Source organism: Rana temporaria, chromosome 8 (assembly GCF_905171775.1).
Source record: "Rana temporaria chromosome 8, aRanTem1.1, whole genome shotgun sequence".
NCBI lineage: Eukaryota > Metazoa > Chordata > Amphibia > Anura > Ranidae > Rana > Rana temporaria.
This window is the reverse complement of record NC_053496.1, coordinates 158,144,036-158,288,214: the sequence shown is the minus strand read 5'-3', so window position 1 is coordinate 158,288,214 and position 144,179 is coordinate 158,144,036. Positions and strand designations below refer to the sequence as shown.

General features: G+C 43.7%; 1 protein-coding gene across 1 annotated transcript; it reads right to left on the bottom strand.

The window, feature by feature from the left end:
* Positions 1 to 23,879: 23,879 nt before the first annotated feature.
* On the bottom strand, positions 23,880 to 126,949 carry CLCF1 (cardiotrophin like cytokine factor 1). The gene is made up of 3 exons (XM_040321004.1): positions 126,787 to 126,949; positions 92,071 to 92,234; positions 23,880 to 27,430 (listed from the first exon to the last, which is right to left on the bottom strand). Exons 1-3 carry the CDS (start codon positions 126,800 to 126,802, stop codon positions 26,939 to 26,941), a joined length of 672 nt encoding a protein of 223 aa, XP_040176938.1. The 5' UTR covers positions 126,803 to 126,949; the 3' UTR covers positions 23,880 to 26,938.
* Positions 126,950 to 144,179: the final 17,230 nt, after the last annotated feature.

The window sequence follows — 144,179 nt, the reverse complement described above, 5'->3', positions numbered from 1 at the left end:
CAGAACTTGGATCTCAGGCCTTGGATCTTTGCATTTTGAATTTGGATCCTGGAATTTGGAACTCCGAATTTGGAATTAGGACCTCGGAACTAAGAACCCAGGTCTCAGAAATTGGAACTTGGATCTTGGAATTGGGAACTTAGAACTCAGATCTTGAAATTTGTAACGTGGAAGTCCAAACAGGGAACTTAAAACTCAGATGTCTGAATTCAGGATTTTGAACTCAGATCTTGTAACTCAGATTTCAAAACTGGAAACATGGGGCCAAATCCTCAAAAGAGATACGCAGGCGGAACTGCTGTTCAGCCTGCGTATCCCTGTGCCTATCTTTGGAACTGATCCTCAGAAGCACTTTTCCAAAGATAGGCAGAAGATCTGACATCTGTAAGACACTTACACTGTCAGATCTTAGGATGCAGTACCGCATCCGCCGCTGGGGGCATTTCCCCATGAAATGCCGCTTTGCATATGCAAATGAGGACTTACGGAGATCCACAAAGCTTTTCAGCTTTGTTTTTTCTGCGTAAGTTTACGTTTGCATACGTAAAATTAGGGCTGCTTTTACAAGGTGTAAACTGTTTACACCTTGTAAAAACAGACCTTTTTTTCGATCGCCGCGATTTTTTTTAAATTTTGATTTTTTTTTTTCGGCGCGTAAATTTTTTTTTACCCGACACAACTTTATTGTCCCGTCGCAATCCACAAAGCCCGGCGTAACGTAATTTTGCGCGCTGCCCGTCGGGAAAATGACGTCACGAGCATGCGCAGTACGGCCGGCGCGAGAGCGCGCCTCATTTAAATTGTAATCGCCCCCTGGAGAAGAGGACCGCCTTACGCCAGGAGAATTTAAGTTACACGGCCTGAAATTTCTAGGTAAGTGCTTTGTGGATCAGGCACTTAGGTAGAAATTTTAAGGCAGTGTAACTTAAATGGGAAAAGATAAGTTAGGCAGGATCTTTGAGGATTTGGCCCATGGATCTTAGGATTCAGAACTCAGATCTTGGAATTTAGGACACAGATCTTGGAATTTTTAATGCAGAACTCAGAATTCAAGTTGTAAAACTGAGCTTGGATGTCAGAACTTATATCTCGGAAATTTGGAATTCAGAACTTGGATCTCGAATATCTGAATTTGGAACTTTAATCTTGGAATTTGGAACTCAGTTTTTGGAACTCAGAACTTAGATTTAAATAATCTTAATAGAGCTTAGATCTAAATAATCTTAATAGAGCTTAGATCTAAATGATCTTAATAGAGCTTAGATCTAAATAATCTTAATAGAGCTTAGATCTAAATAATCTTAATAAAGCTGAGCTTGGAAACTTGGAACTTGGATTTTGGTTCTCTCAAACTGGATCTGAGAATTTGGAATACAGAAGTTGGATCTTGGAACTCAGATAGTAATACTCGTAACTTGAAATAGTGAACTCTGATCTAAGTATTAAATTAGTCCACATTGATTTTTACTTATGTTCAAAGCTGATAGCCCTGCATCAACACATACCAAGTTTACTATGCAGCAGAATCACTCACACTAATGAAGTTGCTCTCTTGAGTGGAAGGAGGGTAACCCCATAGCAAAAAATTAACTGGAGAACTGTAACCAGTGACAGGATTGCCCATCTGATATCATCCCTACTGCAAAATACCAACAAAGCAAAGTATTGCAGCTGCAGCATGTGTACACCTGTCTGTTGCATTTGCAGCTTATGGGGGAAAAGTTGGGGGGCTGGCAAAAATGCCATCGGCCATGTGTTTTTATTGCCCCCAAACTGCAAGTGTAAAGAAACCCAAAGTATGGTCAAAATAAAAAACACCAATTTCACTCTAGGTGGTATATGAAACCTTACTTAATTCATAAATTTAACCCCAACACTCCACCTTCATGTTCAAACCTCACTGGGAACTCTTCTCCACATTTGGTGGGATTGCCCCCATATACAAACATTTTGGAAGGAAGTACACCGCATCATTTCACTCATCACTACTTTTACTCCAGATTTTACTGCTGCACAATATCTATTATATCACACTTCATTATCTCACTCTATTTATAAAAATTTGATTGTAATACATCTAATTAATGCAGCTAAACTCTGTATTGGAAAGACGTCTCTCCCCCTTGCATTTCAGAATGGTTTCAAAGGATTAAAAGAATTGCTGAAGTGAAAACCCTGATTCAACAAGCAAGGGACTCCCTAAAAAAATTCCATGAAAAATGGGCATGTTGGTTCCATTTTACCAATTCTGTTGAGTTTCAAACACAGACACAACATTCTGCAATAACTTGACTTAGGAAAAATACTTTAATACTCTCATATACTTGATCTATTGAGATGTACTCCCCATCATACCCATTTATTTCCTTGTCCCTCTTCCCTCCTTCTCCATTATTTAATGTTTAAAATTTATTTCAGAAATTTTGGATACCGTTCTTTTCTTTTTAAAACTTACAATTTGATTTATATTTCCATTACCTTTTTGAATTCTATACTCTTATTTTTATTACAATTCATATTATCTATATATATAAAACTCAATGTGTGTATGTATGTATGTATGTATGTTCCAGCATCACGTCCAAACGGCTAAAGATATTAACATGAAACTTGGCACACATGTTACTTATATGTCAGCAACAAACATAGGATAGGTGGTTTAACCCTTACCCACCCCCATTTGCCATAGTCGGGGTTTTCCTTTAAAGTCCCATTCAACTCTATGGGAAATACATGTTACTTCATAACTTCCAAACGGCTGTAGATATTTCGATAACACTTGGTCACATGTTACTTATATGTCCACTTAAACTATAGGATAGTTAATTTATCCCTTAACTACCCCCATTTGTGAGGGTCTGGGTTTTTGTTTAAAGTCCCATGCAAATCAATGGGAAATGTATGTTCCCACATAACTTCTATACGCCTGGAGATATTTCAATAATACCTGGTACACATATTACTTATATGCCAAATAAAAATATATGACAGTTAAATTAACCCTTACCTACACCCTTATATAAAAGATGGGTATATTTATATTACTATGATTTTCCTCCCCAAAAGGTTAAGATAGGAAGACCGGGCAACGCCGGGTATTCAGCTAGTATATACAATAATATCAAACATTCAACAACTGTTATCTTAATGTGTTAATATGTAATATGTAATTGCATATTTGTTGCGATATTTATTCTGAAATATCAATAAAAACTTTGAAAAAAAAAAAACACCAATTTCAGCACAAGGGATTTAACTTTGCCTGCCCTTTCCGCCTAGCTCCTCCATTTATAAAAGCCTGTACAAAAGTTTCTACGAATGAGAAAGATGCATGAATGGAGGGGGTGGACCCAACCATGGTTTTTCCTGCACAGAAGCTGTAGTACAGCTTCTATGAATGAAGGAGCTGGGCAGAAAAGAGGGGCATCATTGGGAATTCTTAAGGAGAGCCTGTAACAGCCCCCTTAGCTCTTTTAAACCCTCACTGCACCAGAAGTTTGAGATGGCAAGAGTGGAGGGGGCGAATCACTGGAGGAATATTTCACCTAATAGAAGAGGCATCAGCCCAAGGGACACATCCTAATGGCTGTTATGTCCTACATGCTAATGATTTGGGGGGGTGTAAATATTTTGTTTGTTTTTTACCGCATTTAGGTTTTAATGCTGACAATAAAGCTGGCCATATAGATTTTTGAATGATCAAGCGTACGAATATTGGTAAAAACAGTTTGGATGTACTGTTATCTGTACTTTCAATTTTTTTTTTTTGCTTTTAACATTCAATTTTGGACTTAATAGACTTTACCAAATGAAATCTACATACACTGTTAATAAATCAATGTGAAAAAAATTCTGTTCTGCTACATTTACCTTTCTCATCTCAGAATCAGAAATGAACATCCTGAAAATGAAAAACATCCATACATTTTTACTAGTATATGGCCAGCTTAAAGTGTAAGTAAACCCCTCGTTTTCAGCCAAGGAAGCTGCCATCTTTGCCTCTTTTTAATCTACAACTGCCATGCTCTTGCACATGTGATCAGTTAGGACACCAGCAATTGGATGGTTTGACAGTTTGGTTGAGAGCACAACATGGGAGTGTTACATTTCTGTCACGTGCCGGAAATGAAACTGTTTTTGGATGGGTTTACTTTTGCTTTAAGGGGCTGCTCAAGTGAGAGAAGGTGAGCTCCATTGGGCATTGGAAAGTGTTGGCATTTTCTAAAGGCTGTATAGCAGGTGAGGCACTAGGATTGGCCATAGAAAATTTGATTTTACAGGCAGGTTATTTTTTTTCTTGCTTGGAGTACCTTTATATAGCGTCATAGAATTGTTAGGTTGTCGATATTTTTGTCATTTTGTTTTTCTTTGTTGGTTTCACCTAGTATATCAATATAGAAGGATAAAAGGCTCTCTAGCCAATTTTCTGCCTGACTTCATTAGAGGAAGTCATACCATTCTGATCCCTTACCCGAACTGACATCTCCACTTGATTGCACTGTGTGCAGATATTTTCACGATTTACTATTTGGTCTGTTGCCAATAGAGAAACCGCACATTCCAGCAATAACAAAGAGGGAAAGAAAATGTATGAAATGAATTCCTTAATTTGCGTTCCATCAGATTATGGTACATGGAACAATCAGCAGAGTTTTCAGCTCAGGCTTGGTCATGAGTCAAAACGGAGTTTAGGCTTGGTGACAGACAGTAAGAGACATATGCACAGCCTAATCTAGTAATTGTCCTACCTGGCAACTGGGAAAGGAAAGAGACTACTTGCTGAGTGGCTGCAATTTCCATCCTGGCATTTATCTCTTGCGGTTGGCTGCTCCACTTAATAAGAGCTTGTGAAGACAAGCATTGATTTGCTGCAGATGGCATGCTATGTCACTGGCTGCTGTGTGCAAGGCACAGCAGTTTAAAGTAAACGTATGCTTCGGTTTAAACTTTTAAAAGGCCTACCAAAGAGCAGATACCCAACTATTAAAACATAAGTAAAAACTAATGTTTCTCCTGTGATAAAGTAGACTTACTTGCCTGGTTACAGTCTTCTGCAGAATGTGCACTGAGCTGCGCATGCTCACTTTACATTACCAGTGTGGTGCCTGTGTGTCAGGATGAACTAGCTCCTGCACATGAGAAGTTGTACCTTCCTACACTAGCTAAGCAAGATGGCAAAAGAGCCGACACCTGGAAGAAGCCAGGGAGAAGGCATGTATTCTGGACTTTGGTTACGCTTTACTTTCATTGCACAGAAAAGCATTTTCTGTGCCCCTCTCTGATGTTTTTAATTTTACTATAGGGGCCTGAGTTTTCCAGACACATAGGCCCAGATTCACAGAGAGAAAGGCGCACATTACGCCGCCGTAGAGCAAACACTGTACGCTACGCCAACGTCACGGGGAGAGGCAAGCATTGCTTTCAGCAAGCCAGTGCTCCCAACGCTGCGCCAGCGTGGGTTTCGAAGGCGCACGCCGGCGTAGGTGGAAGTGGGCGTGAACCCATGCAAATGAGGCGTGACCCCATGCAAATGATGGGCCGAGCGCCAGACAGGTACGTATCATGAACTGCGCATGCGCCGTGACGTGGACGCATGCACAAAACCCCCCTGCGCCTGCTCACAACCACGCCGGCACAACTGCCCAAGCTACACCGGATCACTGCGTATGCCGTGAACATAACGTACGCCCAGCCAGACACATGTCCAACGCACAATACGCCGGCTTGTGTTCCCTGGTGCAGACCTATGCATGTCTGTTACCGGGTTGCACCTCATTTATGGGGCATAACTTTACGCCAGACGTACAACTTACGCGCATCTCGCGTAGCATGCGCCGGGCACACGCACGTTCGTGAATCGGCGGATTTCCCTCATTTGCATGTTTGAATGGCTAATCAATGGGAGCAGCACCATGCGCCCAGCCCATATGTGCGCCCACCCTACGCCGACGTGTGCAAGCTACGTCGGCGGGGTGTAGCCTGTTATTAGGCTCATGTTGGTTTGTGGGTCTGCCGCACACATATGCCGGCGCACATTTGCACTTACGTCGGCGTAACGTGTTATACGTCGGCGTAAATGCTTTGTGAATCTGGGCCATAGTTAGTTTGAAAAAAGACGCAGGTCCAAAAAAAAAAAAAAAAATCCTCCATATACACAATTCTATACCCACAGTTGATCCAGAGGTAGGCAAATACCCTTAAAAGGTGTGGTCAGATTTTATTCCTGATCCCCCAGAAGGCAATTAAAATTTCCATGGATCGTTACCTATAAATGTTAATATCTAGTGTTCTGTCCATGTAAGAATACAACAAGCTACTAAGCTGGCCAGAACTAGTTCTCGAGGATGCCCATTCCACATTTTAATGAGAAGAAGCCTTTTCATATGTGGAGGATACATTTCTTTTCTTTTTCATATGTAAAGAGTGCCCCTTGTCCTTTTGTGATGACCTTAAAGTGAAAACTTTACACTAAGTTCACTATATGGACCCCTTATGTATTTGTACATGTTGATCATATCCCCCCTTAAAGGGGTTGTAAAGGTTTGTCTTTTATTTTTAAAATTGTTTCCTTTAAGCTAGTGCATTGTTGGTTCACTTACCTTTTTTTTTAATTTCCCTTCTAAATGTTATTTTTCTTTGTTTGAATTTCTCACTTCCTGTTTCTCCTCAGTAAGCTTTCCACCATTATCTGAGCGGTGGAAAGTCATGTAGAACAGCTTACTGAACAACTTACTGAGGAGGAACAGGAAGTGAGAAATTCAGACAAAGAAAACAAAGAAAAAAAACATTTAGAAGTGAAAATGAAGGAAAAGGTAAGTGAACCAAAAATGCACTAGCTTAAAGTAACCTATTTAGAAAATAAAAAACAAACCTTTACAACCCCTTTAATCTCCTTTTCTCATGAGAGAATACATTCAGTTCCTCTAATCTTTCCTCATAGCTGAGTTCCTCCATGCCTCTTATCAGTTTGGTTGCCCTTCTCTGCACTTTCTCCATTTCCCCGATATCCTTTTTGTGAACTGAAAATCAGTGAGAGTGTTACTTCTGCACTACCTTATAGATTATGTGTGGAGCTCTGAAGTGTATTATTAGAGATTTATGGTGTACTGATTCTGCATTGCTCAGATTAAGTGCTCAAAATAAACAATAAAAACTTATATCACCAATACTTGAATATATGCAATGAAATAAATAAATGCAATGAACTAAAAAAATGCAATGAACTAAAAAACAACGGACCGGATTCACAAAGAGTTACGCCGGCATATCAGTAGATACGCCGACGTAACTCGGAATCTATGCCCGTCGTAAGTTTAAGTGTATGCTCAAACTGAGATACACTTAAACCTAGCTAAGATACGACTGCCTGTGCCTGTTGTATCTTAGGGTGCAATTTTTACGCTGGCCGCTAGGTGGCGCTTGCGTTGATTTCGGTGTAGAATATGTAAATGACTAGATACGCCGATTTACAAACGTACGCTTGCCCGTCGCAGTAAAGATATGCCGTTTCCGTAAGAGATACGGCGCGTAAAGATAAACATGCCCCCTAGGTGGCGTAGCCAATGTTAAGTATGGCCGTCGTTCCCGCGTCGAAATTTGAAAATTTTACGTCGTTTGCGTAAGTCGTCCGTGAATGGGGCTGGACGTAATTTACGTTCACGTCAAAACCAATATGTCCTTGCGGCGTACTTTGGTGCAATGCACACTGGGATATGTACACGGACGGCTCATGCGCCGTTCGTAAAAAACGTCAATCACGTCGGGTCACCAATAATTTACATAAAACACGCCCCTCATCCTCATTTGAATTGGATGCACTTACGCCGGCCCCATTTACGCTACGCCACCGTAACTTAGGAGGCAAGTGCTTTGTGAATACAGCACTTGCCTCTCTGACTGATTGTTTTAGCATGGACAGTAATCCACAATATATTCTTTAATGTCTGCAAAGAACTACCGTATTTATCGGCGTATACGCGCACTTTTTTGCCCTGAGAATCAGGGCAAAATCGTGGGTGCGCGATATACGCCGATACCCGCGCTGTGTTTGAATGCCTGCGCCGACGTATTCCGAGTGCAGTACACTCGGCTACATTCGTCCAGGCTCGACTTCGCTCATGCTCACGCATAAACGTCACAGAGCGTGAGCGCGAACGAAGCCGAGCCTGGCCGAATGTAGACGAGTGTACTGCACTCGGTATACGTCGGCGGAGGCGTTCAAACTGAGCGCGGGAAGCGGCGATTCAACGGGGAGACATCGCGGGAGAAGCCGGGAGGACACCACCGAAGCCGCAGACGGACGCCGGACCCGACGAGGCTGCCGATGGACGCCGCGCAAGACACCAAAACTGTAAGTACTAAAATGTTTTTTTACAGGAATTGCGGGTCCACATTAGGGGTGCACCCTATACGCCGGAGCGTGCAATACCCCGATAAATACGGTAATTACAAGTTGTTGGCTTACCGGTCAATAATGACTCATTCCTCTGTTTAACCTAGGCTGTTGATATGCTAAGTCTGCTACTGTAGTGATGAAAGCTGTGATTGCATTCCATTGTCCATTGTGAGATGCTAATGCAACTGTTTTGTGTGAAGATGCTATTGAGGATAGATATGTGTTGTGAGTTAGCAGTCTAAAGGACAGACGTCTGACTTAAGAAATGTGTATTATGCAGGTGAGGGGAACTTGTCGGAGACGTAACGTCTGGGGGATAATTAACTCCTCTGAATGTCATTATGTAAAAGAATGTGATTGAAGTGCTGTGTGGGTGGAGTTGATTCATTGTTCACTTGGTTTCTAAAACTGTATATAAGAAAGCCAAGTTACCATTAAAAGTATTCATACATTTTGACTCAGAGAACAGAGCTTGTCTCGTTATTTCTGGGGAAATGGGATGTCTGATGTCTGCTAGATTGTGGAGTGTCAGATAAGCTGTCGTGACTGATGGAAGGGAAATCGTAAACGGTGGTGACCGTTACATTGTTGGCTGGCAGTGGGATAATTCCATCGCCAGAAGAACAGCTACAAGGACACAGGACAATGGAGTCTCAGTATGCACGGCTGAAGCGCTCCACCCTCAAGGACTTACTGGAGAGCCGGGGCAGACTGGCCAGCAACCGTAAGAAGATGGACATTATTGCAGAACTTGTCCAAATGGATGGAGCTGAAAGACCCAACATAACGGAAAGGCCCAGCGTAACAGACAGGACACCCGAAGAAGCAAGTTTTATCAATAAATTTTATTGGGTTTATCAATTTACAACACTTGAGATAGTTGCATTCAATATACAACTTGAGTAGTATAATCACCATGTACAGGCAAACATTTAACAGAAAAAGAATACGGTACTCAGCGACCTAGGCCAGTCTACCCCAATTGGGTACAAACTGTAGGACTGGGAGGTCACCAAGATGATCAGTGGTACACCTATACAGCTAAAGTAAAGACAAATAAAGGAGGGGGGGGGAAGGGATGGAGAAAACTGAAATAAAGGCTGCCGTTAGTCATTATCTATACCAAAGATTCAGTATTTTATACTGTTATTCTTCAGACTATAGGAAGATTATTAAAGTAAGGAATCTTTTAAATATTTGGAAGCTTTCGGGTGGGTTAACCACATTTTCCATTTTCTACGATAGGGGATTATAGAATCATTCTTATAGGCTAATAATAGTTCTAATTGAGCTTGGGTGTTTAATCTGGTGATAACCATTGGTAGGTTTGGGGCGTCTGCGGATTTCCATAGAGAGGCCACTGTAATTCTTGAGGCTATCAAAATATGTAAGACAATAGTCCTATACAAAGTGGGGTATTTGTCTAGATCTATACCTAATAATGCGTTAGTAGGAGTAAGCTTGGTAAGGTTGCCCGTAAGATTGGCGATAAAGGATGAGATAGAGTTCCAAAAACGTTTTAGAGTCTTGCAACTCCAAAGCGTGTGCAGGAGGTTTCCCGTTTGCTCGTTACATTTCCAACAGATGTCAGATGCTGTTGGATAAATTTTGGATAACTTGTATGGTGTTAACCACTAGCCGACCAGCCACCGTCATTATACGGCGGCAGGTCGGCTCTCCTGGGCGAGAGCCCGTAGCTATACGTCCTATCGTATAGCCGCCACTAGGGGGCGCGTGCGCGCCGCCGGAGGCGCGCGCGCGCGCTCCCCGCTCGCCCCCGACTCCCGTGCGTGTGCCCGGCGGGCGCGATCGCCGCCGGGCACACGCGATCGCTCGGTACAGAGCGGGGAACGGGAGCTGTGTGTGTAAACACACAGCTCTCGTTCCTGTCAGCAGGGGAAATGCTGATTTTCTGTTCATACAATGTATGAACAGAAAATCAGTGTTTCCCCTAGTGAGGCCACCCCCCCCCCCCCACAGTAAGAACACACCCAGGCATACTTAACCCCTTCCCCGCCCCCTAGTGTTAACCCCTTCACTGCCAGTGGCATTTTTATAGTAATCTAATGCATTTTTATAGCACTGATCGCTATAAAAATGCCAATGGTCCCAAAAATGTGTCAAAAATGTCCGAAGTGTCCGCCATAATGTCGCAATACCGAAAAAAAAATCGCTGATCGCCGCCATTACTAGTAAAAAAAATATTAATAAAAATGCCATAAAAATACCCCCTATTTTGTAAACGCTATAACTTTTGCGCAAACCAATCAATAAACGCTTATTGCGATTTTTTTTACGAAAAATATGTAGAAGAATACGTATCGGCCTAAACTGAGGAAAAAAAAAGTTTTTTTATATATTTTTGGGGGATATTTATTACAGCAAAAAGTAAAAAATATTAATTTTTTTTAAATTGTCGCTCTATTTTTGTTTATAGCGCAAAAAATAAAAACCGCAGAGGTGATCAAATACCACCAAAAGAAAGCTCTATTTGTGGGAAAAAAAGGACGCCAATTTTGTTTGGGAGCCACGTCGCACGACCGCGCAATTGTCAGTTAAAGCGGCGCAGTCCCGAATCGCAAAAAGTCCTCTGGTCTTTGGGCAGCAATATGTTCCGGGGGTTAAGTAGTTAAGTACCATCTATTAATTATTTTTTGGGCATTATCCCAGTGTTCAATGCAAGAGGATGACTTACTTATTGTTTGAAATGCTTTAATCCACTGAGTCGGGGAAAAAATTTGGTCCAGATCCTTTTCCCATTTCAGCATATTTGTGTTTTTGGTAAAGAGTTGGGAGGATAACACATCGTAGAAGAAAGATATACCTTTCTTTTTATCATTTTTCTGAGGAGAGAGGAACTCCCAAAGGTTCATAGGGATTTCGATCAAATTACTGGGAGAGAAATCTTTCAGTCGGGCACACTTACCAATCTTAGTCTCGATGATGTTCTTAACATTAGGGGGTAGGTTCTGGTATAGATTATATCCATTACTGATCCACTCGTTTACAGAGAATCTGATTCTGCAATAATTAATGACTTCTGTGGGAAGATGTAATTTAGCCTTTTTCTCTACATGTCTGGTTTTTGAGAGAATGTGTTTCCAAGCGAATAAAGTAGTTTTAATGCTTATTAGGTTGGGGATTGTTATCTTGGGGATAATGGCGCTAGCTATTGCGAGAGAAGGGAGGTCAAAATTGTGTGTGTCTAGGCGTTCAATGTTTACCCATAATTTGTCATTTGTTGGGTTAAACCAATGTTTCATCTGATCTAAGATAGAAGCAAAATAATAATTTCTAATGTCTGGGAGGCCCATTCCACCGGAATTTTTTTTAGTAGTAAGGATGGAGAAAGCAACTCTGGTTTTTTTTTTGTTCCAGATAAATTGTCTAAGTTTGCTGTCTAGTTGTTTAAAGAACTTAGCAGGAATTGGTATGGGGAGGCATCTAAAGAGATATAAAATTTTAGGTAGAGTTTGCATCTTGAAGAAGCAAGTTTTGATCGGGCTGTTAACACAAGACTGGCACACTATGGTCCTAACCCCCCACCGGAGATCATAGACCGAGTTATAGCGGCTGTGGATGCAAATTGGCTACGGCAAAGAGGTTCTGCAGCAGCAGAAGTCACAGCAGCACCAACTGAAAGGAGACAATTACATTTTGCTGCTTTTAAGAATTTCATTGAAACTGAAGGGGAGATTGATGGGTACCTTGCTGATTTTGAAAGGCAATGTGCCCTACACCAGGTGCCCACAGAGGAATGGGTTACCATTTTGTCTGGGAAATTGTCCGACCGGGCCAGTGAAGCGTTCAGGGCCATCCCAGACGAGGATATTAAGAACTATGGACTGGTAAAAGAAGCACTTTTGGCCAGGTATGCCGTCACACCAGAGGCATACCGCAGGTGGTTCCGAGAGACGAGCAAGAAGACTAGAGACACATATACCGAGTGGGCATGCCGCCTACACCGCACTGCATCCCACTGGGTCGATGGATGCCAAGCAGAATCCGGGGAAGAGGTGCTGCAGGTGTTCCCGCTGGAGCACTTCTTTGACAAACTGTCCCTGGAAGTCAGAGAGTGGGTCTGGGATCGAAAACCGTTCTCCTTGCCTGAAGCAGCTCGCCTGGCGGACGAATACACAGACGCCCGCAAACGGGATAACTCTGGGGTCAAGACAACAACTCGGGTGGATTATCGATCAACGGCACCCCCTCCGGCTATTGCCTACCAACCCCAGTCGTACCGCCCTACAGCACCACCTCCAGCAGCCACTTATCCTCAGCAGACAAGGTTCAACTCCCAGGGCTACTCACAACCCATGAAGTGTTTTGGGTGTAAACAACCAGGGCACAAAAAGTCAGACTGTTTCTTGAATCCAGCCAGCCAGGCAGTCACAGTCATGGAGACAGCCAGCAAGGGGAAACCCCCACACACCCATGCCGGCGGCCCACTGCATTGAGGAGGAAGAAGATTGGGGTGTCCTGCACAAGGCTGATCCAGTACAAGCAGCTAACCGGGACAACAGGCAACAACACAGGCAGACTGTCTGGGTCAATGGAAAGGTAGCCAATGGGCTACGTGATACTGGGGCCACCATGACCCTGCTACAGAAGAACCTCATCCCAGTGAGCCAGCACACCGGAGACACGGTAGCCGTAAGAGTGGCGGGAGGCACCGTCTTCCATCTGCCCGTTGCCCGTGTTCACCTGGAATGACACGTGTTCACCTTGGTTCAGGACACGTGAATGTGGGGTGATGAAATATTTGCCAGCGGATGTACTACTGGGGAATGATTTGGCCCCCATCTTGTTTCTGCTTACGCCCCGATGGGACCTGAGGAAGCCAACCCAGTGACTACCCGTGCCCAGGCCCATGATGCTGGAACCGGCCCGCTTGCTGCTGAGACCCAGGTAAGACTATCTTCCTCAACATGTACCATAGATCAGGCGCCCCTAGGCTGGGATACCCAGAGGCATTCGGGAGGGAAACCCGGGGGTACCCGACCTTACAGAAGTATAGGGCTAAGGCGTATACTCAGGAAAAGGGAATAGATGGGGAGCTTTATGAATGGGTGGGGCACAGACTGTATAGGATCCCTAAGCCAGTCCAAAGAAGAAAGGCCCCTTCACAGAAAAGACAGCTGGTGGTACCTAAAAAATACCAGCTGGAGATTCTGTGAATCGGGCATGATGTATCACTAGCAGGACATCTAGGGTCCCGTCACACAGCCCATAGGATTTCACAGAATTTCTTTTGGCCCAATATTAACCAGGATGTGCGACAATACTGCAAAACGTGTGACACATGCCAATGGGTAGGTAAGAGGGGGGACCACCCTAAGGCTAGACTTATGTCTATGCCTATTATTGGGGAGCCCTTTTACCGCATAGCCGTTGACATTGTGGGTCCCTTGGCCAGACCTAGTCCATCCGGGAAGAAGTATATTCTCACCATAGTGGACTATGCCACCCGTTACCCAGAGGCAGTAGCTATGTCCAACATTGAAGCAGAGACAGTAGCTGATGCCCTGGTTAAGATATTCACTAGAGTGGGGTTCCCTCAGGAGATCCTCTCTGACCAGGGAACCCAGTTTACTGTGGTGCTCACCCAGCAGTTGTGGAAGGTGTGCAATATTAAGCTCCTGCTTAGCTCACCTTACCACCCCCAGACTAATGGTCTCTGCGAGCGCTTTAACGGGACCCTCAAGCAAATGCTGAGGACCTTTTCGGATGCTTTCAGAGACTGGGAGAGATTTCTGCCTCACCTGCTATTTGCGTACAGAGAGGTACCCCAAGAATCTACTGGTTTCTCTCCGTTCAAGTTGCTTTATGGGAGAAGGGTCCGCGGACCCCTCGATCTCATTAAAGGACACTGGGAGGGAGAGACAGAACGGGAGGGGACCCCCATAGTGCCCTATGTTCTGGAACTCAGGGACCGCATTGAGCAACTGTCTCTGATGGTAAGGGAGAATCAACAGGCGGCTCAGGGGAGACAGAAGAAATGGTATGATCGGGGGGCCCGACAGCATATCTTCCAGGTTGGGCAGAAGGTCTTAGTGCTCAAGCCGGTGAAGACCGACAAGATGCAGGCATCCTGGCAAGGCCCATATAAAGTAGTAGCCCAGGTATGTGATACTACTTATGTTATTGCCAGCTGTGCAAATGAAAGAATCCAGCGGACCTTTCATGTGAACATGCTGAAGTAGTATCAGGAACGGCAGGAGGATTTTGCTGCCGTATGTGCCCCTGCTGCGGACGACTCAGAAAATTTACCCCTCCCGGATTTACTAGAGAGAGACCCCCAGACTGATCTCATTAGCCTTGTACAGCTAGGGGACCGGTTAAGTCCCACATAGAAGGAACAGGCTAAGCGGCTTCTGTGGGAGAAACAGGCAACTTTCTCCAAAAAACCGGGCTATACGACTCTGGCTGTGCATAAGGTCGAGACCCCTGGACAAGCACCCCTTCGACGGCCCCTTACCGTCATGTGTAGGCTTTAACAACGTGAAAAAAATGTGCATGCTCAGAAGCAAGTTATGAGACGGGAGTGCTCATTCTGGTAAAACTAGCGTCCGTAATGGAGATAGCACATTTGTCCTGCTGTAACAGACTGAAAAGCACGAAGACTGAAAAGCGCGAATCGTCTCTCACCAAACTTTTACTAACACGAAATCAGCAAAAGCAGCCCCAAGGGTGGCGCCATCCGAATGGTACTTCCCCTTTATAGTGCTGTCGTACGTGTTGTACGTTACCGCGCTTCGCTCGAGCATTTTTTTTTTCACGATCGTGTGTAGGCAAGGCAGGCTTGACAAGAATCACGTCGAAAAAAACGTCGTTTTTTCCAGACCATTAAAAAATGGTCGTGTGTACGCGGCATAATGGTTTTAATCGTTTTTGACTGTAATGACGAGAAAATTATGGAAAATAAATCTCAAACTATTTTCTAACAGTGTATTTGGTTTGCGTTCAGGAAATTTTCAAGTACTTTCACATACCATTAGTCAAGGAATCAAATGTACTTAAAATTTTCATACAAATGTTCGAAAATCTACTAGAGTATGGCCAGGTTAAGACGAGCACATATAGGACTCTGCTTACTGTCCAGTAGTGACAGATGGGGGAGGAAGTGACAATTTTTAACAGTTTCGGGAAATAATGAAACTTGTGTTTTACAGGAGCTCTGATTTTGGTAAGCCCCAATGCCTGAGGGGTCAAATAACTTGTACTCTCGTTTAGTTGAAAAAAAAATAATCCCCTCTAGGTTAACTACTGTATATACATGGCAAGTATTTTAGCAACCTTGAGCTAGATTCAGCATAGGTTTACGTCGGCGTATCTATAGATATGCCGCGTAAGTAGAAAGATGCGCCGTCGTATCTATGCGTGCCATTCTGGTAGCTAGATACGCCTGAATTATAGCTTCCTCCGACCGACGTAAGTGTTAGTACGCCGTCGTATCTAGGGTGCATATTTACGCTGGCCGCTAGGGGCGCTTCCGTAGATTTACGCGTAGAATATGTAAATGACTTATATACGTCGATTCACGAACGTACTTGCGCCCGCTACGCCGTTTACGTAAGGCTTACGTCTGGCATAACGTTACCCTTGCTATTTGAGGCGCAGCCAATGTTAAAGTATGGATGTCGGGAACAGCCGTCAAATTTTACGTAGTTTACGTAAGTGGTACGTGAATAGGGCTGTGCGTAGGTTACGTTCACGGTGAAAGCATTGAGTCGACGTATCTTAGGGAGTATATGCGACGTGACTCTGAGCATGCACGCGCATGCGCCGTTCGTTCATGAAAAAATTTACATGGGGTCACGGCTACTTTGTATACAACACGCCCACTACCTTACACATTTCAATTAGGCGGGCTTACGCCTGCCTATTTACCATACGCCGGCGCATCGTACGGTGCCAGATCTTGCTGAATACCGTTCTGGGCTCCCAGATTTACGCCGGCGTAGCGCATATGAGATGCGCTACGCTGGCCAAAAGGTACGCCGAGCTACGTGAATCTAGCTCTTTGTTTGCTGATGCCTACCTTTTTGTAGAAGAAACAAAAGCTGTTTGTTTCACAATGTACTTTCTATGCTGATCCTTGAAATGGAAAGGCTTGCTCTCGTTAAATCCGCCTAATCAAATCTGAAAAAAAAAAAGTAAACCGTCTTTAACGGACGCGTTTTTAACACCCTGTGTTCATGGAGCCTTAATGTGTTCTATAGTCAGAGCCTGGACTGTCAACTACTTTTTTTTTTGCCGTTTGCTGCTCCTTGTATTTGATTTGGGTCACCAAGGCCCAGGTGCATTGTTGTGTTCAAGTGGTTCATTCAATTTACCGGTGTCTCTGATAAATTAAACTTTTACAGGTAATGGAGAGTTCTCCGTCTCTTTAATTGTCTCATTCCAGAGTGGCTAATATGTTTATATCTCAACTGTGCACTTGTATACATGGGATGTTCTAGGAATTTGCACACAATCAGGACTTGTCCTGCAGGCCTGGATGGTCTAAATTAAAGACTAGCCTGCCTGGGTCCAAGGTTAATGAGGAAAATGCAAATTCTTAGCTCCAAGAAAGCCTGTAACTAAATGTTTGTACAATGTAGGTTGGAAGCTTTGTTGTCCATCACATACACAAGGCTGAACAGCGTGACAGATGAGAAAAGTTCCTTAGTGGATCCAGATGTCAGTATGGAGAGGATGACCTCATGGAATCAAGAAATGGTTCAGAATCTTCAGCTTTATAAAGGAAACCTGGTTTCCACTGTTTAAAAACGACCCTTCTTGTTTTTACAGATATTTTGAGCCATCAGATTAAATGCAGGAAGCCATCTAGAATCCTAAATTATGCTTGCACTGGTCTATAGGTGGTCACATCACTTGAAATTTTCCATAGTTACTCTTTCCATCTCTGGTCACCAATTCCTTACTATGCCTCTATTGATCTTTTTTGTGCTACTGCTTACCTTTGTAACTCTTTTTATAGTCCTCTCAGTCACACCTTCTGGACCTCTATCATGCTGTTCCCACCATGTGGAATTTTCTTGCTTTTCAAGTAATTTAATAAACCTTTGGGGCTTTTTCTGTGCTGCTGGGCTTCTTACAGACTTCCTACTCATTACTTCTGAGTAAATCTTTTTATGTTGCCCCCCCTCTAGAACTATCTTCTTTTCTGATTACCCTATTTCAACCACACCTACAGTACTCATTTGGCACCTAACACCTTCTGTAAAATTGTCTTATACCTGACATCAGATGTACACCAAGCCTCGCATAGACCTCATAAAGACAAACAATCCTGACCCAAACTCAACCCGAAGAATACATCTACAAAATCTTTAGTCACCTTATGACTCTTTGTACTTGTATAAGCCTTGGATTGCCTCCAATTCTAACTATATACCAGGCATAGTTAAAATGAATGTAAACATTTTATGTATCTCTGTATTTATGAATATAATATTAATGATCATCTTCAGTTTTTTTTTTTTTTACAATTAAAAGTCAGCAGCTACGAATACTGTAGCTGCTGACTTTAAATAAAGAGACACTTACCTGTCCAGGGATCCAGCCCTGTCTCACTCCTTCATAGCCAGGTCCACACTGTGCATGTGCGAGCCACGCTGTGCTCTGTGAATGGTCCCACAGCCTCCTGGGACATGTTAAGGTGAAGGGGGGACTTCCGATGGCGGCGATGGGATCATCTAGGATAGTGGTCTCCAAGCTGCGGTCCTTTGCATGCATTTTTCAAGCCCTTGGTGTACTATTCCTTCCAGTGAAACCAATGATAAGGCACTACTCCTTCCACTGAGACAATAATGGGGCACTATTCCTCCTACTGACACCAATAATGGGGCACTATCCCTCTTACTGACACTCAGCAATGGACCACTAATCCTTCCACTGACACTCAATGGGACACTATTCTGCTTACTGACACTAATGATGGGTCACTATTTCTCCTCTTATTGACCACTGTATACTCCGTTATGCTGGGGCATTTTCTACACCTACAGGGCACATCTTGGCACCCTAAAATCTAAAGGATAGGGAACTGGCTTTTTGTTTAGAAAGTTTGGAGACCCCTAATCTAGGAGATTCTAGTCGAAGTGGAATAAACATAATGGGCCAGATCCACAGACAGCCGCCGTAACTTAAAAATTCCCATTTAAGTTACACTGCCGGAAAATTTCTACCTAAGTGCCCGATCCACAAAGCACTTACCTAGAAATTTTCGGCTGTGTAACTTAAATCCGGCCGGCGCAAGGCGTTCCTATTCAAATGGGGCGAGTCCCATTTAAATTAGGCACGCTCCCGCGCCGGACGTACTGCGCATGCTCCCGACGTCATTTTCCCGACGTGCTTTGCGCGGTTTTACGTTACGCCGAGTTTTGTGAATCGCGCCGCGTAAAAAAAAAAGTTACGGCGGGCAAAAAAAAAAAAAACAGCGTCACGAGAAAGAAGGGTCTACTTTTACAAGGTGTAAACAGTTTACACTTTGTAAAAGCAGCCCTAATTTTACACATGCAACTTAAAACTTACGGAGTAAAAACGAAGCTGAAAAGCTTCGTGGATCTCCGTAAGTGTTAATTTGCATACCCAAAGCGGCATTTCGACTCAAAATGCCCCCAGCGGCGGATGCGGTACTGCATCCTAAGATCCGGCAGTGTAAGTCCCTTACACATGTCGGATCTTCTGCCTATCTATTGGAAACTAATTCTGTGGATCAGTTCCAAAGATAGAAACAGGGATACGCAGGCGGAACAGCAGATCCGCCTGTGTATCTCTTTTGAGGATCTGGCCCAATGTTCCTTTTTAAGGTGAAATTAGGTTTTAAATATACTTAATTTTGACCTGCTATACCCAGGAATACATTCCTCCAGCAATAGGGGAGGGAGGTGCAGGATTGGGAACCAGTCAGGTACAGTATGTTGCATGCAAAGAACCTCTGTTCTTTCACTGTCCAGTGACCAAGCTGGGGTTGGATGTGGCTTGAACTTTAAGTGGTGTCATCTACCTGTCTGTGCTGTGTAAATCTAGGAACTGTAAAATATTTTCCTTGAGAGTCCATTTAGGGACACAGGATTGTGGAATAGTCTGATGTGATTTATACTGCCACTTATGGAAATTTGGATATTAGCAAACAGAAAAACGCCAAGCCAGCACTTACATAATTCTGTGTCTAAGTGGGTCAGGTGTACATTTCACATGCCAAAAACAGACACTTTACGATTACACAGAGTTTAAGAATAATGGATTTATTAAAACACAGACTGAGACACATGACGTGCCTGAATCCATACATCTAGGTCAGGAATGGGTACAATATTTAATACATTCTGAAACATTAATTTATTTTTGTGGTGTATATACACACTGAGCTTTACCTCTACAATGAACAGTATATTGTCATGTGACATACACATTTCAAGAACAGGTGCCAGCATAACAAGGGCCCAGGGGGAGAAAAAAAACACTGTCTAGATATATACATACCTGTCTACCTATAGGTAGAGGAACTAATGCACAATGAAACAGTGAGCAGTCATTTATAGCAACCAATCAGATTCTGACATTCTCTAGGCTAGTTTGATCCAACTAACCATATATGATTGTTGATTGGGCACTGAATGATTTGGCTTTACAGATTACTCTTTGCCATACTAAATAGGTTTCATTGATTAGAGAAAGAACTTTATGGAAAATGCAATAATCAGTAATAACCAGTCAAAATGTATGTTTTCCTGCCCTGATGCTAACAAACTGAAGTCTGATTGGTTGCTATGGGTCTGTGCATTCTACACCACCTTATCAATATTTATTATTAAAGGGTCAGCCTAAAATTAATATATAAAGAAGATATTTTGTTTTGGAAGGTCCCATGTTTTCCTGCCTATCTCTCTCCATTAAACAGTAGAAGACGGTACAAAACGCATATTTTGGCTGGAGAAACCACTGCTATGGCATCCCACAGTCAGGTAATAAAATGCCACGGCTTTTGGTCATGTGATCTCCACTGAGTGGGTGATGATATTTTAAATTGGCGGATTCTCTCTTTCAGCAGAAGTCACATTACCAAATAGCAAGACATTTAGAGACATTGTCAACCTTCAAGGAATGCGGAAAAAGCATACTATCTCACCACAGTAAGCTTTCTTTCAATCTGCTGCTTAATGGATTATAGGGAGGAAGGTGGGCAAAGGAATGGAGGACCTGATTTTCATGGATGAACATTATACTGGTGAGTTTTCTCTGTTGGGTTAATCATTTATTTGATGAGTGTGGTGACTTATACTACAGCATCCAATATGTGTGTGTGACTGCGCTGGATCTGCGTTTGGGTGAATATCGAATGTAGGAGGACAGAGATAATTTGTCCTTCAAAAAGTTCAGTAGCTGATGGGTGTATGATGTTGTTGAGACTGTTTGCAGTCTCTGGCTGCCGCCTCTGTAAAAGTGACTGAGAGATGCTCTGGGAGATGATCATGAACAGGTTTAGAGGCGTGCCCATAGTCAAACCCAAGCTGACAGCACCAAAATGGCTCTCACCCAAAGATGTTTGGTTCCATACCACACTGACCACAACAATCTATACAACCCTGATGAAGGGGAGGCATTTCCCTGAAATGCTTTGGATTTTTACCTGTTAACCAAGTTCTTTAAAATAGTACCTGTGAACAAAGTTTTTTAATAAAACTCCTAAAACCCAACCTCAGTTGTGGCTTACTTCTACAACAGCCCGCCAATGAAACTGTTCTACTACAGCAGGAACAGTGAGTATCCGAAGAGAGTGGGACCCTAGAAAATAAGGTAATACTGGAAAAAAACAAATCTGAAAACTACCTCCATACATGAAATCGAAGCATTGACCCTTTAATAAAAATTGAAAGTCCATAGGTTTACATATTCCACAGGTAAAGGCGTATTTTAAGCAGTCAAAAGAATACCTGTACGTCCGGTACCCCATAGAGGCACCAAAATAAATACAATGATAAAATAAATAACATTTCAAACAGCAATAAATAATTATGTACAAAGGGAGAGGGGTGCCAAAACACACACATAAGCAAAGAAACAGATTAAAAGGTAATGCGACAATTGAATTATATGGACAAATCAAACTTATATTTATAGTAGGTCTTTAAATACAGCTCCACTTTATAAACTTATTAGACAAAGCAAGGCATGGCAATAAAGTCATCAACTTTGTATAAAGTATCCATTATCTGTTATGACTCTTGAAGTATCCAGTATATCCAATAAGTCATCTTGAGGTTTTGGCGTTATTTGGCAGAGGGTTTGTCTATAGCTAGTTAAAGTCACATTCACAATGTTTCATAAATATAAGATTTATCAGTTCCTCTATGTCAGCAAGAAGAATCTGAACTTTCCATTTGGGTACCCTGTAAGTAATCATACATGAGGAAAACATGATGGTTGTGAATGTACATGAAAATTAGAGTTGCCTGGCTGTTTTGCAGACCCTCTAACCCAGGGGTGCCCAACCTTTTGAAGAGCGAGGGCCACTTAAGCAACTTGGTAACCAGTCGTGGGCCACAATGAGCGGAGCGTGCAGATGACAGCTCAAGGCTACTCTATGGGCCCTCCGATCTGCCCAGATGGAAGGGGACGAATTCCCGTCTGTTTTTTGGATTGGAGGTAGGCAGGCGTAAATCTGTCGCTCTGTTGAGGTGAATTGATGGTCCCATTTGGTCGGGCTGATCATGTGAAAAGGGCCTAAGACTGCTTTCAACTGATGTGCTGCGGTTTACCCACACCACGGGTGCAGCGTAGTGCACCTGTGTCTATCCTGCGGGTTAGCTGAACTTTGCCATAGACTCCTTCTGTGGCAAAGCCGGCGCTGTAGAGGAAACATCAGCTTATGGGTCTCTGGTCCGCAGCCGCTTTCTTCCTCTACCACCAGCTTCATTCACAACACTGATGCTGTGGTATGGCAGATCAGCAACCTGCGATCTGTGCTTGTCAACCCGCTATTCCAGAGCAGGAGGTCGCGGGCCACATCAGAGGGCTCCGCGGGCCACATGTGGCCCCCGGGCCACTGGTTGGCCACCCCTGCTCTAACCCAATAGTTCTCAACTCCTGTCCCCAGGTCCCACTAACAGGCCAGGTTTGCAAGATAACTGAAATACATCACAGGTGACATAATTTGCTGCTCAGTGATTGCGGTATTCTAGTCTGCATCTCCCCATGGTAATACTTAAAATCTGCCCTGTTAGTGGGTGCTGAGGACAGGAGTTAAGAACCTCTACTCTAACTGTTGCCATTGTATTTAAAAATGGACCCCCCCCCACCCCTTCGCTATAAAAACAAATGCACCCACTCCAGCACTATTGTCTGATCATGCCATTAATCAGCCAACTTCATGTTAGCCCAGGCTATTATGGGGCTGTATCATCTTATTGAACTGTGTTCATAGTACTGCTGCAAAGACTGTATAACAATACCTTTAAAACATGACATGGGGGCTAGTGGGTAATCCTGGGGAGGGGGAAAAACATGGTTTCAGGGGGTCTGCCATTCAACCTCCATATTATTCTTAAGAAAGATTTACTTTGCGTGTCTATTGCAGTTCACAAAGTTGATTATTTTTCTGCCTAGCCTTACTATATTTAATTTGCAAATAAGGTGAAGTTATGCTTTAAAGAGATGGACCATTATCCAGACAATATTTTGATTGCCAAGCTTTAAAAAACAAAAACAAAAAAAAACAAGGAGTTTTTCATTGTTGATGCTTTCAGGACATGATTGGAGATAAGCTTGGTAGACATGATTGGAGAGAAGCTTGGCAGAATCTTGGTTGGCAACATCTAGTCAAATGATGCATCACCATGGCATAAAAAAGTTCCGTCTCTTGTGGACAAACAGTAAAAAGTGACAACTCAGGATGGTCCATCCTTTAAAGCTTGTTTAGTAACATGAGCCTTTAACTAATAAGGCCAGGAACAAAGTGGAAGAAGCATTAATGCACAACAAAGCAATCAGGATATAATGTTTAGATCTTCCTGCATTAAATTCCAAAATTCTGATTGGTTGCTCCAGATATCAGCAAACCTCTGCATTTTGCTCTTGTTGTGTTATTAAATAATGACCAAAGTAGTTAACTCAACAGCCAGATATTAGCTTATTCATTTTCAACAAAGTGTCCTGCAAAATACAAAGCAGTGATCTATTTGATAAAAAAAATTGATAACTGTAATTTAAAAAGGTAAAAAATTAGGATGGGTAACTGCAAATTAAATTTGAATGCAAGAATTGATTGTTTTAAGAAAGGCCCGGAGTCTTTTGTAAATGCACATAATAACTAGATACTAATATTTGTAGGCAATGTTGATCCAGAGAATATCCGATTGCCTACTATGGGATCAGGAAGGATTTGTTTTCCTCCGCTGGAGCAAATTGGATTATGCTTTATTGGGGGTTATTGCCTTCCTCTGGATCAACTGTGGGTATTGGATACTAGTGTATATGGAGGTTTTCTATTTTTTTTTTTTTTAGCTCTGTTGGTTGAAATGGATGGACTTGTGTCTTTCTTCAAATAGATTCACTGTTTAACTACGTGTCCTGTGATCCACAATTGCCGTTTCCACAGGCTTACTGCTCTTTGCTATATCCTGTGGCCTGTGTTGGCTGACTTACAGTGCCGATTTTCTGAAAAACTGTCAGCTTAGCTAGGCTAGAAGAGGGACTATGTCATAACTACACCCTCCTGTAAAAGGCAGAACTACACCTGGGGGTTTCAAAACAAAGAAACCTAAGTATAATATACACATAGGTTGGACTTGATGGACTTGTGTCTTTTTTCAACCTCACTTACTATGCAACTATGTAAGTATAACTATCTTGCCTGTGATTTACGAAGACTGTTTCAACCAAAATTCCCTTTTTACTTTAGAATGGAATTTACATTTCAGTAACTGTTGCCCTTTGTTCCCTTGGTATAGAGATCCTGCTAGGTCACTAGAGCTTTAAAAGTTGAATTTCTCTGCAAGAGAAGACAGTGTATAATCACATTTTGGTGGCCCGTTTCTCCTACTTCTGTGTACCAGCACTGCGGCCTTGGAAAGCTTATTTGGCATTCAACAAATCCATGAGTATTGGATGCCTTTGTCCAATACCATGAGCTTATTTTTTCCTCTGACCTTCTGAGTCACTATAGGACTCAGGAGAAATGTAAAGTGTCAGAGAAAGGAACCAGCATGGCACAAGACACAGGCATACAACACCCCAAAAGTTTTTGAATACTGACGCCATTCACGTTTGCTCCATGCTCTGGAAGGATCCCGACATTATTGTATGTAGAAGAAAGGAGGGGGGGGGGGGGAAACACATTATTGACCTGTATCCTAGCTTTGGTTTTGCATATAGCACGTGGACCCATTTGGGAATGACAGGGTGATTAAATGTAGACCCAAATGTATCTAGCATGTTTTAAAAACAACCCCATTCAACACTGACAAATTGCCCAGTACAAGTAGAGCTCTGTTGCTCAGGTTATATACTGGGATTTGTACATTTAGATTAGACCTTCACCTTAAAAAAATAATAATTTTACCCTTCTTTTCTCCATTCTTCTCTCATATTTGGCCATTATTATTATAAGGCAAGAATGACTGAAGCCCCGGAGCACATCTGCACATGCACAGTGCAGGTATGGAAGTCCCAAACTTCAGCACGTCGGTGCATGCGCAGAATCCCCCTGCACCTGCGCAGATGTACTGCAGGGCTCTACTGGCACCCGAAAACTAGGCAGAGCCCTTTGCCACATCTGCACAGGCACCAGACCAACAAAGATGGAGAAGATGGTGGAGGAGTGGGACCAAATGTAAGGGGGACTAAAGATCCTCTTTAGCTGCCACTGCCCCCCCCAGTATTAAAGAGGAGATGGAGACTCAGTTCCTTGCACAGATAGAAACGGCTGCAATGGCTGGTACACTAGAAATAATTAGCCATCCTAACTATTTTTAAACTGACTGGAGTAAAGCACTGTTGGAAAAGTAAAAGCAGAGGACATTTCTAACTCTGTAAGAACATCCTATGTACTGTATGTTAAAGGTGTTAAGGGTATTTGCATGAACCCCCATCTGGTTAAAATGTATATTCATGTTATACCTGAGTTAATCTCATACCTAATACTTTTGCTAGAATCTATACATCTTCTGTCAATAGTGATATAGGGAAATACAAATCAGGGAGGTGAGGGCCCTTACCCCTTTAAAGCAGTACCATAACTGTGGGCTTGTACATAGAATCCAATCAAAGTCTGCTTTCATGTTCACTGAGCATTAGTGTTTGTGTGCCAACAAGCAAATAACAGATATATCAGATAATTGGCTGGATCAGAGCCAATGTATCCTTACATGCGAGTGCTACAGGCTGAACATTAAAAGCAGTTGGCATCACTAAATGCTTCCAACCCTTCGAAGTAGCACAGCATAGACATAGAGGGACTAAAGAATTCTTTGGAGTTTTGAATAACTTTTTTAACTGTATTTTTAAGCAGATCTGCTGCTACACAAAAGATGACCTAGATGGTCTTCTTTCTTCCCAATAATTCCCTTTAAATATTGTGAATGTCAGTGCAGAAGTCGTTTTCTACAAAACCGATAAAATTTCATGGATTTTTGTTTGGTCCTTTAAATCTGGCTGTCTGAGTTTTGCAGCAAAAGGAGCATAAAAAATACATTATTCAAGTATGTACAATAAGGCACCCATTATACACACATATATGTACAAAGATAAAGGCACTTAGAGACAGCTACAAAAATATTATTTGCGATGGATATGTCAACAGCTTCATATATAAGGCTATTTTTCCTTGTTATATAAGTGGCACTCTGCACCTTCTTTAAAATCAGATTACTGGGTACAACTGTTTATTCTATGTAGATACTTATCATCATTTAAAAGTGGTTTAAATGGACCGCTACATTTGTCTGAACATAACAGTGCATGGTAATACATGTGTATCTAGATTATTATGAATTTCAATGATACATATCTAGTACTTTCTTATTAAAAATATATTTTAATTGTTTCTTTTGGAATGTTGCTAATGGGACTGACTCTGGTTTGGCCTTAGAAAATTGAAAAAATAAACACGTTGTGTCATCTTCTATGAAAAAAGTGGTTGTTCACCTCTTTATAAAGCTCTTTTTAAGCATAAATACTCTAAAAAATTGTGCACAGCCAAAAAAAAGTTCATCCCACTGGCAGTGAGAAATGTTTGTTTGGTAAGTCATAGGAGTTGCTTCCAATTTGGTAACCTTGTTTTGTTCTTCTTGTCTCTTAACATCATTATTGCAAAAAAGATTCTGGAATGAAGACTTCTGGTAAACTTTCTCTCTATTACTGTTAATCTGGTTTAGATGTTTCTTCCAGGTTTTAATCCATTGTCAAGAAGTTAAAGGGCAAGGTCCAGAATTCACCAGAAATATTCTTGCATTCATTTTTGAAGTGTATTTGCTCTTTTTAGAAGTGTTTAAATAAGAATTTCCTACATTATAATTCTCCTCTGTCTCCACCACATCAGTAGCCCCGAAATTCCACTCGGAAGGACACTACCGCAGGTACCTTCCTTTTTAGCCTGTTGAAGTCCTTTGCTGACCGCCAGAGCCAGATCTGCAGCTCTTTCAGCAGCCAGAAGTCCTCCATCTTGCGCAGAAAGTCATTGCCCCTCCCAAACCCCAACCCAAACTGAGGAGAAGAATTGGAGAATTCAGGTGGAGGCTGGTAGCCCAAGGAAGACATGACACCAGCAATGCTGACAACCAGACCCTGCAGGCTGGTGCAGAAGCGGCCTATGCTCCTTCGAAGTTCAGTTCTGGCCACTTCACTGTCAATGGAACGCAGGTAACAGAGCAGGAGACTGTAGGCCCGATGGTTCTCTGCTAAACGCAGGCTGTCATTCAGGTTGCGCCACATCTGAGAGTCCACTGATGCACTAGGGATGGCGTCTGGACCACCGGCACGAGGGGGGTTGAAGTCTGGATCGTTGAAAGGAGGACCAAGATAGTTTAACTGATAATGAGAAAAATATATATATATATATTGGATTTTTGGTATATCATTGCACAGGTAACATTAAAACACAACTCCAAACCAAAACTTTTTTTTTTTTTGTTATGGTCAAGAAACAAAATTAGAAAACCATTTATCTAATGGGGCAAAGAAAGTAAAAGAACATTTTTCATTTTCTAAACTCTTCTTGAGGAGATAAAAGTCACTTTTCCGTGTTAATGATTAATGATCATTATTAACGACCATTAATTATTTTTTTTGTTAAAAAAAGCAAACAATCAAAAACATAAAAAAAGATTTTCATACAAACCAAAAAAGCCACTTAAGGAAATTAAAACAAAATTGGACCCCTAAGATGTTGGTTTGGCACTCATTTTGGCTCAATTACACATGTAATTACACCCAACTTTACAAGTGATCTATTGTTCCAAAGCAAATGCACCTTTGCATACTGGAACTGATTAGTATTCCAGTGTTTCTCTTCTCCCTCATGTTCTATCCCTCACTCAGCTAATGTGACCCCAGTGCTGACAGAGGAGCAGGAGAGGGGCAAAATATGATGTTGTTCAGGCACCCCAACGTCCTCCCTATCAACCAATTATGTCATTGGTTGTTAGGAAGCAGGTGGCTGGTAGGTTATAAAGTTGCACAATGAAAACTGGAGGCTTTGTGTAACTAAAAAGCAGGCTTCATCCACCCGCTGTCTTGTATAAATGCCATTTTTAGGCATTTTGCCAAGGCACCCCTAAAGAAACTTGAAGGCACCCTGGTTGAAAAAGGCTGCTATAGAGAATGCTAGTTACACTTCAGTATATACACACACACACATGACATTTCCTTGAGCCCCTTCCCAGGTAACTTCCACACACAAAATCCTACATCAGTGAGAACAACCCTGATTTTCAGTTACAGCAGCCTTTATCAACCTTTTTACCCTGGAGAAACCCTTGAAATAATGTTGAGGTCTCAAGGAACCCCTGATTTTAGTCCATCGGGTGTCATAAGGAAAATGGTGGGGTCCAGTGGCAAGAATGCCCAATGTATAGTGGTGGTCAGAATGGCACCTTAGCTGGCTCTGCCAAGTGGCATTGGACCTGGAACTATATAGACACCATCAGAAGGAAGGTCAGTTAGCCACCTCTGAAGGAACCCTCGGTTTCCACAAAACCCTGGTTGAGAATGGAGAGGGGTAAACCAATAGGCATTATGTAGTATATTCCAGGGACGTGCAGTCAAGGGATGCAGGTGAGGCAACACCATGAACATTTAGAAAAAAAAATAAAGCTTTAAGGTCGTAGCTGATGTATCCTAAGTCCTACCGCACCAGTGGCAAAAAAATTGGAGCTCCTACTACCTATGGTTCCGGAGATATAGGGCTTCTTGTGCAGTCTGTTAGAAGCTACATACAGAGCGGCCAGTTTAAATACAAGATGGCACACTCTTTTTGCAGCAGACTAAGAAGATGACCTCACAGTGCCTCTCACTTCTTGTCAGAGGCACAGAGCTCAATAAACAGCTTGTGTTTATTTTTTTTTTTTAAAAGACATAGAAACATATATATATATTTACATACCATACTCAAAACATATAACATTACATAACCTACATATAACGATACAATAGACGTAGTACATATCACATATTTTTCTTAGAACTTAAAGAATTTTACAATAGGAAATGTCCCAGATCTTGGCATGTAAAGTTACAAACCCTTCCCAACCCATTAAAAACATGACATTCCAGAGGTCCATGGATCATATACCCCTTTTCTCTCTTTCCTTCCCTTCTTAGTTCTTATAAACAATCACGTACCTAAACTTAGCTAGAGAAGGGGAAGGTAAAAACTCTCACCTATTCCAGATTATTTCTGTGCTCCCCTTCCCCACCCCCCCCCCCAAAAAAAACACCATCCCACTCAATGGACAGCTTGGAGTCTTGGACCAATGGTAAAGTACCATTAGCCCCAGCTGTCCAATACAAATGCTACAGTGAAGGCTGTCCTCTCACTGCAGTGTCATAGAAGGGGGCATGTGTCTAAAAGACAAATACTCTCTTCGGCCTCTTTCACACTGGGCAGATCAGTAATGATCCGCCCCGTGCACCTCCGCTTGCTCAGCGGGGATCGCTTCGTTGATCCCCACTGAGCCGGCGGATGACACGGACCGCCCTGTCTTTTCTCCGCTCCCCCCTATGGGTTGATCGGATGAACACGGACCGTGTTCACCCGATCCGATCCGCCAGACGGATGGGAAAGTAGTTTTTTCCTCCGTCACACTTTGGCGGATCGGAGCGGGTCGGATGTCAGCGGGCAGGCTGACATCCGCGGCTCCATAGAGGAGCACGGAGCGCCCGTACAGGTCCGCAAAAAAAACTGACAGATGGACCTGTACGGGCACTCAGTGTGAAAGAGCCCTTCCAGTCCAGATCTCTTAACTACACGGAAAAAACATGGGTTTATGTGTACAAGATTTACCCATAATCCCATGTTTTTCTCACACAGTTAAGAGGGAGAATGAGAATCTGCTGCTGTTGAAAGTCACGGTTATAAACAAGCTAAATCATATATTATTATGCTATATGTTATAAGATAATAATGACTTATAACTTATAATTTACTGTGACTTAAGTCATTTGTCCGTTAAGCCACCTGCTTAAGAACAGTTTTGGAAAATATAGTAAATTACCTTAAAAACAATATATAATAATTTGTATATTACTTATGTAATTAACCCTTTGCTACCCAGGCCAATTCTGACACTTCTCACCTGCATGTAATAATTATTTTTTTGTTAGAAAATTACTCAGAACCCACAAACATTATATATATTGTTTCAGCAGACACCGCTAGGGAATAAAATGGTGGTCATTGCAATTTTTATGTTACACAGTATTTGCGCAGCAATTTTTCAAGCGCCCAAATGATTTTACTTGATAAAATACCATACTGGTGACCCCACAATAGGGATAACACTTTCCACAGAATAAAGTTTAACAAGACACGTGGCCACTCATTAAAATTAGAAGAAAGAAAGTTTAACCTTAAACTACGTAGAGGGTTCTTTACTGTAAGAGTGGCAAGTATGTGGAATTCCCTTTCACAGGCGGTGTTCTCAGCGGGGGGGGTACCGATAGTTTCAAAAAACTGTTAGCTAAGCACCTGAACAACCACAACATACAGGGATACAATTTAATACTGACATATAATCACACACATAGGTTGGACTTGATGGACTTTTTTCAACCTCACCTACTATGTAACAATTCAGGATGTGTGTGTTGCTTGGTCCAACACTTTATATTTCTAAAGGAGAGCATCTCTATTTAAGAGAGAGAAGGTCCAATGCATGGGCAGTGAGACATATTAGTACTACTACCTTTCTTTAGCAGGGTGAGTTTTTTTATTTTTGATGTGGCAAGAGATTTACCAGGTGCTTTGTCTTTACTGCTACCCTGCTCTGTCTTGCACTCCAAGCACTGAATTATGTGTTTTAGTATTGTAGCGCCTGTGTACTTTACAGTACCGGTGCTAATTAAATTTAGAGGTAGATCAGAGTGCAGTTAAACTCTGATCCATATTGTGAAGTGCAAAACAGGGTCTCTGTCTCAGCTGGGCTGTGCTGTGGGCTATTCTGTTGCGCTGGGGTGTTCTTCCAGCCCCGGTGCTGCAGGTGGCAGCAGTGGAGTCAAGGTTTGGGTGCTCTTTCCCAGCAGCCAATCAGGAGGGTTTGACCTCGCTGTGCATGCTGGGGAGGGGAATTTATGAGGCAGACGCCATTGGTTCTGGGTTCTTCTTCGAGTGTGGCACCCACCTTCAGGGTGACCACATCACGGCGCCCCGGCGTTATGGCCTACCTGGCCGGGTGTGCGTGCCACGTGGTGCTCCTGGTTCCGGGACCATGTTGGCCCGAAGCATCTGAACAGCGACGGGGACCCAGTGAGCGACTGGGTTCCCACCTTTGAGGATCCCAAGCTGTACTGCTGTTCGGTGGGGAGTCTGTCTGAGGAGCGCTATTGAGAGGCTGGCGATCCAAAAGGGCCTCGACAAACCACCGGGGATCAAGGTAGCACTGAAGGATTGATCACCTGTCAGTCGGTACCTGGGCGACAAGTTGAAGGAGATCCAGGCGTAATTCATCTAAGGAGGATTATCTCTGTAACTACAATCCAGAGAGGGCCTGTGGCAGAGGTGTCTTTCTGAGTCTCACCAAGAAGGGTCTGTGGCAGAGACCTTTCCTCAAGTTTACCAAGGTGGGTCTGTGGCAGGGACTTTATCCTACAAATGTTCGAGTGATACTCCGGCTGCCAGGTCAGTGAGAGAGGCCTGTCCGGGTACACTAAACCCACTCAGGCAGGAGTGGCACAGAGAAGTGTTACATTTGGGAGCAGGACTGTTTCCCTATTATCACACCTGAATCTGCTGTTCTCCTTTCTTCTTCAACTTTACTTTCCTCGCCACAAGTTTATTGTTTTTACCCGGCTGGGTAATAAAGAGCACAGCAAAGAACACCTGTTGCGGACATTCTTTTACTTCTACCAAATGCAATACGCATCATTCACCCCTAGGAATTCGGGGGAGTCATGAGGTAAATGTGCCACCCAAACATCCAGCAGCTCCTCCGGAGGTAGTGCTACAGTATGTTACACCAACATTTCATAGTCCTAATATGTGTATGATGTACTTAAAAGTTAAAAAGGTCAAGGTGAATAGAAACAGTGTATTAAGAAAGTCTCACAATGTACAATTAAGCCCAGTGGGTAGGCACGGCCAACGGGAACCACTTAAAGATCAAAGCAGAGGAATATTATCTTGCAATGACAGTGTCTGCAGTGAGGGGCGGGAATACGGTCTGGCCGGTCCACACTCACATGGAAGGATTCCTGAGAGGATATAGTGTAGTCCCTGCACTTTCCCTACTCCTCTGGAACCACTACATGCCTCTATGCATGGTCTCTGACAGATGGGGAACCTGTCCCTACACTAACCACTCACGTAATGTGCCCAAATCAGGGAGCAAAGCCGTTTATAGGCTCTACCCTCACCCAAGATGGCCCTAGAGGTCACGAGGGACACCAGCATCCAATCGGTTAGCTGTTCCCCTGCTGACCACCTCAATGCCTAGGGTAACCAAATTCCTCTTCCCCTTCTGCACTGCCGCTTCGGTTGAGCTCCAGCTACAGTGAGTAGTAGACTACACCTACCTACATGAGTTAAACACCTAGAGATCCTGACAGTTCCCCTGCTTTACTATTGTGTTTCTATGAAAGGAATAGCGTAATGCCTTCTGGTATATGTGGTATCCATATACCAGGGGGCATTACTATCCTCCATTAGTAGGACATTATATAAACAGACATGTCACAAGATCTCTGTCTGCACATGTGCGAGATCTGGTGCTGCGGGGGCCCAGCTGAAAGAAGCAGGAAAAGATGGCACATGGAACAGAAACTGGAATTAGGAGAGCAGTGCGAGAGAAGAGGACAATACTGGATCTGCTGGGTTAATGCAATAAGATTGTATTCCTGTTTAACTTTAATAAAATATTTGAAACACATAAGATAACAAAACCTTCTGACTTTACAACCCCTTTAACCACTTCAATACAGGGCTTTAAAACCCACCTCCATACCGGGCCTATTCTGGCACTTCTCTCCTACATGTACAAATCATAATTTTTTTGCTAGAAAATTACTCAGAACCCCCAAACATTATATATGTTTTTTTAGCAGACACCCTAGGGAATAAAATGGAGGTCAATGCAACTTTTTATCTTGCACGGTATTTGCGCAATAATTTTTCAAATGCCTTTTTTTTGTGTAACAAAAAATGGTTTCATTAATTAAAAAATAACAAAACAGTAAAGTTAGCCCAATTTTTTGTAAAATATGAAAGATGATGTTACGCCGAGTAAATAGATACCTAATATGTCATGCTTTAAAATTGCACATACTCATGGAATGGCTCCAAACTTCGTTACTTAAAAATCTCCATATGTGACTCTTTAAAATGTTTACAGGTTACCAGTTTAGAGTTACAGAGGAGGTCTAGTGCTAGAATTGTTGCACACGCTCTAACGCAGGCGGCGACACCTCACATGTGTGGTTTGAACGACGTTTACATACATGGGTGGGACTTACGTGTGCGTTCGCTTCCGAGTGCGAGCTACCGGGGACAGGGGCGTTTTAATTTTTTATTTAATTTTTATTTTACTTATTTATTTAATTTTTTACACTTTTTTTTTCATTTATTTTTTTTCAATCGCTTTTATTCCTATTACAAGGAATGTAAACATCCCTTGTAATAGGAATAGTGTGTGTCAATAAGACCCCCACATCTCTCCTCCAGGCTGGAAAGAATGAGATTGTGAAAAAAAATTCACAGATCTCATTCTTACTAGCCGCAATTGCGGTTTGTTTACTTACGGGTACCTGGGCGTGACGTCATCACATCGCGCCCCGGCCTCCGACGGTCATAGAGATGACTGGTGACCATCTGGTCACCAGTCATCTCTATGCCTTACATCCAGTGGACGGCGATCATCTTTTACGGGCCCCCGATGGCACGGGAGAGCCCGGAGAAGCACCGGATGGCGGCGGGAGGGGGGGATGTCCCCTCCCGCCACCTATAAGAACGATCAAGCGGCGGAACCACCGCAATGATCGTTCTTACGGTGCGCAGGATCGCTGCCGGAAGGAGAAGGTCGTCCAGATATCCCACGATAGCGATCCCTCGCTGCCTCAGCAGGGCTAGTATCGGGGCGAGCACCTTGGTGAAAACCCGAGGTGCCGAGGCCAAGCCGAACAGAAGGGCCACAAATTGAAAGTGGTCCTCCCCGATCGCAAAGCACAGAAATCTCTGATGCTTTATGCATATGGGAACATGTAGGTACGCGTCCATGATATCCAAGGATGCCAGAAAGTCCCCCTGATGGAGTGCCGCTATCACCGAGCGAATTGACTCCATCCTGAATTTTTGCACTTTGACAAAACAATTGAGGGCCTTGAGGTCCAGGATTGGGCGGACCCCGTCCTTCTTTGGGACCACGAACAGATTGGAGTAAAACCCCTGAAACCGTTCCTGCGAGGGAACTGGCACAATCACTCCCCTGCCCAGTAGATCCTGGACAGCCCCTGACAGAGCCTACCGGCGATCCGGAGGAAGCTGGAGGTTGGAAGGAAAGAATCTGTTTGGTGGACAAGAGAGAAACTCTATCTTGTACCCCAAGGCAACTACTTTGCAAACCCAACGGTCGGAAAGAAGAGACCTCCACCGAGCCACGAATTGGCGAAGACCTTCATGCGGAAGCAGGCTTGTCCACAGGCTTGTTGGGCTTGCGGTACCAGGTGCGCTTCTGCCCCGCAGCGGGGGCCTTAGCACCTTGCAGACCTTTTCCCGCCACGCTGGGCGCACGAAAAAACCGCTTGGGAGCAGTAAAGGAGGGCCCTTGCTTACAGCGAGGCTCCTTGCCCTTCCCAGACTGTGAGAGCAGTGTGCTCTTACCACCTGTGGCATCCTTAATGATGTCATCCAGTGATGCCCCAAAAAGCCGCTCACCCTCTAAGGGCAAATCCACCAAGGCCTTTTTTGAGGACTGGTCCGCAGACCAGCATTTCAGCCACACAAGGCGGTGCAATACCACAGCATAGGCTGAAGCCCTGGAAAGCAAGGGGAGCATATCCAGGACCGACTCACAGACGAATTTCAGACCCTGAACCAATTGTTCAGCCAGGTCCTTACAGGTCTCGGAAGCATCCCGTTCCTCCAGCTCCTGCAGCAGAAGCTTCGCCCTTTCGGTCAGAGTCTGTGACACCAGAGTCCCGGCCAGAACCGGCCTCACAGCCGAACCCACTAAAGTGAAGAGGGAGCGAGCCACAGCCTCCACTCTCCTATCAGCAGGGTCCTTAAATGCAGGAGCCCCTTCCACAGGCAACGTGGTGGCCTTCCTCAATCTGGACACGGGAGGGTCCACAGACGGAGGAGAGACCCACTTTTTTAAAAAGTCCTCCTCAAAGGGATAACGAGTTGCAAAGTTTTTTGGAACGGCAAAAACCTTTTGCGGCCGTTTTCATCGGTCCAAACCGATCGTGTGTGGGCGTCATCGGTTATTTATCCATCGGTTAAAAAAAAGCCTACTTGTTTTAAAATTAACCGATGGATTCCTAACCGTTAGAAAAAAAAAACAATCGTTAGTAGGCACAACCATTGGTTAAAAATCCACGCATGCTCAAAATCAAGTCGACGCATGCTTGGAAGCATTGAACTTCGTTTTTTTCGTTGTGTTTTACGTCACCGCGTTCTGACACGATCGTTTTTTTAACCGATGGTGTGTAGGCACGACTGACCATCAGTCAGCTTCATCGGTTAACGGTCCTTCAGACCGTTCTCATCGGATGGACCGATCGTGTGTACATGGCTTAATAAAGCTTGTACGAGCTGTACAGAAAAACCGGAGCTGAAGTCACACTCTGCATAGCTCAGTGAGGAGAGCTCTGAGAGCTGATTGGAAGGAAGAGACACACCCCCTTCACGAAGCATAAAGGAACAGAGCTGAGGCGGTCAATCACAGGCTGTGTGGTGGAGATCCCTCCTCTGTCACCTTTTTTTTTTCTGGTGTCAGAAATTACTCATGCAGATAGCAGAGGAACCAAGGAGCAGACAGATATGACACGTGGTGCTTTTAATTGAGACAAATAAACAGTATATAACAGAGATGTTTTGGAACTACATTTCCCATGATACTCAGCTACACTGCAGAGTGCATGAGCATCATGGGAAATGTAGTTCCAAAACATCTGGGGTGCCAAGGTTCGCCATCACTGGTATATAAGGATATGCTTTGTTCATATTTCATGTCCGAGGTCTACAACTCAAAATAGTTATTTCCTAAAAGTTACAGGGAAAATTCACTTTAAGTTTCTGTGATTTTGTTTCTCCTGCTTGTGGCAATTTATTCTCTGCACCTGCCTGTCAAAGCGGAGCTGGGTACCTGTCTTTTTCAGACTGATTATGTAACGTAATGCCGACAGCTTGTTTATTTGAATGTTATGCAAGAACCTGGCATTGTATATACTACTCCAAGAGTTACTAATGGTGCCCCGGGCGATGCAGGGTGATGTGTTGTAGGTAGTGCAGTTAGGGAAGCGGAACAGAGAGGGAAATTAGTGAGGGAACGGCGAAGGAGGGGCAGAGGCCTTGAAGATATAATTATTTGTGAATGTGTGTGTATATACAACAGTGAGTGTTTATGTCAGTGTATACTTAGATACAAGGATCCAATGACACCTCGAGCCCCCAGTGTGTATACAACAACGCTGATTGAAGCCTCCAGGGAATGCCTAGTTGTGTAAGTGTATCTATGTGTGTACACACAGCATTATATGTATATCCACACACTGATCCCTTCATGTTTACCCATGAACATTCCTGGAACAAATAAACACGAGGATCAGTCTCATCGCAGATCGCGTTCGTCTCCGGCGCGCAGTAGAAATAAAGTGCTTTTTTTTTTTATATTTATTGTGCTGGCAGTCTTGAATGTGGCTTCAAAGATCAAATAAAGACCGAGCTTGGTGCTAGGCATGCCACTGTTCCTAAGCGCCAACATTTCACAAGCTTGCTTTTATTCCATTAAATTTGTTTGTGCTTTCTCAAAGCAACAGGTTCACTTTAAGCCAGATTTCCACAGACGCATAAATTTACCTTAACCACTTCAGCCCCGCAAGGATTTACCCCCCCTAAAGACCAGGATATTTATTGCGATACGGCACAGCGTTATTTTAATTGACAATTGTGCGGTCGTGTGACGCTGTACCCGAAACAAATAGCTGTCCTTTTTTCCTCACAAATAGAGCTTTCTTTGGGCGGTATTTGATCACCTCTGCGGTTTTTATTTTTTGCGCTATAAACAAAAAATAATATTTTTTTACTTTCTGCTATACAACATTCCCAATATAAAAATTAAAAAAAAAAAAAAAAATCTAATTTCTTCATCAGTTTAGGCCAATATCAATTCTGCTACATGTTTTTGGTAAAAAAAATCCCAACAAGTGTATATTGATTGGTTTTGCGCAAAAGTTATCGCGTCTAAAATGATGGGATATTTTTATGTTTTTTTTTTTACTAGTAATGGCGGCGATCAGCGATTTTTAGCAGGACTGTGACATTGCGGCGGACAAATCTGACACTTTGGACACTTTTTTGGGGACCAGTGTCATTATTATACCATGTGAAAGGCCAATGTGTGTGTGCGGAGGGTGGAATCTCACTATGTGCTTCAACTTGTTCACATATATGCAGGTGAGAGAGTGCATGGAAATCAAGTGTATTCCTGTAGTTGCATGGAATACACGGTGCTGCACACCGTGGCGCTGGTAGGCGCTGGTAGTGTGAAAAGGCTCTGAAAGCACTCAGGCTTTTACATTGGGATTGCAGATGAGGCTTCTTTCAGGTGCTTTTTTTAACGCCAAAGCGCCTGAAAAACGCCCCAGTGTGAAAGGGGTCTTAATGGCACCGCCATGCACCGATTTCCATGCAGCGGCATTGTAAAAAAGGTACAGGGACCTTTTCCCTGCAGAAAATACAAACACATGAGCCGACTTAAATGAATGGGCTGTGGTGCCCACGCACCAGCAGCACGCAGAGCTGCATACATGTGAACCAGCTCTAAACCAGAACTGCAACCAAAATAACAATAAAAATTGCCCATTAAAAGTTTAACCACTTGCTTACTGGGCACATAAACCCCCTTCGTGCCCAGGCGAAATTTCAGCTTCCGGCACTGCGTCGCTTTAACTGACATTTGCGCGGTCGTGCGACGTGGCCCCCAAACAAAATTGACGTCCTTTTTTCCCCACAAATAGAGCTTTATTTTGGTGGTATTTGATCACCTCTGCGGTTTTTATTTTTTGCGCTATAAACAAAAAAAGAGCGACAATTTAAAAAAAATATCTATATTTTTTACTTGTTGCTATAATAAATATCCCATTTTTTTTTAAAAAAAACTTTTTTTTTTCTCAGTTAAGGCCGACGTATTTTTGTAAAAAAAATAAAAAAAAAAGGCAATAAGCGACTGGTTTGCGCAAAAGTTATAGCGCCTACAAAATGGGGAACAGAATTATGATTTTTTTTACTAGTAATGGCGGCGATCTGCGATTTTTATTGAGACTGCGATATTGCGGCGGACGTATCGGACACTTTTGACACAAATTTGGGACCATTCACATTTATACAGCGATCAGTGCTATAAAAATGCACTAATTACTGTATAAATGTGACTGGCAGGGAAGGGGTTAACACTAGGGGGTGAGGAAGGGGTTAAATGTGTATCCTGGGTGTGTTCTAACTGTGTGGCGGAGGGGGGTGACTGGGGGAGGTGACCGATGCGGTGTCCCTATGTACAAGAGACACAGATCGGTCTCCTCTCCTCTGACAGCACGTGGAGCTCTGTGTTTACACACAAAGCTCCACGTCCCTGCTGTCACCTGCCGTGTCACAGACGATCGCGTGTACCCGGCGGACATCGCGGCCGCCAGGTACACGCATCGGCTCTTCGGCGATGCGCCAGGACAGTGTTTACCCGCTGCGCACCCCCCAGTGGCGCGCGCGGGTAATGCACATAAAAGGACGTCTAAAGATGTCCACTCGGCACTTGAGAGCCGCGCTGTGGACGTCTTTTGTCTATAGCGCGTATCTCAAGTGGTTAAATAACAAAACCAGCTTTAGCTGCAATAGTCGCCTTCAAACCAGAGATTTTGCGCTGCATTCCCTTTTTACTGCTAATAGTTGTCCTCCGTCTTATGGCCACCATCATTAAACCCACTTCTTCTGAGCCCGGGTCATTCCTGGACCAACCCAGTCTGGTCCTGTCCAGTTATAAGAGAAACAGTACATTGATCAACTTAACTCCCTGTCACTCCAGTCTTTCTTCCTATCAGCGCCTTGTGCTGCTTCTTCTTCTCATACTCGAGATACGAGAACCCCAAGAGACTGATACCATTTAATGATGTCTTATTGATTACAAAACTGAATACAAGTATATCCAAAGCCAAAACTTTTGTTTTTCATTTTGGATGGTGTAGATGTAGCACCTGGTTACTTTAGGTACCGGTGCTATTTAAATTTAGAGGGAGATCAGAGTATATTTAAACTCTGATCCAAATTATGTGCAAAACAGGGTCTCTGTCTCAGCTTGGCTGTACTGTGGGCTCATTCTGTTGTGCTGGGGTGTTCTTCCCACCCCTGTGCAGTAGGTGGCAGCAGTGGGGTCAAGGTTTGGGTGCTCTTCCCCAGCAGCCAATCAGGAGGGTTTGGCCTCGCTGTGCATGCTGGGGGAGGGTATTTATGTGGCAGACGCCATTGGTTCTGGATTCTCCTTCGTCCAGTGTGGCACCCACCTTTAGGGTGGCCATATCACGGCGCCCTGGCGTTATGGCCTACCTGGCCAGGGCGTGCGTGCCACGCGGTGTTCCTGGGCCATGTTGGCCTGGAACATCTAAGCAGCGACGGGGACCCAGTGAGCGACTGGGTTCCCACATTTGAGGATCCCAAGGTGTACTGCTGTTCGGTGGGGAGTCCGTCTAAGGAGCGCCATTGAGAGGCTGGCGATCCAAAAGGGCCTCGACAAACCACCGGGGATCAAGGTAGCCGGACACTGAAGGATTGATCACCTGTCAGTCGGCACCTGGGCGACAAGTTGAAGGAGACCCAGGTGTAATTCACCTAAGGAGGATTGCCTCCGTAACTACAAATCAGAGAGGGCCTGTGGCAGAGGTGTCTCCCTGATGTTCACCAAGGAGGGTCTGTGACAGAGACTTTTCCTCAAGTTCACGTTCACCAAGGAGGGTCTGTGGCAGGGACTTTATCCTACAAATGTCGGGGTGATACTCCGGCTGCCAGGTCAGTGAGAGAGGCCTGTCCGGGTGCATTAATCCCACTCAGGCAGGAGTGGCGCAGAGAAGTGTTACGCTTGGGAGCAGGACTGTTTCCCTATCATTACGCCTGAATTTGCTATTCTCCTTTCTTCCTTCAACTTTACTTTCCTCACCACAAAATTATTGTTTTTACCCGGCTGGCATGGGCGTCCGCTGAAATTTTTTCAGGGAGGGGCGCTTCAGCAGCAGCGATACACAGTCGCATTTAACCCTTTCTTCAAAGCGCCCCGCTAGCAACCAAATAGCGCAGCTAAAATGATGGTAAAGCGCTGCTTTTTAGCGCCGCTTTACCGATAATACGGCCAGCTGGCAGTGTGAAATAGCTCTTGAGATAATTCAGCTTCACTACCTGCCCATATAAATATAGCCTAGAGAATGTACAGACCCCCCTTCAGCACAGATGGACCCCCCTTCAGCACAGACCCCTCCATTCAGCACAGATGGACCCCCATTCCGCACAAACCCCTCCATTCAGCACAGATGGATCCTCTTCAGCACAGACCCCCCATTCTGCACAAACCCCTTCATTCAGCACAGATGGACCCCCCCTTCAGCACAGACCCCCCCATTCCACACAGACCCCCCCTTCAGTACAGACCCCCCCTTCAGCACAGATGGACCCCCATTCAGCACAAATCCCCCCTTCAGCACAGACGGACCCCCCTCCCCCCATCCCATTCAGTACCTCAGATCAGCCATCAACGCTGCACAGGCACAGCAGGTTCCCTCCCCCTGTGTACACATAAACACTGGCGGGGAGGCGGCTTCACTCTGCTCGCTGTGCCCGTGTGACATCCGGCCCGGGACAGCTCAGACAGCCCGCGGCCACAAAACTCTTCAACACCTTCTCGATTTTCCAGGGGGGGGGTCAATTGCCCCCCCTTGCCCTATGGAGCGGATGCCCATGCCGACTGGGTAATTAAGAGCACAACAAAGAGCACCTGTTGCGGACATGCCTTTACCTCTACTAAATGCATCATGCACCCCTAGGAATTCGGAAGAGCCACGAGGTAAATGTGCCACCCAAAACAAACCAGCAGCTCCTCCAGGGGTAGTGCTACATAGAGAAGGGTTTAAACAGTTGTCAGCTTTTTGCCATCTGCATCTCATTAGGGAGATTACTCTACATTTCTAATCCTTTAGACTCAACAGGAAATCTAAGGATATCTTTCCAATGTGAAGGAAATCCCCTCTTAGACAGCTGTCACGTGAAAAAAGTTTTCCCAATGGAAGATTTCTCCACTATTTATGTTCTGGTGGCAACTGTAAAGTTTGGATTTATCCTCACTTTCATTCCCTGTGACACTGGTGATGAAGAAAACAATTAAAAAGGGAGAATATTTCACCAATGGGACGCAGACAGCAATAAAAACCCGACAGTTGTTCTATTTTCTCACCACTCTATCCGAATCTTAAAAAAAAAAAAAGTATTTCGTTATCCTTTAATTTTTGTACTTTATATCTGTCTAAAGTTACATTTTTAACTTGCCAGTGGTTGTCTTCTATCCACTCCACCACTGGGGAGTGGTGAAAGGCTTTCTGTAGTAGAAACCACTACAAGGCCAAAACAGACCCACGACCATCACTCACCCAAAAAACAACATTCGGGTCTGACAACTGGCTGAAAATTGAGAGGCTTGGGAGAGTAATGTGGGAATCATATCCAGATTTTTACTGTTTTGGAAGCAGGGTGGCATTGACAATAGAGCAGACACCCAAGGGTGCTTACTACGCAGTTACGTGAACCTGTAGAGAGTTCAGGTTTACAGTAAATGCAGAAAGATAAACCGAAGCAATAAAATAAATGCTATTTTATCTATTTTCTACACACATATAGAATGTTGAAAAAAATGTGAGACATTTTGTTGAAACAGGTTCACTTCATTTGCAGTCAGCTATTCTTATGGGTGTTTGCGTAATGCAGTCGTGCTCTTTTATGGTCAGCATGTGTGAAAGACGGGAAGAAGTAAAGTTTTACTCCCTATTAAAACTTCTTACTGCCATTTGCCGACTAAACATGTTTTCTGCGAGCTGCAGAATGCAAACCATGATCAGGGAGTTTTCCATATAAGCCGAACCTGAGATTCTATGCAATACGAGGTCAGTTTCACTGGATCTATGGATGATCTATAGCCTGGTGACCTGACTTTTCTCAGCGAAAGCTAAGCAACACAGCTAGGTCAACTTCAAGCACCATTGGCCAGGCATTGCCCCTCTCATCCAGTACAGGGAATTGCTGTATAGGCTCAAAACCAAGTAATTTTCAGGTATTTACACTAGGTGCGTTTATAATACATTTTATGAATATATCAAAGGGGTCTTCACAGTGACTGTAAGAGGAAATGGCTGCTAACTTGGTCTAGATAAGTGAGTCCCTAAGTAGTAAAAAGGATGAGCATGACGAACCTATTCTGTGTCCTATTTATCCTGACCGATCCCTTTTACCCCGAAAAATGTAGAGAACTGGTGCATCATGTTTGGTCTGGTCACAGCTCTTTGGCATGTCCAAAAAAAGGTGGCCCTACAAGAAGTAGAAGCTCTAAGCAACTCTGGGTCACGGGCAGGCCCGTCGCTACAGGATAGGCAAAACAAACAATTGCTTGGGGCCCCGAGCTGGCCTGGGGCCCCCAACTTCCCCTTCCCAGGCACTAGCTTGGCCGAGTGCCTTATCCTGCCTCCTGGAGTCCTGTCCGGCCAGGTACCGTGTGTGGAACAGGAGATTTTGTTTCCTGTTCCCGGCCGGATTGACAGGAAGTGCACACTGAGTGCTCATTTCCTTTCAGTCCGGCCGGGAACACAGGAAACCGAATCTCCTGTACCGCACGGTACCCGGCCCGGGCACTATCTGATAGGGGACTGGACCAGGGAGAAAGCCTTGCATTACTGTGTGGAGTTACAGACAGAAGAACAGGAAGTGAGGATTTCTCAGAAGAAATAAGGACATTTAAAAGCAAAATCGAAGGATGAGGTAATGGAAGGAGGACTGCACTAAGGTAAAGGAAGCTATTTAGGGAATTTAGAGCTCCTACCCCTCTCTGCCTGAAAGTTCTTGAAATTAGCAATAAACACTGCTTTGCTCTGCTTTAAAAGTGACTAACGACCATGTTTCTACATCTGTTACTATCCCACTATGCCTGAACATCCATTCCCTGAGGTGAAATGTCAGCCCACCCTTTCTCTGGGGGTCACCACCATGCCTCGGTGGGTCAGGGGGTGCTACAAATCATAAAATGTATTATAAACGCACCTAGTGTAAATACCTGAAAATGACTTGGTTTGAGCCTATACAGCAATTCCCTGAAAGGGACAATGCCTGGCCAATGGTGTGTCATGCATGCACTGACAAGGAGCATAGGAAGCGAGAATCAAGAGATGACCTCGTCTGTTGATACTGCTTCGCTAACCAATCACAGGCTGGGTGCATGAAGTTGACCTAGCTGTGTTGCTTAGCTTTCGCTGAGAAAAGTCAGGTCACCAGGCTAGATATGCTACTGGAGCTATTGATGGGGTAATGTAAAGGTCTCTTAAAGCGATTCTCCACCCTAAAGTGAAGTCGCGCTGATCGGCACCCTCCCCCCTCCGGTGTCACATTTGACACCTTTCAGAGGGGAGGGGGGTGCAGATACCTGTCTAAAGACAGGTATTTGCACCCACTTCCGGCTCGGCAAAAGACGGGCATTGCGTCACATCCCGTCGCCCCCCCCGTTGTGTGCTGGGAACACTCGGCTCCCAGCACACAGCGGGAGCCAATCGGCGGGCGCAGCGCGACTCGCGCATGCGCCGTAGGGAACCGGGCAGTGAAGCCGGAGCACTTCACTTCCTGGTTCCCTCAGCGTGGATGGAGGGGGGAGCAGCAGGGTGACGAGCGATCGCTCGTCCTCTGCTGCGGACGCCGCTGGACTCCAGGACAGGTAAGTGTCCTAATATTAAAAGTCAGCAACTGCAGTATTTGTAGCTGCTGGCTTTTAATATTTTTTTTTGGCGGAACATCCGCTTTAACACTTTTCAATTGGACTGTACCATCTCATTTATCTCTATTAACAACTGTGTAGTGCAATGGCCTGACTGACTAAATGCAACATAAGTTGACAGTTAAGTAAGCCCTCTTATCACAAAGTTTTAGTAAACCTACAACTGATTGTAAAAAATTTAGGGCTGTTTTCGTGTTCGATTAATCGATTTTTTTAAAATCGATTAATCGACTAATTTTGATTAATTATAATGCACATACATTTTTCGGATCACCACCATATATAGTCCCCACTGTAATATCCACAGACATCTCCCCACTGTAATCCACAGACATCTCCCCCACTGTAATATGGTCCACATCTCCCCCACTGTATAGGAAGATTAGTGCTTGCTTAGTCTTACCAGAGAAACCGGCCGAACACAAGCAGTTGAGGCTGGGTGATGACGTCAGCGCGCCGCTCTAAGCTCACCTAGGCCGCCGCCGGGTGGACCAAGATGGCCGCCGCTCCAGGAGCTAGGCCGAAGCCGTGGCCTTCCCTATGGCAGAGGCAGCAGCGGAGCTCCGCGGATCACGTGGTGTGCCAATCCGTATATGGTGACCCATTCGGATCATAGATCATTTACGATCCATTGCACCACTAGTACCGATCAAAAGAATTTTGATAGATCAAAAAAATTTAACGATTAATCAAGGAATTAATCTTTAATTTCCACAGCCCTAAAAAAATTATACGGTTTGATTGTAACTGTATAAGCAGAGAGAACAGGGACCTGTCATCTGCCTGCTTACAAGGGATCAGCGGCTCCGCAGGCAAAGTCCATCTGTGTGAATGTGGTTTTTGTGTGGGGAAAATTCATCAGGCACTATGACATATTGCAAATAGACCTCTATTTAGCCAGCAGGTGGAGCTTTCCACCCTTTTACACTTTTCCTCTATCATCTCTTCTTTGTTGTTAAAGGCTTGTTTACAGTTCAATAACCCTGAAATTTGCAAAATCAAGTGAATGACTTAGAGGAAACTTTTATTCCTTATTCGACAACTCTGTCAGAGGTTTTTTATCAGGCATAGATAACCCCAAGTTTTTGTTGCTGTGCTGTCTCTTTAGATAAACCTTAGTACTCTGAACATCTTAACATGTTTAGTAAAAATATATTATTAAAAAAACAAAAGTAAAACATGGGTTTAAACCTGTGTAGATTTTTCAAAAACTGACATTACATTTTCCTGTTGCAAAAATGATTTAAAAAACAAAAGCTCCAGCAAACAAAATAACAGTTACCTCTCCCAGTGCCTGCACTACTGAACACCACTCCACTGAGGGGACAATCTCTCTCCCGACAACCCCTATGTTACCATCAGGGACAGCCTGTTCATTAGGGGCGCCTGGGTGCTGCCCCCCTATCTTCACCACTCCATAAATAAAGTGGATAGAATTCATGCATATCATGAATCTATCCGCGGCCTCCCCCTATTCATGTGTCCGGCCACTTTCGGGTCACTGGGCATATGAATTTGAGCATGCAAATTTTTTTTAGGAACATGATTAGAGCCATTAATAGGCTTCAATATAGGGTGGACTCAGGACGCAGAGCATTGAATCTGGAGTTCACCCAGGTGTGTTGCAACAGTGAATGAAAATTTGCTGTTGCAACACTGATCCTCTTCCCGGCAAATTGGGAAGCAGGTATGAAACCTGTTTCCCGATTGGCCAAAATGTCAGGCTATCCTATTGGACACCTAACCCTGGGAGGAGGAGAGAGGAGACACTGCGCAAGCTGCTCCAGGAGAAGACACCAGAGCAGCTTTGGTCGTGGTGGGCTGTGTTAGTGCCACGGGGGAGTAGTGCCGCTCCACCCACGGCCCAGGGGGCGGGGTTGTTTGCCGCCCCTCCCCCCAAAATAAAAAACCCCACCAGCCGCTACTGGACACCATTGTATGCTGTGTAAAGATTGGCAAGAGGAACCACTGAGCACTGTGACAGGAAGTCAGGTAAATCTGTGGGTGTTGTCACAGACAGGAAATACATTTCTGCCTTGTTTAGACAATACACCAATTGTTATAAGGCGTCGGCTGCAAATGTAGCCAGGAAAGGTTTAAGGGCGTTGGAAAACTTCAGCTGTTCAGAATGAGGCAATTAAGGCCTCTATAAGTAATCCAGAGGATTACCACTGATTTGCTGCATCATGGGGCTTTCTGAGTGAAGGAGAGCAGTAGCTGAAAGTCTTCTGAGGAGGTGAGGAGCTGATTGATTTTTCTGTGTGATAAAAATCAAAAGACTATTGTTTTTCTGCTGTATGACCAGCAGTGTCTGCCCAGCACTAGGCAGTGCCAGACTCCCTAGATAGGTTCCTGTGTGGTGAAGGTAGACGCCCCCAAGTGGCCAGGGTTTATTTTATGTTTGATTTTGTTTATGCTGTTTGGATGCTTGCACTTGTTTCCAGCAAGATGGAAGAATAAACCAAAATCTTTGTTTTCAACCGTCTTCGACTGCCTGCCTGTATAAATTCAGTGTGTAGTGAACCCATCAGGGGGGTCACACACCCCGCTACCAAGCTAACCCCTTACAGCACATAGGGCAACCGAAAAGATTAACACTACTAAAATTGTCGGTTTTGCAGAGACTTTCGAGGACAAAGAGGTAAGTATTTTGTTTTTTCTTTGTAGGGGCAGCTTTTACTATGTGACACAATGGCCCAGATTCAAAGAGATCTGCGCTATATTTGCGGAGGCGCAGGGCAACGATTTTGCCCTGCGCCCATGCAAATATTTTGCCCTGGCCTCGATTCAAGGAGCAATAGCTCCGTAAATTGCGAGGGCGCGCCGGCAAAATTGCCCGGCGTAAGCGCGCGCAATGTCAATGATCCCGCCGGGGGCGGGAATCATTTAAATTAGGCGCGCTCCCGCACCGAGCGTACATCGCATGCTCCGTCGGGAAACTTTCCCGACGTGCATTGCGGCAAATGACGTCGCAAGGACGTAATTTGCTTCAAAGTGAACGTGAATGGCGTCCAGCGCCATTCACGAATCACTTACGCAAACGACGTGAAATTCAAATTTCACGTCGCGGGAACGGCGGCTATACTTTAGCATTGGCTGCCCCTACTATTAGAAGGGGTAGCCTTACGCTAAAGATGCCGTACGGAAACTCCGTACCTTGCGTACGCAGGGCCCGCGCAACATTGTGAATCGGCCTAAGTATGCAATTTGCATACTATACGCTGACCACAATGGGAGCGCCCCCTAGCGGTCAACACAAGAATGCAGCCTAAAATCTGCGTGGCATAAGAGCCTTATGCCACGCAGATTTTAGGCTGCAGTCGCCGTAACGAGTTCTCTGAATCAGGAGAACTCGTTACGCCGGCGCAAGTCAGCAATTGCGCTGCGTAACCTATGGTTACGCAGGCGCAATTGCTTACTGAATCTGGGCCAATGCTTGCAGATCCTGACGTGTTATTAGACAAAGCTGTATCAGTCAAAGCAGTATCAAACACACCAAGCAATGGTTGAACCTATGAGTGCTGGTGAAAGCAATGATAAGCATTGGCAAGTCTACAGAAGCTTCTTCACCTATGTTCATGCAAAAAATAAAAAAAATAAACAATTTGGTTGGAGCTGGACTTTTACTCTCCATCCCCAATAAACCTACAACATACTAATGGTGGGATAGCATTTTAATCTACAAAAAGTCATTTCTTTAAGTGACCAAAAATACATAGAGCTCATCAAGATATACAGTGATCCAAATAAAGGGCAGACATAAGCACACATTTAACTAGTAAAATCACCACTAGGTAAACTATGTTGCATCCGTTTAGCAGATACAGTGCCTTGAAAATGTATTCATACCCCTTGAAATTTTCCACATTTTGTCATGTTACAACCAAAAACATAAATGTATTTTATTGGGATTTTATGTGATAGACCACAAAGTGGCACATAATTGTGAAGTGGACGGAAAATAATAAATGGTTTTCCAAATAAATATCTGAAAAGTGTGACATGCATTTGTATTCAGCCCACTTTACTCTGATACCCCTAACTAAAATCTAGTGGAACCAATTGCCTTCAGAAGTCACCTATACGACTGAATGTGGGCTCGATCGCCGTCGGATCTTAGGTGCATATTTACGCTGGCCACTAGGTGGCGCTTCCGTTGATTTTCGCGTAGAGTATGCAAATTAGCTAGATACGTCGATCCACAAACGTACGTCCGCCCGGCGCATTTTTTACGTCGTTTACGTAAGGCTTTTTTCGGCATAACGTTACCCCTGCTCTATGAGGCGTACGCAATGTTAAGTATGGACGTCGGGCCAGCGTCAAATTTTTCGTCGTTTACGCCGTTTGCGTAAAACGTTCGCGAATAGGGCTTTGCGTAAATTACGTTAACGTCAAAAGCATTGACTATTTGCGATGTGATTTTGAGCATGAGCACTGGGATACCCCCACGGACGGCGCATGCGCCGTTAAAAAAAAATGTCATTTACGTGGGGTCAAGTTGAATTTACATAAAACACGCCCACATCTTAGTCATTTGAATTCCGCGCCCTTACGACGACACATTTACACTACGCCGCCGTAACTTACGGCGCAAATTCTTTGTGGATACGGAAAATACGCTGTAAGTTACGGCGGCGTAGTGTATCTGAGATACGCTACTCCTGCCTTAAAGATAGGCAGATCTTTGTGGATCCGGGCCAAAAAGACTTGCAGCTGTAATTGCAGTGAAAGGTGGCAGGGCTCAAAATTTCAAGTCCTGAGCTACTAGCCAGGCTTAAAGGGGTTGCAAACCCTCATGTTTGTTCACCTTAATGCATCCTATGGAATTTTTGAGGGCTGAAAGGTGGTACTATAGAGTATTGACTTCAGGGGGGCTGAATACAAATGTACGCCACACTTTTCACATATTTATTTAAAGAAAATGCTGAAAACCATTTATCATTTTCCTTACACTTCACAATTATGTGCCACTTTGTGTTGGTCCATCACATAAAATCCCAATAAAATACATTTACATTTTTGGTTCCTAAGTAACTTATGTTGAGGGCATATGGTCTGTTATGGTTTGGGGGGGGGGGGGGGTTGGACGACCTGCTGAGCTTCATGTTTGGATAAGGGTATGGTAAGGATTTGGGGGTCCTCCTTAAAATTCATACCAGACCCCCAAGGGCCTGGTGTGGATTGTGAGGGGACCTCCACTCTGTTTTTTTTTACTGACAGCTCTTTTGTTTACATTCTGCTGTCAGCCAAGACCCCCCCAGCTGACAGCAGAGATGATTCACTGGTTATCAGGATGCTTGCAGGTGCCAGCTCCTTAACAACCAATGATTCATCCCTGCTGGTGGATGTTTAACAACCAACAGAAATCACAGGGAAAAATGCACCAGAAAATGCATGCGCATGTGTTTTTGGTATGTCTCCATTAAAGTCTATAGGGCAAAATCATGCTACATCATGCCAAAGTAGCACAAATACCTTCTCCAAAGTCACATTGCAGTTGCATCGCATTGATGTGAACAGGCACCATTGAAATCAATGTGATTTCCATTGTCAAATCGAATCTGAAATCTCACTGGTGTCAACCATGCTTTGCATCTCAGCAGACTCACCAGGCCATTCACACAGACAACAACAAAAAAAAGAAGAGATTTGTAGGTAGTGTTCTGTATACCAATGGTGTATGTAACACCTCCAGATGCATGCGTGGTGCCAGACTCATAGGTTTCTATAATTTTTTTTTTTTTAAGCCACATGATTAGAGCCTGATGCTATAATTGCCTTGAAAAAGGTTGGGCTTGGGGCGCAGAACCCACCCACTTTTGACACTAGCGAATCAATATTCGCTATTGTTATCCGACTTCTCTTCTGGGCCAATTAGTACAGGAGGCGGATCGGGTTGGCCGGGAGGAGAAGCAGAGGAAGCCGTGGAGGGGCTGAGTCGGGGGGGGGGGGGGGGCGCGGAGGGGCTGAGTGCAGGGGGACCGTGTAGTTTTTTTTTTTGCCGCCCCCTAAAAAGTATAGCACCAGCCGCCACTGATCTCTAGCCGTTCCTGTTCTAGATGATCAACTCCTCTTGAAGGGGACTATTGGTATATTTTCGTTCCATCAGTGCTTGCACCAATCAGCTGCCGTGCTGATCAATATATTCTGACAGCAGAGTCCCACTGTTAGAATACAGTAGCACAGTGTGTGTGTGTGTGTGGGTCATTTATCCACCACAAATATGTGGATGGGGGAATCCATTGGGTGTCACACACCAAAACATATATGGTTAGGTTGACTGGGTCTGGAAAAAAACTGTCCTTGAGCCCAGGTTCACACTGGGTGCGATTTCATTCGATTTGAGATGCGATTTCACATGTGAAATCGCATCTCAAATGCCTCCAATTGTCGGCAATGGCGCCGTCCTAATCGGTGCGACGCCGCATCTGCGGCGCTGCACCGATTTCAAAAAGTAGTTCTTGTACTACTTTTTGCGATTTCGGGCCGCGATTTACATAGACATCTGTGCAGAAACCTGCACAGATGTCTCTTAAATTGCGGCCGAAATCGGGACTGCCAGCGGGAGTGAAATCGTGCGAGTTCAGCTGAACTCGCACGGCTTCACTCCCGCAGCCCAGTGTGAACCAGGGCAAAGGGTACTGTCAAAAATACAAAAAGCAGTAAGGGTTATACACAGGTGGTAACAGAATCCAGAAAGATAGTTTATTGGATTATTAAATAGGGTCTGAATAAGATATGACATCAGTGACACTGATGCCTGAACTCAAAGACAGTTCAGAAATATTTATTGGACATTGGCACTGCGTTACATCTGCTAGTAGGTCCCAAGTCCAAACACCACATCTGCCCATGTGTTTTTTTCCTTCTATTTATCACTTTTGTTGAGTGCTACCACTTTAGTTTGTTTCCCATACTTGGCAGAAGATGATTTAGTACTCATCCAACGAAAGCTTTGTTCCTTCCTTCTATGCATTTCACATTTGCGCAATAATCAGTGCTTGGCAGGTCTAGTTCTGTGGTATTAGGAAACCTTGCAGTGGGGTCCCCCCCACAGGGTTAAATATGCATTATTTCCAGGAATATTAAAAGAGGTTGTATTATTTATTGTACTCCCTGCTCTGATAGGCCTTAGCGATGTCCTTATACCCGTAGCTGATGCACGTGGCCCGGTGGCCTTGATGTCCGCCGGCGACCCACGATCGCTCCTCAGAGAGCCAGAACGGGGATCTGTCAATGCAAACAGACAGGGGAGTAAAGAGAGATCTGCTTTTCCTAGTGATCATGCACAGCGATCTCTCTCTTCTCCCAGTCAGTACACTCCCCCCACAGTTAGAAACACCTCCCTAGGGAACACTTAACCCCCTTGATTGCCCCCTAGTGTTAACTCCTTCCCTGCCAGTGACATTTATACAGTAATCAGTGGCTATTTTTTTTCCACAAATACATTTTATTGAAGCTTTTCAAAGGTAATACAAATAGTACCAACATACATATAACCAAGTGCTAAGCAAAAGATTCCAACTAGCGATAGACACAGGGGCAGATCCACAAAGATCTGCACCGGCGCAGCGTATCTGAGATACACTACGCCGCCGTAACTTACTTGGCTTTGGTTTGAATCCTCAACGAATTTGTGCCGTAAGTTACGGCGGCGTAGTGTATCTCTTGCGGCGTAAGGGCGCGGAATTCAAATGCGGCGGCTAGGGGGCGTGTTTCATTTAAATGAAGCGCGTCCCCGCGCCGAACGAACTGCACATGCGCCGTCCCTAAAATTTCCCGCCGCGCATTGCGCTAAATGACATGGCAAGGACGTCATTGGTTTTGACGTGAACGTAAATCGCGTCCAGCCCTATTCACGGACGACTTACGCAAACGACATAAACATTTTTAAATTAGACGCGTGAACGACGGCCATACTTAACATTGAGTACTCCACCAGATAGCAGCTTTAACTATACGCCGGAAAAAGACGAACGGAAACGACGTAAAAAAATGCGACGGCCGCTCGTACGTTCGTGGATCGTCGGAAATAGCTAATTTGCATACTCAACGCGGATTACAACGGGAACGCCACCTAGCGGACGCTGAAAAATTGCATCTAAGATCCGAAGGCATACGAAGACGTACGCCTGTCAAATCTAACCCAGATGCTGTTGTATCTTGTTTTGAAGATTCAAAACAAAGATACGACGCCGGAATTTTTTAATTACGCCGGCGTATCAATCGATACGCCGGCGTACTTTCTTTGTGGATCCGCCCCACAGAGTTTTACATTCATAAAAAAAAAAAAAAAAAGGTTCCAGCGAATGCCATCTTCATGTAAAGATTATTAAGCGGCCACACATAAATGTATCAACGTCTGGAGTAATATTGTTAAAGGTATATGTAGCAGTGTATAACAGGCCTGCCTGAGTTACGTTGGAAGGGGAACCATAGAAGAAACACAATATTTAAAGTTGCTTCTAAAAGGTACTATGAGCTAAACAAGGATTAGAGGAAGTGGCCGACCTCTATGTCGGACCTCACTTCCAGGGCTTATGTGAAAACTAGAACTAAAAATAAGAATAAAAAAAAAATAAGAATAATAAAAAAAGAAATAAAAAAAAAGGGAGGAGAAAAAAGAAAGAAAGACAGAATGGACAACGGTCAAAGAGCGGAAAAAGAAGAAAAAAGGAAAAAAGAAAAAGGAAGAATGGAGTGTAGTTGAGGGAGGGGGATGAGCGGATGAGGGGGGCACTGTAAGCGGGGGATGTGGAGAGGGGGTGGTAACACCACCAACTGTCCTTCCCAGTAGAGTCCAGGCCTCGTGAAAGGTATAGCAACCCATCACGTATTCATCAAGGGTTATCTCGGGTCAAGTCCTGATAACGTTGCGATTTTCGGTAATTAAGCCAGGGTGTCCATATCGCCGAAAAGCAATCAGTGGCTATTTTTAGCTTTGATCGCTGTATAAATGTCACTGGTCCCCAAAAAAGTGTCAAAAGTTTCCGTCCTGTCCGCCGTAATGTCGCAGTCCCGCTAAAAATCACAGATCACTGCCATCACTAGTAATAAATAAATAAAATGCCATAAATCTATCTCCTATTTTGTATACACTATAACATTCGCACAAACCAATTGATATACGCTTATTAATTTTTTTTTACCAAAAATATGAAGAAGAATACAAATTGACCTAAACTGATGAAGATATTTTCTGGGATATTTGAAAAAAGTAAAAAAAAATATATATATTTTTTCAAAATGTTCACTCTTTTTTTTATAGCGCAAAAAGTAAAAACCGCAGAGGTGATCAAATACCACCAAAAGAAAACTCTTATTTGTTTGAAAAAAAAGGACATACCGTATTTGCCGGCGTATAAGACGACTCGGCATATAAGACGACCCCCTAACATGCTGCTAAAAACGGTGGTTTTGTAGTCTACTCACCGTATTAGACGACCCCCTTGTGTGGAAGTAATGAAGAAGCCGCAGCCCACCGGGTGCTCTGTACAGCTGTATGTAGTTTGTAAAATGCGCGCCGCGCTCAGCCAATCCCTATGCTCGATCGATATCAGCTGCCGGGTGCTCTGTACGGCTGCATGTATTCTGTATATGCGCGCTCTGCCAATCCCGATGCACTGTGTTGATGACAGAGCATGCTAAGCCTGCTCGGATTGGATAACAACCTCTGCCAATCCGAGCAGGCTACATAAATGTAGCCTGCTCGGATTGGCAGAGGTCGTTACTCCAATCCGAGCAGGCTTAGCATGCTCTGTCATCACACAGTGCATCGGGATTGGCTAAGCGGCGCATATACAGAATACATGCAGCCGTACAGAGCACCCGGCAGCTGATATCGATCGAGCAGCTGCTATACCCGGCGTATAAGACGACCCCCGGATTTTGGCTGTGAAATTCCAGTGTAAAAAGTCGTCTTATACGCCGGAAAATACGGTACATTTTAATTGGGTACAACATTGCATGATCCTGCAATTGTCAGTTAAAGCGACACAGTGCTGTATTGCAAAAATGGCCTGGTCATTAAGGGGGAAATCCTTCTGGTCAAGGAGTGGTTAAGGAGAGTCACCATCTCTATTTGTCCTGTTTACCATTATCATTGAAAGTGAAAGTAAAAGAAAATCCCCCAAAAAATTTATCCCCAGAAAAGTAATAGAGGGGAAATGTTCCAATAAGGACACTAGTTCTGGTGACCTGGGGGTCCTCAAGAAATTCTCCTTAATTTGCAGGGATTTCTTCTCACTTCCTGTTAGGCTATGGGACAGGAAGTGGAGGGAAATCTCCACAATGGGAAGCATATGATGAAAAAAAATCTGACAGGGGTTATAACCCTGCCTTACTCTATCCAAAAAAAAAAAGTTTTTCTATAGTTCTACTACAGAATGTAACCCTTGCAGTGTTTGTGGGGGGCCCACTATAAGGGTTTTTTCCAAGCCTTTAAATATTTGCAATAATGAAAAATGGGGGAGATGTTACAGAAAATTTGCATAATAAATAAAAAGAATTACATAGCACAAAACTCACCTCATCCTCCTTGCCTTCTGATTCTCAAACTTTGGCATGCCCAGTTGTATATCTACTATAACAGTCAATATGGCCGCTGCAAGCCCCCACCTCCAATATGGAGGCTGGGATGCTACAAAGTAGGATGTCCCTGGATTTTATACCTGGCTTCAGGGTACTACAGATAAAATTACGTGACAAGAAAGCGTGTGGCCGCGTGACAAAATCGTGTTGCAGGAGGGGGAAAAAAAGCTTTTGAGGGAAAAGAGAGGGAAAAAAAGAAAAAACGTGAGGAAGGAATGGAGTGAAACAGGCGGCGGGGGAACGCTAGAGGAGGGGGGGAGGATGGAAAGAGAGACAGAGCCAAGTTGGAGAGGTCCGTGAAGAGAGACAGACAGGGAGTGCTGCCTTTAATCACACAAAGTTTACACAGTGTGTAGAAAACGAGACCGCTGCCATGTCTCATATTATAACCAGGTTCTCTCGCAGCCAAAACAGAGCCGCCCCTTGTCTTCCACCTCCCTTCCGTCTATTTCATTTTTCAATCATCCTCCATTTATACTTCCCACGTTTCCCTCTTTTCCTTAAAGTGGGAAGCTTTATCACTCCTCTCCTTCCACCATCTTTCCTCCATGTTTTTTTTTCTTTCTTCAGACTCCCATTTTGCTCTTGGACATCTGTCTGTCTATTTTTTTTTTTCTCACCCTCTCTTGGCTCAGTGGGACGGAAGCGGTCCCATTTTAGACCGCACTGAGCCAAACATCTTGAGAAGAGTGAGAAGCGTGGAGACGAGAGGGTCTTATAAAGCGTATGTATACTGATCTGCACCTGTGTTTATGTGTACACACCACAGTGAGGACGTGTAGGCAGCAGGGTTTATGTGGACATGGCTCCGCCCATCCCTTTATACGACCGGCCCGCGTATTTCCTGGTATTTTCCAATAAAACCCTTCCACGTATAAAGCTCTCTCTCTCTCTAATTCTCCAAATAGCTTTACCATATATAATCCCATGTAGTGCTTTAAAATGTTTAACTGTATCTAGCCTATCCTTATTAACACCAGTGCTTTTCCTTTACTGTTAATGAATTACCACCCAAGCTGCAAAGCCGTTCCAGGCATCCACCTCTCTTTATGTAAGCAGACACCCTTCCAGCCAGAGGCATATTAATAATAAGGCAATGGGCAGGTGCCTAAAGCTGGTCATACACCTCACAATCTGATTGAACAAACCTCTTTAGATCTACCAACAATTTATGTAGTATGAGAGTCTACCATTTTCAAAATGAGAGAATAGTTTAATGTGGTTGTAAACCCTTAGGCCTCGTACACACGACCGAACATGTCCGCTGAAACTGGTCCGTCAGGCCAGTTTCAGCAGACATGTTCGGTCGTGTGTAGGGCCGACCAGGCAATTTTCCGGCCGACCGGACAGGTTTCCAGCGGACAAATGTTTCTTAGCATGCTAAGAAACATGTCCGCTGGAAGCCTGTCCGCCGGACATGTCCGATGGTCAGTACGACTCATCGGACTGGCCCGAGAACCCGCGCATGACGTCGAAGTGATTCGATGCATGCGTGGAAGCATTGAACTTTCGGGTTTTCGCACGTCGCCGCGTCATCAGCGCCGTCACTTTGCCGCCACGTCATCGCATATTCTGTCCGCAGGGATTTTGGTTTGAAGGTGTGTACAACCATCAGACCAAAATCTGCTAGCAGACATGTCCAATGAAAACGGTCCGCGGACCGTTTTCATCGGACAGGTCCGCTCGTCTGTACGAGGCCTTACATATACCCAGTGATGTGACTGGCCTCAGGTGATACACAGAGATTAAACAAATGCTCCTACATCGATTGCATCTGTTTATCTACAGTCGTCTTTCCTCTACAATAATTCTAAGTGCAGAATTTACACGGCTCTCTCAGCTCTGAAAAGCAAGGGGTGGAGAGCTGAAGTTACATCAGTGAGGAGAGAGGATTGGATGGAAGGGACACACCTCCTTCACACAGCACACTGGAATAGAGCTGCAGCTGTCAATCAGCTGGAGATCCCTCCCCTGTCACCATTTTTCACTTGGTGTCAGGAAAACATGTCAGAAGTAACTCTGCTTATAGCAGAGGAATGAGGCAGTGGACAGAAATAATACTTGGTGCTCTGGATTGAGACAAGCACACACTATAGAGCAGTGATGGCGAACCTTGGCATCCCAGATGTTTTGTAACTACATATGCCATGATGCTCATCTACACAAAGTGGGTGCTGGGAATATTCAGTGGAGTTGGAAGGATTATTATTTTCTTTTTTCTTCTTCCTTGCAATTCATATAGGATTCAGAGGATGATTCACTGACGCCGTGTTGGCGTCTCGTTTCTATTCCCTCTAACATACATCCCCTACTGTAAGTATTTATAGAGACCTTGTCTGCCCAATTGTTAATTCCTGTGGTCCAATTCATTGGACCCCATCAATTGACTTTAAGAACTTGATTGCATTGTGACACCATTCTTATGGCCATATATATATATATATATATATATATATATATATATATATATATATATATATATATATATGTTTTACCCCATAGTCGCTTTCCGGGCTCGTATAGTTTCTATTTGTGACCGCCTCTGGAACTTTGCGTTGATCCAACTGGGGGTGTGAACATCCTTTCATGTCTATGGGTGTTCACTGAGCGCCCGACGCTGTGGTGCCTGTGGGTAAGCATGTTTAGACTGCCCCTACTTTGGAGTACACCTTGGCCACATGCCACATGTTTATGTAACCCATTTGTCTACGTATTGTTTTTCAGTTCGTGTATATGGCTAATTTGATTATTTTCCTCTACTTAGTTATAAATACTTTTGAACGGACTTTGCTTTCCCCTGAAGAAGCGAAAATCGCGAAACATGTTGGGAATATGCGAACTCTGTGTGCTTTAAAACTGCAATTGTATTAATTAATGACCACCATGAATTATAACTTTGATTGGATCATGTTTTTATACATATTTTGTATTTAACCACTTAAACCTTTAGGCAGCTAAATGCCCAGGCCAGGTTTTGCGATTCGGCGCTGCGTCGCTTTAACAGACAATTGCGCGGTCGTGCGACGTGGCTCCCAAACAAAATTGGCGTCCTTTTTTCCCCACAAATAGAGCTTTCTTTTGGTGGTATTTGATAACCTTTGCGGTTTTTATTTTTTGCGCTATAAACAAAAATAAAGCGACAATTTTGAAAAAAATTCAATATTTTTTACTTTTTGTCATAATAAATATCCCCCAAAAACATATATAACATTTTTTTCCCCTCAGTTTAGGCCGATACGTATTCTTCGACCTATTTTTAGTAAAAAAAAAATCGCAATAAGCGTTTATCGATTGGTTTGCGCAAAATGTATAGCGTTTACAAAATAGGGGATAGTTTTATTGCATTTTTATTAATTATTTTTTTTTTACTACTAATGGCGGCGATCAGCGATTTTTTTCATGACTGTGACATTATGGCGGACACTTCGGACAATTTTGACACATTTTTGGGACCATTGTCATTTTCACAGCAAAAAATGCATTTAAATTGCATTGTTTATTGTGAAATGACAGTTGCAGTTTGGGAGTTAACCACAAGGGGGCGCTGAAGGAGTTATGTTTCACCTAGTGTGTGTTTACAACTGTAGGGGGGTGTGGCTGTAGGACTGACGTCATCGATCGAGTCTCCCTTATATAAGGGATCATTTGATCGATACGCCGCCACAGTGAAGCACGGGGAAGCCGTGTTTACACACGGCTCTCCCCGTTCTTCAGCTCCAGGGAGCGATCGCGACGGAGCGGCTATAAACAAATAGCCGTGCCGTCGTCCCGGATCGCTCCCCGAGGGAACCCGACCGCCGCATGTAGCGGGGGGGGGGTCCCGATCGGACCCCCCACCCGCTAGAAGGCAAGGACGTACATGTACGCCCATTTGCCTGTACGTGCCATTCTGTGGACGTACATATACATGCGGCGGTCGGGAAGTGGTTAATAAAATGATTTAGTATTTTTTTAGACACATTCTTTCTCATCATTACTGCCTTACCCATTGCACCGTAAAATATCCCCCTTCTTCTCTCTCCCAAAATTCAACCCAATACACCATGGTACACATGCGGTCCAACATGGGCATGAAGTGACAACGCCACCCACAGGCAACAAGGGAAAATACTACCAGGCAGTACCACAGCCAGAACAGAGGCAAATTTACATATAATTCAGCAAGTCTGGGCCCAACTATTAGCCCAGATATCCCCTAAATTTAAAATAGCGCCCCCATCTTTGGGAGCAGGGCGCTACATATGGAATGGGAGCCATGTGTCCTTCCTCCAGGATGCAATGCTAAGGTCCGAGTGGCTATTTGACAGGCCTGAATCCTGTTACCTGCCGAGTAGGAGAAACCCATGAACCCTGTATGAGCTCCCCCACAGAGCTTATATAAGTGTAGCGCTACCCCATAGGAATGGCAGATTGAAGACACTTCTATCTTGATAGTAGCATTAGTAAATTCCAAGGAAATGATAATCAGCTATGACAGTCTGTATGTGCACAGCTGAGGACCATGCAACCAAATGTGGCACTAGTCATAGAAGACTGAGACAATCCTTGTTTCATGGCCCGAGATGAAGAAAACTCCAGCTCAAGAGAGAAGGCTTTACACACATAAGCTCAACTCCAACAGAAAAGTGCAGCATCCAGGTGAGGAGTTCTTTAGGTCAAGCAGTTTCTGGAGCTCACAGATCCATTCCCACACAGGGGAAAAGACTCTATTCTCTGGAATCCAGATGGCTTGCACCCGAGGGGTACTTAGGGAACTCAGTCAAGTAATTGCCAGACCATTGTTCCTAATTTTTACTGACAGTCTACTGACTGAAATGGTAACAGCTGATTAGAGAAAAGCCAATGTTGCACCAATATTTAAAAAGGGCCCAAAATACATCCCTGGGAATTACAGACCAGTTAGCCTAACTTTAATAGTATGTAAGCGCTTGGAGGGGATGTTGCTAACAAAGCAAACAGAATATTGGCATGCATTAAAAAAGGGATTAACTCCAGAGATAAAACAATAATTCTTCCACTCTACAAGAATCTGGTCCGGCCGCACCTAGAGTATGCTGTCCAGTTCTGGGCACCAGTCCTCAGAAAGGATGTGCTGGAAATGGAGAGAGTGCAAAGAAGGGCAACAAAGCTAATAGAGGGTCTGGAGGATATTAGTTATGAGGAAAGGTTGCGAGCACTGAACTTATTCTCTCTGGAGAAGAGATGTTTGAAAAGGGATATGATTTCAATTCACAAATACCATACTGGCGACCCCACAATAGGGATAAAACTTTTTCGCGGAAGGGAGTTTAACAAGACATGTGGTCACTAATTAAAATTCGAAGAAAAGAGGTTTAACCTTAAACTACGTAGAGGGTTCTTTACTGTAAGAGCGGAAAGAATGTGGAATTCCCTTCCACAGGCGGTGGTCTCAGCGGGGGGCATGGATGGTTTCAAGAAACTATTAGATAAGCACCTGAACAACCACAACACACAGGGACATACAAGGTAATACTGATATATAATCACACACATAGGTTGGACTTGATGGACTTGTGTCTTTTTTCAACCTCACCTACTATGTACCGTATTTATCGGCGTATACCGCGCACTTTTTTGCCCTGAAAATCAGGGCAAAATCGTGGGTGCGCGATATACGCCGATACCCGCTTTCCCGCGCCAAGTTTGAATACTGCGCCGGCATATACCGAGCGCAGTACACTCGTGTATAGTCGGGCAGTCTCGGCTCCTCTCGCGCTGACGTCCTGGACGTACAGGACGTCAGCACGAGAGTAGCCGAGCCTGCCCGACGAGTGTACTGCGCTCGGTATATGCCGGCGCAGTATTCAAACTCGGCGCGGGAAACGAGCGGGGAGGACGCCGAAGAAGGACGCCGGACCCGACGAAGAGGACACCCGAAGCCGCAGACAGACGCCGGACCCGACGAGGCCGCCGCGCAAGACACCAAAACTGTAAGTACAAAAATCTTTTTTCCACAGGAATTTCGGGGCAACTTTAGGGGTGCGCGCTATACGCGGGAGCGCGCTTTACCCCAATAAATACGGTAACTTAAAAACTTAAAGTGTTACTAAACCCACAACAGTAAAATCATTCATATATGCAGTAAAGCATGCTTGTTATACTCACTGTGGAACCTAAGGGGTTAATCCTCTTCATTGTGTAAAGAAGCCGTTTCATCCTGCCTTCTCTGATCCTCCTTCCACTGTCCCCAATCCATCTCCTGATAACCCTTTGGAGTCACTATGCACATGCTCAGTTTTGTATATATTGCTAGAGAGTTTTTTTTATTATTGGGAGGGTGTATGTGATCCACACAGGGCCAATCAGCACTGTCCAGACAGAGGGTCAGGAGTCCTGCAGCCTCATAGGACAGGCAGAGTAGAATGAAAACTCCTCCTACAAGCTTTAACCAAGACTGCTATATACTGCTGATAAAAAAAAAAAAAGTATTTAGCAATGTATACTTACTAAAATAATTGCATGTTCTGTGTACTGTGGGAGACCCGATATAGTGAATGCAGGTTCTGGGTTTAGTAAAACTTTAACAGGAACTCTACCACAATCTGGACACGCCTCCCCAGGGATTGGACATTAAATATTAAATATTTTTATATAAAATATTAAAATGAAATATTATTAAATATTCAGGCTGGATATTTGAATACTCTTGCCCTAATCTTCAGAACCTGTGGATTTCTGAGCAGACTGAACTAAACAATTCTGGCTCCTATGGATACAGCGTAAGCCCCATACTAAATTTACCTAACTGTCTAGGTAAGAGGACACTGCATAAGGTTTGACACTCGGAGCAATGGAGCAGTGGAGGAGTACAGGGAAGGTAAGTATATGTTGGTTGGGGGTGATCTTGTAAAAGACTCCATGAATTTTATCTAAATGGACAAAGCAACAGGGCCTCTTTAACCACTTGCCGCCCGCCAATGACATATTGACGTCTGCAAAGTGGTTGTAGAATCCTGAGAATGATGCCCATCAGTGCCCATCCATGCTGCCTATCAGTGCCTATCCGTGCCACCTATCTGTGCCCATCCGTGCCGCCTATCTGTGCTCATCTGTGCCACCTATCCGTGCCCTTTCCGTGCCGCCTATCTGTGCCCATCCATGCCGCCTATCTGTGCTCATCTGTGCCACCTATCCGTGCCGCCTATCTAAGCCCATCCATGCCGCCTATCCATGCCACCTATCAGTGCCCATCCGTGCCGCCCATCAGTGCCGCATATTAGTGCCCATCGATGCCACCACATCAGTGCCACCTTATCGGTGCCTATCAGTGCCGCCTTATCAGTGCCCGTCAGTGCAGTACCATCAGTGCCCATCAGTGAAGGAGAAAATGTACTTATTTACAATGTTTTATAACAGAAACAAAAAAAAAACGTTTTTTTTTTTCAAAATTTTTCATAAATTTTTTTTTTGCAGAAAATAAATATCCCAGAGGTGATCAAATACCACCAAAAGAAAGCTCTATTTGTGGGTACAAAATGATAAAAATTTAGTTTGGGTACAGTGTAGCATGACCGCGCAGTTGTCATTCAAAGTGTGACAGTGCTGAAAGCTGAAAATTGGTCTGGGCGGGAAGGTGTATAAGTGCCCGGTATGGAAGTGGTTAAACATTGATTGCAGCCAGGTTAACTTTCCCACAAACCTTTTGGTTGTTTTTTTAGCCAACAGATGACAGCAGTATCTTCCCAGCTGTGGCACTTAATGATCACAACCTCCCAGCTACTCCAATACTCCTAAATCAAAGAGGGTAAAGCTTTTGATTGGCAGCTTATGCAAATGATGAGCTGAACATTTGAAGTTGTCCGCACTTCTATTCGCCAGTCTGCAAACACTTACTGGGATACAGTAATGTGGATAACTGCTTCCATTGATTTTTTTATTTTCCATATCTGCAGAAGGTTCTAAAAAGAATAATGCACAGCAGATTCTGTGGGTGTCCCATACTGTACTTAAAGGGGAATTCCAGGCAAACCACTAAATAGATTATTGAACTACATACAGTACAGTATATGGTATTTTATCTGCCAGAGGCCAACCAATCTTGTGATACATATTCTGAGAGTGTACAAGGCGGGTGCTGGATCCAAACATTAATATTAGATATACAAATAGAGTACAACAGCTATGGCAGAAAGTTCCATCTCTTTGATGCGGCAGCTCTAATGCATGAAAGGGTCGCAGAGGAGCACTTCAGACTGAACAGAAGAACAAAGGAGCAGCATATCAGTTGTTTAGATTCCAACATAAATGTTTATTCACGTCTTACATAATACAATCTGATGCATTTCAGGGCCTCTGGAATGCACCCCCTTCACCAGAGCTTTGGGCCAGATTCACAAATGAGATACGACAGCGTTTCTCCTGATACGCCATTGTATCTCAGTTTCTATCTATGCGACTGATTCATAGAATCAGTTACGCATAGATATCCCTAAGATCCGACAGGTGTAATTGTTTTACACTGTCGGATCTTAGGATGCAGTACCGCGGCCGCCGCTGGGGGGAGTTCGCGTCGTAAACCAGCGTCGGGTATGCAAATTAGGAGTTACGGCCGTTCCACGACGGTTTTTTGCGTTCGCTACGTCACCGCTAGTCAAGTTTCCCGTCGCAAAGTTACACTTTTTTTTGGTGCCTTAATTTTAGTCAGCAAGTGTATTGCTGTCTAAAGTATGGCCGTCGTTCCCGCGTCGAAATTTAAAAATCAACGTCGTTTGCGTAAGCTGTCCGGGAATACGGAAGTACGCTACGGCGCGTCGCCGTTCAAAAAAATGACGTCACGGCGCGCAGCAAGGCGGGAGTTCGGAAACGGAGCATGCGCGGTAGGTCCAGCGCGGGAGCGCGCCTAATTTAAATGACACACACCCATTTAAATTGGCCCGCCTTACGCCGGAGGCCACGGGCGTAGTTTTCATCGCAAGTGCTTGGTGAATCAGGCACTTGCGATGAAAAATTGCGGCGGTGTAACTTATCTAGGATAAGTTACGCCGCCGCGATTCTACGTGAATCTTGCCCTTTATTACTGATGTAGGAGTGTAACATAGGACTTGATGTAGATGAAATGCCCTGTACACACGATCGGTTCATCCAATGAAAACGGTCTGATGGAATTTTTCATCAGATATCCGATGAAGCTGACTTTCATCAGTCGTGCCTACACACCATCGGTTAAAAAAACGATCGTTTTAGAACGTGGTGACGTAAAACACAACGATGTGCTGAGAAAAATTAAGTTCAATGCTTCCGAGCATGCGTCGACTTTAACCGATGGACGTGCCCACAGACGATCGTTTATTTCCATCGGTTAGTTAACCATCAGATGATTTTAAAACAAGTTCCTAGTTTTTTAACCGATGGATAAATAACCGATGGGGCCCCCACACGATGGGTTAGTCTGATGAAAACAGTCCATCAGACCGTTTTCATTAGACAAACCGATCGCGTGTACGCGGCAAAATGAGGTGTTATTACCATAGAACTCCTGATACAAAATATATGTTTACAGCAATTGGTTATATTTCATATCGTTTTTATATACAGTGTCTTAAAAAAAGTATTCATACCCCTTGAAATATTTTTCACCAAAAATGTAAAATGTATTTTATTGGGACTTTATGTGATAGACCAACACAAAGTGGCACATAATTGAGAAGTGGAAGGAAAATTATAAATGTTTTTCAATTTTTTTTTACAAATAAATATGTGAAAAGTGTGGCGTACATTTGTACTCAGCCCCCCTGAGTCAATACTTTGTAGAACCACCTTTCGCGGCTGCAATTACAGCTGCAAGTCTTTTTGGAGAAGTCTCTACCAGCTTTGCACATCTAGAGAATGACATTTTTGCTCATTCTTCTTTGCAAAATAGCTCAAGCTCTAGCTCTGTCAGAATGGATGGAGAATGCCTGTGAACAGCAATTTTCAAGTCTTGCCACAGATTCTCAATTGGATTTAGGTCTGGACTTTGACTGGGTAATTTTAACACATGAATATGCTTTCATCTAAACCAGGGGTCTCCAAACTTTCTGAACAGGGGGCCAGTTTACTGTCTCTCGGACTTTGGGGGGGCCGGACTGTGGCCATTGGGAGTAGAAAAGGTCCCAACGTCAGTGGGAATAAACAATGCGCCATCTTTCATGTCAGTGGGAAGAATTGTGCTCCATCATTGGTGTCATTTGGATAAATTTTGCCTCATTGTTGGTATCAGTGGATAACATAGTGCCCCAAGGGCCTGATAAAAGCAAGCAAAGGGCCACATTTGGCCCCCGGGCCGCAGTTTGGAGACCACTGATCTAAACCATTCCATTGTAGCTCTGGCTGTAGTTTTGGCATAATGTGAAATATGAAGTTACACTGAGTAAATACAGTAGATACCCACCATGTCACGCTTGCACACGCTTGTGGAATGGCGCCAAACTTCACTACTTAAAAATCCCCATAGGCGACACTTTTGTTTTTTTTTTATTGGTTACATGTTTTGAGTTACAGAGGAAGTCTAGGGCCAAAATTATTGCTCTCGCTCTAACGTTCGCAGCGATACCTCACATGTATGGGAAGCCTGAAATAAAAATAGTTTGAATGTAGAGGCTGGGCGTGACGTCATAACATTGCGCCCAGCCTCCGACGATCATAGAGACTCCAGCTACCATCTGGTCTGCCCAAAAATTCTCTATGGTAAACATCTGGGGCCGGCGGATCCGTTCTCAGACTCACCGATCGTAGCAGTGAGTCGGTAGAAGCATAGGAGGGCGGCGACAGGGGGGGGGGGGGGGCGTCCCCTCTTGCCTCCTGTAAGAATGATCAATCAGTGAAACAGCCGCTATGATCGTTATTATGGTGTAGAGAATCGCCGGCTGAAAAAGCCAATATCTGAATGATGCCTGTCACTGCAGGCATCATTCAGATATCCCCGCACAAACTCAAGGCGTTTTAGCACTAAAAATAGGGGGGTTGGGGGGCAGTGCGCTTGCGGAACAGGAAAAAAAGTCCTGCAAGCAACATCTTTGGAGCTGTATACAGTGCTCCCAAACCACCCCTGCCCATTCTTCAGCCGCTAGCTGGGGTTAGAAGCGCCCCGCTAATGGCCAAAAATCGCTCCTAAAACAACGGTAAAGCGCTGCTAAAACGAGCGGCGCTTTACCACCAACGCGGCCACGGTGTGAAAGTAGCCTTACTCAAAGCATTGTCATTTTAATTTAAATCCTGATGAAGGGGGGGGGGGGGGGTTGTCGGCCAGGACAAATCACCAGGAACAGATGGCTTACAACCGAGAGTTCTCAAAGAACTTAGCGATGTTATAGCCAGACCATTGGTCCAGATTCACGAACGAGATACGACGGCGTATCTACTGATAGAAACAGAGATACGACGGCCTAACTATGCGACTGATTCATAGAATCAGTTACGCATAGCTAGCCCTAACTGTCGGATCTTAGGATGCAGTATCGCGGCCGCCGCTGGGGGGAGTTCTCGTCGTAAACCAGCGTCGGGTATGCAAATTAGCACTTACGGAGATCCACAAAGCTTTTTCCCTTTGTTAAATCGCCGTAAGTGTTAGTTTGCTGTCGCAAAGATAGGGTAACTTTTACAAAGTGTAAAGTTAGTACACCATGTAAAAGTGTACCCGTCTTTCCCGCGTCGCTGTCAAATTTTTTAAAACATTTTTTTTTTCCCGGCGCAACTTTTTTTTACCCGTCGCGATTCACAAAACCTTGGCGCATCGTAACTTCGCGCAAAGCACGTCGGGAAATTTGCGTCGGGAGCATGCGCAGTACGTCCGGCGCGGGAGCGCGCCTAATTTAAATGGGACTCGCCCCATTTGAATTGGCCCGCCTTGCGCCGGCCGGATTTAGGATACACCGCCGCAAGTTTCCAGGTAAGTGCTTTGTGGATCGGGCACTAACTTGGAAAAATTGCGGCGGTGTAACTTAAATCCGAAAAATTAAGTTGCGCCCGGGCTATGTGAATCTGGCCCATTGTTCCTAATTATTAAGGAAAGAATACTTACTGAATTGGTACCAGCCGATTGGCAAAAAGCAAATGTGGTGCACACAGAAAGTTTTTTATCTTAATGCAGAGAATGCATTAAAGAGGAACTGCAGTCTGCTCACATAATTTGTAATAATTTTTTTTTTCCATTCTGAAGCTTTCCTCCAACCACTTTGCATATTGTTTTAGGGCAGAAGATTTGATAGATGGAAAGTTGAAAAAAATGACTGAAAGTGGAGTTCCACCCATAAATATAACATTACATCAGTAGTTTTAAAAAAATGTCATTAGTCCTTTACGAATTTTTTTTTTTTTTTTAGATGCCTTCAAAGTGTCGTTGCTAGGCAGAATAGTTAATCTTCCCTCTTCCTGCACCTAGGTGCTTAATGCTTCCTAACCTACACCGCACAGACTCCTGGGAATGTAGTGGGTGTAACTTTCCAGGAGTCTGTGCACTCCCCAGTCTCAAAGAATCATGTGACTTGGACAGCACAGGTGCTGAAACCTGATCTGACACTGCTTGTGCAGCACTGAGCATGTGCTAGATCTGCAAGGCTGAAATCCAGGAAGTCATACAGTCTGGCTTCATGATGCCCACACTTAAGATGGCCCCAGTCAATTTCTATTTTATAAAGTGTCTAAATGCTGTAACAACCTAACAAAACGGACCTTAGTTTACAGGCCAACTTTACTAGAATACATTAAGCTTGTGTATTACAGGGGTATTTATATTTAAAAAGTGAAATTGTGGCCGGAACTCCGCTTGAAGGTCCACTTTAAGCTAAAATAACTCCGACCTTTAGAACAACTTTAACCCTTCCCTTACTGTAGCCAAAACTTTAAAAAAAAAAAGGATTTGGCTATACATACACTTCAAGAGCATACTTTATATTTTAACTGCATATTTAGCCGATTCTCCCTTTATCATAATAGTTTTGTGCCAATCTTATTTTTTTTTTAAGTTCATGATTACACAGATGAGATCTATTTATCTTTCTTTTCTTTTTTTTCCACAAATATATATTTAAAAGAGGGTCCACCCAGGACACAGATTTTCTGAAGCATTGATTGCTTTCATATTTTCTCAAACTGAAACTCTAAACAGAGCGGTCAAGATGAGCAGAAGAAGAAGGCATTTTACTCTGTTGACTAATTCAGTTGAATATGAAACTTTTAAATTGTGCTATTGAGCTCTGTAAACAGGATAAGGAGCAGATAAGGAGGAGCATACAGTCATGGCTGAAATTGTTGCCCCCCCCCCCCCTAGAAATTCAAGTATTTCTCACAGAAAAGTATTGCAGTAACACATGTTTTGCTATACACATGTTTATTCCCTTTGTGTTTATTGGAACAAAACCAAAAAAGGGAAGGAAAAAAAGCAAATTGGACATAATGTCATACAAAACTCCAAAAATGGGCTGGTCAAAATTCTTGGCACCCTTTCAAAATTGTGGATAAGTAAGATTGTTTCAAGCATGTGATGCTCCTTTACACTCACCTGGGGCAAGTAACAGGTGTGGGCAATATTAAAATCACACCTGAAAGCAGATAAAAAGGAGAGAAGTTCACTCGGTCTTTGCATTGTGTGTCTGTGTGCGCCACACTAAGCATGGACAACAGAACGAGGAGAAGAGAACTGTCTGAGGACTTGAGAACCAAAATTGTGGAAAAATATCAACAATCTCAAGGTTACAAGTCCATCTCCAGAGATCTAAATTTGCCTTTGTCCACAAAGAGCAACATTATCAAGAAGTTTGCACTGTAGCTAATCTCTCTGGGCAGAAGAGAACAATTGATGAAAGGTTGCAACGCCCTCCGTCGCTTACCGGAGCCGTCGGCAGCGGCGGAGGCGATCGGGTCCTCTCTCCTGCTTGCTGTGGATGCGAGTGAGGGCAAGCTGGCCCCCACCTGTCTCCATAGCATAGCACGGCGGAAATGACATTAAAATAAGATGACATTAAAACTTCACTTCCGCCCATGCTTCTTAACCACTAGCCGACCAGCCACCGTCATTATACGGCGGCAGGTCGGCTCTCCTGGGCGAGAGCCCATAGCTATACGTCCGCTCTTCGAGCGGCAACTAGGGGGCGCGTGCGCGCGCCCCCCGCTCGCCCCCGACTCCCGTGCGTGTGCCCGGCGGACTCGATCGCCGCCGGGCACACGCGATCGCTCGGTACAGAGCGGGGACCGGGAGCTGTGTGTGTAAACACACAGCTCCCGGTCCTGTCAGCAGGGGAAATGCTGATCTTCTGTTCATACAATGTATGAACAGAGGATCAGTGTTTCCCCTAGTGAGGCCACCCCCCCCCCACAGTAAGATAACACACAGGGACACACTTAACCCCTTCCCCGCCCCCTAGTGTTAACCCCTTCACTGCCAGTGACATTTTTATAGTAATCCAATGCATTTTTATAGCACTGATCGCTATAAAAATGCTAATGGTCCCAAAAATGTGTCAAAAGTGTCCGAAGTGTCCGCCATAATGTCGCAGTACCGAAAAAAAAAAATCGCTGATCGCCGCCATTACTAGTAAAAAAAATATATTAATAAAAATGCCATAAAAATACCCCCTATTTTGTAAACGCTATAACTTTTGCGCAAACCAATCAATAAACGCTTATTGCGATTTTTTTTTACGAAAAATATGTAGAAGAATACGTATCGGCCTAAACTGAGGGAATTTTTTTTTTTTTATATATTTTTGGGGGATATTTATTACAGCAAAAAATATTCATTTTTTTCAAAATTGTCGCTCTATTTTTGTTTATAGCGCAAAAAAAAAAAAACGCAGAGGTGATCAAATACCACCAAAAGAAAGCTCTATTTGTGGGAAAAAAAGGATGCTAATTTTGTTTGGGAGCCACGACCGCGCAATTGTCAGTTAAAGCGGCGCAGTTCCGAATCGCAAAAAGTGCTCTGGTCTTTGAACAGCAATATGGTCCGGGGGTTAAGTGGTTAAAGCAATATTTTCTTGTAATTTTTTCAAATTACATTTTTTATTTTATTTTTTGCCTTTAAGTCTAAATATGAGATCTGAGGTCTTTTTGACCCCAGATCTCATTTTTCAGAGGACCTGTCATGCTTTTTTTCTATTACAAGGGATGTTTACATTCCTTGTAATAGGAATAAAAGTGATCCATTTTTTTTTCAGTTTAAAAATGTATAAAATAAATAAAAATAAATAAGAAAACAATTTTTTTTTTTTTTAACCACTTAAGCCCCGGACCAATATGCAGCCTAAAGACCCAAGGTGTTTTTACAGTTCGGGACTGCGTCGCTTTAACAGACAATTGCGCGGTCGTGCGACGTGGCTCCCAAACAAAATTGGCGTCCTTTTTTCCCCACAAATAGAGCTTTCTTTTGGTGGTATTTGATCACATCTGCGGTTTTTAGTTTTTGCGCTATAAACAAAAATAGAGCGACAATTTTGAAAAAAAAGCAATATTTTTTACATTTTGCTGTAATAAATATCCCCCAAAAACATATATAAAAACATTTTTTTTCCTCAGTTTAGGCCGATACGTATTCTTCTACCTATTTTTAGTAAAAAAAATCGCAATAAGCGTTTATCGATTGGTTTGCGCAAAATTTATAGTGTTTACAAAATAGGGGATAGTTTTATTGCATTTTTATTTTTTATTTTTTTTTTACTACTAATGGCGGCGATCAGCGATTTTTTTCGTGACTGCGACATTATGGCGGACACTTCGGACAATTTTGACACATTTTTGGGACCATTGTCATTTTCACAGCAAAAAATGCATTTAAATTGCATTCTTTATTGTGAAAATGACAGTTGCAGTTTGGGAGTTAACCACAGGTGGCGCTGTAGGAGTTAGGGTGCACCTAGTATGTGTTTACAACCGTTTGGGGGTGTGGCTGTAGGAATGACGTCATCGATCGTGTCTTCCCTATAAAGGGAATGACGCGATCGATGCGCCGCCATAGTGAAGGACGGGGAAGCCGTGTTTACACACGGCTCTCCTCGTTCTTCAGCTCCGGGGAGCGATCGCGACGGAGCGGCTATAAACAAATAGCCGCGCCGTGGTCCCGGATCGCTCCCCGAGCGGACCCGACCGCCGCATGTAGCGGGGGGGGTCCCGATCGGACCCCCCACCCGCTAATAGGCGAGGACGTACCTATACGCCCATGTGCCTGTACGTGCCATATTGTGGACGTATATGTACATGCGGTGGTCGGGAACTGGTTAAAGCCCCCCGTCCCGACGAGCTTGCGCGCAGAAGCGAATGCATGCGTGAGTAGCGTCCGCATATGAAAACGGCATTCAAACCACACAAGTGTGGTATCACCGCGATCGTTAGAGCGAGAGCAATAATTCTAGCCCTAGACCTCCTCTGTAGCTCGAAAGATGCAACCTATAAAAAATTTTAAACGTTGCCTATGGAGATTTTAAGGGTAAAAGTTTGACGCCATTCCACGAACGGGCGCAATTTTGAAGCATGACATGTTTGGTATCATTTTATTTGGCGTAACATCATCTTTCATAATATATAAAAAAATTGGGCTAACTTTACTGTTATCTTATTTTTTAATTCAAAAAAGTGAATTTTTTCCAAAAAAAAGTGCGCTTGTAAGACCGCTGCGCAAATACGGTGTGACAAAAAGTATTGCAATGGCCGCCATTTTATTCTCTAGGGTGTTAGAAAAATATATATATAATGTTTGGGGGTTTTAAGTAATTTTCTAGCAAAAAAAACAGTTTTAGTCTTGTAAACGCCAAATCTGAAAAACAGCCAAGGTCCTTAAGTGGTTAAATAATGTCATAACACTATTATTACTGCACAAGTTCCCGCTTAAAATATATGAATTACTCCAAATTATTTTTAGAACGATTGCCTGTCATCTGTAACCATTTTACACACTGACTGTACAATGTTCAAAGATTGGGTTTACTGTACTAAAGTATAAACTTTTTTACATACAAACCTGTCCAGTTTTCTTAAAAACACTGGCCCATGAGACCAAAGAAATCTTAATTTCTGTGCAATACTAATCTAAACCTTCTAGAGCATGCAATTGGATTGTGTGTGGCCAGCCTGATAAAGCACTGCAACAACAGGCAAATGATGCCAAAAAAAAGTAGATCAGCAGAAGCAACAGTACTTAAGGTCTCCTATAATAATTCCAACTAATGGCAACAAAGTTTGACAATAAAGAAAACCTTTTAAACAGCAACAGAATCATAATTCCGCACCATCTTTAAAGATATCTCTACTGATGATTGGGAGCCGGTGAGACTGACTTCTGATCATGTGACCACTGTGAAAGCCAGTTACAATGCTCACGGGATTGGCCAGTCATTCCTGCCCCCTGCCTGGTGTAAAGACCCTATTAAAACCACTTAAGCCCCGGACCAATATGCTGCTAAATGCCCAAAGGCGTTTTTACAATTCGGCACTGCGTCGCTTTAACAGACAATTGCTCGCTCGTTCGACGTGGCTCCCAAACAAAATTGGCGTCCTTTTTTCCCCACAAATAGAGCTTTCTTTTGGTGGTATTTGATCACCTCTGCGGTTTTTATTTTTTGCGCGACAAAAAATAGAGCGACAATTTTGAAAAAAATGCAATATTTTTTACTTTTTGCTGTAATAAATATCCCCCAAAAACATATATACATTTTTTTTTCCTCAGTTTAGGCCGATACGTATTCTTCTACCTATTTTTGGTAAAAAAAACGCAATAAGCGTTTATCGGTTGGTTTGCGCAAAATTTATAGCGTTTACAAAATAGGGGATAGTTTTATTGCATTTTTATTCATTATTTTTTTTTACTACTATTGGCGGCGATCAGCGATTTTTTTCGTGACTGCGACATTATGGCGGACACTTCGGACAATTTTGACACATTTTTGGGACCATTGTCATTTTCACAGCAAAAAATGCATTTAAATTGCATTGTTTATTGTGAAAATGACAGTTGCAGTTTGGGAGTTAACCACAGGGGGCGCTGTAGGAGTTAGGGTTCACCTAGTGTGTGTTTACAACTGTAGGGGGGTGTGGCTGTAGGACTGACATCATCGATCGAGTCTCCCTATGAAAGGGATGACTCGATCGATGCAGTGAAGCACGGGGAAGCCGTGTTTACATACGGCTCTCCCCGTTCTTCAGCTCTGGGGATCGCGACGGGGCGGCTATAAACGAATAGCCGCGCCGTCGTCCCGGATCGCTCCCCGCGGGAATCCGACCGCCGCATGTAGCGGGGGGGTCCCGATCGGACCCCCGACCCGCGGAAAGGCAAGGACGTACCTGTACGCCCATTTGCCTGTACGTGCCATTCTGTGGACGTACATATACATGCGGCGGTCGGGAAGTGGTTAAATCGAAACTGGACCTGAGGGGAGAGGATTAAGAATTGCCTCTCTCCCTATTCAAGTCTATGAGAATGCAAAAGCAGCTTGAAGCAGGTCAACTGTAGGCCATCTTCAGGTCAAATGCACCTGAAATTAATTATGAATAATCTCTTACTTGTCTCAAACGGATGTCAAGTACACTGCATTTGCTCATCTACACAGGCTCTAAAGTGCATGACCATGAGCTCTTAAAGAGGGGGTTCACCCTAAAAAAAAAATTCTAGCATTAAATCAAGCATAGTAGCGCGAGCTACAGTATGCCTTTATTTTATTTTTTGGCCCCGTACTCAGTTTAATCCCGTAGTGAAGTTTCAGACTCCACTCGGGAAATGGCCGTTCTTATGCATAGGGAAGATGATTGACGGCCAGCTATGGCGCGTCCCGCTTCTCCGGAAATAGCCGAAATAGCACTTGGCTCTTCACAGCGCCTGCGCCTAGTCTGTGCGCAGGCGCCGTATAGCGCCGTGAAGAGCCGAGACCTACTCCGGCTATTTTCGGGAAGTGTGACGCGCCATAGCCGGCCATCAATCATCTTCCCGGCCATTCCCTGCGGGGAGTCTGAAACTTCACTATGGCATTAAACTGTGAGTACGGCACCAAAAAAATAAATAAAGGCATACTGTAGCTCGCGCTACTATGCTTGATTTAATGGTAGATTGTTGTTATTAAGGGTGAACCACCGCTTTAACATGATGTCTGCACAACACACTCTTGACCAGGGAACAGGACCTTGACTGGACCAGGGATGACCTCAGACATGTTTAGATCCTACTCCAAACCTACCTGAGCAATCCCACCAAGAAGCTGTCACTGTGCACCGCCAATCATAAGTGGCCATAGCCCTCTCCCCACGGCCGAGTGTATACACTCCGCTTGCATACTAGAATCCGATCACGCTTGAGCTCATCCCTACTTTGGAGCTATGAGAGGTGCAAGTGTTTGGATATGGAGTTTTGCCTCAATGCTGCACCATCTTGACTTACAATCACTGACAAACATTAAAGCATACATTGTTGCATAGTAAATTCAATAAAACATCCTCACTTGGAAACTCCACAGGTTGTTGAGGTCTAAAAGACACATCTGGGTGTCTCACATCAACAAACCTTTCATATGATACCACCTTGACAACTAAAACCACTGGCATTTGTCTAAGGAGAAGTTCACATTTCTGGGCCTGTAATGGCAAAAGTCTTTAGTTGACACCAACATGTTAAATAAAACAAGAAGTGAAATATGAGGACCGCAACATAAAATCTGGGCCTGTAAAAGCAAGCAAAGCTTGTCTATGACAGCATGTTGTCGACAAGCAGCTCAGGCACAACATAGAAATTTTGGTCTTGTGATAGCAAGAAACCTTCCTATGGCAAATTGTGCAGCTGTTGTCAATTAGTATAGTTAAGACCCAAGGTGACAGTTGACAAGCAAAGAAAGTTCCAGTCAAAAGGTTTTGGCCTGTAACAACAATAAGAAACCATTCAATGGCCAAATCTGATTAACAGAGACATCTGACAGACAGCAAGGCTAAAAACAAGACCGATCAAACTCCGCTAAATTAGTGTCAGGGCAAAGGAACAGCAACAAAAGCCTCTCTATTACACCACGTCGCATGTGTATGTTATGGGCCACACACAGGCCACATGGTATCCTAGAAAGGCTTTTGCTCTTACCACAGGAAGGCCAAACACTTTAGGTCAAGACCTTTAGCATAACTCCAACAAAAACATATTTCCTGGCAGGATTAACCTTGCTTGAAAACGAGGAATTAAAAAAAGTGGGCAGTACAGTGGCTTAGCAGTTAGCATATCTGCTCTGCAGCATTAGGGCCATTTGTTCATATAAAGGTCAGGACAATCCCTGTTCTTGCCTGGGTTTCCTCCAAAGAAATGCTGGTAGGTTAGTTGTCTTCTGTATAAATTGGCCCTAGTGTATGTGAGATAGGGATCCTAGATTGTAAACTCCTTGAAGGCAGAAACTGATGTGAATGTACAATACGTAAAAAATGTAACATGCTGCATAAATTGACGGTACTATATGAATACCTGCTGTACATAAAAATAGGCCAAATTAACCACTTGCCGACTGCATAACGCTGTTGTACGGCGGCAAAGTGGTTCTCCTGTGCCACATCTTGTACCTAGTATGTGATCTGGCACTTCCAGGTAGGAGGCGTGTGCGCCGCTTCTGCTGTGATTAGTCACAGTACAAGCCAATCAGCACAAATCGGTACCAATGAATGATCGCTGGCACTTGCTGATCGGTGAGGAGAAAGACAGAACAAAAAGCTCTGCCTACAGTTTGTAGATGTAGCGCTCACCCCCGAAGGAGCCGCTGGTTATTGAATGGGATGGCCTGCTACCTCTGTGACTCTGCCGTCTAGGGTAGTTGATGAGAGCTGTAGAAATGGAATGTCCACACAGCAGGTGTCTTTATCTTGTGCTTTTATTTACCCAACAAGGTAAAACAGTAAAACTTGAGGTAGAGAGTAAAGATGTATGAGGAGAAGAAACAGCAGATTCAGGCATAACGATATAGAAACAGTCCTGCTTCCAACAACACTTTGCTTTTGTTGCCACTCCCTCCGGAGTGGGTATAATGTACCTGGACAGGCCTCTCACACCGACCTGGCAGCCAGAGTTTCGCTCAGAACCTTGAGGGAAAAGATCTCTGCCACAGACCCTCCCTAGAACTTAGATCATGGAGACAATCCCCCTTGCTAGTATTAGTGCCTGGATCAACTTCAGGTAGTTTTGCAAATAGGTACCGACTGACAGGTGACCAACATCCAACCTTTCAGTGTCCGGCTACCTTGATCCCCAATGGATTGTCGAGGCCCTGTTGGATCGCCAGCCTCTCTTGGCTCTCCTCAGGCGCACTCCCCACCGAACAGCTATCTTTCTTGGGATCTTCTCAGAATTGGGGACCCAGTCGATTACTGGGGCCCCGCCACAGCTTTAAATGTTCCAGGCCAACATGGTCCCGAAACCAGGAACACCGCGTGGCACGCGCACCCCGGCCTGGTAGGCCATCTTGCCGGGGGGCTGTGATGTGTGTCACCCTGAAAGTGGGTGCCACACCGGAAAAGAACTCCGCCTCAATGGCGTCTGTTCCACAAGTACCCTCTCCCAGCATGTCCTGCGAGAGAAACCCCCTCCTGATTGGCTGCTGGCAAGAGGCACCCAAGCCTCGACTCCACTGGCGCCACCAGTCGCCCCATGGTGGTATAACACCCCGGCAACAACAGAATGAGCCCACAGCACAGCCTTGCTGAAACAGAGACCCTTTTAGAATTACAATTGAGATCAGAGTCAAATTATACTCTGACTATCCCTTAAATTTTGTCAGCACCGGTACTTAGAAGTACCCCGGCGCTACATAGACAATATACATTTCAGAAAAATCAACTACTATACACTTATTGGGATTGTTTTAATCAAAGATGTGTAGTAGAATACATTTTGGCCTAAATGTATGAAGAAATTAGTATTTTGGAAGAAAGTAGAAAATATTGTTGTTTTTTCCCCTACATTTTTGGTCTTTTTTGTTTATATAAAAGACATAAAAAAATTAAAAATAAACAGAAAGAAGAAAGCGCTATTTGTGTGAAATAAATGTGAAATAATGTGAAATAAATTATAAAAATGTAATTTGTATACAGTGTTGCATGACTGAGCAATTGCCCGTTAAAGAAGCACAGTGCTGAAAAGCAAAAAATGCCCTAGTCTTGAAGGGGGTAAAACCTTCTGGAGGTCAAGTGGTAATGCTCACATGCCGCTCATATGCATCCATGGGGGACAGAGGTGTCTGTACTGAGAGCACATTCACTGCATGCTCCCAGCACCGTGACTGAACTGTCAAAAACATCTCGTAGTCTCTGCTAATGATCGGGGGCTGGCTCCTGCTCATATACCCACTGTGACAGACATTCAAAAAATGGAACAGAGAATAAAAAACATGCAATATTTATCACCAGGGTTTTGCTGGCGGTATCACATGCAGTATTTTTCAGAAACAGCATGGGGGTCCCCGCCCAAGTGCTGATTGCTAAGGAGCGGGCCGGGAAGCTGGCTGCCGCGTCATTAACAGCGGATGACTCATTAGCTGTCAGCAGGGGAAAAAAAACATGGCAGCAATTAAAAATAAAAACAGTGTGGGGGTGCCCCCCCCCAATGCATACCAGGCCCTCCTGGACCATACCAGGCCACATGTCCTCATAGCACCTTATCCCCATGTTGATGGGGACAAGAGCCTTTTACCCACATCCTTGGGCTGTGGTTTTGATGCGGGGGTTCCCCTGAAAATCGATACCAGACCCAAAGGGCCTGGCATGCATTGGGGAGGGAACCCCACGCTGTTTTTTTTATTCTTTTTAATTGCCCGCATTTTTTCCCCGCTGACGGTTGATAAGTCATTCGTTGTTAAGGACGTGGTGGTCAGCTTCCTGGCTAGCTCCTTAGCAACCAGATCAATGCCATAAATTGTTGTATGTAATTACCACTCAATTGAACAAACACTGCATTCGCTATTTGAAGGGGCTGTAAAGGTTATTTTTTTTCCCAAAATAGCTTCCTTTAAATTAGTGCAGTCCTCCTTCACTTACCTCATCCTTCCGTTTTGCTTTTAAATGTCCTTATTTCTTCTGAGAAATCCTCATTTCCTGTTCTTCTGTCTGTAACTACACACAGTAATGCGAGGCTTTCTCCCTGGTGTGGAGAAAAGCCTCTTGAGGGGGGAGGGGGCGAGCAGGCAAGTCAGGACACTCTCTACTTTGCAGATAGAGAAAGGAGCTGTGGGTTAGTGGGCGTCCTGACACTCCTGCTCGCCCCCTCCCCCCTCAGGAGGCTTTCTTCACACCAGGGAGAAAGTCTCGCATTACTGTGTGTAGTTACAGACAGAAGAACAGGAAATTAGGATTTCTCAGAAGAAATAAGGACATTTAAAAGCAAAATCGATGGATGAGGTAAGTGAAGCAGGACTGCACTAAGGTAAAGGAAGCTATTTAGGGAAACATTTTTTTACCTTTACAACTCCCTTTAACATAAAATTCTTAGTGAATTGCACTTTCAAAACTGATTTACAGCAAGTAGACATGTGCAATTCGTTTCATTCCGAATTCGTTTTTTAGCTAACGAAAAACCGCTTGACAAATTTTTCCAAATAGTCTTAAATTAGAATATTCGAAAATTCTGAAAATTAGTAAATTCCACAATTTGTAAATTCAAATTAAATTATAGGGATTGGAATTTCCTTTCAAATTTGCCTGTTAGTGAACATAATGAATACAAAATTTATCCGAAGTTAAAAATTATCTGAAATAACGAATGCCGTATCGAAACAAATGGAATGTAACTAATTAATTATTATTATTATTATTTATTATTAATTTGTCCCGTTCTATTAGTTTAGATGCAGCATTCGTTATTTCGAATAAGTCGTAACTTTGGATAAATTTGTATTCATTACGTTCACTAACAGACACATTTTAAAGGAAATTCCAACACCTATAAATTTAATAGTTAGTTATTATTAGTTAGCTAGTTAGTTATTCTTTAGAACTATCAGATTTTTTTTCTTTTTTTCGGGTTTTGGAAATGTCCGAATTTACAAATTGTGATTATAACGAATGACTCGAAAAACGAAAAACAAATGAAACGAAAACAAACTAATTTTACCGCATTTTATATGCCATTAATTAATGCTTAGAGAATTGACCCCTCAGTCCCAATGCCAGGCTGCATTTTCACATGATTAGTATTACAGGTTCAAAGGCTCTTCCTTAGAAGAGAAAAAAAGCTGCACATCCCTATAAAAATTATATATTTTTTACATAAAACTGCAATAGAAGATGATTGGGCTCTGCCGCATGCATATATTACGATAGGAAATATATCTTGACAGTAGAGAACATGAGAAGAGAACATATTGAGCAGAGCTGGTAACTTATTGGATAAATGCTTCTTCATTGCTCAGTCTGCAGACTGTGGGTGACACAACTTCCAAATGATTGAATATAAGAAAAAAAAAAAAGGAAAAAGTGGTGGATTTTGCTGATTTTTGATTGTTACGTTGTTTTCTTATGCACAGGAAGTTTTTGAACCCTATATTAGGGGTATATTTGCCTTTATATACACATTTGTGGGTAAATTTTGTTTTAGGGGAAGTGCGGCGTGGGGATTTATAACTTCATTAGATAGATAGCTACCACACTAACCTACTGGATTTCTTAGGTCAATCAATTATAAATAAATAAATAAATACATAAATAAATTAAATATTAAAACCCGTCTGCGTAAGCTTTTAGAAAATCTGGTAGAATTGGAGTAATAGGAGGCACACGCGCGTGCCTGTGGTGTGACGCCGGAGCCGATGCACGTGGCCGGCGGATGCGATGTCTGCCGGCCACCCACGATCGCTCCACAGAGAACCAGAAAAGGGATCTGTCAATGTAAACAAACAGATCCCCATTCTGTCAAGGGAGTAAAGAGAAATTGTCTGTTCCTTGTGATTAGGAACAGCGATCTCTCTCCTCCTCCGGGTAGTACACTCCCCTCACAGTTAGAAACACCTCCCTAGGGAACACTTAACCCCTCGATCGCCCCCTAGTGTTAACCCTTTCACTGCCAGTGTCATTTATACAATAATCAGTGGCTATTTTTAGCACTAATCGCTGTATAAATGTCACTGGTCCCAATTTTTTTTTTTAAAAGTATCTAATCTGTCCCCTGAAATGTTGCAGTCCCACTAAAAATCACCGTCATTACTAGTAAAAAATAAAAATGGCATAAATATATCCCCTATTTTGTAGACGCTATAACTTTTGCTTAAACCAAGCAATATACGCTTATTGCGTTTTTTCTTTTACCAAAAATATGTAGAAGAATACATATTGGCCTAAACTGATGCCATTTTTTTCTGTTTATAGCACAAAAAAAAAAAAAAAAAAAACAACACAGATGTGATCAAATACCACCAAAAGAAAGCTATTTGTGGGAAAAAAAGGACATGAATTTTGTTTGTGTACAACTTTGCACGACCGCACAATTGTCAGTTAAACCGACACAGTGCCGTATCGCAATAAATGGCAAAAAAAGGCCCGGTAATTGTCTGATTATTCTGTATACGTGCTAAATCTACAATAAACAGAGTTTAAAGGAAAGATGGCTGACATAGTACAATACTCTACTATTAAGCCCAAACAATGAGCTCTCTTAATTGTGGATGACACCACTTTATTCCAAGCTTAAAGGGTTAGTTCACCAATTCTTGTTTGGCTGTACTTCACCTGTGGATCACAGGAGTGCCGTTTGTTTTGTTCTGCTGTGACCTGTTTTCAGCAGGCAGACGTCTGACGTCACAGAGCCAGACCAAGCTGGGGCAAGATCGTGACAATGAAGTCGTGATCCGCCCACATGCCTGGACCTGCACCCGGCTCAGCCTCTCAGTGAACCGATGAGAGCCTGAGTCAGCTGCTCTTGCCCCCACCACAGCCCCACCCACTCTCCAGTGACAGCGATGATTGACAGTCACTAGTTCTCTGCTCAAGGAGCCCTGAGAATCGAGCAAACAGCAATGTTTTCTTGCTCGGTTCTCAGTCTTAGAGCCGGCGGGTGACAGATGCAGCATCCACCTAGGTAAGTATGATTGTATATACCATGTATTATTGTTCTTCTGAGTATTTTATGGCTATGAATAGGGATGACCTTCGTGTTCGAGTCAAACTCACTCAGGGTGGCTTTGGCCAATTATGCCTCAGGGGATTTAGTAAACGCCCCACACTATATAAGTCAGCCTGGAAGTCGGCCTTGTGTAGTGTATTGCGGCGTTGGTGAAAGATAGACAGAGAGAGAGAGAGAGAGAGAGCGCGAGAGAAAAGAGAGCGAGCAGGCAGGCGAGTCAGTTAGCTGCAGTTACAGTGTGTAGAGGATATATATGCATCCCAGGTGTTTTTTATATATTTATACACTGTATTCAGTTTATCTAGATCTGTTCCTGTATTCTCTTCCTAATATACTGACAGGCAGGCAGGGAGGTGATTGTGCTAGCTGCAGTATTTTCACTTAGTGTACTGTGTCCTCTGCACAGTGTGCACCTAAAGCTTACCTGAATACAATTGCTGGTGTTCTCATACAATTACAGTCAGGGACCTACAGTATTCAGTGTTATTGTCCTTTGCACAGTGTGCACCTAAAGCTTACCTGAATACAATTGCTGGTGTTCTCATACAATTACAGTCAGGGACCTACAGTATTCAGTTTTATTGTCCTTTGCACAGTGTGCACCTAAAGCTAACCTGAATACAATTGCTGGTGTTCTCATACAATTACAGTCAGGGACCTACAGTATTCCGTTTTATTGTCCTTTGCACAGTGTGCACCTAAAGCTTACCTGCTGGTGTTCTCATACAAATACAGGCAAAATTACAAACAGATTCTACTTAACAAACCTACAGTCCCTGTCTTGTTTGCATCGCCTGCATACTGCTTTTCAGAGTATATAGGGCCTGGGGGCCCCACACCTTTCCTTTTTTTAATTTGGGTGTAGGGTTCCCCTTAATATCCATACAAGACCCAAAGGGGCTGGTAATGGCCTGGGGTGGCCATGACATTTTTCTCAATGATTTTCATCCATATTGGGACCAGACATTACATTAAAGCCGCAAGCAGTTTTAAATGACTTTTTTCCTATAGAAATGTAATTTTGTGCAGGGACAGTTCTAAACACGGGAAACACGTGCCATTTCACAGGCATACTATAGACACCCAGCAGGTACGATATTTTTTCACTTTAAGCATCATTAAAATCACTGCTCCCAAAAAAAATGCAGTTTTTAAAACTTTTTTTTGCATTGATACATGTTCCCTGGGGCAGGACCTGGGTCCCCAAATTCTTTTTAGGACAATAACTTGCATATTAGCCTTTAAAATGAGCACTTTTGATTTTGAAACGTTCGAGTCCCATAGACCTCAATGGGGTTCTAAAGTTTGCGCGGACATTTGGTCCGTTCAAAGGTTCTGGTCCGAACCAAACAGGGGGGTGTTCGGCTCATCCCTAGCTATGACGAAGGCTACACATGACGAAACGCATAAGCCCTGTATTATTTAGTACCACACCTGCATTAATAAATGTATTCATTGCGGAAGATCAAGCTGCCGGCTTTGCTTTATCTACATGTATATACCACACTTGAAGATGGTAATCATTGAGTTTCCACTTTTTCAGTGATTTTGACTAACTTCCAGGTCCTGTACTGAGCAGCTGGTCTATGCATACAGTAGCTCTGTACAGGCACATTCTCTGAGTGAATGCAAAGTGTTCTCTGCTTGGTTGAGGTGGAGTGGCGGGGTGGGGTGGTGATAGTGATGAAGTAAGGGTAAATCTACCCAACAACGACACAAAGGACCATATTATTAAGGGTAAATCTCCCCAACAACAACACAAAGGACCTGATTATTACAGCCCGCTGGCTCTTGGGAGACACCTGCTGGTGGACACTGGAGCTGCAGAAAACAGCCCAGAGCAGCACAGTGCCATCAGCATGTGATCTCAGTCCTAACAGGTCATGTGTTAGGCTGGGATTTCTCAACCAGTGTTCCCTGGAACCCTGGGGCTCCTCCACTACACCAACTACCAATAAAAGAAGGCACTTTTCTACTGATCACCAGTGTGAAGGGGAACTATAATTTTTACCATTTGTTTATTTTCTGTCCAATATTATTATTTGTTCCATTTCATTAAAGTTACTGAAACGTTTTTTTCTCAGAGAGCATGAGTATTAAAAAACAGTCTGCTCTGGTCTATATAGAATATATATACTGTATATGCTAGATACACTATGGGCCAGATTCACAAAAGGGTTACGACGGCGTATCTGCTGATACGCCGTCGTATCCCTGTTTCTATCTATGCGGCTGATTCATAGAATCAGTTACGCATAGATATCCCTAAGATCCGGCAGGTGTAATAGTTTTACACTGTCGGATCTTAGGATGCAGTACCGCGGCCGCCGCTGGGGGCATTTCTCGTCGTAAACCAGCGTCGGGTATGCAAATTAGCACTTACGGAGATCCACAAAGGTTTTTCACTTCGTGAAGTCGCCGTAAGTGTTAGTTTGCCGTCGCAAAGATAGGGTACCTTTTACAAAGTGTAAAGTTAGTACACCATGTAAAAGTATACCCGTCTTTCCCGCGTCGCTGTCAATTTTTTTTAAAATGTTTTATTTTTCCCGCCGCAACTCTTTTTTACCTGTCGCGATTCACAAAACCTTGGCGCAATGTAACATCGCGCAAAGCACGTCGGGAAAATAGCGTCGGGAGCATGCGCAGTACGTCCGGCGCGGGAGCGCGCCTAATTTAAATGGGACTCGCCCCATTTGAATTGGCCCGCCTTGCGCCGAAATGATTTAGGATACACCGCCGCAAATTTCCAGGTAAGTGCTTTGTGGATCGGGCACTAACTTGGGCAATTTGTGGCGGTGTAACTTAAATCGGAAAAGTTACGTTGCGCCCGCTGGTTGTGAATCTGGCCCTATATTCTTTTATATATTATATGTATGACTTACTGACCACACAAACATGCAATGAGCTAGAGATGTAACAATGTAGCAGGGGTTCACAGAGACATGAACAATATTTCAAGGGTTCCTCTTTAGGGATCTTCAAACTACGGCCCTCCAGCTGTTGCAGAACTACACGTCCCATGAGGCATTGCAAAACTCTGACTTTCACAGACATGACTAGGCATGATGGGAATAGTAGTTCCTGAACAACTGGAGGGCCATAGTTTGGAGACCCCTGCTCTATATTAAAGGGGTTGAGAAAGGTTGTTATAGACCATATTTCAAATTACACCTAAATTTAGGGTATAAAATTATACATTTTATTCAGTCTATTATTAATTTTGCTGCTAGACTCACTAACCAATCCTTGACTGCTGCTCCTTTCTGCCAATCTTTTCACAGGCTTCCCCTACCCCACCGTATAAAATTCAAAATGCTAACCACAACATACAAGGCCATCCACAACATCGTCCCAATCTACATCACCAACCTCATTTGCAGATATCGCCTAAATTGTCCCCTCCACTCCTCCCAGGACATCCTGCTCTCCATCTCCTTTGTTACCTCCTCCCATGCTCGCCTTCAGGACTTCTCCAGAGCCTCTCCCATCCTCTGGAACTCCCTGCCCCAGTATGTCCGATCAGCCCCTAACCTCTCTACCTTTAGGAGCTCCCTGAAAACGAATTTATTCAGGGAAGCCTATCCCACACCTACCTAACAACTGTCCCCAAGCCACCCCCATCAAATCATTCTCCGCAGCCATTACCTTTTGTACCACCACCCCCTCCCTTTAGAATGTAAGTTCTACGAGTAGTTCTACTGTAATTGTGCTGTTCTCCCTCTAAATTGTAAAGCGCTGCGTAAATCGTGTATAATAATAATAATACTACATGGTCGCAGAACTCAAACTGTAACTAATAGACATATGCCTCGTACAAACGATCAGTTTTTCCGACAGGAAAACCGCGTTTTTTTGTTCAGCAGGAAAACGGCTGAAATTTGTCTTGCATACACACGGTCAGACTAATCTTGTCTGAAATTCCGAACGTCAAGAACGCGGTGACATACAACACGTACGACGAGATCTATGAAGTTCAATAGGCAATTCGGCTCTTCTGCTTGATTCTGAGTATGCACATTTTTTCACGTCGTAATTGCATACAGACGACTGCGATTCGCGATAGTAATTTTTTCTGTCACGAAAATTGAGATCCTGCTCTCAATGTTTTCTTGGCAGGGAAACTGTCAAAAAAAGTGTGATGGAGCATACACATGGTCGGAATTCCTGACAAAAACCTCACATCACACTTTTCTTGTCAGGAAAACTGATCGTGTGTACGAGGCACACCCTTTGAAGAGGATGCAACCCTGATTTTAACAACGTTTTGCAATGTGTCCCATAAACAATTGCCTTGTATATAAAGTGGTTGTAAACCCACTCTGACAACTTGCACCCACAGGTAAGCCTAGATTAAAGCTTACCTGTAGGTGCAAGAAATATCTTCTTAACCTGCACAGTTAAGGAGATATTTGCAGAAAACACTGCATCGATGTTTACAGCGCATGCACGCCGTAGACAACGGCGCAGGCGCACTGAGCGTGCCGGTTTCTCTGAATGGAATAATGCTGGGGCCGGCGCAGGAGTGACGTCATCGCCGCTCTGGCCAGTAACAGCGCCGGAGCGCCGAAACTCGGAAGCCGATCGGAGGGGACATGGCGGTGGAGGGGAACGAGGAGCGCTTCAATTTCAGGTAAGTACCACATAATGAGCTAGTATGCTATGCATACTAGCTCATTATGCCTTTCTTGTGCAGGGTTTTTTTTCTTAAAAAAAAAAAGTGTTTACTTCCTCTTTAAGATTACTGGTTTTATCATTTGTTACATCTCAGTGATGCTGATCTCTGGCTGCATCTTTGCATCTGTTTCCTGTCTACATGCATTCTAGCTGTATGAGATTTCTCAGGAGCAGCTTCCCGATCATCAGCTCCCAACTGTATTCACTAAAGCAGCAGAGCAGTTGCTTGGCACGGGACCCGAAAATCACTGTAGTAGTGGTGCCTGCTACAGTGATTTCCAGCTCTCACGGGGATCCCACAGCTCAAAAGTAACATTTCTGTCTTTGCAGATGACACCAAGCTATGCAGTGGAATGACGTCCTTGCAGGATGTCTCCAATTTACAAGCCGACCTCAATGCTCTGTCTAATTGGACGACTGAGTGGCAGATGAGATTTAATGTTGATAAATGTAAAGTTATGCACTTAGGGAATAAGAATATGCATGCATCATACATGCTAGGGGGAGTACAACTGGGGGGATATGTAGTGGAGAAGGATCTGGGGGTCTTGGTAGATCATAAGCTCAATAATAACATGCAATGCCAAGCTGCGGTTTTCAAAGCGAGCAAAGTCCTTTCTTGTATTAAGAGAGGTATGGACTCCAGAGACAGAGATATAATTTTGCCCCTGTACAAATCATTAGTAAGACCTCATCTGGAATATGCAGTTCAGTTTTGGGCACCAGTTCTCAAAAAGGATATCAGAGAACTGGAGAAAGTGCAGAGAAGGGCAACCAAACTGATAAGAGGAATGGAGGAGTTCAGCTATGAGGAAAGATTAGAAGAACTAAATTTATTCACTCTTGAGAAGAGGAGAATAAGGGGGATATGATCAACATGTACAAATATATAAGAGGTCCATACAGTGAACTTGGTGTTGAGTTATTCACTTTACGGTCAACACTGAGGACAAGGGGGCACTCTTTACGTCTAGAGGAAAAGAGATTTCACCTCCAAATACGGAAAGGTTTTTTCACAGTAAGAGCTGTGAAAATGTGGAACAGACTCCCTCCAGAGGTGGTTCTGGCCAGCTCAGTAGATTGCTTTAAGAAAGGCCTGGATACTTTCCTAAATGTACATAAAATAACTGAGTACTAAGATTTGTAGGTAAAGTTGATCCAGGGTAAATCCGATTGCCTCTCGGGGGATCAGGAAGGGATTTTTTCCCCTGCTGTAGCAAATTGGATCATGCTCTGCTGGTTTTTTTTGGCTTCCTCTGGATCGACTGTGGGTATGGAGTTGGGTGTATGGGGTTGCACTGTGTTTTTTATTTTCTTTGTTTATTTTTTGTGGTTGAACTGGATGGACTTGTGTCTTTTTTCAACCTGACTAACTATGTAACTAACTATGTAACTATAACACATACATACTTACACTGGTCCAAGCTGGCCAATGTCACTATGTAAAAAGAGTCATACACAAACTTCAGCTTTAACAAGTTAAAGCTTGTATGAGATTTTTTAGAGTGTTTTTCCATACTGAAATATAGATCCAGTTATGCTTGGTGCAGGTGGGGGATTGTTTCCCAAATTTTTTTCTTTGGCCTCTGCAAAATCATCCTGTATCACGCAAAGCAATGCAACACGGACATGCAGCTTATACACAAAGGTTATTATGTAATCCTATAAAATCTTATTATGAGTCAATGTGGATTACAGTACACAAATGGTCTTTAGAGGAATATTAATAAAACATGGTAGACTGCCCAAAACAAAAATGGTGACTATTGTAACAAAAGTACAGAGACAGATTCTGCTTGGCCTTTAATATACATAGTCAGTAAGCACCACTTTGCATTTAATCACAGTCTAAGGAATTTTTCTACTAAACCTTAAAGGCATTATGTTATTTTGCAGTACAGAACTTGGCTGTATCATAGTACAAAGGCTGGCTAGTGCAGAACCTCACTTCAATCAATTGGATTTAATTGCATTGTAGTCAAGTTACTAGAAGGTTAATGTTGCAAACAACGTGCATAGGTAGGGGTACACTTGGAATGATGCTAAAGCCCATCTACAGCGAAAACTTTTTTTTTTTTTTAAGTGGGAACTAGTTAGAACTTGCCAGGTTTGTATTGATGTTTGTGATCCCACTGAGGGTGATTTCCCCTTATTTCCAGTCCCAGTGGTACCTGGACAAGAAATGAGGTAGGGAAGTAAGTGTCACTGGGAGAGGAAGTTTTAAACAGCAATAAAAACCTGATCCTCTTTGCTATGGAGCACCTGCCTATAGTGATTCGCAATAATCCATCCATAAAGGGAGTGTTGGTAGGACACAATGGATACAAACTATGCCTATATGCAGGTGCTTTACTTCTCTATATTACCAACCCTAAGATTACATCCCTGGTCCTCTTAAGCCTCATACACACGATCGGACTTCAAACAAACTTTTCCGTGGATTTTTGTCCGAAGGGAGTTGGCTGGGCACACCCATAGCATATACACGGCAGGACTTTTCTGCAAACTTTCCCAACATCACATGTTTTCTGCTCTATACCGCCACCTTTTGGTCAACTTCTGCTATTGTTGGTTGATTTTAACATTGGTTCTGGGCATGCGTATTTGTACTTCAGACAAAAGTCTGATGGATTTCTGTACACCATCGGACTTTTGTTGCCGAAAAGTTTTTCTGTTTGCAGAGCGAACTTTTGTCCGATGAAAACTGAAAAAGTGTGTCCGATGGAGTGTACACACGGTCGGATTTTTTGCAAAACTTGCTCATTTTGAAGTTTGTTGGCAAAAAGTCTGTGTGTACCAGGCTTTACAAGTATTTGGTTTTGGTGACACACACACAAACTTTAAGAACAATATCCATAAAACTGAGGCTCTCAACATTTCTTCATTTATGGATGACAAATTAGATCAGACAGAATTTTTCTCTCTCTCCTGGCAATGCAGAACCCTTAAATATTTAGGTGTATACTTTCCTACCCAACTGGACAACCAATAAGGCCTCAACTACAAACCCTGGTGGTCACATGTCCAACAAAAATTGATGGTCTGGACTAGGCCAAACATAACAATACCCGATTGGCAGGATGGCCTTTTACATTATAAAATGGATATTTTTCCACGCTTACTATACATGCTCCAAACCACCCCCCCATTGGCATTCCAAAATCTTTTGCACATTACGATAAATTGTGGGTACAACTGCAAACCTTCACCCACCCATCCCTCTAACTTTCTTACCCTGAATGGACTTAAAGGGGTTGTAAACCTACGTGTTTTTTCACCTTAATGCATCCTATGCATTAAGGTGAAAAAACACCTTGCAGCGTCCAGCCCCCTAGCCCTCGTTTTACTTACCTGAGCCCCGAATTTCCATGAGCGCGTCCCTGCGGTCCATCTCTCCTTGGAGTCCCAGCTTTGATTGGATAGATTGATAGCAGCGCAGCCATCGGCTCCCGCTGCTGTCAATCAAATCCAATGACGAGTGGGCCGGGGCCGAGTCACACACTCTGCTGCGTCTATGGACGCCAAGTGTATGACATGGGAGTGCGCCCGCAAGGTAACCCCCTCGGGAGAGAGCTTCCAGAGGGGGTTATCTAATTGGGGGAGGAGCTGCGAGAGACGCCATGGGACCCAAGAACAGGAGGATTGGGGCCACTCTGTGCAAAAAGAACTGCACAGTGGAGGTAAGTATGACATGTTTGTTATTAAAAAAAAACAAAAACACAGGCACCTTTAGAGCCGGTTCACACTGGGGCGGCACGACTTCTGGGGCGACTCGGCAAGGCGTCCTGAAGACGACTTCAGAGGCGACTTGCAAAATGACTTCTGTATAGAAGTCAATGCAAGTCGCCCCCAAAGTCGTACAAGAACCTTTTTCTAAGTCAGAGCGACTTGCGTCGCTCCTATTAGAACGGTTCTATTGAATAGAATGGGACACGACTCGTCAGGCGGCTGAGTCGCCTGACGAGTCGCCCCAGTGTGAACCGGCTCTTAGTTTCACTTTAACTACTACAATAAAACATATAAATATATAAATATACAATAAACAATAAAAATATCTGCTGACACTATATTGCTGGGCACAATGACAGAAAATTAAATAGAAAGGTGTAGCGCTTAAAGAATAAACAGTAGAGTTCATCAATATTGAGCTGTTAAGGATGATCGAAACAAGGTCCACCGCTGAATAACTTCAGATAAAAATGGATAGAATAACCACCACCATCACACAATAATACTGACTCTTACCATCAGTGTATAGGGTATACACATTAAATTTATTAGGTAATGACACCAACGATCCTTCCTACACTTCCTTCCTTCCTTCCTGAAGACCGATCCACTCCACAGAAAGTTACACTGATCCTCTTCCCATAAGGCAAAATAACCCAAAGACCACTTCCAATTATTTAGGATTGCAACAAATATACTGGAATAGATTGTGCCATACGCATGCGTCTTTGGATCTTCCTCTTCTATAGAAAATTCAAACCAGTTTGTGACAGGGCCTCTTATTCAAAAAGCGTTATTGATATTCCAATACAGCTCAATACTGTGGCGATTCACCTTCCCCACTATGGGAGGATAAGGGCGTGGAAAAGCAACCTTGCCTTATTTTTGGTGACCGCAAACTTTCAGCAGTGTCAATTACTGAAGACAGGAGCTCAGTGAGAGGTCAGTGTCTGGGCTCCATGCTGCCAGTCCTGTCACTTCCTGGTGTCTCCTTACAGGTGACCTGAGGTGATCAGGTTCAGTCAGGTCACCTGTGAGGAGACGCCAGGAAGTTCTATCTTTTTTTATCTGAAGTTATTCAGCGGTGGACTTTGTTTGGATCGTCCTTAAGGCTGCATTCACACCTGAGCGACAAAACGCCAGACGCCGGACGCTTCTGCCGCTAGAGGGGAGAATTCCCATTGCTGTCTATGGAGACGGTTCACATCTCATAGACGCCGAACGCCTGTCGCCTGAAAAAAAGTCCCGGACCCTTTTTTTCAGGCGACAGTGGCGTTTTCCCATTGACAGCAATGGGAAGACTTTTGAAAAAAAAAAAAAAATTGAAAGTTTCACACCCGCGGCAAAATACGCCGCTACCGCCGAACGCGGCTGTCGCTCAGGTGTGAATGGGGTCTAACAGCTCAATATTGATGAACTCTACTGTTTATTTATTTATTTTAGCGCTACACCTTTCTATTTAATTTACTTAACTAGTACAATTTAGTGAGAGAGCTAGAACCTTATAGCTTCAGCCATAACTTTTATCTTCAAGTTTTCTCCCCATAGTTTGCTGTTCCCATTAAGATTATATCCTATTGTGTCACATTTTTTATAATGTATGTGTCCCCACTGGTGAGATTTTCCTTAATTTCCTGTCAATGACAGGGTTTCTGTGGGACAGGAAGAGAGGGACAATATCGTACATAGACATGGGCAGCAATACAAAGCTTACAGTCTATTAAATACTAAAAAGAAAATGGCTTTAGCCCAACTTTAAGACAAATAGCTAGATTCAGGATGGCAAGCGCATAGTTGCGGCGGCGTAGAGTACGTCATTTACACTACGCCGCCGTAGGTTAGCGAGGAAAGTACATGATTCACAAAGTACTTGCCTGCTAAGTTACGGCGGCGTAGCCCAAATCGGGCGGGCGTAAGGGCGGCTAATTCAAATTCGGCTTAGGGGGCGTGTTTTATGTTAATTGGGCTTGACCTGACGTGATTGACGTATTTTACGAACGGCGCATGCGCCGTCCGCCTACATATCCCAGTGTGCATTGCGGCAAAGTACGCCGCACGGTCCTATTGATTTCGACGTGGACGTAAATGACGTAAAACCCTATTCACAGACCACTTACGCAAACAACGTAAAATTTTCAAATTTTGCCGCGGGAACGGCGCCCATACTTAACATTACTATTCCAGCTATTTGATGGAATAACTTTAGGCCTGATAATGCGTTACGTAAACGGCGTATCTGTACTGCGTCGGCCGGGCGTACGTTCGTGAATAGGCGTATCTAGTGATTTACATATTCTACGTCGACCGCAATGGAAGCGCCACCTAGCGGTCAGCCTAAAAATTACACTTTAGGATAAGACGGTGTAAGACACTTACGCCGCTCGTATCTGAGCCTAATTTAAGCGTATCTTGTTACCAGAATACGCTTAAATTAGCGCAGACGCAAATTCAGACTTAGGCTGGCGTATCTACTGATACGCCAGCCTAAGTCTCTCTGAATCTAGCTAAAAGGGTATGAAGTTATGTCTGATTCGTTTTGAAAATGTAAAGTCATTCCGATTTATAAAAAAAACTCCAATAACCAAACTCAATTTACCAAAATATTCTAATACAGGGGAACTGCTGCAAAATCAAAATCTATCCAAAAACAGGAAATTTTACTTTTTGGTAAATATAATAATACAAAAAAGTTATTTACTCACATATGGTCCAGCAAGTGAGCGCAGTTGGTGTTCCAGGTATTTTGTGAGATCGTAGCTTTTCTGTATTGAGCTTCTAGCAAGAGGATCTGTTATGTTTAAAGCATCGACAGAGACCGCATGCAAGAGAGAGACCAGCATAGCACATAGGACTCTCTGTGAGCCCTCTTCAGAGACAGTTAGTGACCAGGTTGTAAGGGAGAGTGCAATGCAAGAGAGAGAGATAAGTGGATACACAAGAAGATGGCGGGGGTAATAAGGAGAGAAGCAGGATAAATATAGAGAGAGAAAAGGAGTGGGAGAGAGAGCAGGATAAAGAAAGAGTCGGAAAAAGAGCAAGATAAAGGGAGAGGAGAGGAGGTAAGCGGAAGAGCAGGATAAAGAGAGAGAGGAAAAGGCGATTGTGAGAGTGGGATAAAGAGAAAGAGGTGGAAGGGAGAGCAGGATAAAAAGAGAAGGGAAGAGGCGGAACCGAGAGTGGGGTAAAAAGAGAAGTGGGATAAAGAGAGAGGGGAAGAGGTGGGCAGGAGAGTGGGATAAAGAGAGAGGGGGAGAGGTGAATGAGAGAGGAGGAGAAAGACAGACAGAGAGGAAGAGGTGGAGGGAAGAGTGGGAACAAGAGAGAGAGAGAGAGAGAGAGAGAGAGAGAGAGAGAGAGAAAGAGTTGGAAGTAAGAGTGGGAAAAAGAGAGAGTAGAGGAGGTGGGCGGGAGAGTGGGATAAAAAGAGAAAGGAAGAGGTGGAAAGGAGAGTGAGAAAAAGAGAGAGGGGAAGAGGCAAAAAAAGAGCAGGATAAAGAGAGAAATTAAGAAGTGGAAACGGGGGGGGGGGGGGGGGTAAGAGAAAGTGAAAGAGACGAATGGGAGAGTGGAATAAAGAGGCAAATGAGAGAGTGAAATAAAGAGGCAAACGAGAGAGTGGAATAAAGAGGCAAATGAGAGAGTGGAATAAAGAAAGAGATAAAGAGGAGGAAGGGACAGCGGGAAAAAGAGCGAAAGGAGGTGAAGGTGAAAAAGAGAACAGGAAAAACAGAGAAGGGAAGAGGTGGAAAGGAGAGCAGGAAAGGGGACGGTGAAAGGGAGAGCAGGAACAGGGGATGAAGATGTGGAAGGGAGAGCAGGATAAAGAGAGAGGGGAAGAGGTGAATGAGAGAGGAGGAGAAAGACAGAGAGGAAGAGGTGGAGGGAAGAGTGGGAACAAGAGAGAGAGGGAGAAAGAGTTGGAAGTAAGAGAGGGAAAAAGAGAGAGTAGAGGAGGTGGGCGGGAGAGTGGGATAAAGAGAGAAAGGAAGAGGTGGAAAGGAGAGTGAGAAAAAGAGAGGGGAAGAGGCAAAAAAAGAGCAGGATAAAGAGAGAAATTAATAAGTGGAAACAGGAGGGGGGGGGGGGGGGGGGGGGGTTAAGAGAGAGTGAAAGAGACGAATGGGAGAGTGGAATAAAGAGGCAAATGACAGAGTGGAATAAAGAGGCAAATGAGAGAGTGGAATAAAGAAAGAGATGAAGAGGTGGAGGGGACAGCGGGAAAAAGAGCGAAAGGAGGTGAAGGTGAAAAAGAGAACAGGAAAAACAGAGAAGGGAAGAGGTGGAAAGGAAAGCAGGAAAGGGGACAGTGAAAGGGAGAGCAGGAACAGGGGATGAAGATGTGGAAGGGAAGATGTAGAAGGGAAAAGGGGATAAAGAGAGTGGGAAGAGGTGGGTGAGAGGGTGGGATAAAGAGCGAGGGGGAGAGTGGAAGATTTGAGGGAGAGAGAGAGAGAGAGAGAGAGAAAGATACAGAGTGAGGGGGAGAGGTGGAAGAGTGAGTGGAAGATTTGAGAGAGAGAGAGAGAGAGACATAAAGAGCGAGGGGGAGAGGTGGAGGATTTGAGGGAGAGAGAGCGCAAGCGCAATAAGTAAAAAGGAGAGCAGGATAAAGAAGAAGAGTTAGGAAAGATAACAGGATAAAGAGAGAAGAAAAGTTGGGAAAAGATTTCGAAAAAAATAGCAGGATTAAGAGAGGGAGGAAGAGTTGGGAAAGCAGGATTAAGAAGGGGGAATGGAATAAGGGAGAGAGATAGAATTGGGATAAATAGAGTGTGTAAGAGAGAGAAAGAGAGAATCAGTATGAAGACAGAGAAGAAGAGAGGTGCAGGATGAAGAAAGGGAGAAAGGAAAATTATAATTAGGTGATCAAGGGAAAGAGGAAAAGTAAAAAAAAAAAACACGGAGAGTTTGCAGAAGAAAGGAACAGTGGGAAAAAAAGCAGATGGAAGAAGGGACACAAGTATGGAAAAATGAAGGAAGGGATCATGGTGAATGGGGGAATAGAAGGAAAGCAAGAATGAGTAAGGAAAGGCAAAGAAGGAGTTAAGGAGAAATAGAAAGTGAGAGAAGGAAGAGGGGATACAGGATGACAAAAGTAAAGAAAGAGAGAGAGAGGGAAAGATGGATTGAGTGGGAGATACAGAGAACATATAGAGGGTAGAAAGCGGGAGGGAGACCGCGGGGAAATTAAAAGGTGGGAGAGAGGAGGTGGAGAGGGAAAAAAGACTTGAGAAATAGGGAGGGGGCGGGGGGGTTAAAAGAAGAAATTGTAAGGAGGGAGTAGAGAATTAAGAAAATTAAACAAGATTACAATATGATCACAGAAATAAAATGTGAAATGTAGAGGAAAAAAGGAGGGGAAAAAAAAAAAAAAAATATTAGATAACGTTATTTTGACACAAAGCTAACATTTACCATTAGAAAATGCAAAGTACACAATATAAAGTATAATGTAACAGTATGCAAAGTGAAAACGCAGTGAAAAAAGGCATTTAGAACTTTGCAACCAATCAGATATTTTCATCCATTTTATGGGCTTGAAATGACAACTAGAATCGTATTACTGTGCACACTTTCCTTAAATATTATAAGAAAAGTCCTATTTAGAATGATCTGAATGAATGTTTCCTTAGAGAAATACCGATGCCGATTTCTCATTCAGTAAATAGTGGTTGCTTAGCTGTCATACTGATCCTTTGACTTCATTCACTGATCCAGATAAGCATTTCTGACTTTGACCTCAACATCTTTCTTCCAAATTGGTGACTTAAAGTATTGAGGCAGAAGGCCAGCATAACAGCCAGGCAGCTAGCATTTTCAGAAGCGACAGCACACTATATTTCTCCTAGGAAAGTTTACTTTAAGGGCCCTAAGGTTTACAAATTACTGGTGGGTGTAATCACTTTTGGCGTGAATATTAATTTCCGATCTTCAGAAAGACTTATGAATAACTATTGAAAAATTTATCTGCAATTAGTTTCCATCATACATATTTCCAAGGATGGAAAAAACACTTCTATCCGGGAATAGACGCCGCTGCCAAGGTCTGGTTTATTATTTTCTAATTGTCAATTCAGACACTGGATGTACTTTGGAAATTCAATTTTTTTTTTTTACACACACATGAAGAATAAACCCAACCAAATTGATATTTGTGGCCAAGGTGGACACTTATGCCTTCCGTTGGACCAAACTCCAAAGGTTTTTCCGAAGGAATTCCGCGCAAGCTGTCTTGCATACACACAGTCACACTAAATTCCGACCGTCAAGAACGCGGTGACGTAAAACACTACAACGACCCGAGAAAATTAAGTTCTATGCTTCCAAGCATGCGTCAAATAATTTCCGAGCATGCGTGGTGTTTATTCTGTCAGAAAAGCATACAGACGATTGGAATTTTCAATCGTATTTTTTCCAACGGAAAAATTGAGAACATGTTCTCTAATTCCGTCTGAATTTCCGACGGAAAAAGTCAGATGGGGCATACACATGGATTGAATATCCGATAAAAAGCTTCCCTCTGACTTTTTCCGTTGGAAATTCCGCTCGTGTGTACAAGGCATTAGACCCCATACACACTATTTGCAGATTTTTGTCTTCAGATTTACCAAAACCATGTCATGCAAGGGCCTGTCTGATTGCATGCAAATTAAAACTCTAAAGCCCTGTACACACGATCGGTTTGTCCAATGAAAACAGATTGATGGACTGTTTTCATTGGACAAACCGATCGTGTGTGGACCACATCGGTTTGTTTTCCATTGGTGAAAAAAATTAGAACATGTTTTCAATTTTTCCTATGGATAAAAAAACGATCGTCTGTGTGGAAGTCTATCGGTCAAAAATCCACGAATGCTCAGAATCAAGTTGACGCATTGTCGGAAGCATTGAACTTAATTTTTTTCAGCACGCCGTAGTGTTGTACTTCACCGCGTTTTGGCACGGTTGGATTTTTGACTGATGGTATGTAGGCACAACTGATGAAAGTCAGCTTCATCGGATATCCGACGAAAAAATCCATCGGATTAGATTCCATCAGGCCCCGTACACACGGTCGTTCCAAACCGATGAGAATGGTCCGACAGACCGTTTTCATCGGTTCACCGCTGAAGTGGCCTGATGGTCTGATGTGCGTACACACCATCATTCCAAAAACCGATCGGGTCAGAACGCGGTGACGTCAAACACACGACGTGCTGAATAAAACAAAGTTCAATGCTTCCAAGCATGCGTCGACTTGATTCTGAGCATGCGCGGGTTTTGAACCGATGCTTTTCTGTACAAACCATCGGTTTGGACCGATCGGGCAGCAGTCCATCGGTTCGGTTTTGAAGCATGTTTTAAAATTTTGGACCAAAGGACAACAGACCGATGGGCTATACACACGGTCGGTTTGGACCGATGAAACTGAACCTCGGTCCATTCTCATCGGTTTTGTCCGACCGTGTTTACAGGGCCTCAGATATCCGATCGTGTGTACGTGGCTTTAAGGTTTGATCTCATATAATATGGTTTTGGTAAATCTGAAGACAAAAATCTGCAGAGTATCTAATAGTGGGCCAGATTCAGGTACCGCTGCGCACTTCTTATGGAGGCGCAGCGTCCCGTTTTTGCCCTGCGCCCCCGCAAATTATCTGCGCTACGATTCATTCACGAAGGAGTAGCCACGTAATTTGCGTGGGCGCTCCTCAAAAATGCCCGGCGTAAGGGCGCGTAATTTAAATGATCCCGTAGGGGGCGTGGATCATTTAAATTAGGCGCGTTCCCACACCGAACGTAGTGCGTATGCTCCGTCGGGAAACTTTCCTGACGTGCATTGCGGCAAATGACGTTGCAAGGACGTCATTTGCTTCAAAGTGAACGTAAATGGCGTCCAGCGCCATTCACGATTCACTTACGCAAACGACGTTAAATTTAAACTTTGCGACGCAGGAACGACGGGTATACGTAGCATTGGCTGCCCCTGCTAATAGCAGGAGCAGCCTTACGCGAAACCCAACGAACGGAAACGACGTAAACTGCGTACGCAGGGCTCGCGTAGGGTAGTGAATCGGCGTTAGTATGCAATTTGCATACTATACACTGACCACTACGGGAACGCCCCCTAGCGGCCATCGTAAGAATGCAGCCTACGATATGACTGGCATAAGAGCCTTATGCTAGTCATAACTTAGGCTGCAGTCGGCGTAACGAGGTTCCTGAATTAGGAGCATTCGAAACGCCGGCGCAAGTAAGCAATTGCGCTGCGTAACTATGGTTACGCAGACGCAATTGCTACCTGAATCTGGGCCAGTGTGTATGGGGCATTAGATCTCAACGATCCACTGTTTTTTATATTTCCAGGAGTAAGAATTCTTATACAATATACAATGTACAATATATTCTTATTCAAGCAAACTGTTATTTAGCATTCCACTTATTACGTTACACAACCCCATAGTAGCTAATTGATGATAATTCACTGTATTTTAAAAATATTTGTTTGAGTTTTAAATAACCCAAACAGCGAACATTTCTGAAAGTTTACTTGCCATAAACTCAAATGCTGAAATGCTGAAAAAATGCATAAGCAGAGATTACCAGTCAGTGGCGTCACTAGAGGGGGGACGGGGGCGTTTTTTTTTTTACAGGGTTTTTACCTTTATTTTTATCTGGTGATCCTACCACTAACAATTTCCTGTCCTAGGATGACAACACCCACTATATCTATGCAAAGCAGAGTTTTTACCTTAAGATAAGGACTACAGAACACCTCTCTCTTTTCTCTTCTTCATAATGTAGACGTGAGGTGTTCTGTAGGTCGTCTATATACAGTGTGATGATACAAAGAAATTTATAAAAATGCAGCAGAGGTAGAGAGGACAGGAGGTTATCAGCTGAAAGATATCTGCCGGGAGCAACATTATATTTTTTTGCATTTACTAAACAGATATAACAAAACACTTTCAGTGGTATATTGGATAGCCCAAAAAACGTTGTCCATGAGGAAGGTCCTTGTAACCTGAAACATTGTACAGCTTATCACCATCAACAATTCTGCCAGTCTAGATTTCCTGCCTAATGGTCCATACGCTGTCTGCAGATGCTTTCAAACACAAGAACAGTAGGGTGACCACGTGTCCCGGATTTTGCAGTTCTGTCCCGGGTCCCGGGCACCTTCAATCCAGGACAATACAGTGTCCCGGAATGAAACCGACACAGCCACCCGATGACCCGATGGTGGAAACTGTCTGTTTCCCAGCCCAGGGTGTTCGCCCTGCCAAATGCCCTGCAATGCACTGCGCCCAACCAGGGCACAGTAAAAGCTGGTTGTTAAGGAGCGGGGCTGAAGGCTGAATAAAAAAAAGAAGAAGCTGCCAATAAAAAATAAAAAAAAGTCCATTCCAGACCCTTTGGGGCTTCCAGATTCTGATAATCCCCCTGCCTGCATACCACCACAACCACCAGCCAGGGTAAAATGGGGACAAGGTGATTTGGAGTGGGTGGGGGTCAGAGCCCGAGGGGTCTGGTATGAACTAGGGGGAGGGGGCAATGTGTTTTTGTGCTTTTTTTTCAATAGCCGGATCCATGCAATTGCAACCGTGAGTCAATTTAAATGTGATTTGATTTGTGTTTTTTTCTTTAGAAATTTCATTTTTGCTGCAGCATGTTCTATACATGGTACACATGCACCACTTTACAGACAGACTAAGGGGACCCCCCAGGCACTATATTTAGAGAAATTGTTCATTGTTATTGTTGCACTTTAAGCAAGACTTTTTGCATTGATACATGTCCCCCACAGCAGTACTCGGACCCCCATACCCCTATTATGGCCAATTACTTGCATTTAAGCCTTTAAAATTAGCACATTTTTGTGAAGGAGGGGGGTGTCCCTGAATGGCCGTTTGGAAATGTGGTCACCCTAAAGAACAGTGATTTCAAGAAAGCATCATTGACATCCTTGTAGATGTTCATGGATAGGGTTCCCCAAACTGAAGCTCTAGAGTGGGGATTCCCAAACTTTTTATATAAAGGGCCAGTTCACGATACATCACACCAAGTGGGAGCAAGACTGTAAAAGGTGCTCTGGGTTCTTGGGGGGGTGCAATTGATGACATTGGTACATGTGTGCATACATTTGGAGCTGAAGGAGTCTTTGCTGTTAGGCTCTGAGGAAGAAGGTTTACCTTTGAAACGTGTTAGCCTTATGATCTAGAGAGTACAGGTCCCAGGGCTGTTTTACCACTGGATGGAAGCCTGTTTATGTGTATTAATTTTTTTACATGCTTGTGAGTATTTTTTATCTTTTTTATACAAATACATTTACTTGGGATAATGCACAAGGCTGGTGCGCCCTCTTTTCTTTCATCTTTCTAGTGCAATCAGGACATGCCCTGGTCCAAGTGGGCAAGAAGGCAAGGAAACATTATCCATTGAGAAATGGACCATTATACATTATTGGGCTAGTCACTATACTCATGTGCGGGAGTATTTGTTTGTTTTTCTGGAGTAAAAAAGTGCCCTGGTATTGGTCAGGGGGAGTAAAAATGCCTCTATATCTGTTGTTAGTAGGAGTACAGTTTGGACTGCAGGTAATACTAGGGTGCCGTGAAGTGGCCTCTGCAGCTTACGCATTTATTTGCAAATGTGTGCAAACTATACCCCTCTTTTTAACTGTTAGACAGGATAATTTGGTTGGTTGCAGGCTGGTTGGTGAGTTGAGCTGGGAATTTTCTTTGGTTTTGTTTGACATGCGTTGCCCTTCCATGTACTCCTTGCAACAAAGGCCAGTTATAAGAGGGGGCAGTGGGCATTTGTTTGTACAGGAGTACAAAACACCCCTGCGTCAGTGGTCAGTGATCTGTGCCAGTGGGAGGACGGTTACCCCTTTGTCAGTGGAATGAATAATATTCCTCTTCCATTGGAAGGAATAGTACCTTCTTTTAGCTGAGGGAATGGTTACCAAAAAAAAACAGGCACTAATTTAAGGATATCTAGACCATAGGATAAAAGAGTCCAAATGTGAATGAGTGAGTAACTTGTATAGCGCAGCAAATGCAAACTTAATCGCCTCAAGGCGCTTGGCATCCAGCGTTGTACCGGTCTTTCAGAAGAGGTGGGTCTTTAGTTTTTTCCTAAATGCCCGATGGTTTTCCTCCAAGCGGATGGTAGTGGGTAGAGCATTCCAGAGCCGTGGTCCTTGGACCGAAAATCTGCGTTCTGCCTTTCGATTTGTTTATACTAACAAACCATCCAACGTGTTTCGGGGGTCAGAAAAAACTCTCACCTTGAATGGACTCAAAATAGAGCTTTTTTGTGTAAATCTGTGTAGAGAAGTGAATTGCTGGATCAGTAGAGGTTCTAGTTAGATGAAGGAATGGTGCCCCTCTGTCAGTCTAAGACAGGGGTCTCCAAACTGCAGCCCAAGGGCCAGATGTGGACCTTTGCTAGCCTTTATCCGGCCCTCGGATACCAATGATGGGATACTATTCCTCCTACTAAGAGGGACACTACTCCTCTGTCCACCAACCCCGGCCATATTTATTCTTACTGATGCTGGGTCCCAACCTCCCAGGACATTTTCTACCCCTTCTGGCCACTATCCGGCCCTCCTAAAGTCTGAAAGACAGTAAACTGGCCCTTTGTTTTAAAAGTTTGGAGACCCATGGTCTAAGGAATGGTGCCTCTCTGTCAATGGAAGGCATGCTGCCCCTCTACTGGTGGAAGGATCGGAGCCCTGTTGCCAGTGGAAGGAATGCTGTCCTTCTGCTAGTGGGAGGAATATTTTTCCCCTGTGGTAGGAGTGGTGTTCCTGTGTCAGCAAGAAATGGTGCCCCAGCTTTGGTGTTCAGTGTGATTTAACTTGCAGACTCTGTCTCAAGCCATTTCAAATTATGCCAGTTGGCACTATACATGCACCATCGGGAAAGAGATCATTCATCCCCAATGATGCCTGTTATGTTGCTGGTGCTGAAATGCTCTATACCCAGCACCCTTGGCATCCTGATTACAGCAGCTCACATCGGCTGCATGCATGGCCTTCTCATTGCAAGGAGTAGGTGACCCAGTAGGCCTTAAAGTGTTACTAAACCTCACAACAGTAAAGTCAGTCTGAGTGCCTTGAGGCGATTTAGTTCGCATTTGTAGCGCTATATAAGTTATTCACTCACTCACACTCATATGCAGTAAAGCATGATTCTTATACTCACTATGGAACCTAAGGGGTTAATCCTCTGCATTGTGTAAAAAAAGGCTGTTTGATCCTGTCTTCTCTCATCCTCCCCTTCTTCCACAGTTCCCAAACCATCTCCTGATAGATCAGAGCCTTGGGGACAAGCTGCACATGCTCAGTTTGGTGTGTATTGCTAAAGAGTTGTTTTTTTTTTCTCTTGGGAGGGTTCATGTGATCAGCACAGGGCCAATCAGCACTGTCCAGGCAGAGGGTCACTGTCCTGCAGCCTCCTATGACAGTCAGAGTATAATGAAACTCCTTCTACAAGCTTTAACTAAACACTGATGGAAATCACAAGGCTGCTACTGCTGATGGGAAAGAGTATTTAGCAGTTTATATTTACTAAAACGATTGCATTTCCATGTTCTGTGCACTGTAGGAGACTAGATTTAGCGAATGCAGGCTGCTGGGTTTAGTAACACTTTAAGCTGGCCACAACTTTTAGTTTGGGGGCCTCTGATGTAGAGGGCTTCTTAGGCCTTGTACACACGACCGAACATGTCCGCTGAAACTGGTCCGCGGACCAGTTTCCGACCGTGTGTTGGGCCTAGCGGACAGTTTTCCGGCCTAGCGGACAGGTTTCCAGCGGACAAAAGTTTCTTAGCATGCTAAGAAACTTGTCCACTGGAAACATGTCCGTCGGACATGTCCGATGGTTAGTACAACTCATCGGACATGTCCGCTGGTTATGACGTATAACCAGCGGCCCGAAATCCCGCGCATGCGTCAAATTGATTCGACGCATGCGTGGAAGCATTGAACTCGCGTGTTAGAGAACATCGGTGTCTTATACGTCACCGCGTTCTCTGTCTGCGGGGATTTTGGTCTGATGGTGTGTACACACATCAGACCATGAATTCATCGGACATGTCTGCTCGTGTGTACAAGGCCTAAGGGTTTCAGACTTCAAATTATCCAAATAAAGACTGTCTACCTAACTTCCCTTTCTTGCTGTTTGAAATACACCCACTGACAAATTTGTTGGCACCCCTGCAACTCATTGGAACAATACTTCATTCCTCCTGAAAAGTAATGAAATTAGAAAGCAATTGTTTCATGTATACCAGCATGCCTTTGGTATATCATATAGTAATGCACAGCAATTGTGAAAAGAGAGGAGTATGATATTGATTATTCTACAAAGATATTCTAAAATGACATGGATTTGTTGGTACCCCTAGAAAAGATTAGAAATAAATGGATCATAGTGATATTTCAACCTAAAGCTGGCCATAGATGGTCGAATCTTGACCGGTTCAGCAGGGACCTGTGTGAACACCCATGCAATGCCATTCTGAAGCGGGGAAAAAAGGGCCTTGCACCATTTTAGTGCAGATGTGATTTGAGCCCTACATTCGGTGCGGTTCCTGCACGAATCACATTCGTTGTTCAGCACGCACCAGTGTGAACCTAGGCTAATAGCCAGATTCAGAGAGGTTTACACCGGCGTATCAGTAGATACGGCGTCGTAACTCTGAATCTGCGCTGTCGTAAATTTAAGCGTATTCTGTAAACCAGATACGCTTAAATTAGGCTAAGATACGAGCGGCGTAAGTCTCCTACGCTGTCGTATCTTGGGGTGCATATTTACGCTGGCCGCTAGGTGGCGCTTCCGTTGTTTTCCGTGTCGAATATGCAAATGAGCAAGATACGCCGATTCACAAACGTACGTACGCCCGTCGCAATTAGTTACGCCGTTTACGTAAGACATACGCCGGCGTAAAGATAAAGCTGATCTCTAGGTGGCGCAGCCCATGCAAAGTATGGACGTCGGAACAAGCGTATCTTTTTACGTCGTTTGCGTAAGTCGTACGCGAATAGGGCTGTGCGTAAGTTACGTTCACGTCGTAGGCAGTGTTCGACGTATCTTAGGCATTCTATCCGACACATGCGCACTGGGATGCGTCCACGGACGGCGCATGCGCCGTACGATCAAAACGTCAATTACGTGGGGTCATGCCTTATTAACATAAAACACGCCCACCTCTTCCCAATTTGAATTAGGCGTGCTTACGCCGGGACATTTACGCTACGCTGCCGTAACTTAGGACGCAAGTGCTTTGTGAATACAGCACTTGCCTCTCTAACTTGCGGCGGCGTAGCGTAAATGACCTGCGCTACGCCGGTACAAAGAAGCGCTGCTCTACCTGAATCCGGCTATCAGTCTACAAACCTATCTCATGGAATAATCCAGGTACGAGAAACAACTTAATACAGTGAAACCTCGGATTGCGAGTGTTTCGCAATACATACACTTTTTTTTTTAAATCCTGACTCACAAAACAAGCAGGATTCAAGCCAATGCGGTGTGCAGTACCGCATTTGGCCAGAGGTGCGGGGGGCGCCGGAGCCGATTGGAGCTGAGCGGAGCCGTTTGGAAATACTCAGTTCCCAAGCCTTTCCGAGGGTTTCAGAGTACAGCCAAGCTGTAAATGGAAAAAGAAAATATGGACAGCCGCACTCCAAAAAACCTTGATGGTTGTCTTTATTTAAAAAAGGAAAAATGCACTACAAGTCACAGCACACAACACGGGAGTAAAACAGCTGACGCGTTTCGCACTATGCCAAGCTGTCCGCAAGTATTTCCGAGGCTCTCCGGTGCCCCCCACCTCTAGCCACATGCAGTATTGCATGCCATAGAAAGTCAATGCGGAACTAATTATTTTCATTGACTTCTATGGGGAAACTCGTTTTGGCGTTTTGGCATTCTCCTGGAACAGATTATGCTCATAATTCAAGGTTCCACTGTAGTGCTTTTCTTATGGAACACTTTCTGTAGTGCAAATCTGCAAAATGCAAAAAGCACTAAGTGCATTGCACTTGATAACACATTAAAGTGGAGGTTCCCCTAAAAATAAACTTTTAACATTGCATTTATGAGATTAATGACTATTAGAATCGGCTGTTTTTTATAAAAAAATACGTCCGTACATACCGTTTCCTATATGTGTTCTCACCGCCGCTTCCGGGTATGATGGTCGGGACTGGGCGTTCCTACTTGATTGACAGGCATCCGACCGACGCATACAGTGCGTCACGAGATGCCGAAAGAAGCCGAACGTCGGCGCGGCTCTATACGGCTCCTGCGCACCGACGTTCGGCTACTTTGGAAAATCTGGACGCGATAAATGCGACTGTCGGAAGCCTGTCAATCAAGAAGGAACGCCCAGTGCCGAAGACCATACCCGGAAGCGGCGGAGAAGATGTATCTCTAAAGCGGTAAGTACTGCTTCGTTTTTAAAAAAAACTAGCCGATTCCCCTAGACAAAATGAGCATGAATCTAATCTTAAAAATTCTTTTGAGGGGGAACTACCGCTTTAAGGCTCGATTGTTGCATTTTGCAGAAATGCAGGGACATTTTTTAACATGGGTTCCTATGGAACATATTCACATCAATGCTTTTTTGTGCCTGTTCAATGGACTAGCATTCCAAAACACAAGTACCGCGATTTTGCCACGTTTTTACCACGATTTGCATGGCAAAAAAAAAAAAAATGCTAATACGCAGCAAGCACCACAAAAAGCACTTCAAAAACGCTCAAAAGCAACATGCATAGGTGTGAATGGAGCCATAGGCCTGATTCTCAGTTTTGCGGAAATACACTACAGTCCAATTAACATTGCTTCCTATGGATGTATGGGATGGAGATATAGTATGGATGTAATCTCATATAAAGTCCAAGACACAAGGATGGAGATACATCACAGAGGTATTCTCATTTAAAGTCCCAAACACCTTCGGGTGGTCCCCCCCCTTTTTTCCTATGGATGTAGTACACATCTGTGCATTTTATGGAAAGGGCCAGGGACTTTTTCTGGTTTTTGGTTCCATAGACTTCAATGGATCAAAAGCGTGTATTGAAAAAATGCAAAATGCACCTGCAATATGCAAACAGCAACCTGCATAGATGTGGGTCCACATATGTGCGGCTGCGGTTTGCATTCCGGGTCCGTTGTGTTTCTATCGACTAATTCAGATGCGATTTAGGTGGAAATTTTTGCCTGAATTTGCACCTGAACCGGACCCAAAAACACACAGGACCCTTTTTTTAAACCGCGGCTGGCCCGGACAAGTGTGAATCGGCTCCATTGAGAGTCAGTCGCATTCACATATCATGTGAATTGGATGCGGTTTAAAACACATTAACCACTTAAGGACCGCCTCCTGCACATATACGTCGGCAGAATGGCACGGCTGGGCACATGTACGTACAGGTACGTCCTGTACTAGTACCCAGCTGTGGGTCGCGGACACGCGCCTGCGGCAGGCTCCCGCGACCCGGTCCGAAGCTCCGTGACCGCGGGACTCGCGGACCCGATTGCCACTGGAGTCCCGCGATCAGTCCCCGGAGCTGAAGAACGGGGAGAGCCGTGTGTAAACACGGCTTCCCCGTTCTTCACTGTGGCGGCAGCATTGATCGTGTCATCCCTTTTATAGGGGGACACAATCGATGACGTCACACCTACAGCCACACACCCCTACAGTTGTAAACACACTTCAGGTCACACATAACCCCATCAGCGCCCCCTGTGGTTAACTCCCAAACTGCAATTGTAATTTTTACAATAAACAATGCATTTTAAATGCATTTTTTGCTGTGAAAATGACAATGGTCCCAAAAATGTGTCAAAATTGTCCGAAGTGTCCGCCATAATGTCGCAGTCACGAAAAAAATCGCTGATCGCCGCCATTAGTAGTAAAAAAAATAAATAATAAAAATGCAATAAAACTATCCCCTATTTTGTAAACGCTATAAATTTTGCACAAAAAACCAACCGATAAACGCGTATTGCGATTTTTTTTACCAAAAATAGGTAGAAGAATACGCATCTGCCTAAACTGAGAAAAAAAAATTTAATATTTTTGGTAGATATTTATTATAGCAAAAAGTAAAAAATATTGCATTTTTTTCATAATTGTCGCTCTATTTTTGTTTATAGCGCAAAAAATAAAAACTGCAGAGGTGATCAAATACCACCAAAAGAAAGCTCTATTTGTGGGAAAAAAACAACGCTAATTTTGTTTGGGAGCCACGTCGCACGACCGATTGTCAGTTAAAGTGACGCAGTGCCGAATCGTAAAAAGGGGTAAGGTCTTTTAGCTGCATTTTGGTTCCGGGTCTTAAGTAGTTAAATTTGCATATATGTGAACCCAGCCTCAAGTTGCTTTTTCCTGTGTGGCCAAAATATATGTTTTCTTTAGGTTGTCTATATCAACAATATTCTTTGGTAGTGATAAAAAGCATTTAATTACCGTATATAGAAAAATTGAACAATGTTTTTGTAAAAAGTTTTCTTCCTAGAGCTGACTATGTCAATCTGTGTACTTAATTTTTTTATTTTTTTTTGCGAATATCTTATAGAACCATTCCAATGACTCTCTTTCGGAATATAAACTGATACAATCCAAGGAACATCTAGCACATTTAAGAAACAGAAAAGAAAAAAAAACCTGGAGGTTATGTTGACCCCTCAAGAGCTGTAAAAAAGCAAAAACTTTGAGGGCCACTAGTGGCTTTCGGCCCAATTGTTGAAAGTCTTACTCCCTAAAGGCTGTTCCGAACACGCGGATCCACCATAGCTGGCTAACTGCGGCAATTTTGTGCGGAAAAACAACATAAAACTGAATGATGTCACAGAGATGGAATTTTGAAAATAATTTTAAAAATAAATAAATCCTAGGGCCGATTTTCTTTTGCTCTTGCTTTTTTTTTAGACACCTCTATCTCTCTTATTTTGGTTCCTCACTCTGTTTTTACATGTAATGGGAAGCACATGTGCACTCTGTAATAACGAGAGGAAACAGGGAGAAGAGGGACAAGAAGTAAAATATACAGAACAAGGGAGTTAAATAGAGTAATGTTTCAGCAAATTACAGTACAGGAAGGTAGGTCTGGTTAGACGGGAAACTCTAGGGCAGTGGTTCTCAACCCGGGGGTCGAATGATGATTTGCCAGGGGTCAATCCTGGGCTGTTCCTGAAGCCTGCATCGCTCTCCCAGCCTTTTTGCAGGCGCCCAGCTGAACTGTTCCTGGAGCCTATGGCCAACCACTCAGCCTCTTTGCAGCCGCCCATTCAGTTCACGGCATGGCTGGGGGGCAAAGACTAGAGGTCAGCTGACTGGTGAGGAATGTGAAGTGAGAGGGGCTGGGGGAGACTCTATCGCCTGATTTCGGCATAGGTGTCACTGCTACGAGACACCACAATGCCGGAAACACAGTGAGTAAACACTACATGTGATTATAGTTGCCATTAAAAGTCCCCACTACAGTTCTCAGATCAGCAGATGACCTTGATCAAGAGCACCCAAGTTGACTGATTGTAACAGGCGCTCCTCACGGTGCCTATTTTGTGTAATGCGTTTCACGCTGGAACGCATTACGGCGACCGTGCAATGACGTCATCGCGCGGCGCCGCATGCGTTCCAGCTTGGAACGCGGAAGTGTGCCGCTACTCACGGCGGTTTTCTTGAATTCAGTGCGATGCACTGCACCTGGTCACTTGCCTATAAAGGCATTCAGCTTAAACACAAGCCCTGTTCTATTATTGTCGGCTGTAGCCAGCTTGGCTGCTATAGGACTACAGGTACCAGCCATCCCAAAGCTGCAGACCAAGCCATCCTGGATGCCTGCTCTATACTACGGAATCCCAGCCTTGCTGCTCACATCTTACACTACAGGATCCCATGGCCTGAAGCCCTGCAAACGGATAAGTAGACATTGTGTTACTTGTAGTGCCTTAAGAAGATCTGCTACACATATTGCTGTCATACAAGTCCTATATTAATCCTGGCTTATTTTCTATCATCTTGCTACTTGGGACTGACTGTTGTACTTTCGCAGATTGCTGTGCAATTACTAGTTGCTACCGCTAACATATACTGCCTAATAAGCTGAGCTATATTGCCTGTCATATGCAACTATTAGTTGTCTCTACACCACCTATTTACACCTATTTACTACAAGCTATATTGCCTCTCATATGCAACTATTAGTTGTCTTAACAACTCCTATTTACTACGTGCTTGACATAAGTGTAAAGTACCTATGGGCCTTGCCCTGACTTGCTGAACATGTTCGCTGAATCATAACTACATATTGTGAAAATAGTCCACGTGAAAAATGTCAATTATTGAAGGAAACAAAAGTTCATCAAGAAATCCAGCACTAAGTATAATAGAAACTCCTTCTGTGAAATCCACCACCTCAGACAATAAGGGCGCTTACCAGATCCTACTGACCCTCCATCTCTAGAGTGGTCAAACCCTCTATGGGATGTTATAGATGGAAATGCGATTCTATGGAACACAGCTCCAACTACTTGTCTCCAGGCCAGTCACAACGATTACCAAAAATCAAGATATATAGGGAAAAAAGCGCTCCAATAGTGTAAAATCAGTTATTGTTATTTAAAACATTTAAAATTGCACTTACATGCGTATGCAGTAAATAAGCCCAATAATAATCTCTTTGCCGGCAAATATAGTACACCGGCGCTTCAGGGGTCAGTGTAAACGTGATGACATCAGCAACGCCCTACATGCTTCGTCAGAGATGACGTCTTCCAGCATAATTTATTATTATTATTCAGGATTTATATAGTGCTAACGGTTTGCACAGCACTTTACAACAAGAGGGCAGACAGTACAGTTCCAATACAATTCAATATAGGAGGAATCAAAGGGTTCTGCTTGTTCGAGCTTACAACAATCTAAAGCCTGGGACACAAGGGCTGAATATCATATCAGCTGCATCGGTGGGTTCAACACAAACCAGCCAACAATTAGCCTGTGTGTGCGGCAGCCGGTCTGACAAAAGCCAGCTGAACGTCCGGCTTCTGTCAAAGGTGAATCACCAAAAAAATTCTGTGGATCGGCTCTAGATCAGCACTCTCAGCCAATAGCACAGCAGGGGAGATCACTGTATTAACATCGGATTGTTAGTATTGCGGCTACTCCTGAGCTTTTCAGTTTTTTTTTTCATTCAGCCCGCTGGGTTGAACGGAAAAAAAAACTACTAGTGTGTACCCGGCTTAAGATGGGGGGGGTCAAGGGATACAAAATGTAATAAAGGTGGGGGATGAATTGATGGAGAAGGTGAAAATACAGTTGTTAGGCAGGATATGTTTCTATGAAGAGGAGGGTTTTCATGGATAGTCTAAAAGTGGACAGAGTAAGAGATAGTCGGACAGATTGGGGTAGAGAGTTTCATAGGATGGGAAAGACTTCGGGAAAGTCTTGGAGGCTAGCATGGGAGGAGCGAAGAGAAAAATTAGGTTGGTATTTTGAGACTGGGTTAGTGATGCAGCTGGAGCCCGAGTTGTGGATGGCTTTGTAGGTTGTTAGTATTTTAATTTAATTTGTTGTGTGAGTTGTGTGAGTGGCAGCCAACGAAGGGATTGGCAGTGATTGGAAGCAGACACTGAACAGTTGGTATGGGGCATTATGTAGAATGCAGCAGATAAAGACTGCATATCATTCTGCTGGAGTCCATGATCAAAGATGGGTGGAGAAGCTGTGTATTTTGTTGTTCTCGTTATACTTTGTGTATAGTATAAATGTTTACTGTGTATTTTGTACATAAATGTAAGGCATGTTTCCACTTAGGCCAGGTTCACATATGTGCGGGTCGGGAGCTAAAATCATGCATAATCACATGAGTTCAGCATGGAAAAGGCAGGAACAGTCGCAAAATAGGGTCTTGCAATTTTAGAATACATGCATTTTAATTATGAGTCTGCAATGCTGAGCTGCATCAAGGAAATCTACGTGATGCCTGAAGGGCTCGTTCAGACAGAAGGGCAACAAAGGCTGTTGCACATAAAAACAAATGCAAAGTGAAATCTTCCTCTATCTAGAGCTAGATCAACTCCTCTTCAAAGAGTCTTGGACACTTTTGCTGCTTATTGTACCTTTTCAGTGGCTTCAATAGATGAGATCTTGCCTTTGTAGACCTTAGTACATATACAGGGCCGTTTGAGGGAATTTGGGGGCCCCAAGCAAAATGGGGGCCCCCAAGCACCCCCCCCCCGCATGCAAAGCCTACATTAGCGCTACACTAAATTTTCTTTCTATTCTTACCTCCCCTTCTTCCCTGTAGGCTGCCGCTGTAGCGTGGCCGAGCTCCTCTTCTCCCTGTCTCTTCCCCAGTCCCCTATCAGATAGTTCACTTCCTGTCAGTCCGGCCGTGAACAGGAAACTGAGTCTCCTGTACCACGCGCGGTACCCGGCCGGACTGACAGGACTCCAGGTGGAAGGAAGAGGAGCTCGGCTACATCCTGGGAAGGGGAAGTTGGGGGCCCCATGCCAGCTCGGGGCCCCAAGCAATTGTTTGTTTTGCCTGTCCTGTAGCGACGGGCCTGTACATATAACAAGCCATAATTCCAATGCCTCCACTCAGAGTCTGCAAACCTCCCATCTCTGTCACTTCGGGTCTATCAGTCTTGACAAAATGTTATAGTTCCGAGTCAAGATCAGAAAAGTCTTCTAAGACCAAGCCTAATGCCACGTACACACAATTGGAGTATCCAATGTTTTTTTTTCATCGGAATTCCATTCAAGCTGTCTTGCATACACACTGTCAGATTAAATTCCGACCGTCCAAAACGCGGTGACATACAACACTACGACGAGCCGAGAGAAATTAAGCTCAATGCTTCCGTAGATTTTTCTCTGACGGAATTCCACACAGACGATCGGAATTTCCCATCGGAAAAATTTAAAACATGTTCTATTTTTTTTACTCCGATGGAAAAAAAAGTCCGATGGGGCACACTCATGATCGGAATATCCGATGAAACAAGTCCATCGGATCGCTGTTCGCCGCTATTACTAGTAAAAAAAAAAAAAAAATCATAAAAATGCCAAAAAAACATCCCCTATTTTGTAGACGCTATAACTTTTGTGCAAACCAATCAATAAGCGCTTATATGTAGAAGAATACGGCCTAAACTGAGGAAAAAAACAGTTTTTTTGGATATTTTTGGGGGATATTTATTATAGCAAAAAGTAAAAAATATTATATTTTTTTCAAAATTGTCGCTCTATTTTTGTTTATAGCACAAAAAATAAAAACTGTAGAGGTGATCAAATACCACCAAAAGAAAGCTCTATGGGGAAAAAAATGACGCCAATTTTGTTTGGGAGCCACGTCGCACGACCGCACAATTGTCAGTTAAAGTGACGCAGTGCCGAATCGCAAAAAGTAGCACGGTCATTGACCAGCAAAATGGTCTGGGGCTGAAGTGGTTAAAAACCGGCAGTTGATACATGTTTTTAACCACCCCCCCAACCGCTCACCTACTAGCAGATATGGTGTCGCTTGGAGCAGTAAACATTGCCAAAACTTTGCATTGTGGCAATTTTACCACCGCATGCAGAGTTTGACATGGGTCACTACTTTTCCCCATGTTTGTGGACGTTATCTTACCATAACTGTGGACCAAAGGGCAGATCCACATACAAATAGATGGGCGCAGAGTATGTGAGATACGCTACGCCGCTGTAACTTACTTTTGGCAGGTTCGAATCCCCAAAGAATTTGCTCCGTAAGTTACGGCGGCGTAGTCTATCTCTGGCGGCGTAAGGGCGCGGAATTCAAAAAGGCGATTAGGGGGCGTGTTTCATTTAAATGAAGCACGTCCCCGCGCCGAATGAACTGCGCATGCACCGTCCCTAAATTTCCCGCCGTGCATTGCGCTAAATGACGTTGCAAGGACGTCATTTTTTTAAACATAGACGTGAATTACGTCCATTCCGATTCACGGACGACTTACGCAAACAAAAAAAAAAAAATTCAAATTAAAACGCGGGAACGACGGCCATACTTAACATAGCAAGTCTAACTATACGCGACAAAATACCAGCTTTAACTATACGCCGGAAAAAGCCGACTAGAGACGCCGTAAAAAAATGCAACGGTACGTTTGTGGATCTTCGGAAATATCTAATTTGCATACCCGACGCGGAAAACGACGTGAACGCCACCCAGCGGACGCCGAAGAATTGCATCTTAGATCCGAAGACGTACAAAGACGTACACCTGTCGGATCTAACCCAGAAGCCGTCGTATCTTGTTTTGAGGATTCAAAACAACAATACGACGCGGGAAATTTGAAAGTACGCCGGCGTATCAGTAGATACACCGGCGTACTCGCAGTTGCAGCATGATCCCACAGTTTAACATTTCCAATTGTCGTTAAAAAAAAAAAAAAAAAAAAAAAAAAAAAACAGGAGGCCACAGCGTTGCATTCTAGCCTCCTCCACGGCAGATGGCTTTTCTGGGGGAGTGGTAAATGATACAGCTTGTGTGAAAGGAGCCTAGGGCTAGGTTCACACTACAGTACTGTGATCTGATTCTGATCCGATTTTTTTTGCACCTTTGTTGCATTTTGGATGTGGTTTGCATATTGTATGGGTCCAAAAAAAAAAAAAAAATCACACTAAAGTAGTACAGTAATCGTTTGCATAATTTCAACAGGATTGGCAACATTTGCTATATTGTTGCAACCTGTTAAAGCAGAAGCATGCACTTAAATAAACACATTGGCCCAGATTCACAGAGAGCGGGCGCACATTACGCCGCCGTAGTGCAAACAATGTACGCTACGCCAACACAGCGCAGAGAGGCAAGCATGGAATTCACAAAGCCAGTGCTCCCAACGCTGGGCTGGGTTTCGAAGGCGTACGCGGGCGTAGGTGGAAGTGGGCGTGAGCCATGCAAATGAGACGTGACCCCATGCAAATGATGGGCAGATACGTATCACGAACTGCGCATGCGCCAAGACGTGGACGCATCCCCATGCGCATGCTCACAACCACGTCGGAACAACTGCCTAAACTACGCCGGATCACTGCGTACGGCGTGAACGTAACCTAAGCCCAGCCAGACACGTCCAATGTAAAATACGCCGGATTGTGTTCCCTGGTGCAGACCTTTGCATGTCTGCTGCTGGGTTACACCTCCTTTATGGGTAATAACTTTACGCCGGACGTACAACTTACGCGCACTGCGTCGGGTGCACGTATGTTCGTGAATCGCCGTATTTCACTCATTTGCATATTTGAATGGCTAATCAATGGAAGTGCCACCATGCGTCCAGCCTAAATGTGCGCCCACCCTACGCCGGCGTAGGCAAGTTACATCGGCGGGATGAAGCATGTTTTTAGGCGCATCTTAGTTTGTGGGTCCGGCGCACAGATACGACGGCGCACATTTGCACTTACGTCGGCGTATCTTGTTATACGTCGGCGTAAGTGCTTTGTGAATCTGGGCCAGAGTTCCATAAATAAAACCCTGATAGATCCATTAAACAAAACTCCACTCTAAATATAAACTAATTATCGTGCAATCAAATCAGTTTCTAAACTCATGTCACATGATCACATTGTTTTATTTCTGAATTTATAAAAGAGACAGTATAACCATACAGTTTATGTCGAGAAGGGACTAAAGCAATAAAAAAGCCCTCCAACCCAACCAGCGCATGGCACAGTAAGGCCTGGTTCACACCTACAGTGCCATGAAAAATTATTCATACCCCTTAAATTTTTACACATTTTGTCATGTTATAACACACTGGGATATGCAAAATTATAGACACTGATACACATACACCTTCACAGGCTGAACTGGACTGACTATTGTCTTTTTTCAGCCTTACCAACTATGTAACAACCAAAAACGTAGATGTATTTTATTGGGATTGTATGTGATAGACCAACACAAAAATGGCACATAATTGTGAAGTGGAAGGAAAATGATAAATGGTTTTCAATTTTTTTTTTTTTACAAATAAATATGGGAAAAGTGTGGCGTGCATTTGTATTCAGCCCCTTTTACTCTCATACTCTAACTAAAATCTAGTGGAACCAATTGCCATTCAGAAGTCACCTAATTTGTAAATAGAGTCCACCTGTGTGTAATTTAATCTCTGTGTATATAGAGCTGTTCTGTGAAGCCCTCAGAGGTTTGTTAGAGAACATTAGTGAACAAACAGAATCATGAAGGCCAAGGAACACACCAGACAGGTCGGGATAAAGTTGTGGAAAAGTTTAAAGCAGGGTTAGATTGTAAAAAATCATCCCAAGCTTTTAACATCTCACAGAGCACTGTTCAATCCATCATCCGAATATGGAAAGAGTATGGCACAACTGCAAACCTACCAAGACATGTCCGTCCACCTAAACTGACAGGCCGGACAAAGAGCATTTCTCAGAGAAGCAGCCAAAAAGCCTAGTGGAGCTGCAGAGATCCACAGATCAGGTGGGAGAATCTGTCCACAGGACAACTATTAGTCGTGCTCTCCACAAATCAGGCCTTTATGGAAGAGTGGCAAAAAGGAAGCCATTGTTGAAAGAAAGCCATACGAAGCCCCGTTTGCAGTTTGCGAGAATCCATGTGGGGGACATAGCAAACATGTGGAAGAAGGTGTGTGAAAAATATACTACAGCGCTAATTAAATAATCAATTCCACGTGCACCTAAATAAAAAACCAAATAATATAGCTGCTATCTTGAGTGATACCAAATCCAAACAGTGAAACATATAAAATATAGATGCGCTAATATTAACTTAAAAGGTGATAAAACGTACAAAGAAAACTAATCAGGGAGAACACTCCATAAACTGTGAATTACTAATATGTCCTTAATTAGTGCACAGTGATTAGCAGGATTCCATGCAGGGAAAAAATCACTCTCTTCAATCTGAATGCTAATCCAGCCCTCCACCGCTGTGATCAGATGATACAGGCACTCACAGACAGGGATTGCATGAAAGAAAAGAGAAAAAGCCTCATTGCGCAATATTCGATGACAGATCAAAAATGTAATCAGAGCATTGACATATGCACTCACGAATCCCCGCTTTCAGTAAAGCATGAAAAACGCCACTCAGTATGCTGTTTCCTCAGCTCGATCCGATGCACTCGGATTCGATCGCAGGCTCCTCCCTACGCGTTACGTCACAGGCACGCGACTTACTCATGTGTTAGGAGCCTGCAATCGAATCCGAGTGCATCGGATCGAGCTGAGGAAACAGCATACTGAGTGGCGTTTTTCATGCTTTACTGAAAGTGGGGATTCGTGAGTGCATATGTCAATGCTCTGATTACATTTTTGATCTGTCATCGAATATTGCGCAATGAGGTTTTTTCTCTTTTCTTTCATGCAATCCCTGTCTGTGAGTGCCTGTATCATCTGATCACAGCGGTGGAGGGCTGGATTAGCATTCAGATTGAAGAGAGTGATTTTTTCCCTGCATGGAATCCTGCTAATCACTGTGCACTAATTAAGGACATATTAGTAATTCACAGTTTATGGAGTGTTCTCCCTGATTAGTTTTCTTTGTACGTTTTATCACCTTTTAAGTTAATATTAGCGCATCTATATTTTATATGTGGAAGAGAAGGTGCTATGGTCAGATAAGACCAAAATCTAACTTTTTGGCCTAAAAGCAAAACGCTATGTGTGGGGGAAATCTAACATTGCATATGTCCCTGAATGCACAATCCCCACCGTGAAACATGGTGGTGGCAGCATCATGTTGTGGGGGTGCTTTTCTTCAGCAGGGACAGGGAAGCTGGTCAGAGTTGATGGATTGAGCCAAATACAGGGCAATCTTAGAAGAAAACCTGTTAGAGTCTGCAAAAGACTCGAGACTGGAACGGAGGTTCACCCTCCAGCAGGACAACGACCCTAAACATACAGCCAAAGCTACAATGGAATGGTTTAGATCAAAGAATATTCATGTATTAGAATGGCCCAGTTAAAGTCCAGACCTAAATCCAATTGAAAATATGTGGCAAAACATTCATTTCCGGACAGTTACACCGCCTTTCAGTCCAGGCCATATTTCTGCTTTTAGGCTGTCACACCTTGAATGACAATTACACTGTCATGCAACACTGTATCCAAATTACATTTTGTAAAAAAAATTGAGACAGATGGAGAATTGGGTGGCTATGCAAAAGCAAAATGAATTGTCCCCTATGTGGCCAGTTTATACACCACCGCAGTGGTGTATGGGCAGTGTGTGCTGCCTAAATGATTAAGCCCACTAGGGGTAGAGAGCACAGCTGAGGCCATTCTTTCACACGGTGCAGAATCCATTATGATCAGCAGAGGATCTGTCCACTGATCCCCTGCTGATCAGAGAAGAGCAGGCGGGTGACAGGTCCGTGCCCGCTCAGCTTATGAATAGAGGACAAGGACACAGCCAGTTCTGTTCTATGGGCCATCAGGTCTAAATGGTCTCCATTGCCGTTTACTACTACCTGCTCTCTGATCCGATTCGCTTTGACGGAGGAGAAAAGATCCCCTTGCCCATGCACCCCAGTTCGGTCCACAGGGGTGCATGGACCATCCAATCAGGTCTACGTGAAAACTGGCAGGCAGACCTGATGAGACCCTTTGTGTGAAAGGGGCCTTCCTGGTTAGTATTTTACGCATTTGTCACAACTCCCCCTTGAAGAGTAAGGTCCCTTTCATGCATGTTGTCCGATCAGGTCCATTTTTCAGGTTGACCTGATCGGACACTCAACTCACCTCTATGATATCAGCGGTGACATGTCCACTGACATACGCCCCGATATCCGATCCGCCAAATCCAGATGGATGGTGGTCCCATTTTCCATCCGTCTGGCGGATTGGACAGGCAGTCCGTTTTCATCCGATCTCCCCATAGAGGAGAACGGGACTCTGACAGGTCCTTCTCTGCACAGCGGGGACAGACTTTTCAACCGCCTGCTCAGTGGGGATCAGCGGATTGATCCCCACTGAGCGAGTGGAGTCCGCTTACCGACAGCCGCAAGACTATATATGTTGGCACTTTGAAGAGGGAAACCATCTCTTCAGGCATCTCTTCAGGCGGCGGTCTGGTAAACGATAATGGTGGTCTCTGTGACGGATTCACCGCAAGATCACCGAGAGGGCCCCCCATCCCGCCGCTCTCCCGAACCCTCCGCCGCTTATGGAGCCGTCGGAGGCAATTGGGTCCTCTTCCTAGCTTGATATGGATATGAGTGAGGGCAAGATGTCCCCCACCTGTCTCCATACCATAGCGGGGCGGAAGCGACATCAAAACGTCACTTCCGCCCATAGCTCCTAAAGGGCCATTTTGTTGTCATTTATTCAAATTGTTTACATTATTATCAATAAAAGTGACCCAAATATATATATATTTTTAAAACAGTGTAAAAATAAATAAAATCAAGTAAAATAAACAAGAAAAAAAGCGCCCTGTCCCGACAAGATTGTGCGCAGAAGCGAACGCATACGTCAGCAGCGCCCGCATATGAAAACGGTGTTCAAACCACACATGAGCAGTATCGCCACGATCGTTCGAGCAAGAACAATAATTCTAGCCCTAACTTAAACTTAAAACATGCAACCTGTAGAATTTTTTAAACGTCGCCTATGGAGATTTTTAAGGGTAAAAGTTTGACCCATTCCACGAGCGGGCGCAATTTTGAAGGGTGACATGTTGGATATCAATTTACTTGGCGTAACATTATCTTTCACAATATAAAAAAAAAAATTGTGCTAACTTTACTGTTGTCTTATTTTTTTATTAAAAAAAGTGATTTTTTTCCAAAAAAAAGTGCGTTTGTAAGACCGCCGCGCAAATACGTGTGACAAAAAGTATTGCAATGACCGCCATTTTTATTCTCTAGGGTGTTAGAAAAAAATATATATAATGTTTGGGGGCTCCAAGTATTTTTCTAGCAAAAAATTTTTTTTTAACTTGTAAACGCCGAGTCTGAAATACAGGCTCGGGGCTGAAGTGGTTAAAATGGACATGCCCCATGTGAAAGGGGCCTAAATTATACTATCTGGCATTCTGGGAGCTAGAAGAATTTTTTCTTACATGTACAGTAGGTGACCGCGATATTGTGTCAATCTGGCTCCCTTTCTCGGCGAGATTGACAACCTACGAGCCCCGTCGCGGAAGCCAGTGCCGAGCCGGCTCGCCGCGATGGGAAAAAGCCGTCATAGAAGCTACGGGGATCCGACTTGGATTCCCGCCAATTCTAGCCGCGGCGTTTGGTATGAATTATGAGGGGGAACTCCACGCCAAATTTTAAATAAGAAAACGGCATGGGTTCCCCCCCAGGGGCATACCAGGCCCTTAGGTCTGGTATGGATTGTAAGGAGAACCCCCATGCATATACAAACTATATGGACCATGCTGGCTTTTTTTGCACAGGAACTTTCTGGTAGGAAGATCCAGCATTCATACATCAGTACTGTGTGCAAGGACCCTGATGCCGCGTACACACGAATATTTTTCGGCATTAAAAAAACATAGGGCCAGATTCACAGAAAAAGTACGCCAGAGTATCTACTGATACTCCGGCGTACTTTCAAATTTGCCGCGTCGTATCTTTCGTTTGAATCCTCAAACCAAGATACGACGGCTTTTGGCTTCGATCCGACAGGCGTACGGCTTCGTACGCCTTCGGATCGTAGGTGTAATACTTCGGCGCCCGCTAGCTGGAGTTCGTGTCGTTTTCCGCGTCGGGTATGCTAATTAGCTTTTTCCGGCGATTCACGAAGGTACGCGCGGCCGTCGCATTCTCTTACGTCGTCGCTAGTCGGCTTTTCCCGGCGTATAGTTAAAGCTGCTATTCTGTGGCGTATAGATAGACGTGCCATGTTAAAGTATGGCCGTCGTTCCCGCGTCAAATTTACATTTTTTTTTTTTTGCAGAAGTCGTCCGTGAATAGGAAAGGACATAACTCACGTCTACGTTCAAAAAATGACATCGGTGCGACGTCATTTCGCGAAAAGCACGGCGGGAAATTTCAAAACGGAGCATGCGCAGTTCATTCGGCGCGGGGATGCGCTTCATTTAAATTAAGCATGCCCCCAACCCGCCCAATTTCAAATACGCCGCCAGAAAAACACTACGCCGCCGTAACTTTTCGGCGCGATTTCGCTGTGGATTCGAAATTCCGCCAGGTAAGATACGGCGGCGTAGCGTTTCAATGATACGCGGCGCAAGTGCAAATGTATCTGAATCTGGCCCATAGTTTTTCAAAAACGTCATTTAAAATGATCGTGTGTAGGCTACACATCATTTTTCAGGTTCTGAAAAACGACAAAAAAAAAAAAATCGAGCATGCTGCATTTTTTAACGTTGTTTTAACCACTTCCATACCGGGCACTTACGCCCCTTCCTGCCCAAGCCAATTTTCAGCTTTCAGCACTGTCGCACTTTGAATGACAATTGCGCGGTCGTGCTACACTGTACCCAAACAATTTTTTTATCATTTTGTTCCCACAAATAGAGCTTTCTTTTGGTGGTATTTGATCACCTCTGCGGTTTTTATTTTTTGCACTATAAACAAAAGAAGAGTGACAATTTAAAAAAAAAAAAACACTATTTTTTACTTTTTTATTTAATAAATATTACAATTTAAAAAAAAAATACGTTTTTTTTCCCTCAGTTTAGGCCGATACGTATTCTTCTACATATTTTTGGTAAAAAAAAATCGCAATGATCATATATTGATTGGTTTGCGCAAAAGTTATAGCGTTTACAAAATAGCTGATAGATTTATGGCATTTTTATTTTATTAATTTTTTTACTAGTATTGGCGGCGATTTGCATTTTTTTTACTTTCACCGTGACATTGCGGCGAACACATCGGACACATTTTTGGCGCCATTCACATTTATACAGCGATTAATGCGATAAATATGCACTAATTACTGTATAAATGTGACTGGCATTCAAGGGGTTAACACTAGGGGGTGAGGGAGGGGTTAATATGTATACCTGTATAGTGTTCTAACTGTGGGGGAAGGGGGGTGACTGGGGGAGGTGACCGATCTATGTCCCTATGTACAAGGGACACAGATCGGTCTCCTCTCTCCCCTGACAGGACGTGGAGCTCTGTGTTTACACACAGAGCTCCACGTCCCTGCTCTGTCGTTACCGATCGCGGGTACCTGGCGGACATCGCGACCGCCAGGCACGCGCATCGGCATCTCGGGGACGCGCCGGGCGCGCGCGCGCCGCTCGCGCGCCCCCCAGTGGCCGCAGGAATACAGGACGTCAATTGACGTCCTGTTGAATATTCAGAGTCACCGTGGAGCCGTCATTTGACGATGGCCCGGTACTCTAGTGGTTAAACAATGTCGTTTTTCGGGTTGTAAAAAATGATCGCGTGTGGGCTAAAACAACGTAAAAAACCTGCACATGCTCAGAAGCAAGTTATGAGACGGGAGCGCTCGTTCTGGTAAAACTACCGTTCATAATGGAGTAAGCACATTCATCACGCTGTAACAGACAGAAAATCGCAAATTGTCTTTTACTAACACGGAATCAGCTAAAGCAGCCAAAAGGCGAATGGAACTTCCCCTTTATAGTGCCGTCATACGTGTTGTACATCACCGCGCTTTGCTAGATCATTTTTTTAAAACGATGGTGTGTGGGCAACGTCGTTTCAATGATGAAGTTGGGAAAACTTTGTTTTTTGGACACAAACTACTTTTTTTTTCATGCTGAAAAATGATCGTGTATGCGGCATCATGCCTCGTACACACGACCAGTTTTCCCGTTGGGAAAACTACCATGACAGCATTTGGCCAGGAAAACTGGCTAAGATTGGGATGCCACTAAAGTTCATGTGCGTGTAAAGACAGGCACCACAATACTTTTGGTAATATATTGTATGAAATTACAGATTCTGCCACCAAGCAGTTGATTATAAGGGCAGAAAATCACAGGGCATGAAAACTGAGCATTTAAACCCAAAAAACAAAAATGTAACGTATTGCATCCTACCAACTCTTAAATAAATGGCTACATTCGTTTTCTATTTTTAGAGTTTTTTTCCATTATTTTCACTTGATGATCCTGCCAGTCACTTCCCGTCCTTGGAAGGCTACTCTCATTCCTTCACTGTATCTCTGGAGGAGCAATAAAGCCACCCTTGGACAACAACAATGCAATGCATCGGTTGGCCCCTGGGACCAGGACATGTTATTCTTGCCTAGGTCAGAATCGTGGCAGGAGTGGGGCTGCCAGAAAAAGTAAACAGAAAAGCCTTTCATTTTAGACCCTCTTATTTGACTTTTTTTTTATTACCTAAAGGGTCACTAAAAGGAAAAAAAATGTTTTGCTGAAATGACTGTTTACAGGGTATAGAGACATAATAGTTAACGGATTCCTTTTAAAAATTATTAAAAATAGATAAAAAACAATCATATAATGTACCTGCAGTTTAGTTTCGTTTTTGCTGTTGTTTCCTGGTTCTCTGATGTACAGAGACAAAGAGCCAATAGAGGGCAGTGATGCTTTGTAAAACGAAACTGGATTGGTGCTGACACACAGTATTCACACCTTCTTGATTAGTCACCACAGTGAGAAATCTCCCAGTACTGTGGTGATCAGGAAACAGACAACCAGGAAGTGTCCAGAACAGAGAGGAATTACAGCAACATCAAAGCAAAAACGAACAATGAGGACATGAAACCAGGACTGCAGTAAGGTAAAGGAAGCTATTTAGCTAAAAAAAAAAATCCTTTAGTGACCCTTTAAAGAAGAACTCCATCCAAAAGGGGAAATTCTGCTTGTTTGCATCCCCCCCTCCTCTTTAACAATTGCCACTTTTTGGGAGAGGGAGCGAGTATGTGTTTTTGACAGGTATCCGAAGCGGACACCTCTGGTCAGAAAACCACAGCGAACCAAGCAGAAGTTAAGCCCCCCATTCCCAGCAGCCTTCTGAAACAGTCTCGCCCCAAATAAAAAAAAAAAAATCAACAGCTACAAATACTTCAAATATTAGGACATTTACCTGTCCAATGATCCAGCGCTGTCCTCACCCAAGCCTATTCTTCAACTTAAAGCCGAGGTTCACCCAAAAACTAATTTTTCAACATTAGATTGAGGCTCATTTTGTGATTGAGGCTCATTTTTCGGCTACTCGTGACGCGATGTATGCGACCGTCGGAAGCCTGTCAATCAAATAGGAACGCCCAGTCCCGAAGACCATACCCGGAAGCGGCGGAGAAGATCGCTCTCTAAAACGGTAAGTACGGCTTTGATTTAAAAAAAAACACCCGATTCCCCTAGACAAAATGAGCCTCAATCTAATGTTAAAAATTGTTTTTCGGGTGAACTCCCGCTTTAAGTTGAAGAATAGGCTTGGGTGAGGACAGCGCTGGATCATTGGACAGGTAAATGTCCTTATATTTGAAGTATTTGTAGCTGTTGATTTTTTTTTTTTTATTTGGGGCGAGACTGTAGCTCCATTTTACTTCACTTAATTTGTGTGCAGCATACAGAAGAGCCATTCTGACTTTAAATTTCAGAATTATGATTTTGAATCTCAGAAGTCTGACTTTTAATCTCAGAATTATTACTTTTAATCTTAGAATTCTGACTATGAAGCTGAGAATTTGGATTTTTAATCTCAGAATTATTACTTTGAAAATTAGAATTCTGACTATGAACAAGAACAATTCTGACTTTTAATCTCAGAATTCAGACTTTTAATGGCAGAATTATTACTTTGAATCTTAGAAATCCGACTACGAAACTGAGAATTCTGACTGAACTCGGAATTCTGATCTTACAATTCAGACAATTCAGACTTTTATACGGCATGAAAAAAAAATCTTTTTTCAGCATGTCCAAAAAACAACGTTTTTCCAACTTCATCATTAAAAACAATGTTGCCCACACACCATCGTTTTTGAAAAATGATGAACAAAGCGCGGTGACGTACAACACGTACGACGGCACTCTGAAGGGGAAGTTCTATTCGCCTTTAGGCTGCTTTTAGCTGATTCCGTGTTAGTAAAAGACGATTTGCGCTTTTCTGTCTGTTGCATCGTGATGAATGTGCTTACTCCATTATGAACGGTAGTTTTACCAGAACAAGCGCTCCCGTCTCATAACTTGCTTCTGGGCATGCGCGGGGTTAAAACGTCATTTTTGCACACGAAAAACGACATTCTAAAAAAACGACATGAAAAAATGCAGCATGTTCGAATTTTTTTTTTTGTCGTTTTTCAGAAGCCGAAAAAAGATGTGAAGCCCACACATGATCATTTTAAATGATGTTTTAAAAAACGTTGTTTTTTTTCATGCCGAAAAATGATCGTGTGTACGCGGCATTAGTCTCAGAATTCAGACTTTTCGTCTCAGAATTGAGACATTTGAAACTCAGAATTTTTAAATAAAATTTTAGGATGACCCCGTGGCTCTTCTGTTGAATAAAACAGCAACATTTTGTTGTAAAATAGAGTAAAACAAAACACGCATTTTGCCAATCTCTACACAAAGCTTTAGCCTTTAGAGAGTGTTGAGTGGACAAATGTAGACAGGACCAAGGTGTGACACCCAGAGTCTGAAATACCAAAGAAGATTTAAAGGGGGAAGACGGGGCAAGACGGGGGAGGTGAGCCAGTAACACAAGCTGCATCTTAAAGTGCTGCCTGTCAGTGCTATGGGTGGGGAACTCTGAGAGATGTCACAATCTGTCTTTGATACTGACACTTTCTTACAAGTGTCTGTCTCAAGGGCCCCTCTCATGTTTCACCCTGAAAAACTACACAGACGCCCAGCAACCTGCACAACACCTCCTCCTGTTCCCAGACACTTCCATTTCCATTGTGTGTGCCCACCTACCAACTACAGCAAGGAGATCACATCCACGGCCATTGTACAGGAAGGTGCAAAACACAGATCTATCCATATCGATATCTATCTATCTATCTATCTATCTATCTATCTATCTATCTATCTATCTATCTATCTATCTATCTATCTTAATAAACATATATGACATCTTGTCTATATGTCTCAATTAATGTTACATAGTTAGTCAGGTTGAAAAAAGACACAAGTCCATCCAGTTCAACCACAAAAAAATTAATACATATGATGTAGAGAGATATAAGAAGATAGATCGATAGATAGACAGATAGACAGACAGATAGACAGACAGACAGATATTCATTAAAAGATAGGAAGAGAGAACAGAAATAGAAAAAAAATGTAAATAGATAGAAGGATCAATAGACAGAAAAACAGTAAATAAATAGATAGATATCTTATTATTATATCTTTCTATCAATCTATTTCTATTCTATCTTCATATCAGACTATCTATCTATCTATCTATCTATCTATCTATCTATCTATCTATCTATCTATCGATCATCATCAGTTAATACATATGATTAGATAAAAAGATAAATGGCTAGATAGATAAAAACAACCAGGAAGACAGAAATAGATAAAATTGTAGATAGAAAGATATTAGAAAGATATTATAGAGATATCCATCTATCTATTTCTATTCTATCTTCTCATCCAACTATCTATCTATGCATCGATATATCTATCTCAATTATTATAAATGATGTAGAGAGATCTAAGACGATAGATAGATAAGATAGATAGATATAGATAGATTGAAAGATGGGAACAGAGAACAGAAATATAAAATAATTGTAGATAGTTAGATAGATAGATAGATAGATAGATAGATAGATAGATAGACAGACATAGACAGACAGACAGACAGTCTATATTATATCTTTCAATCAATCTATGTCTATTCTATCTTCCTATCCAACAATCTATCTATTAATCTATCTAATGTAAGTTAATACATATGATATAGAAAGACATTAGATAGATAGATAGATAGATAGATAGATAGATAGATAGATAGATAGATACATATGTTACTGTTTACCTATTTCTGTTTTTTTTTTCCTATTGTTCAATCTATCTACATCTATTATTTTATTATTGTTTAATCTAACTATTTTGAGAAAGATATGATAGATAGATAGATAGATAGATAGATAGATAGATAGATAGATAGATAGATAGATAGATAGATAGATAGATAGATAGATAGATAGATAGATTACTGTTTACCTATTTCTGTTTTTTTTTCTATTGTTCAATCTATCTACATCTATTATTTTATTATTGTTTAATCTAACTATTTTGAGAAAGATATAATAGAGATATCTATCTATCTATCTATCTATCTATCTATCTATCTATCTATCTATCTATCTATCTCAAAATAGTTAGATTAAACAATAATAAAATAATAGATGTAGATAGATTGAACAATAGGAAAAAAAAAAAACAGAAATAGGTAAACAGTAACATATCTATCTATCTATCTATCTATCTATCTATCTATCTATCTATCTATCTATCTATCTATCTATCTATCTATCTCTTTCTACATCATATGTAATAATTACCTTATCTATAGATAGATAGATAGATAGATAGATAGATAGATAGATAGATAGATAGATAGATAGATAGATAGGTAAACAGTAACATATCTATCTATCTATCTATCTATCTATCTATCTATCTATCTATAGATAAGGTAATTATTACATATGATGTAGAAAGAGATAGATAGATAGACAGGTAGATAGATAGATAGATAGATAGATAGATAGATAGATAGATAGATAGATAGATAGATAGATAGATAGATAGATACAAATAGCCTGAAAGATGGGAAGAAATAATAGAGATTGATAAAATCGTAAATAGATGAATATATTATACATGTTTTATATGGATAGATCGTAAAATACAACAGGAATTGATATATAGATAGACAGACAGACAGCAGTACCATCTTAACTGTAAAATATTTTCTACGTTCTGAATTTTATTCTAAAATCCTTTCATTCTCCTTGAGTTTTTTGTTGAGTTTTGCTCCTCTTTAGGAAGTAAACCATTGTGCTATAGGATCCCATATATAAAACAGACAGTAAGTTCTGGATGTAACTTTCCAAAAACAATCGACTTTGCCCTGAAGTTGATCTGTGATGAAAAGCGGAGGAACTTTTTCCAGGAAAGTTGATTTCCAGGGACAAATCCTGAAAAGCCGGGACTGTTCCTGGAAGTCAGGGTCACCTGGCAACAGTGTGACAGTTAAAGGAAATCCACCAACGGAGAGGGCTGCCTGCATGCAGAGGGCTCCTGGTTGGCCAAGTGTGCTGATTGTAAACACAGTGTGTAAGCCGGAGGGGGCTAGAAAAGTTCTGGTGAAGATAGAAGCCCTTACAGGATGATGGACCCATCGGAGGGGTATTATAGAGTGGGAAAGTTGTGGGATGGAGGTACTGAGCTAGGCGGCCCTGCACAGATATCTGCAGAGGAGAGAAGAACAGAGAGAGATGGAGAGCAAAGTTTTTACCTGTGATAAGCCGCATGTCGAGGCCCAGGAATAGTCAGTGGCTGGGGTTTGCTGGTAGTAGCCCAGCTGTCTCTTTAGTAGCCAGGGCAGAGAGTGCCATGTCTCGCTGTTACCTTCCTTTAAAACCAGACTGGGTGATCTGTGGGAGGGTGGAGGGAGAGGAGGAGAGAGGAAGGAGGGGGGAGCAGGAATTTTTGGGAGGGAGAGAGAATTGGAGCCTCTCCCCTGACGTCATATGAGTAACCACAGAGAAAAAGAGAGAGAGAGAGGAAGTGAGAAGGACGAGAGGGAGGGAGAGAGAAAAAGTTATCAGGCTCAGAGAGGGCAAGAGGTGTCAGGATCAGAGAACCTGCATCCACATCCCACCTAAAGACCTTGTTCGCATTGGAATCTTTCACCTCAAGGGGTGCACAAACTTTTAGGGCCTATTCACGATACGTTTGCTGCACGTTATGTTAAGCTGGAATGGTATGACCTGCGCACCAGCACGCAAGAAAAAACAAAAACAAACATAGGATTTCTACAATTCACGTCTATCAGTAAGGCTGCGTACACACGATAGGTTAGCCAGAGGACAACGGTCTGATGGACCGTTTTCATCGGTCAAAACCGATCGTGTGTGGGCCCCATAGGTTATTTAACCTTAAAGCGGAGGTTCACCCATAGAGAACACATTTTCCCCTTAGATGGATGCTCGTTTTGTCTAGGGGAATCGGCTAGTTGTTTTAAAATATGATCCGTACTTACCGTTTACGAGATGCATCTTCTCCGCCGCTTCCGGGTATGGGCTGCGGGACTGGGCGTTCCTTCTTGATTGACAGTCTTCCGACGGTCGCATCCATCGCGTCACGATTTTCCGAAAGAAGCCGAACGTCGGTGCGCAGGCGCAGTATAGAGCCGCACCGACGTTCGGCTTCTTTCGGCTACGAGTGATGCGATGGATGCGACCGTCGGAAGCCTCTCGGAAGACTGTCAATCAAGAAGGAACGCCCGCTCCCGAAGACCCATACCCGGAAGCGACGGAGAAGATGCATCTCGTAAACGGTAAGTACGGATCATATTTTAAAACAACTAGCCGATTCCCCTAGACAAAACGAGCATGCATCTAAGGGGAAAAGAGAAAAAAAAAACGAATTGGGTGAACTCCCGCTTTAAGTTTAAAAAAAGCCAACTTGCTTTAAAATTCAACCGGTGAACGCCTAACCGATAGGTCAAAACCGATCGTTAGTATGCAAAACCATCGGTTAAAAACCTGCGCATGCTCCGAATCAAGTCGACGCATGCTTGGAAGCATTGAACTTCGTTTTTTTCAGCACGTCGTTGTGTTTTACGTCATCGCGTTCTGACACGATCGGTTAGTTAACCGATGGTGTGTAGGCGTGACGGACCATCAGTCAGCTTCATCGGTTAACCGATGACAACGGTCCGAAGGACTGATCGTGTGTACGCGGCCTAAGGTGCGTTGGGTTGCCGTTCAGAATGAATGGTACCACATCGCACAAACGCAGGTAACGAGTGTTGCCACGTGTTGCTGCAAAAGGTGTGAAAGGGCCCCTAGGGTTATCTAGTAATAGCTAGTCATTAGTGTTGAGCTTGGGTTTGGTCCAAACCCAAGCTTGTCCAAACCCGGAAGTTAGCTTTTATTGCTGAGCCAAAGAGCTGCAGACAGGAGATGTGCTCCAAAGGACGGGGATGCTCATGACAATATTGTCCCGATATGGGCACATGGCCATATTAGGTCAATAATAATTCAGATTCAGAATACTTTATTAATCAAAAGGGAAATTATTAAGATAACGTTACATTCAACGAAGACAACACAAAATCATAGTAACAAATGGAGATAAGACACAACAACAATAAAATTACCAATAACAGCAAAATAAATAGTCCCATTCATAGTCAAAGCATATACAGCTCTCCTCTTCCCAACCAATATAACAAAGTGTTATGCCGCGTACACACGATCGTTTTTCAGGTTCTAAAAAATTACGTTTTTCAGGCTCTAGAAAAAACTAAGGGGCAGATCCACAAAAGAATTACGCCGGCCTATCTCTTGATACGCCACGTAATTTCAAATTCTGGGCGTCGTATCTTTGTTTTGTATCTACAAAACAAGATACGACTGCATCTCGGATCGATCCGACAGGCGTACGTCTTTTTTCAGGGGCCGCTAGGTGGCGTTTCCGTCGAATTCCGCGTCGAGTATGCAAATTAGCTTGTTACGGCGATCCACGAACGTACGTCCGGCCGGCGCATTTTTTTACGACGTTTGCGTTCGACTTTTTCCAGCGTATAGTTACCCCTGCTATTATGAGGCGTACTCAATGTTAAGTATGGCCGTCGTTCCCGCGTCGCCTTTTGTATTTTTTACGTTGTTTGCGCAAGTCGTTCGCGAATAAGGATTTGCGTAGAATGATGTCACCGTCGTAAGAATTGCCTTGTTCCGGTTTAATTTCGAGCATGCGCACTGGGATACCCCCACGGACGGCGCATGCGCCGTTAAAAAAAAAACGTAGTTTACGTCGGGTCACGACGTATTTACATAAAACACGCCTCCATCACATCCATTGAATTCCGCCGCCAAAGATACACTACGCCGCCGTAACTTACGGCGCAAATTCCTTGAGGATTCGAAAAAAAAATAAGTTACGGCGGCGTAGTGTATCTTAGATACGCTGCGCCCCGCGGAGATATGCGCCGAGGTACGCGAATCTGCCCCTAAGTTTTTTTCAACCCGATCATTAAGGCTCCATGCACACTGGGCTTAAAAAAAGCCTGTTCTTTTTGGAGTAAAAAAACGTCCATATAAGGCATTTTGTGTACAAAGTTTAGATGAGTTTAGGAGAGTTTTACGTTTATTTTTCTGCCAGTGAGCTCCAATCAGAAACGCGAATGAGAAGGTTTTTTTTTCCTGCCTCGAATCGTTGTTATCAAAAATATGCCTGTAAACGTCCTAATGTGTATGGACACATAGGATAACATTGAGTTGCTTCTACAGGCAGAACACAAAACTCCTGTAGAAGCAACGTTTTTTATTCCAGTGTGCATGGAGCCTAAAACGGCCTTGCCTACACACGATCGTGAAAAAAAAATGCTCTAGCAAAGCGCGGTGACGTACAACGGCACTATAAAGGGGAAGTTCCATTCAGATGACGCCACACTTTGGGCTGATTTCGTGTTAGTAAAAGACGATTTGCGCTTTTCTGTCTGTTACAGCGTGATGAATGTGCTTACTCCATTACGAACGGTATTTTTACCCGAACGAGCGCTCCCGTCTCATAACTTGCTTCTGAGCATGCGCAGGTTTTTCACGTCGTTAAAGCCCACACACAACCATTTTTTACAACCTTAAAAGCGGCAACGTTAAAAAAGTAGTGAAAAAATAGAGCATGTTCGAATTTTTTTTTGCCCATTTTTTAGAACCCGAAAAATGCTCTGAAGCCCACACACAATCGTTTTTAACCACTTAAAGGGGTTTTCCACCCATTTTTTAAGTTTATTAAAAGTCAGCAGCTACAAAAAGTGTAGCTGCTGGCTTTTAAAAAACTGACACTTACCTGCTCCACGGCTTCAGCGACGCGCCGGCCGGGCCTCCGCTCCTCGCCCCCCCTCGCCGGCCGGCGTCTTCATTTTTAGTGTGGGCACCTGGCAGTGACAGCTTTCGGCTTCACGGCCGGGCACCCACTGCGCATGCGCGAGAGCGGTGCGGCGCCGTCCGATTGGATAGGCGCTCGCCTACAGGGTGGGGCTGTGAAAAGGTGATTAAGCGAATCGCCTTTCCAGCCCCTCGGCGGAAGGAGGAAGTGGGACAGGAAGTCCCCTTCTCCTGAAGCCCCCACTCCCCCCCCAAAAAAATTACATGTCAAATGTGGCATGTAAGGGGGCGAGGAGTGGGTTAAGAGGAAGTTCCATTTTTAGGTGGAACTCCTCTTTAAGCCCGGACCAATATGCAGCTAAATGCCCAGAGGTGTTTTTACAATTTGGCACTGCGCTGCTTTAACTGGTAATTGCGCGGTCATGCAATGTTGTACCGAAACGAAATTTGCGTCCTTTTCTTCCCACAAATAGAGCTTTATTTTGGTGGTATTTGATCACCTCTGTTTTTGCGCTATAAACAAAAATAGAGCGACAATTTTGGAAAAAAAACAATTTTTTTTACTTTTTTTCTATAATAAATATCCCCCAAAAATATATATAAAAATGTTTTTTTTCCTCAGTTTAGGCCGATAAGTATTCTTCTACATATGTTTGGTAAAAAAAAAAATCGCAATAAGCGTTTATCGGTTGGTTTGCGCAAAATTTATAGCGTTTACAAAATAGGGGATAGTTTTATTGCATTTTTATAAAAAAAAAATGTTTTACTACTAATGGCGGCGATCAGCGATTTTTTTCGTGACTGCGACATTATGGCGGACACTTTGAACAATTTTAACACATTTTTGGGACCATTGTCATTTTCACAGCAAAAAATGCATTTAAATTGCATTGTTTATTGTGAAAATGACAGTTGCAGTTTGGGAGTTAACCACAAGGGGGCGCTGAAGGAGTTGTTTCACCTAGTGTGTGTTTACAACTGTAGCAGGGTGTGGCTGTAGGTCTGACGTCATCGATTGTGTCTCCCTATAAAAGGGATGACAAGATCGATGACGGAGCCACAGTGAAGAACGGGGAAGCTGTGTTTACATACGGCTCTCCCCGTTCTTCAGCTCCGGGGAGCGATCGCGAGGGGGTGGCTAGAAACGAATAGCCGCCCCCTCATTCCGGATCGCTCCCACGCGATTAAGTACCGATGTATGTACCGGGGGGGGGGTTCCCGATAAATGTACATAAATGTACAAAATGTACATTAACAATGGTATAATGGAATGCAACTCGTTACAATCACAATACAACCATCCGGAACAAAAGAATCGTGAATGAATCCTATTGAAGTCGCCTACGCGTTTCACCGTGGGGCTTCCTCAGGACGAAATGAACAGGATTATTGCTACTATGTAGCTATAGTTTTCACAATCTGATACACAGCGGTGGATAAATCCGTTTAAAGATCGATGATCAATGGTCCAGGCCAACTGTGTCTATGGTGACATGGTGTAATTTTCGCTCATTTTGCCCACTCTTTTGAATGGGTATTGTTCTATATTCCTACCATTACGGACGGATGTGGCCAATGTAAGTGCCTTCCTTGTGTATCTTGTCCTCTACTATTATTTTTTTCCCTTTTTTTTTTTTTCTAGTTTTCTTTTCCTCTATCTACTTCTCCCCCTCTTATCATCCCTAGTTTTGTGTTTTCCCACCCCCTTCCAATTCACTTCCCCTTTTTTCCGGGCAAGCGTGAGAATTTGAGCAACTTTGACAGGGGTCAAATTGTAATGGTTAGATGACTGGGTCATAGCATCTCCAAAACTGCAGCTCTTGTGGGATGTTCCTGGTCTGCAGTGGTCAGGACCGACCAAAAGTGGTCCAAGGAAGGAAAACTAGCCAATCAGTGACAGGGTGATGGGGCCAAGGTGCACGGGTGCTGGCCTGTGTAGTGCGATCCATTAGAAGAGCTACTGTAGCTCAAATTGCTGCAAAAGTTGATGTTGATAGAAAGGTATCAGAACACACAGAGCATCGCAGTTTGTTGCATATGGGGCTGCTTAGCTGCAGACCAGTCAGTGCCCATGCTGACCTGTGTTCACGGCCAAAAGTGCCTACAATGCGCACGTGAGTATATAAACTGGACCACGGAGCAATGGAAGAAGGTGGCCTGGTCTTTCGAATTCAAGAATGGTTTGAGGAATACAACACGTTTGGGATGTTTGGCCTCCAAATTTACCAGATCTCAGTCCAATCAAGCATCTGTGGGATGTGCTGGAAAAACAAGTCTGATCCATGGAGGATCCACCTGGTGCCAGATACCACAGCATACCTTCTAGTAGCATCCATGCTGGGTTATGGTGGGTAGTCATGATGTTATGTCTGATCCAGTGGCAGTGCGTTCATAGTGGGCGCAGGAGTGCCGCCCCCTCTCGCTCCTGCACCGCCATTGAAAACAATACATAGATTCATGCATTGCATGTCGCCGGCACCGCTGCCGCCCTTTATTCAGATGGTCGGCCCCCTGGCGAGCGCTGGCCATCTGAATAACGGCAGCTGGTTGGCTGTGGAAGTGTCTATCAGAGCCAGCAGCTCTGATAGTCTTTCCGATTATAGCCTGTGGGCTGTAATCGGCTTCCAAATAGTTAACCAGGGAACGCACGGGGTGTGCGTTCCCTGGTTAACACTGACACGCATCTCAGCCAATTGGGTTCACCGGATCTGGTGTGGTAACTTGATTGGCTGAAGCGACATCGAGGGCGGGAGAAGACATCGAGGGATCGTGGAGGAGGATGGCTGACCGAGAAAGGTAGTAAGTGCCGGGTGGGGGTGGGGCAATCTGGCGGCAATTGATGGGCACAGTGGCTGCATTTGGCATGACACAGTGGCAACAATGGCATGGAACAGTGGCGACAATTGATGGGCACAGTGACGACAATTGATGGGCACAGTGGCTGCGTTTGGCATGGCACAGTGGCGACAATTGATGGGCACAGTGGCGACAATGGCATGGCACAGTGGTGACAATTGATGGCACAGTGGCGACAATGGCATGGCACAGTGGCGGCAATGGAATGGCACAGTGGCTGCGTTTGTTATGGCACAGTGGCGACAATGGCATGGCACAGTGGCGACAATTGATGGGCACAGTGGCTGCGCTTGATGGCATGGCACAGTGGCGACAATTGATGGGCACAGTGGCTGCGTTTGATTGCATGGCACAGTGGCGACAATTTTATGGCACAGTGGCGGCAATTTTATGGCACATTGTCATTTGTTTGCGCCCCCCCAAACATTTTGAGCACCAGCCGCCACTGGTCTGATCAGTGTAAGTAAAGTGCGTAAGTGATTATCCGTGTCAGATCCACATAAAATTCACTTGCACAGGTGCAGATCCACCATCTCTGCCTCCAAACTTCTACCATGTGACAACATCCACCTGAAATCACTCCAAACCCTTTTGGGGATCAACTCACAGAATAATATTGACCACTTAAATTGATAAGTAGGTCTAACCACGCTTATGGATCTTTCCATATAACACAAAGGACCCTGGCTTTGGGCAAAGGGCAGAGCAAACGCAATATGATGTCATCATGCATGGAAGCGTGTTTGCACACAAGGCGAAAGTGTGCTGTGCCTTGTCCTGTATGAGCTTATATCTTTATCCTTAGTGGTGAGCGAGTACTTGCAAAATGTGAGTTTTATGAGGTTTTCAACTAAAGTGTTTCTATACATGCAGGCCCGGATTCACGTAGGGCTGTTTTACGTTGTGCAGGCGTAGCGTATCGTATTTACACTACGCCACCGCAACTTAGAGAGGCAAGTGCTGTATTCACAAAGCACTTGCGTCCTAAGTTACGGCGGCGTAGCGTAAATGGGCCGGCGTAAGCGTGCGTAATTCAAAGTAGGCTGGTAGGGGGCGTGTTGTATTTAAATGAGGCTGGACCCCATGTAGATGCATGGCCAAACGAACGGCGCATGCGCGCGCATGCTCAGTATCACGTCGTATTTACGTCCAAAGATACGCCGGCTCAATGCCTGTGATGTGAACGTAACTTACGCACAGCCCTATTCGCGTACGACTTACGCAAACGACGTAAAAAGATGCGCTTGTTCCGACGTCCATACTTTGCATGGGCTGCGCCACCTAGAGACCAGCTTTAACTTTACGCCGGCGTATGTCTTACGTAAACGGCGTAACTAATTGCGACGGGCGTACGTACATTCGTGAATCGGCGTATCTTGCTCATTTACATATTCAACGCGGAAGTCAAGGAAGCGCCACCTAGCGGCCAGCGTAATTATTGCACCCCAAGATACGATGGTGTAGGAGACTTACGCCGTTCGTATCTTGGCCAAATCTCTGATTCTATGAATCAGGCGCATAGATACGACGGCGGCCATTCAGACTTACGACGGCGTATCTGGAGATACGCCGTCGTAAGTCTTTGTGAATCTGGGCCGCAGTTACTACTACAATGGTTTCCCCTTTCTTTGTTATATAATATCAATTTATGTACATTGCTGGAGATTTTGTTTTGTAAACATTTTTTACAAATCATTTGTGTTGGTTGTTTTGGTGCTTTAAAAATCCCTGCCACTCACTATATTTTTGTTTGTGTACTAAAGGGTTTAATGGACTTTAAATGGCTGTGGAAGGTTATGGAAGCTCCATTAGGCTGGATTTACACCTAATTAGTTGAAAAGCATTGGTTTGCAATGCAACAACACGTAAGTACAAACACTTTGCACAGAAAGTTTTTTATTTTTTTTATAGGTATATTTGTTAAAGCAAATTTCACCTTAGCAAAAAATATATACAAATCAGGGGCTCAATTCTGACAAAATTGCAGCCAATTTGTTGCTCTCACCCCTACCTGTCACCAACTGGTGGATTGCTCTGAGAGGAGGTGAGGATCAAGTGGTAAAAGATACTTCTTAGGCCGCATACACACGATCAGTCAATCCGATGAAAACGAACTGAAGGTCCGTTTTCATCGGTCCAAACCGATCGTGTGTGGGCGCCATCGGTCAGTTATCCTTCGGTCAAAAAATTAGAACTTGCTTTAAAATTGAACCGATGGACGCCTAACCGATAGGACTGTCAATCAAGAAGGAACGCCCGCTCCCGAAGACCCATACCCGGAAGCGACGGAGAAGATGCATCTCGTAAACGGTAAGTACGGATCATATTTTACAGTAAAACAACTAGCCGATTCCCCTAGACAAAACGAGCATGCATCTAAGGGGAAAAGAGAAAAAAAAAACGAATTGGGTGAACTCCCGCTTTAAGTAAAAAAAAAGCCAACTTGCTTTAAAATTTAACCAGTGGACGCCTAACCGATAGGTCAAAACCGATCGTTAGTATGCAAAAGCATCGGTGAAAAACCCGCGCATGCTCAGAATTAAGTCGACGCATGCTTGGAAGTATTGAACTTCGTTTTTTTCAGCACGTCGTTGTGTTTTACGTCACCGCATTCTGACACGATCGGTTCATTAACCGATGGTGTGTACAAACATCAGACCATCAGTCAGCTTCATCGGCTAACCGATGACAACGGTCCTTCGGACCGTTCTCATCGGATGGACTGATCGTGTGTACGCGGCCTTATGGGTGGATCAGCTTGCTGGAGAGGACTCATAGGGCATCTTTTCTTCCGTCCTGTTGAGTCCTGTTTCTAGCAACATGTAGGCTTAGATGGTATCAGATGGTACTGCGTAAGTGACAAAGAGCATCAAGCGCTACCAATTGGCTGGATATTGGAGTATATAAAATTTCTTTGCAATATTTAATATATAAAGGAGCTAAATAAAAAAAAGAGCAAATTTTTTACAATATATTCTTTTAGCCCTGACCATAAATTTAAAATATGTACAAAATCATTCCACATTCCCACAATCCACATTTAACAAACAAGTGCAGATTCTGAAGTTTGCTGACGGTATATACAATGTTGCAAGATCTGAGAACGCACTAATCCAAGCTTTCCTGGCATTGGAAAAAGCAGCATGCAGGATGGGTTTTGTGGTTAATCAGGAGAAAACCAAGTACATATGTTGTTTAGAAGGATGGAAAAGCCCAAAGCAAGCTTTTTGAACCTAACATGGAGGAACCCTCAAAGCAAATTTCAGGTTTTTAGAGAAACTCTGCTATTACTGTATCTAGAGCTCACTGTACAATAGTGTAAACAGTAGGTTGAATTACAAGAACAAGTATACGAATAAGGAATGTGAAATCGACACCCAGGGGTACTCTATATGATACAACTAATTAGTGATAATAATGAAATATATAATAATCTATTCTACACTGGTGGTCCATGAAGACAATCCATCTTACATTGGTAGTCAGTAAAGAAGATCTATTCTACACTGGTGGTCCATGAAGACAATCCATCTTACATTGGTAGTCAGTAAAGAAGATCTATTCTACACTGGTGGTCCATTAGGACAATCCAACTTACATTGGTGGTCAGTGGAGTAGATGTATTCTACACTGGTGGTCCGTGAAGACAATACAACTGACACTGACGTTAACTGGAGAATAGTGTTGAGCAGAATATGCCATATTCGATTTCGCGATATATCTCGAATATATATTCGAATATTCGAGATATATTCGCTAAATTCGAATATTCGTGATATTTTATCGAAAGTAAATGATTGCGATTTTTCGCTATTGCTAATGCGAAAATAATTGCGATTTTTTGATAACTGCGGTAGGAGCACTCTGATTGGCTCAGAATATTCGTGATATTTTATCGAAATATCGCAACATGCGAATGCGATATTTATTGCGCAATTTCGAGAAATGCTGGAGGAGCGCTCTGATTGGCTCAGAATATTCGTGATATTTTATCGAAATATCGCAACATGCGAATGCGATATTTATTGCGCAATTTCGAGAAATGCTGTAGGAGCACTCTGATTGGCTCAGAATATTCGTGATATTTTACAATACAAAATAATTGCGAATATTCGGCAAATGCGGAAGGAGCACTCTGATTGGCTCAGAATATTCTTGATATTTTACAATACAAAATAATTGCGAATATTCGGCAAATGCAGAAGGAGCACTCTGATTGGCTCAGAATATTCTTGATATTTTACAATACAAAATAATTGCGAATATTCGGCAAATGCGGAAGGAGCACTCTGATTGGCTCAGAATATTCTTGATATTTTACAATAGAAAATAAAAAGTGTTTTGCATTGGTGGTGATTCTTTACTCTATCCATCTGTCACAGCCATTTGTCAATCAAACACCTTAAAGATTGAACACGTTCATGCAGCATGCTTTGGACTTTTTTTCACTTCACATATCAAAGACATTTTTATGAAAGATTATTTTTCTATTATTGGGACTATATTTCTTTATATATTTGTTTCACTGTGTATTTCACAAGTTATTTGCGCTTGCTTATTTTATAATTTGCCCACATGTCTTGTCACTAGACATATTTTTTATTCTTGTAGAGCGACTCCATTTTCTGTCTTGTATTAATTTATTTTGTATAACATTTTTGAGTTGCTGCTGTATTCTCCCCTTTTTTAAGGTATGCGCAATTTTTTCCTTCTTACAAAAAATAATAATATCAAACATACAAATATTCATAACATACACATACACAAAGCCCCCCCCTTTTGCATCAGAGACAATCAGAGTTCTCCTACCACAGTTATCGAAAATTCGCAATCATTTTCGCATTCGCAATAGCGAAAAATCGCAATTTTTTTTTTTTCAATTTGGCAACATAAAAGGATCGCCTCAGCTTAGCTACTCGGCCCAGGGTCTCTAATCATACCAGCAATGCTTTTAGACGTCGATAGGATGTGATCTGTTTTAAAAATCAAATTGAAAAAATGCGAATATTCGGAATTGCGAATATTCACCGCGAAATTCGAAATATAGCGCGATTTCTCGAATATGCTATATTCGAGTCGAATATTCGCAATGCGAATATTCGTGAGCAACACTACTGGAGAAGATCCCCAATACATAATGTCCAATACATCGGTGGTCAGTGGGAATAATGGTGGTCAATGGAGAATACTTCCTGATACAATATTTAGTGATGAAATATATAATAATCTATTCTACACTGGTGGTCCATGAAGACAATCCATCTTACATTGGTAGTCAGTAAAGAAGATCTATTCTACACTGGTGGTCCATGAAGACAAATCAACTTACAGTGATAGTCAGTGGAGAAGATCTTTTCTACACTGGTGGTCCATTAGGACAATCCAACTTACATTGGTAGTCAGTGGAGTAGATGTATTCTACACTGGTGGTCCATGAAGACAATCCATCTTACATTGGTAGTCAGTAAAGAAGATCTATTCTACACTGGTGGTCCATGAAGACAAACCAACTTACAGTGGTCGTCAATGGAGAAGATCTATTCTACACTGGTGTTCCATTAGGACAATCCAACTTACCTAGGTGGTCAGTGGAGTAGATGTATTCTACACTGGTGGTCCGTGAAGACAATACAACTGACATTGACGTTAAGTGGAGAAGATCCCCAATACATAATGTCAAATACATCGGTGGTCAGTGGGAATAATGATGGTCAATGGAGAATACTTCCTGATACAATATTTAGTGATAATAATGAAATATATAATAATCTATTCTACACTAGTGGTCCATGAAGACAATCCATCTTACATTGGTAGTCAGTAAAGAAGATCTATTCTACACTGGTGGTCCATGAAGACAAATCAACTTACAGTGATAGTCAGTGGAGAAGATCTTTTCTACAGTGGTGGTCCATGAAGACAATCCATCTTACATTGGTAATCAGTAAAGAAGATCTATTCTACACTGGTGGAGTGGAGTGGAGTGGAGAAGATCCCCAATACATAATGTCCAATACATCAGTGGTCAGTGGGAATAATGGTGGTCAAAGGAGAATACTTCCTGATACAAAGGGCCAGATTCTCGTAGAAACGCTTTAAACTGCGGCGGCGTAACGTATCTCATTTACGTTACGCCGCCGCAAGTTTTACGGGCAAGTGCTTGATTCACAAAGCACTTGCCTGTAAAGTTGTGGCGGCGTAGCGTAAATCCTCCGGCGCAAGCCCGCCTAATTCAAATGGTAGGGGGCATGGATCATTTAAATTAGGCGCGTTCCCATGCCGAACGTATTGCGCATGCGCCGTCCCTAAAATTTCCCGACGTGCATTTCGCTAAATGACGTCGCAAGGACATCATTGGTTTCGACGCTAACGTAAATGGCGTCCAGCGCCATTCACGGACGACTTACGCAAACGACGTAAATTTTCTAATTTCGACGCGGGAACGACGGCCATACTTAACATTGACTGCGCCTCATAGACCCAGGCGCAACTTTACGCGTCGCAAATCGTATGTAAACGTCGTAAATTCACTGCGTCGGTCGGGCGTACGTTCGGGAATTCGCGTATTTGGCTAATTTGCATAGACGACGGGGAAAACGATGGAGGTGACACCTAGCGGCGAAAAAAAAAATTGCATTTAAGATCTGACAGCGTAAGAGCCTTACGCCTGTCAGATCTAATGGATATCTATGTGTAACTGATTCTAAGAATCAGTCGCATAGATACGACGGCCCAGATTAGAACTTACGACGGCGCAAATCGTAAGCCCTTTAAGAATCTGGGCCATAATGTCTAGTACATCAGTGGTCAGTGGGAATAATGTTCAAAACATTGGTGGTCAGTGGGGCTAATATCTAATACACTGGCAGTCAGTTGAAAAATGCCTGATACATCAGTGTTCTTTGGTAAGAATATTTTATTAATAAATATTGTTGCCCCACCCCTTTAAATCCACATCAATAAAAGTGAGTGTTTAAATCAACATAAAACACCAATTGTGAATAATGCATAACAATTCAAAATAAACAAATCAACATTCAAATCTTTTCACACCACCTGTGAATAATAATAATAAAAATCCATCCAAGAGAATATGTACAACTTGAAATGTTACCAGTGAGTACCACCAGCATGCCATGCACAGCCTCTCATCAAATCACAAGACCCCAAACTATAGGTGGTCAATAAGCGCTTAGAGGTGCGTGGATCTTGTTGCAGTAAATAATCCGACCAATAGTGAACCACAGGACACACCAGCAAGGAGAGTTAAAACATCACATCTTTTCAAGGGGCCATCATGAGATGGGGTCCAAGTGCATATGCAGAGTCACCTGGAAGGGAAAAGACAGGAGGATGTTAGTCATGCATGTGCCCCTTGTGATGTCTGCATCATGGGGGGGGGGGGGGGGGGGGGGCAGTCATGCCTGACACCCAGGGCCGCTGATAGGGGGGGACCACCAGTCCTGTAGGGGGCCCGGGCACACAGATGGGCCCAAACAGCAGGGGGGATTAGTGTGTTTTGGCGGAGGGGCAGTTACAGAAGGATGCCCTGTGCTGCTCTCTTCGGCAGCTGAAAGCCAGTTTCTCCCACTCCTGCTGTCTTTCAGCTGCTGCAGGGAGAGACGCAGACACAGGGCATCATTCCTGTAATTGCTTTCTCGACATTGATTCCCCTTCCTGTTCTGCCTGCTTCTGATTCCCCCCCCCTCCGTGTGCCCCCTTGTCACTGTGAATATCATTTTTGTATGTAAAAAACAAATAAAGGACTAATTCACACAGGTTCTCTGTTATGTTTGTTTCCACTAATAATGATTTTAGTGTATTTTTTGGGAAAATATGGTCTTGATATATTGGGGGGCCCTGCCAGGTAGGCTGTATGGGGCCCCGTGATTTGTAACAGCAGCCCTGCTGACACCCATGTCACTCACCAACCAGCCAGCTGTCCCCGTACACGTTCTGTTCAAATTCTGTGGAGATGAGGCTTTGACGGTATATGAAGCGGTCGTGGCAGGACCCTGGGTGTTTGTAACGGACGTGCCACATGAGGCATTGGGCATCGGCTAGCACCTGTACATTGATGGAATGCCAATGCTTCCGATTGCAGTATATGTGCTCCATGTCACGGGGGGGGGGGGGGGCCGTAGTGCCACATGGGTGCAATCAATGGCCCCCACGGTGCGTGTGAATCTGGCAATTTGATAGAAATCTGTCATTGCCTTCTGCCGCAGATGCTCCTGGGTGGGTATGATGATGTGGTGGGACATGCGTCTCAGGATTGCAGGGACAACCTGGTGCACACATCTGCTAATGGAGGATTGTGACATCCCAGCCACGACTCCACTTGTACGCTGAAATGAGCCACTTGCCAGGAAATGGAGTGTTGCCAGTACCTTGACCAGTGGCTCCACTGCATGTGCACGATGTGTCTTGCTGGTGATGTCATCATGCAGGATTGTGGCTATTTCCTGGATGGCTTCAGGGCTGAATCTGAAGATGCGAAACACCTCTGAATCCCCTATTCCAAAGACGTTTATGCGCGTTTGATATATCCTCTCCTGTGCCCTCCTAGGCTGCCCCTGGCATGTTGTCACACAGATGTGTTGTCCTGCAAGTGTGGGTGCTCAGCTTGCTCAGCTCGTCCGTATTGGTGCTACTGTAGCTGCTCTCCAGCTGACCTGTGTCCGTCTGGTGCCAAGTTGCCCCTGCTTTTATGAGGAGCAAGTTTGCGCTGGCCGTTCAACTTGCGCTAATTGCGCGCAGACTGCGCCTGACACGCGCATGTTTGTGAATCAGCGTATCTCCCTCATTTGCATGTTAGCATAGGAAAACAATGGGAGCGCAAGATGCGCACAGCGTAAAAATGCGCATAAAATACGCCAGCGGAGAAAAGGGTTTTTTTTTGTCTTAATTTTTCTTTATTGTTTTCCAATATTCAGTATTTTCATATTTACTCTCAAACAAACAAGATGTACATAATACATGTCACAAAATAAGCAAACACCAACATTAACCATAGTGTACATACGATAGATTATCCTTTCCCGCCCCCCCCCTCCTCACTCCCTCCCCCCCACTACTACCTCCCTCCGCCCTTTCCCTGTCTCTCCCCCCCCCCCCGGTATGGCTATGCGGAGAAAAGTTACGTCGGTCGGAAGGAGCCTAATTTCAGGCGTACCTCTTTTTGTGGGTACGGCGCATAGTTACGGCGGCGCAAATTTTGACTTACGCGGCGCATATCGAGATACGTCGGCGCAAGTCCTACCTGAATCTACCCCACTGTGTCGGTTTCCCTCAGAGAAGGCTTACAGAATTTGTGCCTGCACAACTTAGTTCTGACAAGTTCTGTGATTTTTATTTATTTCATTAAATACTCACTTACTACGCTTAGAAGGCGCCGCTCTCTCTCCTTTCTTGTTGTCCTTCAGATACTTCTCTGACAGCTGGCTGCCACTCAGTGAAAGTTTTATATTATATGTTAATGGACATTTACTATGGACTGATGCAATTCCATTAATCATTTCTAGATAGGGTTGCCACCTTTTCTTCAAGTCAAACCTGAACACTTCAGCGTCGCACAGCACTTTTTTTCATAGTATGCAGAGATAAATAATGCATAGATATTGCTAGTAAATAACATTTCTAATCATATGAAGTTATTAACAAGAGTTCCCCCTTTACATCTGAATCTGCAGAGCTCCCCTTTTACATCTGAACTCGCAGAGTTCCCTTTCACTGTAAGGGAGGACTCTGCAGACTCTTATATAAGGGAGAACTCGGAGGACTCTAACATAAGGGATGCTCTGGTGTACGAAGAGGACTCTGATGTAAGGGGGAACACTGTGGCCTCTGGTCTAAAGGGGAGCTCTGATGTAATGAGTGCTCTGAGAACCCTGATTTACCTTAGCGTACTCACTTAGAGGCAAGAGAGAGAAGGGGGAGGGGAGAGACTTAGTCCAGTCTGAATAATGTGTCCCGGTCTCAGACAGTCTAAAACCCGGACGCATGATTCCAAACCCGAACTGTCCGGGGGAACAGGTGGCAACCCTATTTCTAGATCACTGGCTGTGACCAGTGTCCCTTTATTCCCAATTGTTCCCTCTTCCCTACCCCCCCCCCCCTCTTTTTAATAGGTCTGTCAGTACATTTCAGGAGTGCGCTCAATTATTTTAGTTTTTCGTTTTGGGCTGCAGAAGAGATTGGGTCCAGGTCCCAGATCTGCATCCAGAATTGCCTAATAACTATTGACCAGTTGCCCATGTATAACTCTTGTGTGGCCAGTTCCAGTCACGTGCCTTTTTTCCAGTCCTATTCAGATCCTGTTCATGACAACATTTCCAAATGTGACTACAGTTTGCATAATCATGTGCCTTTACATCACTCTGTTATAGAAAAAGCTGACAAGTTTATTGAATTCTCTACAGGTCACGTCTCCAGTCAATTGCCACAGCCTGAATCCTCTCCTCCTAGAAGCCAAACTAATCTGTTGTCTCGCCTTGAGCTCTGTTTGGAAAGTCCTCAAAAGTCAAGCCCCCTGGATTTACCCCTACCTTTGCCCATCACTAAACTCCCTTGGATGCACAGCCAGGCTAACTTGCCTGCAAGTTCCACAGTCGCTATGCCTGGCGATGCGATTCAGACAGTCGCTACGCCTGGTGATGTGGCTCAGTCAACCACTGAATCAGTAATGCCAGTCCAGCCCATGCCCGTTGAGCTTCCTGCTTCTTATTCTGGACTTTCTGGTAATGCAATTCAGACAGTCGCTACACCTGGCGATGCGGCCCAGTTGCCCACTGCATCAAGTATGCCAGTCCAGCCCATGCCCATTGAACGTCCTGCTTTTTCTTATTCAGGACTTTCTATAACCTGGCTTCACCCTACTTCTCTTACCGGTCTAAGGCCCCGTACACACGAGAGGATCGATCCGCTGAAATTTATCCGC

What these genes read in the sequence shown, in the direction of transcription:
- CLCF1 (XM_040321004.1), bottom strand. An exon ending in GCTCACTTGCTGGACCATAT is followed by an intron (nt 27,431 to 92,070) that starts GTGAGTAAATAA and finishes TCTCATTATCAG; the next exon opens with TTAAACTATCTTGGTCCTCC.